General features: G+C 37.9%; 5 protein-coding genes, 3 long non-coding RNA genes and 1 pseudogene across 10 annotated transcripts; 6 read left to right on the top strand and 3 right to left on the bottom strand.

Moving 5' to 3' along the window:
- Nucleotides 1-24943: 24943 nt before the first annotated feature.
- On the top strand, nucleotides 24944-30706 carry LOC147518839 (uncharacterized). Of its 3 annotated transcripts, XR_015211897.1 has the most exons (5): nucleotides 24944-25298; nucleotides 26631-26706; nucleotides 26870-26919; nucleotides 27722-28618; nucleotides 28769-30706. It is a non-coding gene; the product is annotated as an uncharacterized LOC147518839 (long non-coding RNA). The 3 variants fall into 3 exon arrangements; XR_015211896.1 differs by having other exon boundaries at nucleotides 26870-28618; XR_015211895.1 differs by having other exon boundaries at nucleotides 26631-28618.
- Nucleotides 30707-36902: 6196 nt separating this feature from the next.
- Nucleotides 36903-46780, top strand: LOC147518838 (putative LRR receptor-like serine/threonine-protein kinase At1g53430). Its single transcript, XM_086590559.1, has 24 exons — nucleotides 36903-37164; nucleotides 38156-38329; nucleotides 38423-38494; nucleotides 38723-38791; nucleotides 38884-38955; nucleotides 39040-39111; nucleotides 39202-39273; nucleotides 39347-39418; nucleotides 39496-39567; nucleotides 39645-39716; nucleotides 39799-39873; nucleotides 40734-40805; nucleotides 40931-41005; nucleotides 41085-41144; nucleotides 41230-41268; nucleotides 41358-41407; nucleotides 41548-41900; nucleotides 42074-42269; nucleotides 42363-42497; nucleotides 43429-43547; nucleotides 44298-44508; nucleotides 44634-44871; nucleotides 45991-46135; nucleotides 46240-46780. Exons 2-24 carry the CDS (start codon nucleotides 38244-38246, stop codon nucleotides 46663-46665), a joined length of 2853 nt encoding a protein of 950 aa, XP_086446685.1. The 5' UTR covers nucleotides 36903-37164; nucleotides 38156-38243; the 3' UTR covers nucleotides 46666-46780.
- A 13525-nt stretch (nucleotides 46781-60305) lies between these two features.
- LOC147518837 (uncharacterized) lies at nucleotides 60306-61187 on the top strand. The gene has a single exon (XM_086594025.1). The coding sequence runs from the start codon at nucleotides 60306-60308 to the stop codon at nucleotides 61185-61187; it is 882 nt and encodes a 293-aa protein (XP_086450151.1).
- Nucleotides 61188-69535: 8348 nt separating this feature from the next.
- LOC147518836 (seipin-2-like) lies at nucleotides 69536-71315 on the top strand. The gene is made up of 2 exons (XM_086594806.1): nucleotides 69536-70366; nucleotides 70639-71315. Exons 1-2 carry the CDS (start codon nucleotides 69584-69586, stop codon nucleotides 71128-71130), a joined length of 1275 nt encoding a protein of 424 aa, XP_086450932.1. The 5' UTR covers nucleotides 69536-69583; the 3' UTR covers nucleotides 71131-71315.
- Nucleotides 71316-80205: 8890 nt separating this feature from the next.
- LOC147518835 (uncharacterized) lies at nucleotides 80206-83539 on the bottom strand. Its single transcript, XR_015214131.1, has 3 exons — nucleotides 82671-83539; nucleotides 81491-81643; nucleotides 80206-80456 (listed from the first exon to the last, which is right to left on the bottom strand). It is a non-coding gene; the product is annotated as an uncharacterized LOC147518835 (long non-coding RNA).
- Nucleotides 83540-86121: 2582 nt separating this feature from the next.
- Nucleotides 86122-99661, top strand: LOC147518833 (putative LRR receptor-like serine/threonine-protein kinase At1g53440). The gene is given in 25 exon segments (XM_086590556.1): nucleotides 86122-86510; nucleotides 90065-90242; nucleotides 90352-90423; nucleotides 90697-90765; nucleotides 90869-90940; nucleotides 91010-91081; nucleotides 91172-91243; nucleotides 91323-91394; nucleotides 91493-91564; nucleotides 91675-91746; nucleotides 91829-91903; nucleotides 92818-92889; nucleotides 94236-94301; nucleotides 94379-94438; nucleotides 94743-94781; nucleotides 94871-94920; nucleotides 95062-95423; nucleotides 95542-95737; nucleotides 95828-95962; nucleotides 96874-96992; nucleotides 97494-97704; nucleotides 97833-98070; nucleotides 98836-98980; nucleotides 99093-99491; nucleotides 99493-99661. Coding segments are annotated over 25 exon segments (3108 nt in total). The 5' UTR covers nucleotides 86122-86350; the 3' UTR covers nucleotides 99523-99661.
- LOC147518834 (uncharacterized) lies at nucleotides 86697-89968 on the bottom strand. Its single transcript, XR_015211898.1, has 3 exons — nucleotides 89114-89968; nucleotides 88794-88854; nucleotides 86697-88389 (listed from the first exon to the last, which is right to left on the bottom strand). It is a non-coding gene; the product is annotated as an uncharacterized LOC147518834 (long non-coding RNA).
- Nucleotides 99662-100776: 1115 nt separating the features above from the next.
- LOC147518832 (seipin-2 pseudogene) lies at nucleotides 100777-121616 on the top strand (annotated as a pseudogene).
- Nucleotides 121617-131442: 9826 nt separating this feature from the next.
- Nucleotides 131443-132366, bottom strand: LOC147518831 (uncharacterized). Its single transcript, XM_086594024.1, has one exon. It carries the CDS (start codon nucleotides 132364-132366, stop codon nucleotides 131443-131445), a length of 924 nt encoding a protein of 307 aa, XP_086450150.1.
- Nucleotides 132367-144179: the final 11813 nt, after the last annotated feature.

Genomic DNA, 144179 nt, shown 5'->3' with positions numbered 1-144179 from the left:
GAGTAAATGGAGTGTCCCCCACCCTTGTCTAATTTCTTCTCCATTTGAGAGAAATCTCATTTCCTCCCCGTGAATTAATCAAACCACATTGATTCATTTTTATCTACCACATTAAAACAAAGTGACACCTTGCCTTTTTCTCACTATTAACACCTAATCTAATTTATTACATGCAAGGTGTCAACTTTGCACCAATAATTTGTTATCTTTGTCTTGACATGCTCCATGATTGATGACTCATCCAATCTTGTGGCCCCGCATAGTGGGTCCATGTGCAGTCCAGTGGTAGTCCGGTATTTTGGGCAGTTTTACAACTTCCCGCCTATGCGTAGAGTTCATCGCCCTGATTGTCTGAGCAGCTCTCTTGTCGCATTCGGAGTCCTGGTTCGAGAGGTAGGAGCTTTGGAAGTTTGATGCTTCTACGTGGATTTGGGAGAATTCATATATCTGCGTTCCTCGTGCTTTATTTTGAGGTTTAACCAATATTTCCATGTTTCGCAAATACCGCAAAAGTATGAAAACATATTTATTTCATGATTATTAAACACATAATGAACCAAATTTATATGTCTCAATAGGGTTTCATAATACACTTTTGGGTACTTATCAATTGCCATACTGAAATGTGGACTGAGGTGGAGATGATATTTGAATCAATGAATATTGCTTAGTTGGTTTAATTGTTTGAGTTCAATAGTTCATACATATATAATATATTGATGGTGTTTACACTTAAATGATGTCTTTGCAAATTGTTTGTTTCGAGCTTTGGCCGGAGATGATGAGTGATCTTTTGAATCCTCTTGTATAAGGTAATGAAAATCTACTGGTTGTATGGTACGGTTTGCGAAGTAATTGGGGTATACTTGTTGTTGATTCTTCAATGTATTATATTCTACATATCAGTTTTGGTTCGTATACCTTGCTGTCAAGGTGGTTGTCACCACGTGTATGTACTTTGGTCATGGATTAGCAAATTATGTAGGAGGGCCTAGGATCATTATATTCATATGTGGGCAATGTTAGACTTAAAATTTGAAATATCATAACTTTTAAATTTTAGAATTTGTGACTTGTATTCACTTTTTATGTGTTGAACAATTTGAACCATTCATGAAACTAAAAACTAGAACATTTATACTTATGTCCTGTTTTGGAGCTAATTTTCTTATACTTTGAGTTTAAGTTAGATTTTTCTCTAAACATGAAACAGTAAGGTCTGGAAGTCTACTTTCCAACCCAATTGACCTCGCCGCATTCCGAGGTTTGTGGATATTGTTACAGTGTTCGGAAGTTAGCACTTCAGAATTTTTTGATTCCAGAAATCAGGATCTGTGCCTGTTTTGGAATCAAGTTTTCACATAGTTAGGTTCATATTCAAACTCTTTCCAAAACATGAAAAAGTGAGTTTTCGGAGTCTTCTTTCCAACCCAATTGGACTCGCCGCATTCTAAGGTCTGTGAAGGTAGATATGATGTTTGGAAGTTTAGTTGACAGAAAATAGTGCGTCAGAAATCAGTTTTTGCGCACTGTGTTCATGTCCATTTTTAATTTAGTTAGAGTGCGTTTGTTCTGAAGGAAAGACTATGGAAAGGAAAGGAAAATAGGTGTGGTCCACCTTTTCCATAGTTTTTTGGCTGTTTGTTTGTCCCATGGAAAGGAATAGGTCATTCCGTATGGAAACAAAACTAGGGAAACGGAAATGGTTTTGTGTCCGTGCTCTACCCCTAAAAAAATCGCGGAAAGGAAAAGAAACAAAAAAAAAAAAAAAAAAAAAAAAGGGCGAACCACTTCAAAAAAAAAGGAGGCGATAGCTCAAGTCACCACACCCTTCTTCTTCACTTCTCATCTTACACCACTCAAACTTCATACTCTATCTCAGGTACTTTCTTTCTCTCTTGTTTTTCTCTTTGTGGGATAAACATATTTTTTAAATATACAATTTTTTTTTTCTTATGGACACAATTTTTCATTCAATTTAGAAGTGTATGCAGTTGACCACCATCATTTGTACTGGCTGTTTTTATGTTGATTGAGTTCGCGATGAGACCAGTTATGGCCATTGCTAATTGTTGTTTTAATGTTGTTGCGATTTGTAATTACGGAGCTGTTTTTTATATTATGCAACCCACTGAATTGTTGGAGTAGAGCAAGATTATATATTTTTGAACCTAGCTAGTGGCTGCCTTTTCATGTTAGTTAATATTTTGATAACATCTTAAAATTATTCACTGACTGCAGTTACAAAATTTGTAGAGCGTGTAATGGAGTTTGTGTAGGGGTTATATAAGCTTTGAAGTTGAATAGAAAACAGTTTAAAATTGGCTAAAAACTAAAAGAAGCATGATCTGCCAAGTACTATTGCCTCTCTCCAGTCATTCAAGTGTTAGGTCCCTTTTCTCTGTGTATCACCTACGTACTGTTACGTGTTTGGTCACCCATTAATGGTTCAACTCTCCTTCCATCTCTGTTTGTTACCATGATTTATGTTATTGATTAAAAAATTAGTAGTATATGCATCCAGAAACCCATTTGCTGTTTATTTTGCCATTTTAATTTGTGAAACACAATTTTGGGGTCTTTCAAGATTATATATTTTTGAACCCACTGAATTTTTGTGCCTTTTCATGTTAGTTAATATTATATATGTTGTTCTTAATATTTATCTGTTAATTAATTGTATTAATATTAACTCCTTGATAATATTATATGTTTATCTGTTAATTAATTGTAACTCTGTTGATCAATAATGACTGTCTTAGGAATATGGATGACTACGAAATAGTTGCAGTCTTCTGTGTAATTGTTGCATATTTTGTAATGTCACGTATGCTTGAGAACATGCCTATTGAGAGGGTGCCACGTAGAAATCGGGACTACGAGAGACATCTAGCTCTAGAGAGGCTGTATTCAGAAGATGATAATAATTGTCATAAAATGCTCCGGTTGAATAGAGTATGTTTTAATACCTTATGTGAGCGACTTCAAGAAAGAGGTTTATTTGCTAGTAGGTGGGTTTTACGTGAAAGAACAAGTGGCAATGTTTCTTTACATTTTAGGCCACGATACATTATGGGGCCCTCTTGCTTGGACTATGATAAGGTCACAAGAAACTATCCACCGACATTTTCATAGAGTTTTGCAATCTGTATTGAGGCTTGGTAGGGAATACATAAGGCAGAGCCGTCAAACGAACTCCCCAGCAATAGGAAGTAATATGAAGCCTTGGGCCATGAGATATTTTAAGGTAAACCAAGTAAAATACTTACTCTTAAACCTAGCTAGCATTTGCCTTAAAGGTATAAAGTTAGTCGTAATTATATATTTTTTTATTTCCTCGTTTTATAGGATTGTGTTGGTGCAATTGATGGTACTTTCATACGGCAATGGTACCTATAATGAACCAACCACGATATCTTAACCCGGAAGGGGAATTTAGCGCATAACGTTCTAATGGCTTGTACATTTGATATGAAAATATCATATGTATTGGCGGATGGGAGGGTTACGCTCATGATAGTCGGATATTAAGAGCTGCTCTAAACCATCCAAGGGAGAGCTTGTTTGTTCCACGGTAAATATTACTTAGCTGATGCGGTTACCCACTTGCGGGCTTCTTAGTTCCGTGCCGGGCAACAAGGTATCATTTATCTGAAATTGGAGAAATGGCAGCCGCTAAAGCGAGAAAGAGTTATTTAACTTTAGACATTCTTCACTGCGTAATGTAGTCGGCGTACTTTTGGACTTCTAAAAAAGCGGTTAAGCTTATTTGAGGACAACTCTTTTTACAATGTGGATATACAAGTTGATTTAATCATAGCTTGTTGTATACTACATAATTTTATCTGAGAGGTTGATCCTGTCGATGTTGGTGGATGGCGGATGAACGGATGTGGAGGAACCTAGAGATATGGGTAGCCAAGCTCGGGATTATAGTGCGAGGCCAACTAATGAGTGGAAGTTGTTCGGGACCAACCTAAGCGAGAGCATGTGGAATGGCGTCATATGTTTCAAACACAAAGAGAGTGATCGACTACTTTTTTATGTTTTTAGTTATTTATATGTTGTATTTGTTTTGGGTGGTAAGAATATGTACTTGCATCTGACATTTATGCAAAGTGTGAATTGCAAATGTTATGGTTTGATTATATGTTGTCGATTAAAACGATGAAATCTAAATTTTATGGATCTTTTCAATTCCTATGTACTATATTTTTTAATAATTTATATTGTGGAAATAGATGTGTTATGATCATATAATAATTTTAATAGGGATGACAACACAAGCAACACCTCAAACACCACAAGCACCAGTACGCGATCAGAAAGGGAGACTAGTTTGGACTCAATCTATGGATGATGTCATGTTAGAAGTTTTCTTGGAACATCTTGCTTGAAGGGTTTAAGGGGAACCGGTGGATGGAAGAAAGAAATCACATTCTTATTTGTCATCCTTTGAGGCAATGAGAGATCAGTTGGGTTTTGCTATCGATATTGAACACGTTGAAAACCGAATCAAGACAAAGAGGACTGCGGTTAAATCATTCAAAGATTTGAGATCTTTTTCTCATAGTGGTTTTGGTTGGAATCCGGATACAATGATGATAGAAAGTGATGCTTCAGTATGGGCAGATGCAATTAAGGTAAGAATGTTTATGCGAACAAGTTTTGTTAGTTATTGTAGTATAATGAGTACTTTAATTATTTGATTCTTTGATAACATAGTTATTAGTGCCCAAGCTAAGATTTTATGTTCCTTTAATTTTGTGACAAATAATATATTTGTGTAAGCAGTTTTTGTTGGTTTAATTTCTGGTGTTGGTTAAGAAGATTCTTGAAAAATTGTGCTTGAGAATTTGGTCTCAGGGCTTGAATAAGATTTTTAGATCTGTGAGTCTGCTTTCCAATACAATTGGATTCATCTTGTTTCGATATTTGCACAGTAAGTTACGACTGTTTTAGTACATAATGGTCAGCCTGGATTTTTCTGACGAAGTTCTGTGTTTGGTGGCGTTCTGTGCATTTTCTGTTGGGAACCTCATTTCATGGCCTGAAAGTTAGTTGTAGACAATCTAGTGTAGTTTCATACCCAATTTACCTTGTACTAATCCGAGTTATACAAATAAAGTTATGCCAGTTTTAGTGCAGATAGGTCAACCAGGATTTTTTTGACGAAGTTCTGTGTTAGGTGGCGTTCTGTGCATTTTATGTTGGGAACCTCATTTCATGGCCTGAAAGTTAGTTGTAGACAATCTAGTGTAGTTTCATACCCAATTTACCTTGTACTAATCCGAGTTATACAAATAAAGTTATGCCAGTTTTAGTGCAGATAGGTCAACCAGGATTTTTTTGACGAAGTTCTGTGTTTGGTGGCGTTCTGTGCATTTTCTGTTGGGAACCTCCTTTCATGGCCTGAAAGTTAGTTGTAGACAATTTAGTATAGTTTCATACCCAATTTACCTTGTACTAATCCGAGTTATACAAATAAAGTTATGACAGTTTTAGTGCAGACTGGTTCAATATTTTTTTCTTGAAATCCAACAAATATTTTTTTTTATGTCGTGAGGCAAACCCGAAAACGAAGACCTATAAAGGTAAGCAAATACCTAGGTTGTTGGAGTGGGTTGAAGTGCTTGGAGACAATATTGCTTGTGGTAACATACAAAAACTGGTCTTCACGGATTGGATGAGGGGCCTTCTGGTGGCAAGTGAGATGGACATGTCATCCACGGGTTGATATTAAGATACTTTGCTTAGGGAAGGCATGCGTATCCATGTGGATAACTTCCCACCAACTAATAACGAGGGTGGAGGCTCCCACACTGCTACTTCCCAACCATCAAGTCAGTCTGCCCGTCCAAACAAATTGCCTCAGAAGAAGCGCAAGAGCATGGAAGGTGAAGGCAATGATGTTATAGAAGGCATGAGGCTTGTTATGCAGAATGTGGCAGATTCTTTGCGTGTGAGGAGTGAAATTGAGCGTGAGAGGATTGCAGTTGAGGCTAGTAAGAACAATGCTCTAGCCCTCACTTGGGACCAAATTTGTTTAGCCATTGATGAAATTGATGTGTTGGATGAGGAACAAAAGATTGCAGCTATGGAGTTGTTTTCACAAGATGGTGCTGAAAACCTAAAAATGTTTTTTCTCAAGATGAATACCAACAAGCGTGCTAGTTGGTTATTGAAAAGCTTGGTGATAATTGAGTGGATGGGTTCTCAAGTCTTTTTGTGGTTGTTTTAGATACACTTTGGATATGCTTTCATGTGTTCTTTTTCTTTTTATGATGGAGTGTTAAAGTCTTTTGTAGTATTTGGACCCATTAACTATTTTGGATGTTTTCAAGATTATTGTAGTATTTTATTATTGTTTTAGTGAATGCAACAATAGTTTATGTGTTTGAGGGAGTTCTCTATTATTATTGTTAGACAATATTATATATGAGTTTCGGTGTCATACAAGTGTTCATACTCTTAAAAGCAGGGGTAGTTTTTGTCTTTTTTTTTTTGGTTCTATATGCTAAATTCATTTTAATTTACAAGTTTCATGTATATATCTGCAAAATGAAAAAGGTCATGCCATTTGTTTTTATTTTATTTTTCGAGAGCAATGAGTTTTGGAGAAAAATGATAAGTAGTTTGGAGAAAAATGATAAGTAATATTGATGAAGTATTCATGTTTCCGGCTTTCTTTTTCCTTTCCACGGCTTTTGCATAACAAAGCGGGGATTATTCCTTTCACCGGTTTTACTTTCCTTTCCACGGTTTACAAAAAGCGGACACTAATTTAAAACTCTTTCCATTCCATTCCATTCCATTCCTTTCCACAGTGGACCACTTTCTTCCTTTCCTTTCCTTTCCATTAGTAAAATTTTAACAAACACACCCTTAGAGTTTGAACTAGATTTTTTATGAAAACATAATAAAGTAAGATCTGAAAGTCTACTTTCAATTCCAATTAGCCTCATCTCATTCCAAGGCCCATGGAATTAATTATGACATCTAGAAGTTTGACTGGTAGAAAATAGTGCGTCAGAAATCAATAGTGCGTCAGAAATCAGTTTCTGCGCACTGTGTTCGAGCCTAGTTTTTGCATATTTAGAATGAGATTGAGTATTTTTGTAAAACATAAGAAAGTAAGTTCTATGTGTTAGATTTTCAACGCAAAAACTCTCGATGCATTTGGATACCTGTGGAAAGAGTTGTGTCATTCGGAAGATAGTCCGTTAGAAATCTAGTTTGTTGAAAATTAGGATTTTTACCTTTTTCGACTTAAGTTTTCTTCTAGATGGGCTGAGGTTGGGACTTTGAGTTCTACATAAAAAAATAAGTCTACATACCCTAGTTTCTAAATAATTAAGTTACATGTCATTTGGAGGAATGTAGAAAAAACTATAACATTGACAAGTTGGCTAGAAAACCTACCATGTTATCCTTTATGTGCATGAACCTGTTTTGGGAAATATGTCTAGTAATGAACTAAGAGTCTCTTAAACTTTTCTTGGGTGTTTATATAGTATTTGTAGCTTATATTTAGAATGTGGTTTTATTTGGAACCGACATGGTTCATAAGATCGTTTTTGGAGAATCAAAAGTAGAGAAATATCCATTTTTGAGTTTTTAGATTTAAAGGTTCATAGTGTATCTCTGGGTATGAAACTTTATGTATATAATTGTGGTAGTATTTGAAACTTATTGTATGCAATTCTATATAGTATAAATTGTTGTCTTCTTTAAATGTACATATAAGTATATTGATATTTATTGGTTAAGAGCTACGTAAGGCTTGATTCTAATTTTGAAAGATTGGATACGTAGGCAGTCTTATGTAAAGGTTCAGCCACCATATTATATATTATATATTAGTTTTAGTGATAACTATATGTGTACAATGCTAGTATTAAATCGTGTAAAAAGGTATTCATTGAATATGCCATGAATGACATGTTGGTGTTATGATAGGTATTCCTTGAATGTGGCAGGAATGACCCAAGGTATTTATTGAATGTGTCATGAATGACCTGTAGCTGTTATGATGGGTAATATATCCTTGAATGTGGCGGGAATGGCCCAAGGTATTCATTGAATGTGCTATGAATGACCTGTTAGTGTAAGGAAAAGTGGTATTCCCTAATATGTGGGATGAACCATGTGGTATCAATTAGACTTCAATGTCTTAAATGAGGTTTTGATTATGAATGAAAATTTGACTAGTTGAGATAAATCTTTTTATTGTGATGTCTAACTCTGTTTTTTGCAAGAGGGTAGGATCCGCTAATCTAGTATGCAGGGACGTAAATATCCTACCATAAGACAATGTGCTGGCATGTAAAGGTAAAGTGTATCAAACTCATATTTAATAAGTTATCATATGTGTATTTAATAAGTGGAAGGTAAGTAGTATTTATATTGTGAGTTAATTTGGAAAATGGGAATGATGAGTACTGTTATATGAGTTTCTTGGAAATGTATATTGGGATTGAAATCTTACTTGGAAAAAAACTACATGTCGTTTTGAGAAAACGGAACTAACTTGTCTTCCAAGTTGAAATGATTGTAATATTTTTATTTGTGAATGAAGAGTTGTTCCTTTTGTTTATATTTGATTTCATTTTTTTTTTAATATCGTGTTTGATAACAGGGTATTAGGTTTTCGTTTCATCCTGGGTTTCCAGATGATTGAATATCATTGTTTTTTTTTATTGTCAGAAAATTTGGGGTGTGACAAGATTGTTCAACCCTATGACTAACACTGGTAATAAATTGTACGAGGTGTTCTACAATCGGTCATATTTATATAGATGTAAAAATCTTGTTCAAATTTAGGCTTGAGATAGTCCAATTTGAACAATACCTCACAATTATTTTAGTATAAAAGCTAATGAAAATCAGACACCTTCTAACCTCTAATTATAGCAATTGAATTATCACAACCCCAGGCGTACATGTTCATAATAATATTCGTGAAGTTTCGTTTTGCTCCTACCAAAAAAAAAAATGTGTAATGATCGAGACCATTTAATTCATACAATTATGCAAAAATTAATAATACACATTTTGTATTGCTTCCACCCATCACTTTTTGGTCGTATTTGCGTGTGTATGTTAATTAACTTGGCTTAGGTGCAAGATGTATGTTGGTTAAATTGTGATCACAGAAAGATTATTATATGGCCATTGAATCAAATCTTAGATCTTGCCAAGTGTCTAACAATTATTTGGAATTTTTAGCATTTGGTCATATTGTTAATAGTAACATTTGTGTTTGGTCCACAAGTAAGTCACGTGTATGGTATGTGCATGGCATTTTAGCTATTTCTAGAAAATTATAAATAAAACAAGACAGGTCAACTCAAAGTCAACGCAGCCAACCGTCAATTTTGGCCCAAACGCAAATAAACAATCAATTGGTGACCAACTGCAAATTATCAATTAAAAAGTGACCCAAAAGCTAAATAGCCCTACATTCTTTTAACTTAAGGGTATAAATGGAAGCAAAAAATGAAATGACAAAGGAGTCCATTTTAAAGGCAATGAATAATTTGTTTTAATATTTGATAAGGGTATTTAGAGGTAGAAAAAAGGTTGGTCTAATTTAAAAGGCTATGTTAATTATGGTGTACTCTATTAATAGAGATACATAACTCCAAGTGCTTTAAAAACTTCAGTGTTGTTTCCATTATTAACTGATTGTGTGCCAAAATATTCAATTTTGTTTCCAAGTTGAAGTAGAGTCTACAAATAAAAAAATTCAAACCATCATGCTCATTTTTGTGACTTGCAATACTTCATGGTATTTATTAGTTCTAATTCTCAATAGTCCCATTTGAGCTACATCTTCTAATCCAACCATAGTAGTAATCATTAGTTCATGTTGTAAGAATCTCTGTTTATGTGTTCCTAGCTAGTCAGTCATGTTCCTGGTCATGATAGTTATAAGTACGTGGATTGGATGTCAAAGTGATGTTATAAGAAAATCAATCGATATTCCAATGGACAAAAAATTGGGAGGACATAATACAACATATATTATTAAGGCTTCCTTCTTTGGTAAAGTTAGTTTGCAAGAGATGGAATACGTTAATTAATCTCAACACTCGACTTGAGAATGTTCATGTCAGTTAGTCTCATTAATTCTTAACTACCAAATTAGTGTTACATTCTCAAAAATTAGTTTAAGTAGTACTTGATCTAGCTAAAGATATATGCCTTCTCATCTTACCAAATTTTCCTTCTCATCTATTTTTAAGTTTCTCTTTTAGAATGGATTCTATGTAGAGATATATGGAACCTGGATATAAAACACACTGTCTAGACTATTTTTAAATTTTTGGACAAACAATGTCTAGACTATTTTTTAAATTTCTCTAACCGACTCCTACATTATATATGAAAAGTCCATTATGAATGGCTTGGTAGCCACAAATTTATGCTCAAGTTTCCTTAGAATTTTCATTGGGGTGTTGGCTTCTTTTAGAATTTTCGTTGTAGTGTTTGCATTTCTTTAATTTAGTGGTCAAAGTTATTTACCGCTTGCAACTTAAACACATGCCCATTCCAAATTAAATTAAAGATGATATATGTCATTTGTTTTTCAATATATTTTGAGTTAATTAAAAGGTTAAGTTGCACATGAGCTTGTAGCTAAAAGGCTATCCACCCTTCCCCTTGCAGTGGAGGTTTGTTGCAAACTTGAAACTCTTTAGCTTCAAATATAATTTTCTTGGTAAACCATAGCTCTATAGATATATGCCACTGCCTAGAGTTGTAAAGTCAGTCATCTTCGTAGATCATATCCTTTAGCAAATATATGATAGGATGAAAGTGTTCCAATGTATAAAATGATGAGCTTGAAAAGTATTATAGTCACATGCTTTAATTAACCCCGAGTCCTTGTAATCTTATACTCTCTATTAGTAACAAAATAACCAATCATAGAAATTATGATCGAGTTGGCATATCTACAACTCATAATTCCAAGAAAAAATTATTGACATGGTACTGAACTATATATAGTGGATTTTACATTATGAGTATTGTATTATTATTTTTGCAAAATAGGGTAACATATATTTCAAATATTGCTAATACGAGTACTCATTATATACGTTATTAAGTATTTATACGTATTTGATGATTTGGCAAACGGAGTCAACTAATTTCAAATTTTGACCGGTGTGAAATTATGAAGCAAACAAATGGTGACCGTTGCAAAATTAGTTGACTTTGTTTGCCAAATTATCAAATACGTATAAATACTTAACATCGTACATAACAAGTACCCATATTAGCAATATTTGAAATATACGAGTACTCTATTTTGCAAAAATAATAATAATACATTACCCATAATGTAAAATCCACTATAATTTAGTATACATATCAATAATTTTTTCTAATTCCAACTCTTATGAACTTTTCTTTGTTGCAACAACTCCTTCACCTATGCCTCCAACTTGCTCAATTTAATCCTTAAGAATAACAATGATTCTTCTCTACTATCACCTTGCCAATAATTTGCTTAATCTCATCATCTCAATTGAATATTTATTTAGCTCAAGGAATGTATAGTAATTTCTCTCATTCTAAAAATTGAAGAAAACCACTTAAATTAGATCAACTTAAGTAGAACAAATACACAAGAGAAGAGTTGGATAGCGTTCAACTCTGTGTTGATCCTAGTTCAATTCTCTCTTCATCATGAATATGCCTGCGTTAATGTTTGTATCTCTTTTTCAAATATGCAATTAATAAGGTTGAATAGATTTAGGAGTCTTCTATGTTGTGTTAAGTATTTTCTTTGAGTGCTTTTGTTGGTTTGAATTTCATACCTATATATATATAGATCATAGTAGTGTTGCCTATGACCACACCTAATGTATTGAGTTTTAGCATTTCAGTTCAACGGTGAATGTTTCCCTTGCAAAGCTCCAATGATGCATCCAACAGAAAATTATGAGGACGCATCATGAACTAATGAACCATTTGCCTTCTCGTACATTCTCAACCACCAACACGATTGTATGATCCGAAATTACAACCTCTAAGATCCAATGGCTTAGTTTTTTTTCTTTCTCTCACTTTCTCTTTCTTTTTCTCTCCCCCTTCTTTCTCTCCACTACTGTTCTTTTTTATATCACCCCTCCTTCCCTTTCATCCTTTGATCTCCCTCCCATCCTTGGTCCACCTTTGCACACCTGTCCTCTTAGGGTTCCGCGGCACCGCTTCTGTACCCCCTGTTCCTTCCCCTTTAAGTTGTCTCTTCTTTGACTCTGACCACACTTTTCTCACATGCCCCTGTACGACCTGTCCCCTTTTAAGGTTCCGCGGTCACGATTCGGTGCTTTCGCCTCTACTTTCTTACCCTATTTCGGGCCAGCTGACATGCCACCTCGGTGGTCGTAAAATAAGCTGATACAGATACCCCCTCTCGGCCCTCGGATCCTGGAGGGTCCGGGAGCCGAGACTTGTCAGCTAGCTGCGCCCCTGCTTATAACGTTGTCCCATCGGAGGTCCTTTATTCAAACTTAAGGCGTCATTTCCTCTGACAACCCTGTGCCCACGTTCGCCTTGATCCCAGAGTCTTTGGACATGTGTCTCGGGTCACGTGCCTCTCACCGCATGCGTAACCGCTCTTGCCCCTTCGGGTTCTGCATCGACACGCGTCACCTGTCGAGTGGTCTCTCCTTCTGACTGCAATTCCCCTTTTCCCCTGGCCTTTTACCCTCGCCCCTTCGTATCCCACCTAAAAGACTCCTCTCTCACTTCTTCTCTTTTCATATTCCAAGACTTTTGTCTCCATTCTCGTTCATTCTTGATTCCCCCCTTCATCTCCCTTGTGAACCTAGCACCTCTTCCTTCTCTCCGGTGAAGCCCCTCTTGCACTTGGTTTTCATTCCTCCATTGATCCACCACCAGCAGCTACTTGCCACCAATCAGGTTTGTGCCTCTCCCTCACCCCTTCGATTTTAGTGCGTCCTTCCCTTTACTAGTATATTTTCTCTTTACTTTTCCACTTAGATATTGCTTCGTTCACCCACTTCATTCTTTAGGGGTGGTTCAAAACCTAGGTTCCTCTCCTTTGCACACGCTAGTTCTGATCATGTCCGATCCCGATTTAGGTAGCTCATCCGCTACCAGATCGGTCAAATCTGCGTCCTCTTCCCCCAGATTTGTCAACAGTCCGTTGACTCTGGATCTGCCGGCTCATCCGTCGATCGGTTAGTGTCCCCGGTCCCCGATCCACCTCATTCCACAGCAGCTCCCTCAACCTCGGGTCGATCTTTCGTGTTTCCCCCTCCGCCGTCCTACTACCGCAGACCTAGCCTCGAAGCTGTCCAAGCTGCCTACGGTATCATTGGTGATGTAATCTTGGAACATGTGCCCGATATCACCCACTTCCCCTACCTAGTCCCCCCACGACCGGGGTACTTAGTAGCCATAGTGGGGAAAATAGCGGCTGGGCTGCGATTTCCCTTGTTTTTATTGGATGTTGAGGTCTGCAATCACTTCAATATACCGCCATGCCAAGGCATAGACAATTTCTGGCAAATCATGTACGCCGCAAACCATTACAATAAATCTCATACTCCGCAGATTCGTTTGCACGACGTTCGAGCCCACTATTTCATAAAGAATAGCACCAAACTTGGGAACATAGGATATCAATCCTTATGCATGCGGTCGCAGAAGAAATCATTCTTGCTTTGTGTCACTACCTTCGATAAAGTATGGCATCACTATCCCTTGTATATATCGGGGAACTTCCTTTTCGCGGACCTACCCCCCGAACTATCGTTGAGGCATTTCCATTTCCTTGACCGCGGTGAGTGTGGCTGATTAGTCCGTTTTGCCTCCTTGATGATTCTCATATTAACACTTGTCTCCATCTATGTTTCAGGTTGGGCCCCAGACTCGCACTCCGCATAGACGCTGGCGTTACTTCCGAGATTTTCGCCCAGCCGCGAACTTGGAATCAGTAGTGTGATGTGTTAGGCATAGATCCTGACAAGGGCAGTCCACTCCTCCTTGACCCCTCACTCAAAAACATAGGCAAGTACTAAGGCCCCTTGTACCTGTTGCCGCCGCCGATGGAGCGAGTACCCAAGCAATCCCCTCCCAAACGCCCCGCTCACCGGTCCTTTGGATATACCACCAAAATCTCTCATTCACAAGCCCTTGCTAGAAGAGCGGCTGCCTCCACTACTCGCACTTCCCCCACCGGCTCACCCTCTACTGTCCCTGGTCCTATACAGAGATCCTTCTCTTCCATCGCTGATTAGGAAGACGACTTTGCTAATCCCCCAACCGCTACCGCTACCGCTGCCATGGACGTGTCCAAGCTCAAAATCTGGGATAGTGATTCTGATGGCAAAAGTCCCACTGATGCCGCCATCAAGAGCCCCCCAGCGAAAAAAGCCAGGGTCACCCCCTCTACCAACACTGTTAGTGAATCTCGTCCGGCCTCTCCACGGCACCAAGCTTTGTCACGCCGCGGGAAAGAAGTCGTTCCCATCGGTCCTCTACCCGCTGGGCCAGTGGAAATTTGGCATCCTCAGTTCAAAGCCAGGGATCAGGATGTCACGACCCGGGACTCTGCGCTAGACAACCCTGCACTGGCGGCATCCTTGTTCTTCAGCTCTCATCTCCCAAGGGGTCAAACTTATGGGGACTCCGGGTCCTTCACCTCCCATCGGCCGCGATCTACACTGGGTGGGAGAGGGTATGTCTTTCTCCTTTCTTGCTTTCCGGTCTTGCTGTTATTCTTTTTCTTTTTGCTAAACGTCGCTCTAATCCCCCAGCTGAGCCTCGACGTCGGGTACGTCATCCGGGGTCTCACCAACACCTTGGATGTGCTTGAGTTTGTGAAAAAGGAGATCCATGGCCCCGAAGGGTGGCAAGCCAAGTATGCACTGCTGGAGAAGGAGCTAGTGGACGCCCAGCACGCCGCACTCAAAAATTACAAAGACTTCCAGCGCGTCGAGCAGGCTCACAAGGACTACGTGGCCGGCGTCATTTCCAAACTGGAGAGCCAGCGGGAGGCAGACAGGGCCGCGGCCAAGGCTAACCTGGAGCAATCACTGAAAGACGTTGCTAACCATTTCAAGACACTGGCCTCAAAGAAGATAGGCAGAGAGCTGTAGCAACAACTAGATGAGCTTGCCACCGCCGGGCGTCACCTCCGGCTTCGCCTTCAACTTCCAGCCCTCCTGATTCCACGGCTTCCCCTTCAACCCAGTCAAGGAAACCGTTACCCCTCCTGGTGTAACCCCCATTGATGTAGATGACCCCTCCGAAGCATTGTTGGGAGATTCCCTACCATAAGAAGCTGTGGTAGACCCGAAGTGATATTGGCAGGAACTTTGCTATGTCCGTTATCTTGTTTCGTTACATGTTTCGAATCTGAATTTTGTAGATACAAGTTTTTGGTTGCCGTCAAGGTGCGGATTTACGGGTAATCGGCCGGACCGTGGTGGGACTTATTTCCCGTCAAACACTTTGTTTATGAGTAAGTGTTGGCATCAATGTATCCATTCCCTTTTTTGCATTGTGTGGTAATCTGTCCATATTTTTCTATCACTACTCACCACACCGGCACTTACACGTTCACCAGGCATTGCCATGGAAGGTTTGGGGACATTCGGGCGCATTTAGCCTGCCCCCCCCTAAATTGGTCGTGGAGATAGGGAAGGCAGCTGAGTATGCCCGGGCCACTCAGCGTACCCCCCGGTTGACCGTGGAGATGTTGAGGGCAGCTGAGCATGCCCGGGCCACTCAGCTCACCCCCAAGTTGACCGTGGAGATGTTGAGGGCCGTTGAGTATGCCCGGGCCACTCAGCTTGCCCCCAAGTTGATTTAAGAGATGTTGAGGGCCGCTGAGTATGCCCGGGCTACTCAGCTTGCCCCCAAGTTGATTTAGGAGATGTTGAGGGCCGTTGAGTATGCTCGGGTTGCCCCCAAGTTGATTTAGGAGATGTTGAGGGCCGCTGAGTATGCACAGGCCACTCAATTTGCCCCTAAGTTGATTTAGGAGATGTTGAGGGCCGCTGAGTATGCCCGGGCCACTCAGCGTGCCCCCAGCTGCCATTTGAACTTGGGACCCACCGTCCACTACCTTTGGCCTAATTCACACATAAATAAATACACACACATCAGATGGAGGAAGTTTGCTATTGCTTTCATTGACATATCAGCTAACTCAAAATATCATTACAAGGCGTGAATGAAGCAAATACACTTTTCTTTAACTGAAAAAAAAAGACTAATGACAAAGTTACTCATGAAATTCCTTCAACATCTGGATATTCCACGACCTTCTGATGTTCTCCCCTTGGGACGTCTGCAACCTGTAGGTCCCGGACGCGCCTGCCTCCACCACCATATAAGGTTCCTCCCAGTTGGGACCCAACTTTCCGTCTGTCTCCTCCTTGGTGGCCGAGGTCACCCTCCGAAGCACACGATCACCAACCTTGAATTTCTGTGGCTTCATGAGCTTGTTATACTGTCTCTGCAGCCTCCTGTGGTACTCTTCCAGTTTTATGCGCGGTGTGTCTCCTTTCCTCTTTAAGGCCGGTTCGACTCCCCAGCCAATATTTTTTCATTAACTCCCGTTTCCACAACTTTGGTTCTAGTTGTTGATGCCATCATTTCCACAGGGAGCATTGCCTCTACCCCATATGCCATTGCGAATGGTGACTCTCCTGTAGATGTCCGCGGTGTCATGCGATACGACGGCCCAGTACATGATGCAACTCATCTGCCCAACATCCCTTGCGTTCCTCCAGCTTTTTCTTTAGATTATCCATGATCACTTTGTTCGAAGACTCTGCCTGTCCATTCCCCTCTGGATTGTAAGGGGCTGAAAAACCTTGCTTCACTTTGAAGGCTTGGAGGAAGGCTCTCACCTTTCCCCCGGTGAACTAAGTACCGTTGTCCGCGATAATGGTGTGCGGTAGTCCGAATCTGCATATTACATTCTCCCACAAGAACTTTCTCACCTATTCCTCCTTCACCTGCTGTAGAGCCACACCCTCAACCCATTACGTAAAATAATCCGTTGCGGCTAGCATAAACCTCCTTTTGCCACTGGCCATAGGCAGAGGTCCGACGACATCCAACGCCCACATAGCGAATGGCCATGGGCTAAATACCTTGTGCAATGGTTTTGCGGGCGCGTGTATCAGCGGCACAAAGGTCTAGCATTTCCTGCACCTCTTGGCATACTCAGTTGCATCTTTCTTCATGTGGGGCCAGAAGTACCCCTGTGATAGTAGCCGGTGTGCAGTTGTCCTTCCCGCCGAGTGGCTTCCACTGCACAATCTCCCTCGTGAATTTCTCCCAATACCTCTCGCGCCTTCTGTGGTCCCAGGCATTTCAGGAGCGGTCCGCTGACGCTCTAACGATACAACTCCCCATCCAACAGAACGTATTTCAGTGACCTCTGTTCCATCCTCCTCCTTTCACCCTTGTCCTCTAACTCTATCCTCGATAGGTAACTCTTGATGGGTTCCATCCACCCATGCTCTTGCTCAGTAGTTAGGCACACCCCCTCATCCTACGCGGTGCTTAGTTTGTTTAGCACCCTGACTTCAATAGATCTACCCTTTGTCAGGGAGTACCACGACAACATACACCAAGGCGTCGGCATGTCTATTCTCTCCCCTACCTAGGTGAGCAAAACTGATTTTCTCAAATTTTCCTGCCTTTCTCTGCAACACCTCTAGATACTTGGCCATCCTAGGGCACCGTGCCGCGAATCCTCCATTGACTTGACAAATTACCAAATTCGAATCTAAATACACTGTCAGTTCACGCACATCCAAATCCTTGGCCAAATCCATCCCTGCTATCACTGCCTCATATTCAGACTCGTTGTTCGAAGCCGCAAAACCCAATTTCATTGATAACTCTAGGCGAGTATTCTCGGGAGTGACCAGTACGACCCCAATTCCGTTCCCAGTATCGGTAGCCGATCCATCCACTAATACCCTCCAACCATTCCGCATGTCCCACGGATCCAAAGGGTCGTGATTTTGGTCCGCTTCTGTTCCATGACCATCTCTTCCCCCCAGGTGGGGTCTTCAGCCAGGAATTCTACCATCGTTTGGGCGTTCTTTGCGGTCCTTGCTTGGTACTCAATCTCATAAGAGCTGAGCAGCACGACCCACTTCAACATTTTTCCTGATTTCTCGGCCTTCAATGCCTGCTTGAGTGGCAAGTTAGTCACTACCACCACAGAATGAGCATCAAAGTATGGTTTCAACTTCAGTGCCGAGAAGACTAGGGCCAGGGCATACTTTTCAATCCTACTATACCTTGTTTCGGCGTCCAACATTGTTTTGCTTTGGAAGTACACAGGCCTCTCTGCCTTACCCACCATCTTTATCAACACTGAACTAATCGCACATTCTGACACCACCAGGTATAAGTACAACTTCTCCCCCTGCCCCGGCCGGACAGGATCGGGGCCTTGCCCAAATATTCTTTCAACTCCTGGAACACCCTTTCACATGCCTCAGTCTACTGGAAGTCAGTCGTCCTTCTTAACAGTAGGTACAAGGGTCGGCACTTATCCGAGGACTTGGATATAAATCTATTAAGCGCCGCGACCCTACCAGCCAGCGTCTGAACTTCCTTCACATTCTGCGGGGATGACATTTCCAGTAAAGCCCTAATCTGGTCCGGGTTCGCTTCTATGCCGCGGTATGTGACTATATACCCCAAGAACTTTCTGGATGTTACCCCAAATGTACACTTCTCTGGGTTCAACATCAGCTTGTGTCTCTGCAGTATGGAGAATGTCTCTTTTAGCCCCTCCAAATGCTCCTCTTCAGTCATACTCTTTTCTACCATGTCATCTATATAGATCTCCCTCTTCTTTTTATTTTAACCTCGAACATGTTCTCCTCCACTCTCTGAAATGTTGCCCCCGCATTCTTCAGACCAAAAGGCATTCTGGTGTAGTAGTAAGTTCCTCCTTCCACTATAAATGTTGTCTTCTCTTGGTCTGGACCATACATCACCACCTGATTGTAGCCCATGAATGCGTCCATAAAAGAAAATAACTTATACTCCGCGGTCCAGTCCACCAATTCATCTATCCGCGGCATCGGGTAGCAATCCTTTGGACATTCTTTGTTGACATCTGTGAAATCCACGCACATTCTTACTTTCCCATTCTTTTTAGGTACTGCTACCACGTTCGACATCCATTCAGTGAACTTACATTCGCGGATGATTCCAGCATCTTTCAACTTCTTCACTTCCTCTCGAATTCCCTGTGCATAATGAGGCTTCATACTCCTCATTTTTTGCTGGACTGGGCGGGCACCTTCCCGCATATGCAACCTGTGGCATGCGAACTCTAGATCTAACCCCGCCAAGTCCTCGATCGTCCATTCAAATACATCACTGTTCTTAGTTAACAAGGCAATCAATTTCCCTTTCCAATCTTCGACAAACTTGTCCCTACGTTCACAAACTTCTCCTCCTCTGCTACCCCGATGTTCACGACCTCAATCTCGTCCATTGTCTTGCCCCCGACGAGCGGCCTCTTCTCTCCGGCTGCGGTTTGTAATTGCTATGCTAGCTTGTCCCCTGTCCCCGACGCCTCTTTGTCAGGTGCGCGGCTCAGATCCCCTCACTGTCACCTAGTGGATGTTCTGTGCCACGACCTGATCACCCCTTATCTCGTACATTCCTACATTCGTCGGGAAATGGATCACTTGGTAATAGGTAGACAGAACTGCCTTCATCTCATGAATCCATTTTCTTCCCAGGATCGCGTTGTATTGTGAGTTAGTATCCACTACCATGAACCGGGTGAAAGTGGTCATTGGCCCCGCGATCACCGGTAGCACTAGTTCCCCTAATGGCTCAGTCATGCTGCCGTTGAACTTGAACAAGTTAGTCTGAGGGGGTTCATCTGCTCCCTTCCTATGCCCATTTCTTCCATCACACTCTGAAACAGCAAATCCACTGAACTCCCACAGTCTATCAGGACCCTTTTCACCATGTAATTTCCCATCACTATGGTAATCATCAGCGCATCTTCATGAGGCGAGCTCACCGACTCCAGATCTTTTAGAGTGAATTCTATCCTGTCATTTCCTTTGCTACCCCCTGGAATCGGCTGCGGACTGCTCACCACTTCATTTATTTGTTGCAGACTGGCTGTCCTCCTCACCTTCATTTATTTGTGCACAAAACGGCTTTCCCTCTATCTCCTTAGGCAAGCTCTGCGGTTCTTCGTAATGCCGATGTCCCTTGATCAGGGGTAGGATTTCCTCCAACGGCTTGTTCAGCGGAGTCAAGTCTATCTCGCGATAAGGTTTTCTCTCCCTGTACTCCCTTCGGGCTTGGTCCCTGCCCCTCTCCGCTCTCTGTGTCTCCCCTCTGTAGGCTCCTCCGTCTCGTGCCGCGGCCCTGTCTCTGTCTCTCCTATCCTCCGCGGCCACGGCATGCACTGACTTGTCGGGTTTCTTGTGTTCCTTACTATTTCTCTATAATATATGTCCTTGTATCTGATGTATCTCTCTACCTTCAAGTACAAAGCATGCAAGGTGGTAACTTCAATCTTCGATACTGATTCATGCACCCAGGTTCCTTGCTTCAATCCATGTTGGAATGCTATGATCGCGGTGCTCTCATCCAAATTCTCCACCCTCAGCATCTCTTCCTTGAATCTGCACAAGAAGTCTCTGAGTGTCTCAGCGGACTTCTGCTTGACATTAAAGAGATCCGCTTCGTCTACTACCCTTTTCTTCTGATGGATGAAGTGATTCACAAAAGCTTGCTCCAACTCCTCGAACCTTTGTATACTCCGCGATGCTAACCGATAATACCAGTCGAATGCTCCCCCTTTCAAACTGGCAGGAAACATCATGCAACGGAGGTCATCATACTTCGTCTCTTGCCACAGCAGCATCTGCTACCTGAAGTGATGCAAATGGTCCGTCGGATCTCCTTTTCCGTCGTACCTTTCAAATCACGGCTGCATGAACCTCTTGGGTACCTCTGAATTCTAGACCGAGTCAGCAAGTGGATTCTGATTCAGGCTGTCCACCACCTTCTTGGCCGCGCCGTGTTTCTCCTTTTCCACCGCGCGGTTAGCCTCTCTGTCTCTTTCGATCATTGCCTGCACCATTTCTATGGTAATGCCTCCTGCATGGTTCGCCCCAGCTTCCTGATGAAGTTCCTCGCTTTGCATTTCCACTTCACTACCCGCAGGTATTGCGGTTTCCGCTCCCCCCTGAGTGTATTCTCTTTCTCTCCTCAACTCATCATTCTCTTCTCTAAGTCTACCTACCTCCTCCTGAAGCAACCTAGTCGCCCCAGCCACCAAATCTTCGACCTCCTTTTCCCCCACCTTTATGTTTTCCACACTCGCCGTTTCGTTCTGAACGGCCTCCTCCCTCCTCAGCCTTCCTCTACCTCGTCCTCTACCTCTTTCCTCTCTTAGCTAGAGCCATGTTTTGTAACTTTCCCTTCTTCCCAAATCGTGGACCTATCTCGTCCCCACAGACGGCGCCAAATGTATGAACCAAAATTACAACCTCTAAGATCCAATGTCTTAGTTTTTTTCTTTCTCTCACTTTCTCTTTCTTTTTCTCTCCCCCTTCTTTCTCTCCACTACTGTTCCTTTTTATATCACCCCTCCTTCCCTTTCATCCTTTGATCTCCCTCCCATCCTTTGGTCCACCTTTGCACACCTATCCTCTTAGGGTTCTACGACACCGCTTCTGTACCCCCGTTCCTTCCCCTTTAAGTTGCCTCTTCTTTGACTCTGACCGCACTTTTCTCACATGCCCTTGTACGGCCTACCCCCTTATAAGGTGCCGCGGTCACAATCCGGTGCTTCACGCCTCTACTTTCTTACCCTACTTCGGGCCGGTGGTCCTTAAACAGGCTGATACAACGATGATCCCACTCATTCTATTATGCCCCCATGCACAAATTTAAGTTCTTAAGGTGTTCGGTGATCTTGCGCTAACAGAGATCTTAGCTTGGTGTTCACCGTGACAACATGTTGATCTTGCAAATAGCATAAACAATAGATTAATCACTTCGACTTACCAACATACTGCAACTTCTACCATGGTCAATCAATCGGCTAACTATCTATGTAGTATGGAACATCCCTTTTTCAGAAAGTATTGAATTAATAGATAATATCGGAAGTGACACACCTGATGAACTGTTTCATCAAAGTAAGCACTTAGTAGCTTTTAATTTCTAAGTGTGCGCATTAGTGTTACATACCATAGGGGTTTATATATCTAAAAAAATAGAGTCAAAGTTGATCATATTACGTTTTATATGCACTAATTATGGTCTCCATGTCCACTTAGTTGGACTTTGCCTCTCTTGAAGCATTTTGATGATACCTCATGGTGCATATTCAAGAATGGTACTTCCAATATGTTGCTACTATGCTAAGTTGATTGAGTGTGTTATGCTTCCAGTAGTCTTCCTACTCCCTGCAAGATTGCCTTCTTTTTTTATGTTGCCACCTGCCTCCACCTGTCCTTCATGCAAGGTCTAGCCTCTTCTCTTACAAAATAGAGCCTCAAAAGGCTCAAATGTATGTACGTCAACTTTGCCAGACCATACTTATTACTTAACCTAGACCAATCTCATTCACTACCAAAGGTTTCTTTCTACTTGGCAAGGCACTTCATCAAATAGCTAGTTAGTCACCGTACGCGTATAGATCAACTAACAAAGCAAATTTACTAACATGCAGATATGCATATATAAGTTCCAATAACCACATTTTATTAGTCAAACTACTCCAAGTTCAATTACCGGCATGTTAGACTCAGGCATCAACAATAAGAAAAATGTAAAGGAAATTCATCAACTGTCGGCTTTAAGGTATATATAAACCACCACAATGAGGTATTATTATTTCTTCTTATATTTAGCCACTACTTCAATTTTGTGCATAATCTAGTAGCAAATGGTAGCTTTTGGATCTTTTAACTGCCACTTCATCTTGCTCGTAGATTTTCTTTTACTGAAATCATGGGCCTCCTCTTAGTTGGGTCTAATGAAATGAAAGGAGGTTGATTATCTAAAGAAAGAAGATTGCACTAAAATAGAAGTTTTCAAGATGGCATTAGTACTCTAGAGTCTAGACAAACATAATCACGCCCTCTTGAGTATTGAGTATTGAGCATTAGGTCATACTAAGGTTAAATTAGATTTACATGTAATACGTTCCATAGTGAAATAGGAAACCACGTGCCTAATTTGAATTGCACTTCTGTTGGGAGAGCTGTACTAAAATAGAAAACCATATGGGAGAGTTATTCTAATTGGAAGAAGAACCATGTGGTATTACTCTCTACTGGCCAGGAAAGCCAAATTTCCGCCTAAGATATTTATAACACCCAGTGTTTTTCTTTTACTTTTCCTAGTACCATAATAATAATAATATATATAATGGGAAAACTAGCCGCCGTTTATTAGTCCCTGTATTCTCGGTTTTAACCCAATGTTTTGGTCCAAAAGGGTACCCAAAAGTTTCACTCACCAAATTTTCTATACTTCACGTTCGAAGGGTAAATTGGTAATTTAAATCATTTCCCAGGACTATAAAACTCAACGTGAAAACAGATAGAGACACCGTTTTGCGGTTTCCCAACAAAAAAAAAAAAAAAACCGTTCGTTCGTCTTCTCCGTTCCTTCCCAATTAAAACCCGTTTCAAACACTTTGCAACCAGTCGATCAGAAAAATTCCGAAACCAGTCGATAAATGCAAGTGAGTAAATAAAACTCTTCGATACAATTCTCTGTTTCCAATTTGTAGGAAACCACACTAATTTTTTGCACCATTTCAACACCGTTTCCAGATTTTACAAACAATCAGATTATTCTTCGATAGAATTCTCTGTTTCCAAGGTTATAGGTTATCGGTTTGAGAAGAAACATAGTTCAGATCTACTTATGAGGCTTCAGGTACTTTCGCGAACTCGTTTATTTGGAAATGGTATTAAGTAGAATTGAATTGAAGTGGATTTTGTGTTTCTGCAAGAAAAAGATAAAACACCAGTACTAAGCACAGCAGCGGCGCTGTCATCGGCTTCACTGGTCTTTAAGAAAATCAACTCAACATATTCATGTATGCTTCTTAAGCATGCATAACAGATTTTCACTTTCGCTGATACCTATAGAGGCTCTTACAGTGTTAGTATCCCCGAAGTTCAAACTTACTGCAACTCTACGGGATATGGAGATGAAACCGTGGGCGCTTCTTGCCTCTACCATGCGACGAGGGGAAAATTCATGTCTCAAGTATCGATAGGGGAAAATGGAAAAGAATTTGCCAACACTGGGGCAATCCAACATGGTTTAGTTGGGATAGCTAGCATCTTTGGAACTCAGGTATATCGTGTTATTGCCAAATGCAAGATATCTTGTAAACACTTTGCATTTAATTTTCATCTGATCATGTTAGTCAACTGACTTCTCTTACTACATAGTGACATATATGCTACTACTAATAACAACATCTTGAGTTTCAATAAAACGAAAGTAATTTACACCTAATAATTCCGTAGTCATTTCTCAGATATTCAAGTAATGTGTTATAAAGGAACATTAAATCTCTACACCTACTGATAAGACTCTTAGCAATTTAAACATATTTGTAAAAATAATTAACTATAAAAACGGTTAAAAACAAAAAAGAATACCTCACCTTATAAAAGAGAGAGTTGTTGCGAGGTGTTGATAATTATTTCAAGGAATAAGCTGTAACAATCACATAAATCTGCAATTTTGGAGCAGGTTCTCTTGTCGGGGTAAGTTTCTTTGGTGGAAAAGAGATTTCAGATCTTCGATAGCATCGGACTCCAAATGTCAGAAGAACGGTGAGGCTCTCATGTGCACCTTCTACCAGATTCCCCTAGCCTCAGCCCGCATGAGCGGTGGTAATCTTTTACATGTCCAAACATAGACCAATTCATTTATTAAGGAAATTTCGTCAGGTTATAATCCAGCTAACCTGTCCATTCGTAGTTTGTTATTGGCTATTGAGCTTAGAACTATTTTTACATATAAACCAATAATGATTAGGAGGAATCTGTACAACATTGTTCTCAGCACCTCCAGATTCTTACCAACTTGCAGGTGGTATGATATGGGTCAATCAATGGAATGCTCTGCAGCACACTGTTGGCTCAGCATTTCTTGCCGTTCTTTACAGTGATTACATGCTTTCATCCCAAACAGCTGCCCTATATTGTAATGGAAAGACCTACACATATGCAAATCTTTGAAACTTTGCCATTTCAGAGGTACTATCCAACACCAATACAAATAGAAGAAGAGCTCGTATATTATCACTTGACAGGGTCTTTAGGGTGGGGGAGGGGGGAGGGGGTTGAACTATATGATGATTCCCACATCCACTCAACATGCACTATTATTTTGGACCATAGTAAAAATGGCGCTCTCCTTTAGAATCAGAGCATTAGATTGTCTGCACGTTATTAAAAAATTGCCCATAATGTAAAGCATCTATCCTTTATCCCCCAACAGCAGGTTTTAATTTGACCATGCTTATTTTTTGACAAAAAGAATCCGTTTGGACTTTGGCCGGAACCTTACGTAGAAGCAGGTGTCAGTGAGCGCTACTTTAGTATATGCTTGTTGACCTTCTTTTGTAGATAGAATTTTCAATGAGTGAAACATTTCTTATGTTTTGAAAAATATAATAAAAGTATGTTTCTATCATGGAACCAGAGTATACCAAGTCCAGCCTGCAGACTGGTAATTGATTGCAGCTGGTTATGTGGTGTGTCATTTGTACGTACACAAAGTAGGGGTGAGTATTGGATTCCATTCCAATTTTTAGCTGATGTAAATCCTTAAAGCGCAAAACCTCAGCCGTCTACCACCCCTCCTTCACCTATGAATTAACACAGGTCTTTGTTTCCGAAGAGTTGTATATAGACAAGTTCTATTGGCCACATTTCTTTATAACACCATCTAACCATCCTAACGTGCAATGCTTCTTTTAGGCTGATTATGTGTTGGGGAATTGATTCAATGATAAGGTTATTTTAGGAATAGTAGTAGATACAAACACTTTGCCAACCAACTAAAAACATAAATTTAAACCCCTGTTTTCATTTTCCCAAATCACCATTTTCATCGGTTTCTTCTCTCCGTTCTTGATATTCCCAATTAAAAGCCGTTAAGTTTGAGAGTTCAAATCAGACGGGCCGCGTATGTTGGTCATTTTATGTACAACAATTTTTTGCTAATCCAAACAGTGCGTCTCCTCCGTATTCCCAAATACTCAAATCACAATTTCCATCCAGTTTCTTCGATTCTTCCCAATAAACTTGCGAGAAGTTCTTGAAGATTGAAAGATTCGATTGCTCTGGTTATCTAGATCAAGGGTTCCAACCGTAAGTCGCAAATCAACTTTATATTTTTCCTTTCCAAAATTTCTAGATTTCTGGATCAATTAGTAGTCTGAATTCATGCTATTGAAAGTGGTTTAAAAAAAAAAACCGGCTTTTCCCCTCTGTAGTATCAGTTCTTTGATTTGTTGTTTCATTTGATGTTTAATTTATTCTATGTTAATTCTCTGATTTTTTTTTTCTACTTTGCCCTTTCAGGTGTAGAAAGGAGTCTTAAGTGGTTTCGAAGGCGCATTTACAAGAAATGTTGTCTACAAAGACGTTCTCCAGTCATGTAATGTACATTTGTATTCCAGTGTAGATTCTCCATAAGTCCAATGTCATTTCACTATAAGTTCCTCCCTAATTTCCATTCTTGCTTAATTTGGCCATCTTCTCCATATTTAATTTTATGTGTACATATATTTATCATTTTGTTTGTATGTGTTTACCTCTAGAGGTCAAAGTGGCTATAGCTCGAAGAAGGACCTTCAATACGACTCATCAGGTTGAGTTTTAACACTTTGAAGGTTTTTTTTTTTCAATTATGAAATCCACTTTCAAATGGTGATATTTCAATGTTGCATGACTAAGGAAGCTCATGCAAAGATGGAATGCTAGAATGCTTCATCCTTTTCATCGAAATCAGTGGGGACAATATCCATATATTATATATATATACTTCGATTTTACTAAAAGAGCTATAACTGCATCTATGATATATAGGCCGATAAAAAGTGCGTAGAACCTACCTCCTACTTTTGGCTATTTTTTGCTTCAATAAAGTTTTGGCTATATGTCGAACATGACTTCTGTGCTAGATGTTCTACCTAATGTTCTAGCTTGATAAAAAAAAAATTAACTGGGGTTGTTCGTTTTGGTAATCTATATTCTATTGTATCATCTCCTCCGCTATTGGTTTAATCGCCAGTATATAATTTTTAATGAATATGGTGTTGGACTGTTGCTAAATCATTAATTTGATATTATTAGTTTGACTGGTTTTCGAAGATTAAGGGAAATGATATAATTGTTATGTATTCCATAGCTCTCCTGTGCTCCAGCTAATGTAGAGAAACTATATTTTACTTTGAGCAGGAAACCCTGCAAATAACCATATCTGAACTCTATACAGAGAATGTTATGTTTTTTGCTGTTTTTGTTGTTGTGATCTGTATACAGTAGTATAAGCCAAACATAAAATAGGAGTTGAGCCCAGGGAACCAATAAAACTCTCTAGGAAACGGGTTTCTGTACTGCAAGCCTCACTTTGCCCAGCTCTTTAAGGAGTCTGCGAATTTCAATGACAGAGTACTGACACCAGTGCCAGAGAGATGGAAAGTTGACTGTGGAAATGGATCAGCGTTCAGCTCTTCCAAGGACTTTGATTATGACTCGCCAAGAGACTTTGAAGTCTATGGAACAGACACATCCTCAACAGCTGTAGGTAAATCTGTTATCACTGAAGCACATTTCGCATAAAAAATCACGCTTAATCACAAGAAAAACCAAGAAATTTGGCCGTTTGACATCCCTGATCCAGAATATTATCAATGCGATAATGATAGAATGGAAGTAAGTTTAAAAAAGGATCAAATATGGACATCACTGAAGTTAATCTCCAAATACCCTAAGCGTTTTGTTCCAGGTTGGTCAAATAGTGACGCCACTTGGTTCGTTGCAGGACGGCCCGGCTAAGCTCCAGGGGGAGCTTACTCATTATAGATGTCCACTGATTTCAGCAGATGTTTTTGACGTTAGCTCCTATTAATCACTGCAAGAATCTAGAATCCAAGCCTAAAAACAGAAGAGCAGTACATTTGTATTTTGATCATAAGATATTTTTAGGTGCATTCAGTGATTTCGCTAATTCACTAAATTCCTAATTTGTTAGTCTTTGTTTCCAATTTGCAGGCAATCCTTCTTCATAAACAGGCACGCTCCTTTCTATTGTACATTTACCCCATTTTTATTTCCTTTTCATCTTCCATTGAGAAAATACATCTTAAGAATTTACTGCCATAACATATGAGCGGTGGTATACTGTTATAGTCTTATTTGATAATTGATTGTTGTCTCAGACCCAACTAACCTGAAGCCTTTAAGTACAAAATATGTTTCTACTGTTCTTCAGATGGCACTGTTCTCCAAAGTCACAAGGTCTTCTCAAACAAAAAGGAAAAATAAGTTGAGTTTCAACACAGATGGTAGGAACAAAATACACCATACCCTATTGTCATATACAATAATAATTAGTGGTTTTAGTCAAAGTGTTTCACTGATTAACGAGAGACTGGTTCAATGAAGTCATTTATATGTGTGCAGCATGCAATTTTTAAACCTATTTTTTGAAACAGGTAATAGACACTGTGGAAGACAAAGGGCTTGAGGCTGTTGGTTCTAGCTGTCATTTGCTTGAGGAGCTCCGCGTCTTCCCAGCATACCCCTTTGATTAAGATGTTGTCCTTGGGGGTGGTCGTGGAGTGACCGAGGCAGGATTTATTGCTGTATCTCGTGGCTTCCGTAGCCTTCGCTATGTCCTATACTTATGCAGGCAGATGAGTAATCTTGCTGTTGCTACAGTGGTGCAAAACAGCCCTGGCTTTACACACTTCCGACTTTGCATTATGAATCCATGCTAGCCTGACTACCTGACAAATGAACCCATGGATGAGGCATTTGGGTCAGTAGTGAAGACCTGCACCAAACTACAGAGAGCCGCCGGAATAAGAGAAGTTCCTCGGTGGTACAACAAAATCATTGCAAGCGCATAAGACCCTCCAGAATGAAACAGATTATACTAAAGCGCCACCTGTATTTCCTCAAGAGCTGAACACGCTCCTTCATAAAGAAGCTTCTCAGAAAATACAGGAATAACTGGATGATCAGTTTCCATCAAATGATGTTATCACAAGGTGTAATTCTTCGCAGGACGAAATAGATGGGACTGAAGCAGCACCTGTACCAGCAGAACAACCCAAAGCCCTCCAACTCAAAGAAGCAAAGTTTGGTGAAAAAACCATTTTAGACTCTAGCCCAATCAAAGAATCAGGTATTTTGTTTAGGCGTATGAATGCATCAGGTCTGTGTCATTATTGCAGCAGTATTGATTTGTCTTCCCTTGGTTGCTAGGAAGTTGAAGATTTGAATGTGCTCAACAAATATTTTGTTGGCATTTGTTTGCCTTCACTGTGATAAAGTTGGGACTTGGAATCATATTTTTTTTGCATGACTACCATTGCTGGAAGAGCTAGGGTATACTTAGATTATGCTGCTGTCAAGGATACAACTATATTATGAGTTGTACGAGAATATACATGTGAATCCCAGTTGGTACCCTATTGTGCTAGACTGTTAGTTTTTATGAGTTTGCAGGAGATTGGACATTGTCGTCCAGACTTCAGTTGAGTAGATCCACAGATACAAGTAGTTGAGTAAAACAGCACTGGAAACAGTGATGCATGTGTGGTTTGGTTTGCTTTATATCATCTACTCAACTGTATTGGAAGTGGCATGGTACTGTTGTTTGTTTTAGAGTTTCGAAAAACGGAAATACAGTCTATTTTTTTGCATCATTATGTTTGGGTCAACACAATATTGTGGAAGTTATCCAAACAAACTTGCTCTGTCCGATTCAATATGACATCACATATTCATGATTCATTAAGATAACAACTTTCTCTTTTCCATGGAACTTAAAAGTTCATCATTTAATCGGATTTATTTGTCCGTATACTTTTCATTCTTGCTCAGAGATGGATTCAATGTTTATAGATTTTATTCGTGCCGTATACACACAACAAAATAACCTCGCATAGTACGACAAAGTGTATTACGTTATCTTTTGCTTTTGTTGTATAGGTAGTGGTGTTCCTATTGGTTGTCTGTGTGTATATAAGTGTGTTGTGAGCTGTATTGGTGGCGGGGTACCATTGTTTTTTAATAATATGATTGTAAACTGTAAATTCCCTATAGGTAGCAGGTGAAAATTCTATAGTTTGCATGCTTAATTGCTAAGTTTTGATAATGTAAAAAATGTTGTAAATAGATGAAAGGTAATTGTGGTGAAAGTGGCATAATAGATTTTGACCCATTAACCATGGAGATGGTTGCTGGTGGATATTGTCTTAGTTGTTTTGTTTTACCATTTTTAGCTAAAAGTAAGACCAATAAAGTTTTGGAATCAAGAACTTTATTATTATGAAACATATAATGGGATGGAAGTTTAGCCGGACTGATGAGTTGGTCTATAGGTAGAAAATAAAATGGGTGTACATTCTTCGATAATACAAAGACCTCTTCAACATGAGATAGAGTGAACTGCAAAACCTTATTAAAAATCCACCTTAGTACCTTTCCAAAAAGAAAAAAGTACAGAATAGGAGAGTCTCTGTTATTATATGATTTGAACATGTATTAGGAAATGCGTCTCTCGAAAAGTATGGCATGTATTATAGGATTTGATACCTTTATTGTCGTGTATCACAATATAGACATAATTGAGACTAGAGAATTAGAGTTTTTATCATTCAACTGATGAATTTTTATTGAATCGTGACTACATCCGCAAACAGATTGAGGGGAGATAATTCCATTGGATCATTATATTATCAAAGATACTTATATCTTTACCAGATTGGTACTCTTATATGCATTACAGAATACAATTTCACCTGAGTATGTTTATTTTATTCCCTGATGAGGATGATTATTGTTTGTGGTGAGGTACATTCTAATTTTTTCCACTCTAATTTTCTTTCCTAGCACGTGCAACGCACGTGCCCGTTTACTAGTAATAATAATAATAATAGATAAAACAAAAATAGGATAGATATTAGTTAAGGATAGGAAACCCGTAGGTAAAAATATAAACCTTCATCCTTGTTTTCGAGGGGTTTTCAAAACAAAAAGGAGTTCTGTGGTGAGGTACATTCTAATTTTTTCCACTCTAATTTTCTTTCCTAGCACGTGCAACGCACGTGCCCGTTTACTAGTAATAATAATAATAATAGATAAAACAAAAATAGGATAGATATTAGTTAAGGATAGGAAACCCGTAGGTAAAAATATAAACCTTCATCCTTGTTTTCGAGGGGTTTTCAAAACAAAAAGGAGTTCACACGAAGTTTTTAAAAACACAGAGAGTTTTATACAGAAAAAAAAAGTTTTACTGAGAGAGGAAAAGGAAGATTTTTTCTGATAGCTAGCTGATAGTCGGAGCGTACTACGGGTGAGTAGAGAATACATCTTTCACTTCACTGAACATGAAATTTCTTACTCTTATTACTCTTACGACCTGTTTTTGGGTCAACTAACAAAGTTATAAAGATATCAGTTTTCTGCTTTACTGCTCATTTTAAGTTTCTGTTTTTTTTGCTCACTCTGTATGTGGCGGAATTGGAAAATACATATTGTGTTCATATGGTCGATTATATATTTAAAATTTTATGGTTTAACTACTGTTTTTCACTGGTTCGAAATTGTCTCTGGTTAATAGATTGAGAGTTGGGTTTTGTTAGACTGTTGAAGTGTTGGGATGATCATATGGGTTGTGGATTATGTCGTGCGGTTGGGTGTTTTTCGAGGGTTGTTCGTTTGAGAACTGTTGAAGCTCTGAACGAGCATTAATGGCCGCCAAAACGCGATTTTGAGGAGTGGGGAAAATCAAGTAGATGGTACAATAGTGTTGGGTTTTGATTGGGGATTGAAACCGAGTGGTTTCGGTGTGAGTTGAATTGTATTTGAGTGTTGTGAATCTTGACAGGAGCATTAATGGCCGCCAAAACGCAATTTTTGAGAAGGGAGGGAATCGCGATTTTGTGGTATAGGTAGTTTGGGTTTTTGGTAGGGATGAAAACCGATGGGTTAAATAGTGGTGGCGAGTGGTGGTTGTGGGGCTACTGTGGTGGTGGAGGCGCTGGTAAGGTGAGGAAGAAGATGACCAACGAAATTCTTTTGTTGTTGGGCTTGGGCTGAAATTAGTTTATGTGGGCTTGAGTGTTTTATTTTTTCTATTTCATTTGTGGGCTTAAGTTATTTTAGATTGGGCCTGGGAAAGACTAAACCCTTTGGGCCTTAGTCTTTGGGTTTTTGGTTAGATGAGTTTAGGACTGGTTGACCTGGCTGGTTGACTGCTGTTGACCCTTGGTAGGTTGACTTTGACCGTTGACCAGGGTTGACTTTGACTAGTTGACAAAGTTTGACCTTTAACTTGGCAAATTATTAGGTCTATTGGGATAGGTCTAGGGCTATAAGCGTGATTGGCTTTAGGCTAAGACTTTATATATGACGTACACATGTGTAGTTAACACATGTAGTTAATACACGTGTGTACGTGTATTAACTACTATGTGAAATTTCATTCTTATTATAATTCTGTTATGATATATGACGCTATGACACTTAGACATCAATATATTAATAACGCGTAAACAATAATACAAGAAACAAGATACTCCTCCATTATCTGAAATAATATATGCAATAAAGTTCAATAATGCGTACACAAATTTACCACACCATTTTAGAATCTCTCCACGCCTCAAGTTTTGGAAATGAGATTTTATGACTGCAGATGTCATGTGATAGGTGGGCATTTATTAAATGTGTCATAAATGGCCCGTTAGCGTTATAACTGGGTATTCATTAACTGTGTCATGAATGACCCAGGTATTCATTAAATGTGGCGGGAATGACCTAAGGTACATAGGTACTAAAGGGTGGGTGTATAAGAAAAGTAACCGATTAATTAATAAGAGAAATTGATTTGATTGTGCAGGTGTGCTTGGACTTGCATTTGAATACTTAAAGGATATTTACATATGTTATTTAAAATTTCTAACTTCCGTTTACAGGAGGGTAGGACTTAATAATATTTTGTGCAGGGACACTGTCCTACGTACCCTTATACAGAAGTGGATATCGGTAAGATTTAATTCAATTTCTAAGTTATTAAGATGAGTTAATAGAATGGAAGTCTTACTTGGGAAAAAATTATGCTGGTTGAAATGACGGAACTACCTGTCTTCCAAGCTGAGAATGATTAAGTTATGGGTGCATATAAAGTGTGGTTTGGATAATTAAAGTTTGGAAATGTTTTTATGTTGTTAGTCTACTCATACCAGCAAATTCCATTTTGATGACCCATGTTTACTTTGTTTTGGCAACGTCGGTGTGTTCTTGGGAACATAGGTGGAAGGCAGTGGAACCACGACATTTGATTTGGCTTCTTTCCTCGAGCAGTCTGTTTATTCTTTCATTAGGTCCGATTCTTTTTGGAAGTATGTAATAACGTAGTTTCATATTCATATGACATGAGAATACGATGTTGAAGACTTTTATTCTTAGAGTTTGTTTGATATTTTATTGGGATGGAAAATAGTCTTTTAATAAAGTGATGGTTGAGAAATTTTGGAGATTATTGTTGTTAAGTTGATTCTTTTATGATGTGGGTTTTCGGTTTTGGCATTTGTTGTATCCCCCCGTCATAGCCTGGGTTTTTAGACAATTGAGCATAGCGATGTTTGAGATATTTATATTTCAAATATTCACTTTGTAATTGTTTAAAAAATCGGGCTATAACAATATTATTTGCCCTTTAAGCAGTTTGCAATTGATGGACTCTTATGAGAGAAAGCCACCTAGGAGAGAGAAAATGATATCTCTCGTAATAGTGTTCCACTTAAGAGGGAGAAAAATCTCTACTTTAGTATATAAATAGTAGATTTGCAATATTTAATGAAAGTTTGTGTATAGGGGATTTTGGGAATGTATGTGTATATATAGCCACTCTCGAGGGCGCTCTTAAACATAGAGCCTCTCTACTCGGGTGCTTTAATGCTTCTGCTTCTGCTCTTGCTCTCGCTCCCGCTTCACCATCGGGTGATTTATTCTTATGAGTATATTTTCATCTCCAAGTGTAACTTGTTTTTCAATCTTAAATGAAGAATAAAATAAACTAATTTTATTTCTATTAATAGGTCTTCTCTAAATGCAAATAGTAAGTCATTAATACCAAATATTACCAAGATTTCACTTTCCCATGCACTATTAAGTTTTTCTTTTTCCAAGTATTCATTCAAGTCTCAAAATTTTATCTTTCTATATTATAATAATCATGTTTTTTTAGGTATTTTAATTAATATGGGCCCATTATTTTGGCTTATTATTCAAGAATTATTGGGACTTTAAAAAATCTGCGAATAATCCAAAAGTACAGTCTTATTAATTGTTAATTGTTTTCCGAATTAAACGACAAATTCGCATTTGCCAAATTACTAACTGTGGTTGGGCCAAAAAAAAAAAAAAAAAAACTATGATTGTTCATGTGGCAATCATACACTGCCCAATAGGAGTGGGAATTTGGCCCTAACGACCCTAACCCAGCCCTGACCGACCCGACCCTAAGCCCTATAAAGCCCTCACAACTAAAGCCCTCACAGAGTTTAGGGCAGGGCCGACCCGCCCTAATGCGCTTTCTAAGGCAGGTCAGACTAAAGTTCTCAAACATAGTCCGACCCTAACCAAAGCCCTAGTTATAATTTCACTATAAAATACACAACTAAAACTATCCAACTCAGCATTACATATTTTCAATTAAAATAATTTTGCCCTTTGTAATTTATCACTTACCATATGGGTACTTCTAATAACTTGTCTTTATATCATAAAAACTTGTAAAACCTAATTGTTTTATCTTACAACTCACGCACACCTCACAACTCCTCGCCTAACCTAAAGTGCCAACAACAATAATGAGCGGACCAAATTTTTAATGAAAAAATAGGTCGACGTCAAGAAAACTCATTCCATACTCTTATTTGTCTTTGTATTCTTCAATGTTAAATGTAATTTTAGTGAGATTTGAGTACAAGAAATAACGGATTTATGTCGGTGAAAGCTCATTCCAAAATGTGTCTTGTGCATTTTAACTGTAATTTTGAAATATAAATATGAGTCTCTATGTACTTGAGTTTATTAGATTGTGGATATCGATTTTAAATTGTTGGACTTATCAAGAATTATTACTAGATTGGTTGTTATTCAAATTTCAAAGTGGTGGGACTTTGAGTTTGCAAATCTTTGAATTTTTTTTTGTAATATAAATGAGTTTTAAAACTGATGCAGTAAAAAAAAGAAAATATATAGGCCCGGCCCTAAATTGTTAAAGAAGGCTTAGGGTAGGGTCAGAGCTTAAAATTTAGACTTATGACCCGGCCCTATGGGGATTTAAAGCCTTTCAGTTATTAGGGCCGGCCCTAATAACTGAAAGGCTTTAAATGTTTAGAATCGGACTAGCCCGACCCGGCCCATTGCCCACCCCTACTGCCCAAGACTAGCAAGAATTACGTCATCTTCTATACTAATGCGGCGTGCCAGCGTGGGAGCCAGCCGATTAGTCGTGCCAAATATGTTCACATTTCCTTTTCTCTCTCCTAAATACTTACGGGTCCAACTAATCTATCTAATTCAAATAAAAGCGTGACACGCATATACTAGTAACTTATAGACCACATATTATCAGAGAGAATTATTATTCTCTGAAAGAATTGTTTGTTCAATTGACTGGCAATAATTACGTCTATTCAAATACAGCAGTCTTGACGTGGAAAATCTTGTGCAACACAGCAACAGTAGCAGCAGAGGGGGCTTAGTCCGTTCATATTAATTGTTCATATTAATTTTCACATGATTGAATCTAATTTGATATTTTTCTTTTTGTAACTTTACATTTTGTTAAATGCCCATTTCTTCACCAGCCATAAGAAAATTTATTCTCTCAATCTCATTTCCGACATTCACCAAGGTCCATATCTTCTACACCTCACACCCAATAATAGTGCACAACCTCAAATCCAAACACAAAACCTACTTTACCAAAAAAAAAAAAAATAGAAAAAATCACACACCTTATATAATATAAGTCCAAATGGATTCACATCAGTGTCAGTGTCACATTTAAGTTAGAATAAGAGTTGAATTCTCTATCTCTATATATATAGTCGGGTTAACTAGTATTACCTCATATTAGAGGAGCCAATTAGGATTTTTTCTCCACTAGATGGCCAATTAGGGCCTCTCTCTAAATACACGGTCAATTTGGATTGACCGTTAAATTTCAAGTCAAACAATTGAAAATTATATAAATGTCCTCATTATTTTCAAAAACAAATGTTCAATTTTAATTAGGTGGGGACAATTATGTCATTTTCAACCATTTGATTTAAAAGTTAACAGTGAAACCAAATTGACTATGTGTGCGGGGGGATCCTAATTGACTCATCTAGTGGGGGTAATACTACTTAACCCTATATAGTCTTCGTTAACCTTTATTACACACGTGTCGGTGGTTTTGAGCATTATGGGGTTTAGAATTGTGGGCAAAAATATTCATGTACAAATGGATTTTTTTTGTTTTGTTTTAACTTTCCCGCATGACAAATCAACATCGTGTGCTTAAATATTTGATATTTGGATTCTAGATTATATCGTAAGCATATCAATCTCTATCTCTCTCTCTCACCCACACCCAAAGCCTTCTTCATTCTTTCTTTGTGACTTAGTTTCTGTCGTCCATTTCAACTTCTTACATGTATGATTTTTGGTGAAAACTTGGAGTTCTGAAGGTTGATGGAGTTAAACTTTCTTGCAATCTCAGAGAAGAGTGTTTATACGACTCTTATTTTTCTATTCGTTGTTCTGACTTTCATTGGAGAATTCAGATCTGGTGCTCAAGTTATACCAGATGATGAATGTGAGTTTTATGTTTATCTATTAATTTGAAATTCATTACGTTTTCACTCGGCCATTTCGTTCGGTTGTTTTGCGAAATTATACATTCAATTTAACTTTGTTTGCCTTTGCTCTAGCTTGCATCTATTTTGACTTGCTAGCTTCGAAATTCCGTTTACTTGCTCCTTGAAAACTTGTATATGCATTTCCAACAATAAGAAAATGAATATGCCATGTTACCCAAAAGCAACATAGAATTATCTGTGGGCCGATTATATTCAAGTTTTTGTTTCTTATTATTATGAACTTAAAGCCAGTAATTTGGTCACTGAAGAATTATAATACATTTTTGGAGCATGTTCACATACGTGCTGATTTTCCTTTTTTCCGTTTTGTGTCATGAAATGGATTTATAAATTGTTTTTGTGTTTTCATGTTATAAATTGCAATGTCAATTTACTCGGTTATCAACAAAATCAAATATATATTGTTATCTAGCCACTTAGCAGATGCAATGAAATTTGAAAAATTTTGTACACGTTTCGAAGAATCGTTTTACGAAATAAAAGTGTTGTTGTCGTCTGGTCGAAATCGATTTAATAAAGACTGTATTAATATAACAACTAGCAAGGCTTACCGAAAACGATAGCGTGGAGAAAGTCAAGAAACACCTTGAAGTTGTCTTAGAACAATATAATTAAATTGATATTTTAAAGAAAAGAGTTGACGTAACTTGTATGTTTCTTGTCAAATAAACATAAGAAAAGTATAAGCAAGAATAATTCTACAAGGATAACGACTAACGAGGCTCACAAATATCATATTATTATACTATTCTCAGAATCTCAGTCCAGTCTATTTCATTAATTAAAGATCATACATTCTAACATTCATACATGTGTCAAGTGTCAACCACTAACTAAATCATTGCATTATTAATTTTTATTTTTAAATTTTTTATTTTTTATTTCGTAATTAGTAATTTCAGTGTCAACTTACTTCGGTGATAACAGTACAAACGCTTGGACGAATATCCAAAAATTGGGAATCATACAGTGGAATGTGAACTCAAATTCGTGCGTAACAGGTCAAGGTTTAAATATGACCACACCAAATGATGGCCCCTCAAGTGGTGTCGCCTGTGTTTGTACTTTCAACGCCTCCACCATTTGCCATGTCACAAACATGTATGCAATTTTCTTAATTTACACAAATATTTTTCAAATGATTCTACAGCGTTTTACAAGTTTAACAGTTGGTGTTTTTTGTTTCAATTTCAGTCAGCTCAAGAGATTGAGCTTAGAGGGAGAATTACCGGATGACTTCGCCAACCTTCCTTTTTTGACTGAAATGTAAGCCAGTCCATTTTTCCAATTATGGACTAAATTAAAACAGGCCCAGACCCAATAAAAGACACAAGTTTCATGGGCCTTACTGTATATGGCCCAACTGGTAACACCGCACTCTCTACGTAACATTCATTCATGGCATGGAGAATTGTGATCATCTTTGCCAAAAGACGCTAGAAACACTTGAAAGCGAAGTTGGATCTTTATTTAATTTTTCGCTCTCTCGTGCAGAAACCTGACTCGCAGCTTTCTGAATGGAACTATTCCAAAAAATTGGGCTTCACTTCCTCTCGTCACTTTGTAAGTTTTATTTAAACCTTCCTAGCTTAGAGTTGTAATTTTATTTATTTAACTGTACTATATTACTAAAGTATAAGTATTTTCATTATCAGGTCTTTGATAGGAAACCTTATCGGTGGAACCATTCCAATAGAAATCGGCAGTATCTCTACTCTGCAAGAACTGTAAGATATTTCTCTGTATATTATTCCAAAATGAGTAATATCGTAAAATGTCAGTTTTGCTAACCCAACTTAAATTATATGCAGGATCTTGCAAGACAATAATCTTACAGGACCCCTTCCTCGAGAGCTTGGAAATTTGCGTGCACTGAGAAGAATGTAAGACATATTTTTCTTATTTTGGTTGAATGAACCATCACTAGTACTACTTCTGTTGTGAGTCATGACGTTGTTATGTTACTTGTGCAGCCTTCTTTCTGGAAACAACTTCACAGGAAATTTGCCGGAAACTTTTGCCAACCTAAAAAGTTTAACGGACTTGTAAGTTGGTTACTAAATTAAGTTGCAGTCCATTTTAAGTGATGTATGTCTGAAGTTCGGTTACTAATTGCAGTAGGATAGCGGGTTCTGGTATCACTGGGAGAATACCCGGTTTCATTGGAGAATGGACAAGACTCAAAACGCTGTGAGTACTGAACTGACCTTTTTCAATATCTCTTACTTTTGTTTTGAATTTACTAACAATTATTTGGACCAATGCAGAGATATGCAAGGAACAAATATGGAGGGTCCTATTCCTTCTAACATTTCTCTCTTGAGAAACCTAAAAGAACTGTAAGGCCTTTTGCCACTGTATGATAGTTTTCATTATCTTTTTAACCATTTTGTTTGATCAAACCATTTTGTTTCAGGAGGATATCTGACCTGAATGTATCGAGTATGAATTTTCCTGATCTGCAAGAGCTGACAAAACTGGAAGAATTGTAAGTTTAGTTGTGGATATATACTTCTTGTGTAATCTTACTATTAGTCTCGCAAAGGACTAAACTTTACCTTTTTGCGCAGGGTTTTAAGAAGCTGTTCAATTACTGGCTCAATCCCTCCATACATTGGAGAAAAATTGCTAAACATCAAGAAACTGTAAGTTTCTTTGTGTCTTGCTAGTTTGAGTTCTGTTATTCGTTTTTCCCCAATGTTTATTTGTTCTGTTTATATCCTTTCTATTACTGCTAATGGATTTTGACTATATGGATTCATGTCATTCAAATGAGTGATCCATAGATATTAAATGAAGGGAAAGTAAAGCCAAAATAACTGACAACAATCATAAGGATACCAGACTTGGACAATAAACTGATGGAATCAAGGGTACTTTACTTTTTTAGCTTGCCCCCTAGAATTCTAGCCGCTGATTCCATTCTGCTCCAAGCCATGCATAGGATCTAAGGTTCAGTCAAGCAGTGTTTCTTTTGTCTCCCTTGTCACAACTGTATTAGAAAACAACTTTCTGTGGATGGTTACCTAGTCAAAAGGTTACATATCAACTTGCCAAATATTGTTGTTCTAGTGTACAATTTTAGTTTCTTTAACCACTCAATTGAAACCCTGTATCTTTTGCCAAACTTGAGTTCCACATGATCCAGGCCACTTCGCATATTCACAATAACCATGCAGCTCCATACTTCTAAAGATGCTTAATATCCATTTTAGTCCGTAATCAACATTTCTGAATAATTTCCTGTGCAAGTCCTTCTGTAATGATCTTTTTGAAAGCCCTAAGTCTGCAGGTAAGTAGTATTATATTTACTTTGAATCTTCTGAACATTTCAATTCACATGCTTTGTTGGATTCTCAATTGTCACTACAGTTTATCTTTGATAATCATTTGTCAAGCCGTTAGATATACATTTCATTATAGTCACTTAAGGACACTGATGGGGACTTAAATATTAAGCAAGATGCAACTCTGGTTTTCTTAAGAACCTCCTTTTCTTTTGTAGGGACTTGAGTTTCAACAGACTGACTGGTGTTATTCCAGAAACCCTTGCTCGGTTAACCAAGCTACAATTAATGTAATTAAATAGCATCTATATAGACTATAATCAAGTTTTGAGTTTTTCGAAATAAAATTCTATTTATTACCCTTCATTTTATCTTTTCCAATCACTGGCTAGAGTGATAAAGTTTATGAATGTAGGTTTCTGACAAACAACACATTGACTGGACAAATATCCCCATGGATATCGCGTCTATCGGGAACCCGAGACAACTTGTATGTATTTTCGTAAATAGCATGTGGCATATCCATATAAAAATTCCTAAATTAACTTGTTGGCTAATTTGTCTTGCAGTGACATATCCTACAACAATTTTACTGGGACATTTGAATCAAACTGTTTCGCAAATAGATTGTTAGTTCTTTATATTCATTGCTCCATTCATTTTAGAATACGTTGGGTTTCTTGTGTAAATGACCTTCTTTCTGTGCTATAATAGGAACGCAATTTCTAGTTTTCCTGCCCAGCCAGCCAACTCGTAAGCTTCCCTGATCATCCAATCATATTTCCTATTCATAAAAGACTTTAGCGTAGAGAAATAAACAAGCAAAAATTTTCATTTTGCAGAGTTCCTTGGTGCTTGAAGAAGGACCTTCCCTGTCCTGGAAAATCCAAATGTAAGTTCATGAACTTGGTATTCGCCATACAGATACAACTTTGGCTTATGATTTACCTGGGATCCTGGTAAAAAAGGAAATTTGGGATCCTGGTAAAAATTCCTTTTTTTGAATAAAATATTGTATCATTGTCGTCGCAGACTATAACTTGTTCGTGGATTGCGGAGGTTCAGGGCTTTCCTTCGAAGGAGAGCGGTATGAGCCGGACTTAGATGGGATGGGTCCATCATCATTCTTCCATACTGACAAATGGGCTTGTAGTACTACAGGGGATTATGGCTACGGCATAGTTGTCTTCAGAGAACCAACTACAAACAATTCAGCTGGAAACCTGTATTCAACAGCCCGCATTGCTCCATTCTCACTCAAGTACTATGGCCGCTGCTTACGGCAGGGACCTTATAAAGTGAAGCTTCATTTTGCTGAAATAATGTTCACATTTGATAAGAGAAACAACACTGCAGGGAGACGAATATTTGACATATATATCCAAGTGAGTGGTCAATTGTATTACTAATATCAACTTAAATTCAACTTCTACCTACGTTCTTACTTTTTAATTCATCCCAAGTCATGCAAAACAATAAAACATCAGATGGTTCTTGCTGTTATTAATAGTATTTTCCCAGTGACATATTTTTATCAATTTGCTCTGACTTCCTGCAGGGTAAGAGAATTTGGAAGGATTTTAATATAGCTAAAGAAGCTGGGGGTGTTGGTAAGAGCTTTGTGATGGAACACAACGCTAATGTTACTGGGAGTACTCTGGAAATTCACTTGTATTGGGCGGGAAAAGGGACTATAGCTGTTCCACGGGGTGATATATATGGACCTCTTATATCGGCTATATCAGTGACACCAAGTAAGTTAATCCTGGTTGCTACAGACAATTCATTCTCTCCTCCTTCTTGATTGACCTCCTTGTGCTTAAAATATGATATCTCTCTCCTTGTAGACTTTGATCCTAGTACTGGTCTATCTGCTGGGACTATTGCGGGCATCGTAGTCAGTTCATTTGTGGCAGTTTTATTGGTTCTAGCAGTCCTCTGGAAATTGGGTTACCTGGGAGGAAAAGATCTCGAGGACAAAGGTGAGATGAATAAAAATGTAATTTTTGCTTTTCTGTGCATGTTGTGTGGTTCTCTTGGGTTAGTTTAGTGGATAAGTTCCTGTATCCAAAATTCAAAACCTTTATTTTGTTTTCTTTTTTGGTTTTTGTGAAAGAAGAGATAGTAGGAGTACCTTGATCTTCTTTTAGTATTACGTGACATAGACAATATTTTGTAAAATGGCTGCTTGGTTAGGTTTCCCCATATCTTTTTAGTTTTATTTCGTTTAAAAGTCTTCAATATGTGTGAAATCCTTGTGCTGATATGTGTGTAAGAAAAGTAACTTGCCTTCCCTCTCTCCCCAACCCAAGTAATTTGTAGATTATTAGACATTTTTTTCTCTGTCAATGTCTTTAATCTCTGCTACACCCATAATGTTAGTGTGTTTACTGTTATGATTATTGGAACACTTCAGAGCACCCTTTCACTTTTACCATCCAGCTTGAAATCTAAGGGAAATATTTGATCCGTCTCATTATAGGTGAGTTGAACAAAGTGAACACAGACAATTGCTTTGGCATCCACTTGGAAGCCAATTCAATTGAGTCTTCCTCCAGACGAAAATGCTCTTTCTTTGTCTCTTTGACTGCAGGGCAGTAATTTGTGGTTTTGTATGAGACCAGAAATGTTTCTGACCAGAGGAAATAATTGTTGTCAAATGATAATACCTCAAGATGTAATTTAAGTATGCTTATGGGCTATATCCCATTCAGTGCGTACACTTACATGTGAAATATTGCTCATTAACTGATTTCATCACGAAGAATAGTTTGATTACATGCATGGAAACTTTCATACCATCATATATATTACCTGTTCATTTACATGTGTATACGTAAAATTGTGTAGCTTATATATGGAAGGTAGCAAGCAAGTGTATTTTGTTGTAACAAAGGCTTTGTTTTATTTCAGAACTCAGAGGCCTCGAACTACAAACAGGTTACTTTACTTTAAGACAGATTAAAGCTGCAACTGGTAACTTTGATCCTGCAAATAAAATAGGTGAAGGAGGATTTGGACCGGTTTACAAGGTAAATATGGATTGGGATTTTTTAAATGTTATTTCTCAATTGTCACAGGGAAGCTGTATGTAATGTGGTGCCTGGCTTAACCTAGAAGTGAAATGCCTTTGAATGTTGGTCTTGGGTTCAACTCAAAGCTTATATAGAACAAGAAAAGGAATAAATAGGAATATTTTCTTTCCTATAGCATTATGTGAAATCATTCTATAAGGCTTTAAGATGAAAATTGAATAGTGGCTTCATCAGAATTTATTACAAATAAAATATTCGGAAGTTTCAATTAACCGTGCAATATATCGTCTTTTATACACTCTTATAATCTTCAACTGAGCTGATCTTTCATGATGTACTCTCATGGAGAAGAGTTCATCTCACTGTAACTGAATTCGGACTTTCACCGACTAGAAAAATAGAAAGGCATGAAATATATATGAATGATGATCAAGAAGAAGTAAAATATGATTCATAATTCTTTTTTTTATGATGAACTCAATATAAGTTTAAATAGAGAGTAATCTGGACAATCCCACATTCTATTCTTGACTTATATCCTGTTGAGTAGGGATATTCTCAAGTATTTTATTCTCATATCAAGTAATGATCCAGTGTTTCTCACTGTATCATATACTCCAACACACTGGCTAAAAAAAACTCAAACTAAAATAACCATGCAAATAATATTAATATTTGTCTACATAAGATACATATTAGACGAATGGAGATCAGATTTGATTTGATATCAATTGTTTGTGATCTTAGGGTGTCCTCTCAGATGGTTCAGTAATTGCTGTGAAGCAGCTTTCTTCCAAGTCAAAGCAAGGCAACCGCGAATTTGTGAATGAGATAGGCATGCTTTCTGCTTTACAACACCCACATCTTGTGAGGCTTTTTGGATGCTGTATTGAAGGAAACCAACTATTACTAATTTACGAGTACATGGAGAATAATAGCCTTGCTCGTGCACTTTTTGGTAAGCCGCTTACCATTTGTTTTTTTATCATATCTAGATTTTGAAAACAGATTTAGATATTGGTATGTTCAAGAACAACTTGTTTTGCCCTAAACACTACAAAAATATATGTGGCTTGATTTCAGGGCCTGAGGATGGGCGACTTAAACTAGATTGGCCCACAAGACTTAAGGTTTGCCTTGGGATAGCAAGGGGTTTAGCTTATCTTCATGAAGAATCGAGGCTAAAAATTGTTCACAGAGACATGAAGGCGACAAACGTGCTACTTGATAAAGATCTTACTGCTAAGATTTCTGACTTTGGTCTGGCTAAACTTGATGATGAAGAGAACACTCATATCAGTACCCGTATAGCTGGAACAATGTGAGTCCATTTTCCTTTGTCCCATTAAGAGGTGATCTGTTCTTAGTCTCGTCTCTATATTTCTACTTCTATTCTGTAGAAAGCAGTGTTATCAGACCCAGCCCGGACACTGACCCGGCAAAGGGACTGGGTCACCGGTTCAACCAGTGGGTCATTGCTTGGGTTGATGATATGATATTATTAAATTTTTACATAAATATCACAAGTCTATTAGTGGCTGGGTGGTCTTAGAGGCTGTTCATTTCCCAAGAGACCAAGGTTTGATTCCATTCATGTTATGTTTTTCTCAATTAAAATGGTACTTTAATACTAGATCTTGTTTATATTTGGAATACTGTTATCACAAACTATCAAGACAAGCTGTTGGGGTGTGGTGGTAGAGCTTCTAGGCATTTTCTTGGGCACTCAAGGTTCGAGTCTTGGACGAGTCAACCGGCTCCAACTTGGGTCAATTGCTTAAACGATCTACTAAGTGACCCAACCTGGTTTGGTTTCCAGTTCACCGGGTCAAACTGCCGGGCCGGGTCTGATAACACTGGTAGAAAGCTTTGTTGGATAGAAGACATTATTTTGTAATACCATGGGTGAACCCTTAGCTATGCATCAAGCCCAGGCATTAGACGTCTAATCTAAGAATTTTTGTTGATCTTCATTTTGATGTACTGTGAATCAGCTGGTACACAAAGGGATCAAAGAGCTCACATATGTTGCCCCTTTCAGTTAGCTAGACCAAGGACGAAGCTATATCTAACTTCAACAGACAGACAAACAAAGAAACAAAAATAATAAGAAAAACTGGAATCAAGCTCTTGAGTTTTCATTATTAGGAGTATCCTAAAAGAATTAGAAAGACAAGGAAAGAAGACCCTAGCCTACAAAAATCACCAATAACGGCATTGCCTTAGTTGTTTAGGATGGTGGAGCTTTATTCATCATATTAGAAGTGCTTCTATTTTACTAGATTCTATGTTTTACTGAAAGCACTAAACATGTATGTACGTTATAAGATATATGTATATAAGTATGTTTTACTGAAAGCACAAAACATGTATGTATGTATGTAAGTATGTATATAAAGCACAAAACATGTAAGTACGTTCACCATGGTTATGTTTGTAGAGGATATATGGCTCCAGAATATGCAATGCGGGGTTACTTGACTGAAAAGGCAGATGTTTACAGTTTCGGTATTGTTGCATTAGAGATTGTCAGCGGCCAAAGCAATTCAAATTTCAGACCAAAGGAGGAGTATCTTCTTGATTGGGTAATGGGCATTCTGTTTGGGTTTCCTCATCCTTTTGCATATGACAAGTTTCTTTGTAACAGAAAACGCACCCCGAGATGATTACAATCTTTCTTATTTACCAGGCCTATGTCTTGCAAGAACAAGGAAATCTCCTTGAGCTGGTTGACCCAAGTCTTGGAGCAAATTTCTCTAAGAACGAAGCAATGAAGATGCTCAACGTAGGTCTCTTATGCAGCAATCCATCTCCTACTCTTAGGCCCGCGATGTCTGCAGTTGTCAGCATGCTAGAAGGTCATAGTCCAGTTCAAGCGCCACTCGTCGTACGTGGTTCAATGACTGACCATTTGAGACTCAAGGCCTTTGAGAAACTGTCACAGGATAGCCAAACGCAGAGCTCACTATATTCTCATGACAGTCAAACACAAGAAATAACAATGGATGGTCCTTGGGCTGATTCTTCAATCTCCGTTCCAGTCAAAGAAGAGACTAAAAGTGATTCCTGCACAAGCAAGCTTCTGCCTGATCTCTATGATGTTAAAGTGGATTGATTAATGAAAATAGAAAATAGAAGTAAAGTGAACGAAATTCTGAGGTTTTTGCAGGTTTTGCTTGTATTTGAGCACAGATGATAAGGAGTCAAATAAAATATAAATAATTGTCCTAGCCACTGAGCGAAAAGAAAAATGTCACAAGTCTAACCCCGAAAATCTTGTGGACGAGGCATATTTAGACTGTTTTAGGATTTCATCAAAATCTATGGAATACAGGTATACAATAGCGCCTGAAAACCATTTTGTTAGCAACATGGTTTTTTATTTTTTATTTTTCGCTATCCACCGACCATTTATATTAATATGTTAAAAGTACATAAATTCAGAGTTAAGGACTTCTCTGGTGGAGGAGTGAAGGCTGACTCATGCATTGCCCATTGAGCCAGATCATGGGCATCCCCCATTGTATGCTCAACCAATCCATTTACATTGAAATAAAGATAGTGAGGAAAGTTCGTTAATAGAAGACAAAATAGGGGAACAGTCCCATGATACGTTGGAAGCTTCAGTAATATTCTGGACAACTGTTCTGCAATCACTAAGGATCTGTACCTCACTTAATTTCAATTCTTTTGTAAGCTTCAGAGCCACCTCAGCTTGCAAAGCACTAACCACTCTGAATTTTGAGTAAGTTGCTGCAACCACTCCATTTGCATCTAGACAGAGGACACCTGCTGCACCTCTATTTGTTTTGATGTTGAAAGCGGCATCACAATATATTTTAAAACAAGCATCATTTTCACTCGGTAGAGGAACTTATCTGAGTATTGATTTGCGTATGGGGATTCATAGCTTCAAACTCCACTTCATAGGCTTTCAAGTTACTTTGCCAGCCATTCCATGCACTATTCCATACAGTACTCATAGAACTATTAACCCTTTTAAAAATAACCTTGTTTCTGTGCATCCAAATCTCCTACAGCATAATAAGGCCATATAGACCTCTATTATGAACTTCATGATAGTCAGTACCAATCCATTTGATAAATTGCTCAATACCTTTCTTACAACATGTAATGTTCATAGCCTCTATTTTGATGGCAGCAGGGGAGGCAAACCATAGACTTTTGGTCCAATCACAATAAAAAAACAGATGGAAGTCTATTTCAATTTCCTTTAGGCAGAATTTGCATGTCATATTTCCTTTGAACTGTCTTCTGAGCAAATTTTCTCCTGTGAGAAGACCATTCATGAGAAGTTTCCATGTGAACAATTGAGTTCTAGCATCCACCTTTAACTTCCAAATCCTCTTAACAAGAGAGAGGTCCTGAGAAGAGCATTGCCCATGATCCTCTTCCCGAAGTAAAGCCATGTGAGCTGATCTTACTAAGAAGTTACCTTTTTATTCTTAATCTAAACAAGTGAGGCCTTTGTCACATTAGGTCTAATGGGGATGAGACTAATGGCATAAGAAACTGGGCTAGGAAACATTTCTCCCGCCCTATGTAGATCCCAAGAACTGGTTCCTGGAATAATCAGATGTTTGGCCTTGAGCTGAAGAAGGTTGTTGTGTGTGCATATTTTAGCAAATAGATATGTAACACGTGGCAGCATCTTTGTAAGACTCGGATATGATCTTGGTGTGGGTAGAAAGTACCATAACACACTTCAAGTCCTAACTATGAACTCCAAATCCTAACTATGAACTCCAAATCCGGAACTCAACTACTAGGCTCGGAGCTCTAACTACTACTCCAAACCTAAACATGTTTTTCTGTTGTTTAAGTCAATAAAGGAGACCTATTTGACTTGGGAAACATGGGGTTTCTAGAAGAGTCAAGATGAGACTTAACAAGAAATGGTCTCCTAATTAAACACTAATTGGGAAATCTCATCTATTCTTATAAATAGAATAGTTGAACTACACTTTGAGTTTGATTCCTATTCACAGGATATGTAGGCAGCCATTAAAGAACGTGGTTCAACTTATCATCTTCTACATCTCTTCTTCTTCTTGATCCAATACTTTTCATTGTTCTTTGATCATCAACAAAATATTTGTGTTTCTAGATTAGGAAAAATCATCACACAATTGATGCCGTCTGTGGGGACACCATAAAGAATTGATTTGATTTTTGGTCGAATTTTTTTCGGTTCTAGGTTCTCATACCCACCAATTTTTCTTGGGTTTGTTATTCTTTAAAATAATAATAATAATAATTCTTTTCTTAACTTTGATTCAAAATCATGGTTACTACAAGAGCCAATGTGAATCAATGTAACGAGAGGAATAACAAGATCAATAACCCACATGTTACTTCTCAAAGACAATCTGAACGTAGAGAAAATCGTCATTTTGGACAGGGTCGTGAAGAAGATGAGCCTAACAACGATACTCCCCAATCTTCCATAACCAACCAAGTCATCATGGATGTTGTGATGGCCGAACGTGGTTGGCAGGAGGCTCGTTTGCATTTTTTCCAAGACTACTACCGCACGAAGGAGGGTCATTCACCTCCAAAGGTGTTGCCTACTGATGGAAACTCGAGGGGGCAGTTCCGGCCACCAAGTCTTGACCATGGTGAGGGTTACGTCCCTATGCCTTATATCCCTTATTTCATTGGGTATCATAGCAACCAGCCAAATTCGGATTATAATCTGGAATTGGATCCAACCCGACACTCGAGTTCACACGAAACTGACTTCTCTTGGTATTCAAGTTCTCGAGATACGAGGGATGGACGTTTGAATGTGTTTGCCCGGAATCCACAACTATCAAGGTCACCCTCAGTACAAAGAAGACTTTCAGTTCCAAGGGAACCTTCATTGCCTCGGAATCCCTCAGTTCCCCGATCCAGTTTTGCAAACTCTTCCACTCGATCTTGGGAACCGGAACCACGTTATCATCGAGATGAGAACTACGAGAGTCCAGGTCCGAGGTACAACAACGAGAGAACTCCAATTCATGAACCGACTGCTTTTACACAGCTTAAGGCGCAAATACTAGAGGAATTGTGAGGTTCAAAACCAACCAAGATGGATGAGTCAGTTATTCAGTCAGCAATCGAGGGAGACATTGGAACTCCTTTTTCATGACATGTTATGAGTGTATACATCCCCCATGATTATAAACCATCAAAGTTCTCTAAATTTAATGGCAAAGGAGATCCGGTCTCTCATGTGCTTGGTTATCGTCAAGCAATGGTGGGTCTTTCTAAGAAGGATCATTATTTATGTCGGTATTTTGCTTCAAGTTTGACAGACTCGGCACTCATCTGGTACACGAAGCTGCCCAGGGGAAGCATTCATGAGTTTAAGGTGTTATCCATAAATTTTATTGTGAAATTCAGTTGCAACTGACCCTACATTAAAACCGCTGATGCACTGTTTGACATGAAGATCCGAAAGGACGAGCGTATTAGGGATTTCACCAAAAGATTTAACGAAGTTCAATTGCATGTTGACAACGTCGATGAAACCCTTCGCCATTGTGGCCTTTAGAAAGGGGTTAGATCCCACTTCTGGTTTATGCATGTCCTTGAAGAAAAAGAAGCCCACGAACATGACAGAGTTACATGCTCGTATTGATAAGTATGCGGAACTGGAAGAAGACCAATTGGATAGGGAGTTTTATCATAAAAGAGTGATAACCAGTGTCACCTCCGCTCCTGTTGGTAGGAGATCTACTAGTCATTATGATGATAGGAAGTCTGAGGAGGAACCACAAGTTAGTCGGCTATCAAGATAAGTCGATAGGAATTGACATATTCAAAAGATAAGTCCAAGAGAGGATAGGGACTTTACCACTTTAACTCATCCTTATGAGGACATCTTTGAAGTTAACCAGGAACAAGATGTTCATGAAAGATCCTCCAGCGGTGAATCTCGATGCTAACATGTACTGTTTCCAAGTAATGTTACACTACTCATAGCTTCAAAGAGACAAAATTTTCACAAATTTGGATATGCTTCCACTATATTGGGGGCTTGATCTATGCCAATCAATTCTCAATATAAGTTATATTTCTCTTTTGAGAGCATTGTTTCTTTTATAATTTTCTGCTGGGATACTTTTTGGATGTTGGGGTGAGAGATCCCATATGTTGGCCAAAGTTGTATCAGAACCTTTAGAAAGCTTTCTTGGGATGATAAGTGAAAATCTCATGTGTTGTTCCCCGTGTGATGGAGAAAGTTTAACTTAGTTTGGATTTTATCCTCCTAAGAGCAGTTCTAATGCCTTATGCTTATAAATGTCGGTTTATGCATTAGATATCATATCATTTAAGGACTTTACAGGAAATAATAAAGGGGTACACCCTACGTTCCTACAAAGTCTTATTTCTTAACAAAACTAAAGGTATTTACAGGAATTGACAAAAGGGCAAACCCTATTTTCCTACAAAACCTTTGTTTTTCTAAGATTCGAAATACGAATTTTTATAAAATATAATTCACACTTTTGTCATTTTCCCTCAACGGTCGAATGTGCAACCGTCGTTGAAGAGAAAAGTGGGGCATCTGTGTATACATATTTATGCAAATAAGGAGAAAAGAAAACCACATCCTAGCTAGTCTGGAACTTCACGTTCGGAACTTGTCCAAGTTTGAAACTCCACATTCGAAACTCTACTTCCTAGCAAGTTTGGAACTCCACGTTCAGAATTTGTCAAAGTTCGGAATTTCACTTCCTAGCTAATCAGGAACTCCACGTTCGGAACTTGTCCAAGTTCGGAACTCCACTTCCTAGCTAGTCAGGAGCTCCATGTTTGAAACTTGTCAAAGTTTGGAACTCCACTTCCTAGCTAGTCTGGAACTCCACGTTCGGAACTTGTCCAAGTTCAAAATTTCACTTCCTAGCTAGTTAGGAACTCCACGTTCGGAACTTGTCCAAGTTCGGAACACCACTTCCTAGTTTGCCTGGAACTCTACGTTCGGAACTTGCCTAAGTTCGGAACTCCACTTCCTAGTTAATAAGGAACACAGAAAGTTCAAGTTCGGTACTGCTCTGTCGAGTAACAAACCCGACACTATTTTGTGGACTGAAGAATCTGGAACTACATTGCCCAGTACTGAATCCGGAACTGCCTTGCTAAATAAAGAATCCAACATTGATTGGTAATATGTCGACGTCTCACGGTCAAAGTAATAAGTCCGAAACTGGAAGTTATGGTTCGACTAGCAATCCCAAAACTGATCAAAACCGGATTTGACATACAGTTTAGTTTTTGAAGAAAAAGACGTGGCTGTTTACACCAAAAGCCTCAATTTCCTCTTGTACAAACTTAAAGAAGACAACCGAATGCAAAGAGAAAGGCGTTGTGTTCATGGTGACCAAGCAGCTTCAACAACCCATTAATGGTGGTTTCATAGAGAAGAAACAATCGAATCTTTAGACCAAGGTAAACTGTTAGAGCCAAAATTCGAGCTTACTATTTTCCTTTCAGCGAGATCGACAGACGTTGGATGTAAGCACAATGCTACAAACTTAAAGAGATGTATGTGATGCTTCAAAGGGCGGACACAACCAAATTGGTTCTGGTGGTAGCAAGGACTTTGTGGAAGTGGGTGCTTAAGTTTACATGCGGATGAGATAATAAGTTTATTTTCTAGTTTCTAATATTTAAAGAGAACCAACACCATCATTTGCTAAAAGAGGAATTCAAGCGGGTAAAGAAGTTATGCTAATAGAAACAAAAAAGGAATTCAGCAAGTATGTGAGAAAGTCAGGCTTCCGAATTTCCTTTATCTCAATTCATCTATTCGGATGTGGTTTGCAACTTCGCATGTGTTGATTCCTCAAGTCAAGTCTAGGTGAATTAATAAGAGTTAATTGACGTCCTTATTTGAGAAAGTCTAATTCCTTAGCTTGACATGTGCTACTTTAATAAGTCCGGATGGATTAGCAAGACATGTGTTGGGCTTTGGGTGATTTCTCAACTCCGGGTCAAGTTCCAGTTTCGCAAGGCCTAGTTTCGGGTTGCACTTTCGAGTCACAATGACTTAGTAAAATCTACCTAAGTCCAAGTCCGGGTAAACATGGGGCATGATAGGTCCCGCTTTCACGAACTTTAGTTCCAAGATGTAATCCCAAGTTCGGATCTTTGTGAAACATGGGCTGTTGACTTACCCAAGTCTGGCTCAGATTGGAGTTGGTAAGGCTCGGATTGATCTGACAAGTTTCGGGTCATCACAATGCATTGCATGTTTGGATTTCATGAAGTTTAGTTCCAGAATGTAATCCCAAGTCCGAATCATCACAAGGTATGGCAGGACCGGTTTTCACCAAGCTTGGCCTAATATACAAGGTTCGGGGCATGGTCACAGCAGGTTCGAATTTACAGTTCCTTGTACTGAAGTAATGCGAAATTTTTCCAATACATTCCACATAGAAAATCGAGGCATAAAACGTCGCGTACATTTTTACCCAACCTTTTTCCTTAAAGGTTTGATTCACAACCCATGAATAAAAAAGGGGGGCATCTGTGTGTGCATATTTTAGCAAATAGATATGTAACACGTGGCAGCATCTTTGTAAGACTCGGATATGATTTTGGTGTGGGTAGAAAGTACTAGAACACACTTCAAGTCCAAATCCTCTTACTTCCTAGGTTCGGAAGGGAGACAACACTACAACAAATATGACATATGACATCACTAATTTTACATCACTTTCAGTGAAGTGATGTCATATGAAAGCTATGACATCACTTTTCTCAGCATGTGATGTAATAATTATCACAATATTTTTTTAACATCACTTATTTCAAAAGCTGATATAGTAGAGTTGTACAACATCATTTTAATAAGTGATGTCGTGATAGTGATGTAGTAACACTTTTTTATGTCACTCACTACGTCACTTATAAAGTGATGTAATATCCATGTATTCAACATCACTTTAAAGGTGTTGTCACTCACCGTGTCACTTATAAAGTGATATAATATCTATGTATTCAATATCACTTTAAAAGTGACTTTGCCAAGTTTTCAAAATCACTTATAATATGACTTCCAGAAGTGTTATCGTTAATATAGCTCATTTTAATTAAGTTAATTAGTTAGAAAAAAAAAACCGTAGAAAAAATTAGGTTAACGTTAAAATGTTAAATAGAAATGGAAAAGGGCCCCGCATGGTTTGCTAGGTTTGCTAGAGTAGCCACACTTAAGGCCTTAAACAAAAAATAAAAAATAAAAAATCTCTAGACTCTTTTCTTTTCTTGCACCAAAAATAGCCCAACCAAAAACAAACCAAGAAAACTGGTTATCCTCTTCATCTGTCTTCTATTTCAATCCAGCCTCCAACTTCTGAAAACATTTTGGGCTCATTTGAATAACCGATGTGAAAATATCAAAGGTTTGTTTTTTTTAATCAAAGATTGTTTCTTTTACACTAATGCTTCAAATAATCTTTCACAATAGTTGACACCAAAACAGTTGCTAATGATTTCTAACTTGTTATTTTAAAGATCATTAAATGCTTTTATACTGTTAGGGCTTAAAGGTTTATTGAGTTTGTTTTGGCGTCTTATTATGGAGTTTTACAGTTTCCAAGTCTTCACAGATAACAGTGCATTGCGTTGCAGTGAATTATTTACTACATTGTTGCCCCTGATACTTTGAGCTAGTTATAATAGTTTTTATAATTAGTATTTGATTCTACTCACAGGAGATTGGCCTGGGAATTATGGCAATCATCACCTGCCATGATGTCCTAAGAAACAGTATAGTTTCTCTCCCAGGATTGATTGACATAGTTGTGGATCACTTATTTGTAGATGACTCTCTGTGCCTTTGCCAAGTTTTCTGGTAAGACTAGCAAAACTACTCTTGGTTGTTTTTACCGTCTGATCTATGAGTAGTCTGTTTTTTGTAAAATCTTGTTCCAGATCAGAAGTTCACATGGATATATAAGAAATATATAATATTTATGGATTCAAGAAGATCAAGGTAGTGACTGAGTCATAGTGATCCAAAAAAGAAGAGAAAAAAGCATTTGCCGTCTTCTATCATTGAATTTGGGGCTGTTGGAGATGGGGCTACTTTAAATACAAAAGCATTTCAGAATGCCATCTTCTATCTTCAGTTATTTGCCGACAAGGGTGGGGCCCAGCTTTTTGTTCCAGCAGGTCGATGGTTAATGGGAAGCTTTGAACTCATTAGCCATCTAACTTTGTTGTTCGATAAGAAATCTGTAATTCTAGGATCAGAGCTGAGCTTTTACTTTCTTATTTGAATTGCCTAGGTATGCTTTGTGTGGAAATGTATCTGTTCGGTTGATACGCATAACTGTTACTTTTATTTGCACTATGTATGTGCTTGTAGACATGGATACTAATCCTTTTTCCGAGAATCACTAGACTCTTTGCAGTCATGAGGTATTCCACCAATTAAGACTAACATTGACTACTCGCTATGTTTCAGACTCAAGTCATCGGCATTAGATGATCCTCCGCCCTTTTACGGATGTGGGAAGGAGCTTCCGGTGGAAGGCATCGGAGCCTCATTTTGGACGAGATGTTATAATATTGGGTAAGTGACATGGATTTGGAGCTAGCCCCTCGAAAGCTCGGCATTGGCCATAGTACTTTTTTGACATTGTGTGTTTTTTCACGGGAAGGTGATAATGGGACAATTGATGGGCAAGGGAGTGTGTGGTGGAACTGGTTCAGGAATCAAAGCCTGAATTATACTCGCCTTCATTTGGTTGAGATGTGGAACTCAACTAGTGTTATCATCTCGAACTTGACTTTCTTGAACTCGCCATTTTAGACCATCCACCCTGTATATTGCAGGTTTGTGTCTTCCATTTCTCGTACTTGTTTATACTCATTTTGGTTTCTCTTTTTCGTTTATCTACATTTTCAAAACAGTGCATGAAAGGAAACTTTTAAGTATTGTGAGGAATTATGAGATATGTTTTTTGCTAGATAAACAGCCGAGTTCTTGTTCAGAATGTCACAATCCTAGCACCTCTTGATTCACCAAATCTGAGATGGGATAGATCCAAATTGAAAGCATCGCAACAGTCTAACAACTTTTCTTTTCTCTTTAGTTTACAATGTCATAATTCAATTGATTCAATTCAAGATTATTACGATGTTGTCTTTGTTGGCAATAGTCCTTTTTCTTTGCAAAACGAATTTAGGAACTCTAAAAAGTCACTTAAATATCGTAAACCGGTAAACACCGGAAAATCAACTCTAGAAGAATATGGTTAGGATTCGAACTACTTGGGAGACCCTCAAAGTACATGTCTATCTAAAATAAAACATCTTTATCGTCTACTAATTCATTGCTCTATGCAATTGAAATTACATTAATCGGTGCTCAATAGTGATTTGTTTCAGACTTTGCAGTTCTTAAATCATTTTCAATTTGAAGTTTGAACATCATGCAATACATTTATCATAAATACAAAATTTTGCATTAGCATGGATGGTGTTGATTTCAAATGTGTCAGTTGAAGGGGGTGAAGTGTGTTTGTACTTTGTAGTGATAAACAGGAGTGGTTCCCAAGAGATGTGCTATTGCTTCATTTTTCAAATTTCATGCATGTAGGCTGATCTACTCCAAATATGTCTAAAAGCCAATAATAACAATGTTTTCCTCCAATATTCAATTTGCACAACAACTCATTGTACTTTCTTTACAAACATATAAAAACGCATTGTGTATTCAATTCAATTCCTTTGTTGGTTTTGGAAGTACTGTATAGGACCTATTGATGACATGTGGAGTCAGAGGTACAAAAGGGTCGTACGCAGAATTGTGAAGAGAAAACCTGATGCAGCGGATCAAGTCCGTGGTAACCTAACTGCCGAGAACTGTCGAGAACTGCCATATAAGGAGTGGGACAGGTGGAGAGCTAGAAGGCGAGGGATGGAGAGGAGATGAACGAACCTGATGAGAAGAGGAGTTGGGAAAAAAGGGAGAGTATAAAAAGAGGAGAGAGGGGAGAGAAAAAGGGAGCCATTAGAGAGATTGTAATTTTTTGAGTATACATTTTGGCGCCGTCTGTGGGAAGAGCGAGATAAAATGGCCACCATAACAAAAAAGGGAGTAGGAAGACCTAGAAAAGAAATTATTCGAGAGGTAGTAGAGGAAGTGGTGAGCGAAGAAAGAGAGGTGGGTGGAGAGGAAGAGATATCTGATGTGGCGGCAGACGCCACCAGACTTATGCAAGAAGAAATAGTTAGGTTAAGGAACGAGAACGACGAGTTGAGAAAGGAAAGAGACACCGCACAAGATGACATGGAACATGGGGATCGTCGGGGCAGTGAGATGGAAGGGGAAAATGAGGTATACCAGTCCCGGGGAGTAGATCCAGTAGAGGGCATCACGCTGGAAGTAGTACAGGCAATGATTGAGAAAGATAGAGAAATGAACCGTGCGGTTGAAAAAGTGAACCAAAGTGCCGCTCAAAAGGAGGTTGCTAACCTCAATAAGAATCCACTGGCGGATTCGATCTGGAATTCGGAGGTACCTAAGAGATTCAGTCAACCAAGATTTGAAAGGTATGATGGGAAGGGCAACCCAACTGATCATTTGCATCATTTTAGACAACAGATGCCATTGTGGCAGGAAAATAAGTATGATGGACTGCGCTGCATGATGTTCCCTGCAAGCCCTAAGGGGGGAGCCTTGGATTGGTATTACCGCTTATCTTTGTGGAGCATCAGTATATTTGAAGAGCTAGAGCGTGCCTTCGTGGACCATTTCATCCACCAGAAACGGAGGGTAGTGGATATCGCGGCATTATTTAACATCAAACAGAGGTCAGCGGAATCATTAAGGGAATTTCTGTGCAGATTCAAAGAAGAGACCCTGAGGGTGGAGAATCTGGATGAGCATACAGCGGTCATTGCATTTCAGCACGGCTTGACTCAGGGGACTAGGGTCCACAAGTCGGTGTCCAAAATCGAAATCACCACTCTGCACGCTCTGTACCCAAAGGTAGAAAAATATATTCGGTACGAGGACATAATGCAAAGAAATGCGAGGGAACAAAAGAGATCTGGGAAGGCAGTGCAGGCGGTGGATAAAGATGATCGAAGAGATAGGGGAAAGAGAGAAGAGAGAGAAGGGGGATCCTACAGAGGGGAAAGTCGTGGACCCGAAAGAACTGGAGATCGGAACAGGAGAGATATTCGCGAAAGAAAGCCGTACCGTGAGATAGAACAAACACCTCTTAATAGGCCATTAGAGGAAATCTTGCCACTTATCAAGGGGTTGCAGCATTATGAAGGACCGCGGAATACACCTGGAGAGATAGAGGGGAAACCTTTTTGTGCCTATCATCAGATTAGGAACCACGCCACTAACGAATGTTATGCTTTGAAGTGGCTGGTGGAAAGAATGATTGAGAAGGGGATGCTCAGAGAATATGTCGCGGAGGTTCGTCATGCGGAGAGAGGGCAGGCTCCTGCTAGGATCTTGGGAACAATAAATGTCATTTACAGTGGAGAGACACTAGGAAGAAATGCCCACCGAGACAAGGTAAGAAAGACAGCGAGCTTACAGCAGGTAAATGAGGTGGCAAGCATGCCGCGGTTAGTATTAGGAACCGCGATTGGCGAAGGAAACATAATGTTCACACCGAAAGACGTGGAATCAGTGATTTCGCCGCATAAGGATGCTTTGGTGATTACCATAGCAATGGGTAATTATCTAGTGAAGCGAGTGTTGATAGACTGCGGAAGTTCGGTAGATCTGTTGTTTAAAGGGGCCATGGAAGAGATGAACATAGATAGGGATCAGTTGAAGGTTCCTCAAACCAATTTGTATGGCTTCAATGGTAGCATGACAGAGCCTATGGGGGAGTTAACGTTGCCAAGAACAAAGAGGTCCGGCGGCCGGTATTCACCGAGGTTTATGGTGGTAGATACGGGTCCCAATATAATGCCATTCTAGGAGAAGATGGATTCATGAAATGAAGGCCATTCAATGTCGAACCTATTATCGTGATCCGCTTCCCTGAGGGGGGTGTCTGAAATAAAGGGGATCAAGTCAGCCGTATGAGAATATACACCAAGTGACGGTAAAAAATATGGTCCGTGGAATAGGGGGAAAAACACCACGAAAGAAAGGAGAAGCGAAAGCAATTACAGGAGGCGGACTTGACTGAAGGATGCGAGTCTCCTCAGGGACCGAAAAGTCTGGATGAGATTGAGATCATGAACCTGGGGGTGGGAGAGGAAGAGAAGTTTGCTGCGGTCGGATCGGACTTGCCAGAGGAATGGAAAATCAAACTGGTACAATTATTGACAGAGAATGCTGACATATTTGCATGGGCGATTGAAGATATCACAGGGATAGATCCAGAGTTCGCTTGTCATCACTTGCATATGAAGGAAGATGCAAAGCATGTAAGACAGAAGATGGGAAGCGTAAGACCCAAATACGCGGAAGGGATTCGCGAGGAGGTCATATGGCTTAAGGGCGCAGGGATAATCAGGGATGTAGAATGTACGGAATGGCTGTCTAACGTTGTCGCTGTTCCAAAAAAGAACGGCAAGGTCAGAATGTGTGTTGACTTTACAGACGTGAATAAAGAGTGCCCTAAAGATATTATCCTATGCCGCGAAAGTGGGATGAGTTAGTAGATAGAACTGGCTGGTTTCAAGGTGTTCTCTTTCATGGATGCGTCCATGGATATAACCAGTCGCGATGTTCGCCCGATCATCAAGAAGACTACCTTCTTGGTGGAAGGAGGTACTTATTGTTATACAAGAATGCCTTTTGGTTTGAAGAATCGCGGGGCTACATTTCAAGCCGGTTGGGGAAAAAAATGTTCGAAGACAAGATTAGGAAAGGCATGGAAATATATATTGATGATATGGTGGAAAAAAGCATGTCAGAAGAGGAACATTTGAGGGGTCTCCAAGAAACTTTTCACATACTCCGGAGGCATAGGCTGAAACTGAACCCCGAGAAATGCACATTCGGGGTATCTTCAAGAAAGTTCTTGGGTTACATAGTCACGTACCATGGAATAGAGGCCAATCCCGAGCAGATTAGATCCCTAGTTGAGATGTCGTCCCCTCAGAATGTAAAGGAGGTGTAACGGTTGGCAGGAAGGGTCGCAGCATTGAACAGATTTATATCTAAATCATCGGACAAATGCAGACCGTTGTATCAGTTGTTGAGGAAAATGCCAGATTTTCGATGGACCACTGAGTGTGAGGAAGCCTTTCAGGAATTGAAGGTTTATTTAGGGAAAGCACCTTTGCTATCGCGGACAGAGCAAGGAGAGAGGTTATATCTTTATTTGGGGGTTTCAGAGTACGCGATAAGCTTAGTCCTGGTGCGTGTTGTAGAAAAAAATAGAGAAGCTAGTTTACTTTCAGAGTAAAACTATGCTAGCCGCAGAGACGCGATACAGTAGAATTGAGAAGTATGCCTTAGCGTTGATTTTCTCTACATTGAAGTTGAAACCCTATTTCGAGGCTCACTCAGTGGTAGTGATAACAAATCTGCCCCTCAAGCAAGCGTTGAAGGCAGAAAAGTCAGGCAGAATGCTGAAATGGGCAGTGATGCTTAGTTGTTACGAAATCCAATATCAGATTAGAATATCGAAAAAAGCGCAAGCCATGGCAGAGTTCCTAGCAGAATTTCCAGCCGAGGATCCCACTTGGGGAGAGGAAATGGTCATGGATTAGGAGGAAGAATCTAGACGTGATCCCTTGGACCCTTGGGATATGCGCAATGGATGGAGAGTATTCGCGGATGGATCACCTACAGATATCGGAAATGGGATTGGCGTGGTTTTGGTGACTCCTGACAACACAAGGCTGGAGTTGTCAATGAAACTGGGATTCGCGGCTTCTAATAATGAGTCTGAATATGAAGCAGTGATAGCAGGTTTAGATTTGGCACAAGATCTGGGAGTAAGCGAGTTATCGGTGTTCTCTGACTCTAACTTGATTATTTGTCAGATGAATGGGGGGTTTGTGGCACGTTGTCCAAGGATGGCACGATATCTGGAGGTTCTACAACGAAAAGCCAGCAAGTTCAAAAGGATTCAGTTTGCCCATTTGGGCCGCGGTGAAAACAGACATGCTGACGCTTTAGCATATGTGGCCGCTGTGCTTCCAGGAACAGAGGGTCGTTCTATTGAAGTAAGAGTTTTGAGCAAGCCAAGTACATCAGAAATTGAGGGGGTGTGTCTCACCATTGAGAGGGAGGCAGGTTGGATGACGCCTATTAAAACTTTTCTTATGGGAGCAGAGATAGAGAATACAAAGGAGAGACGAAAGATGGAGCAAGTCAGTCAGAGATATGTTCTGTTAGATAGGGATTTGTACAGGAAGAGTTTCAGCGGACCACTATTGAGATGCATAGGGCCACAGCAGGTGCAAGAAGTGTTGGCCGAGGTACATGAAGGTGATTGTGGAAGTCACTTCACCGGTCGAACCACAACCCATAGATTGATATCGCAGGGGTATTTTTGGCCTCATATGAAGAGGGATGCAACAGAGTATGCAACAACTTGTGAAAAATGCCAGAGGTTTGCACAACTCATCTATTCCCCAGCAGAGCCGCTGCATAATGTGTTTAGTCCGTGGCCATTCGCCATGTGAGCACTGGATATGGGGCCCCTTGCCCATGGCAAGCGGCAAAAGAAGATTTATGCTGGCCGCCACTGATTATTTCACCAAGTGGGTGGAGGGAGTGGCACTACAGCAAGTCAAAGAAGAGAATGTGAAGAAGTTCCTTTGGGAGAACATAATATGCAGATTCGGATTGCCCTATACAATCATTGCAGATAATGGAACACAATTTACTGGGGGAAAGGTACGTCAATTCCTTCAAGCCTACAAAGTGAAACAAGGGTTCTCGGCGCCATACAATCCGGAGGGGAATGGTCAAGCCGAGGCATCAAACAAAATCATCATGGACAATTTAAAAAGAAAGTTGGAAGACAGAAAGGGAGCGTGGGCTAATGAATTGAATCATGTTTTATGGGCTTATCGTACCACACCGCGGACTTCGACGAATGAATCACCATTCGCAATGGCATATGGAGTAGAGGCTGTCAAACCGGTGGAAATGATAGAGAAAACGACAAGAACCAGGGTCGTGGAAATGGGTCTAAATGAAAAGGTATTAGCCATTGAGTTGAATATAATTGAAGAAAAAAGAGATACAGCTCGCATACGACTGGAGGAGTATCATAGAAGGCTACAGAGACAGTATGATAAACGAGTAAAGCCGCGGAGATTCATGATTGGGGACTTGGTGCTGCGAAAGGTTACCCCAGCTACTAAGAAGGAGAATGACGGCAAACTAGGACCCAACTGGGAAGGACCGTATGTCGTGACAGCGAAAGGAACTTCTGGCACTTACAAGATTGAAACGCCGGCAGGGGTAACGATTGAGAAACAATGGAATATAAGAATGCTGAAGAAATTCCATGAAAGAAGTAGTGTGTAGCTTTCGGTGGGACAAAAAAAAACAAAAAAAAAAATTTGTATATATATTGTGTGTGGAATTCTAAGTCAATGAAACAAAGAATGCATTCCTGGCGCAATAGCATGAATACTGGTTAATCAAAGACAGCAGGGGGGGGATGATCCCTTCGCGGACACAACGTTCGAATCAAACTAGGGGCAAAATAAGTGCCCCCATCAGGCTTCACAGCCATTCAAAATGAGCGGCGGGGACGAGCCCTTCGCGGATTTCACGTCCGAATCAATCAAGGGCAAAATGAGTTGCCCCGCATGAGGTTTCACAATCGTTCAAAGACAGCGGGGGGGATGATTCTTCATGGATCTAAACGTCCGAATCAAACCGGGGCAAAATGAGTCTGCCCCCATCAGCTTCATGACCATTCAAAGAGAGCGGGGGGGACGAGCCCTTCACGGACGAAACGTTCGAATCAAACTGGGGGCAAAATGAGTTGCCCCTATCAGGCTTCACAGCCGTTCAAAGACAGCAGGGGGGATGAGCCCTTTGCGGACGAAACGTCTGAATCAAACTGGGGGCAAAATGAGCTGCCCCATCAGGCTTCACAGCCATTCAAAGAGAGCGGGGGATGAGCCGCTTCGCTGATTGAACGTCCGAATCAAACTGGGGGCAAAATGAGCTGCCCCCATCAGGCTTCACAACCATTCAAAGAGAGCGGGGGGGACGAGCCCTTCGCGGATGCAACGTCCGAATCAAACTGGAGGCAAACTGAGCTGCTCTTATCAAGCTTCACGGCCGTTCAAAAAAAAAAGCGGGGGGGACGAGCCCTTCGCGGACACAACGTCTGAATCAAACTTGGGACAAAATGAGCTGCCCCATTAGGCTCCACGGCTTATCAAAGACAGCGGAAGAGGAGCCTTCGCGGACTGAATATCCAAATCAATATAATTATGCAGCAAACTTAGGTAAAACAGAAAAGAACTCCAACGCTAAAGAGGTAAAAAGTACATTCAATGGGAATTAGATTTGCTAACAAGGAACTCGGGAATGAAAAACAACTGAAATTAAAAGCCTGCTGGGCTTACCCAGAAATACAGGCGAAGTATATAATACAAAAAGTGCAATGAGTCATAGTAGAGGGATTACAACAAACACAAAACACAAGTTTCGCTTAGACAAAGACATGAAGTCAAATGTGTTACTACTGCCCTTCAGTTGCATCCTTCGGAGTGGACGCCAAATCCCCTTCACCAGAGGGAGGAGGATCGTTATCCAAGTCAATGGGAGAGGCAACCACACTGGATGTGGGTAGAGGCATCACTTGAGTAGCAGCATCAGTGAGAGAAGGGGCCTGAGTGGGAGCGGGCAGGGGAACAGAGGTTGGAATATCCGCTGCTGGAGGGGGAACGGGAAGAAGACGGCCAGACGCAGTGAGAGCTTCAAGCTGTTGTTTAAGTTCACGGCTAATCTTCTTCTCGGCTAGACTACGAAATTGGTCTGCAGCCTCCGCCATAGCCTTGTCTACAGCAGCTTGAGTTGCTATCTTACCCGCCGCTTTTTGGCCCTCGAGTTTGGAGGTAACACCGGACACATAGTCGCGATGCTTATCTTCAGCCAGCTGGAGCGCCTTTTGATTTTTCACGGCTATTATTCGAAGATCGTCACGATCTTTCTCCAACTGGGCGTACTTGGCCTTCCAGCCATCAGGGCCTTCGATCTCTTGCTTCACGGTCTCTAGCGATTCCAGTGTGTTGGTTAGGCCGCGGACCACGTAGCCAATGTCCAAACTCAACTGAAAAGAATGATTGGTTACTAAACTATCCAAATGAAAAGATAAGTTGCAAGGAGAAAAATTTATACCTTTTCCCAGCCGTGGTAGATGGAAGCTCTATGCAAAGCAAACGAGCCAGAATCTCCATATGCTTGGTCTTTCAGAAGATGTGAGCTGAAGAAAAGAGAGGCCGCAACAGCGGTGTTTTCTAGGGCCGAGTCACGAGTTGTTATATCCCGTTCCCTGGCCCTGAATTGAGGGCGCCATATGTCAATGGCCCCAGATGGCAAAGACCCAGATGGGTAGGGTTCTTTACCAGGACGTCGTGGAGGACCAGTTGGTCGCAATGGTACAGATGCGGGTTCAGTGAAGGCAGAAGCAGCGGTTCTAGCCTTTTTGGCTGGGGGACTCTTGGCTGCAGCTTCGGGGGCCTCCTCCCCGTCCGAGTCACTTTCCCAAAGTTTGAGCTTATTAGTGGCCATGGCAGCGTCAGGTTCAGCGGATGAGGGTTGAGTAAAGTCGTCTTCCCAATCCGCCACGACAGAGTAGGAAGAGGGGGCGGTATGAGATTGAGCGGCAGCTCGTTGGGCAACGACTTTGGAGTGATATATCTTGTTGGTGTACTTGAAGGACTTGAAGGCCTTTCTTTTAGGGCGAGGGGAGGATTTGGGAAGTCTTTCTTTGGGCGGTGCTGGGCGGTAGAGCGGACCTTGATAGTTACCAATGATTTTCAATGAAGGATCAAGGAGAAGAGGGTTGCCCTTGTCTGAATCTATACCAAGAACTTCACACTGGGCACTTCCCAAATCACGGAGCCTTTGGAAAATTGCTGATGAGACGCCGGTGTAAATTTTAGATCGCGAATCAGGGCTCCAACCTGTGTCACAGAAGAAAGATGAGTTAAAAGCAAGTTAGGAAAAGGCACTGCGAACCAAAAGATGTTACGTACCACTAGAAAGGAAACTGAGATGCCTTAGAGAAACTTCAGAGGAAAGATCCGCAGATAGAAAACTACCGGACACATATAACAGATAATAATGCCATACTTTGTCAGAGGTAGTAATGTGGAGGACAAAGGACTTTTTTTGTGGACGGGTACAAAAGGATTGGTATCCTACGCTACCAAATTTGGTACTTTTCTTTATATAATAATGAGCTATTATGTCGCAGAGTTGGATTTTGGGGGAATTGGTTTTGTTGTAGTAATTCGCGCGATAAGATGCTTAAAAGTTACCAATGCCTTGGCATGGGGGGATGTTGAAGTGGTTACATACCTCGACATCTAGAGGAGTTAAGGGAAACCGCAAGCCTGCGGCTATCTGATCGACGGTAGCGATGAGACAACCAGGCCGCGGTGTGACTAGATGTGGGAAATGGGTAACTCCAGGCACGTGCTCAAGGATCATGTCGGCTGGGATGCCGTAAGCAGTTTTAACGGCATCTAAGTTGGGTTTACAGCGATATGAAGGTGGGGGAGGAAGAGTGGCTTTCCTTCCTGAAGTGGAAGGTTCCACGGCAGGGCTAGAAGTGTCAGAAGCCGTGGATTCAGATCGTTCCGCGGTATGACCGCTAGATCTGGAGGTGGAGGACGCGGATCCCCCGGAGTGAGTGCCTGAGGTACTCACAGATTCGGATTCCGACATGATAGAATCCAACAAGTTTGAGAGTTCCAACTGAGGTAACAAAGGGGAATAAACCACGAAGGGAAATGAAGGAACAGTTACACGAATAAGCGTAATCGGGTACAAAGGACAGGAGTAAAGAGGATGAAGACAAACCTGAGGTAACAAGTAGCAAAGAGCAACGAAAACGAAGAACGGTGAAGAAAACTCAAACCTTGAATGGCCAAAAATCCACCGGAAACGAATAAACAGTGAGAAGGAGGAGCAGAGTGAGAAAAGTGAAAAGGTTTAGATGCAAAAGAGGGGTTTTGAAGAAAGAGAGATGTTTGAGCAGGATACTAAGCGGTAGGGGTAAAAACGTAATATCAGCAGAAAAAAGGACCAGAGGAAAAAGGACACGTGGGTCCTTGAAAATCGAAAAGGCAGGTTCGATGCGCGTGTGCCGAAAAGACAGCTTTCCTACACGTGCGCTTTGGCCACGTGGATGAGGGCGCACATGCAAAGGGGGTGTATGCCAGAGATGGAATATTTGGAGGGGGAGGTTTGGGATGATTCTCGGAACCGTAGACAGTCCGCGGACCATAAATGATACCGCGGAATGTCAACGGGACCGAGAGGGGCATCTGTATAGGACCTATTGATGACATGTGGAGTCAGAGGTACAAAAGGGTCGTCACGCTGTGAAATTGTGAAGAGAAAACGTCTGTGGATCAAGTCCGCGGTAACCTAACTGCCGAGAACTGCCATATAGGGAGTGGGACAGGTGGAGAGCTAGAAGGCGAGGGATGGAGAGGAGATGAACGAACCTGATGAGAAGAGGAGTTGGGAAAAAAAGGAGAGTATAAAAAGAGGAGAGAGGGGAGAGAAAAAGGGAGCCATTAGAGAGATTGTAATTTTTTGAGTATACAAGTACATTGGTAGTTTTGCACCTAAAGTTCTCAAGAAGACATTGGGATTCTGCACCATGCATGTAAATAACAATGACATCTTCTTCTTTGAATTTAAGCAGGATTTTCATTTTCTGGTTTTTAAGTATATGTTTTTTTACTGGTTTTGAAAGGTTGGGCCAATTAATATAGAATGAAGGAAAGGAAAGTTATGACTCATGGAAACTTGGTTAGTGTGTGAGTGTGGTGTTGTGTGCTGGGTGCTGCTGCTGGGTACCTGCCTGCTGCTTGTTGCTAATGGGTGTTGTTGCTGACGCTGGTGCCTGCTGCTGCCATGGACCTGCTAGTGCTTGTTGTTGTTGGGGTGTTCTTGCCGCCATCGGTGCCTCTTTATTCTTTGTCGGTGTCCTTCTTGGTGCCCGGCTGGCTGCCATAGACCTGCTTGTTGGGTGTTACTCGCATTTGGTGCACTGCTTGCTGCTGCCTTTGACCCGCTTGGTGCTTTGCTGCTGGTGGTGGTGGTGTCATTTCCGGTGCCTTTGGTGTTTAGTTCTTCGTGAAGGGCTAAGTATCAAAAGCCTTTGGTACTTAAGTCATGATGGCCTTATCATTTTACGGCAACCGTTTCCGCAGAATACCGCGATGTTATTTAGAGCAATTGCTAATGCCATTCGCGAGGAGAGGTGGTGGTCGAGGTCATTCCAACTACAAGGAGAGTCATCTATGCTTCCACAGATTACTACCAAGCCAAAATTTGTTGGAGCTGTTTACATGGTCGAGATCTAGGCCCCGAGAGGGCACATGGTGGCATTTATGGTGTTTTGAATTAGAAGCGTGGGCATGTCTTTGAGGAGATGCAGAGGCCAGGTACTCCATTATATAACATCAAAGCGTATTTGCTAGTAGTCATTTGGGTTCTCCGGTCAACTCAGAGCTGCAACATCTGGACAGGCCTTCCTACAATGTGTGTTTGATCACTGGGACATGATGTCCTCAGATCCTTTGTAGGCTGGGTCGCAAGCAGCAACCCTTGTGTCTAAGATTTGTAAGAGGAAGGGCTTGATGGAGCAAATGACACCTCTCCTCCGAATTTGAGGACAAGTTATAAGGTGTTAATTATCAAGTTGGGGTTTTCCCATCGTACTTTTGGCTGTCATGTGATATATTCTTATTATGATTTTGACACTCTGTTGACTGCTTTACACACTTATGTTTCCGACTTTCATGTTTTAAGGTTTACTTGTGGTTATTTGGATTTAGTTATTTTAAGGTTTACCTCATAACTGTTTAAATGTGATTTAAAGATACATTTCATTTTTATTTCATGATAAATGACCAGGAAAATAGTATTATATATGGATGATATTGGCAATTTTTTTTTTTTTTTTTTTTATTCTTTTGATAAATGGGACATCACTTTTAAAGTGATTTATAGAGTTATTTTACAACACTTTACAAGTAATTTGAAATCTGAATGAAAAGTGATATTAAATGTTATAAGACATCACTTTTGAGAGTATTGTGAATGGTGGCGACGTGAAAAGTCAGGATTTTCCACATCACTTTTTAATCGATGTCCAAAAGTGATGTTATAATGTTTAACATCACTTGTGGACATCGATTAAAAAGTGATGCAAAGTTATAACATCACTTGTGGACATCAATTAAAAAATGATGTGAAGTAATATCACTTGTGGACATCATTTAAAAAGTGATGTGGAAAACCCTGACTTTTCACGTCGCCACCATTCACAACACTCTCAAAAGTGATGTCTTATACTTTTGACATCACTTTTTAAGTGATGGGAAATGCCATTTATGTTGTAGTGCAAGAAAAGCAGGTTCGTAGGCTTTGGAACTAGTTGGAGTAGCAGGTTCATATAACCAACTCCTAACTATAAACTCCAAATCCGGAACTCAACTACTAGGCTCGGAGCTCTAACTACTACTCCGAACCTAAACATGTTTTTATGTTGTTTAAGTCAATAAAGGATACCTATTTGATTTGGGAAACATGGGGCTTCTAGAAGAGTCAAGATGAGACTTAACAAGAGATGGTCTCCTAGTTAAACACTAATTGGGAAACCTCATCTATTCTTATAAATAGAATAGTTGAACTACGCTTTGAGTTTGATTCCTATTCACAGGATACGTAGTCTGCCATTAAAGAACGTGGTTCAACTCATCATCTTCTACATCTCTTCTTCTTTTTTATCCAATACTTCTCATTGTTCTTTGATCATCAACAAAATAAATATTTGTGTTTCTAGATTAGGAAAAATCATCACACAGTTGTTGTTATCAAAGTAAAAGAGATCTCTGAGCAGGAAGGGTTTGTCACCATGAGAAAGCCAAGGATATGAGAAAAGAGAAATAGAAGAGCCATCTCCAACTGACCACATGATGTTATTTTGGACAACATGGTTAATTGAGAACAAGACAAAGAACTATGGCTACAGTTGTGCGCTCGACTAAGATTTCCCCGCGACATCAATTCCTGATTGTGCATATGGTCAGTGGTCTTGGCCAATCCTACCAAATCGTTATGTGAAACATTATACCCAGTACAGAGAACTTGAACTTGAAATGTGTGCAACTTATGATATGCTGTTAACTTATCCTGGAAAATGAGCTTTGATTTGAGGAAACAAAACCACACGGACAGACAGATCTGCAATGGTCTGAGGATAGAACATATCTACTGTTTCATTGGTGCATTTTGCCTAAGAATAAGGATTCTTAAAAGGTAAAACTACAAGTTTCCCTTATTGCCCACAGGCCACAGTGAAATTGCGTGCTAAACAAGATAAGAAAAGCTGAATCTCTTAATGACTTAATGAACTAGTACATACAATTGGATAAGAAAAAAAAAGTTTAACTCGATCTCAACAAGTAATCCTTTCATTTTCACTGGTTAATGATGAGTAAATAATCTCATTGGATTTCGGAAAATGTCAGAGCCCGCACATTAATGCAGGTCGTTTAATGTCACTGTCTAATCCCACGTCATCATCTACCTTATAAATCCCTTTTCCCTTTCAACAAAACCATCCTCCTTACTACAGCTATACATCGATAAAAAAAAAATCCTAATTCCTAGTTTTCATGGATAGCTAGCCCTAAAGCCTGGTTGTCAATTTTCCCATGTTTTTTTATGAATGGCAAAGTCTAAAAACTCTAAACCTACTCACTTCTTAGACAATTCTAAGGAATTTCAGTTTCTTAATATAAATTCACAGATTCCAGTTTATGATCATTCTAATGTCACTGCAATAATTAGTAAGGTCTTTATGGATAACAAGCCTAGAGTAAACTATTGCACTTTACGTGATCAACAAACTGTTCATGAAAAGTACATTTCTCCTCATTTCGAAGTGGACTCTAACACCATTTTTAATGAGAAAAAAGAGCATTGGGAGAATACTAGTAAGACTTTGGCAAAAGGGTATTCGAGTTCTAGAGAAGTCGATGATGTATTGTCGAGCTTTGTGGTGTTTCTAGCTGGTCTAATGATTAGAGCAATGAGTTTTCAAATGAATGTATTCATTAGCTTTTTCACATTTCCTGTTTGGTTAATGTACTATTCATTTATGTTTGTTTTCGATCCTTTTAGTATTTTGAAATGGGTTCAAAACCGTACTCTAGGTGTGTTTTTCGCCGGGTGGTATTGTTTCTGTGAGAGTGTTTCTCTGCCTTTGAAAGGACAGAAATCAGTTTTGAAGTTGGTGGTGAGGTTTTGTTGGGGACTTTTCTGGTCAGCTTATGTGTGTTTCTTGTTGTTTGGTTTGCTAGTATTGGGATTTGTTATAGGTGGTGTTACAATGTGCTACCTTGTTGAAGAACCGATTCACATAACAGAGAACCTGAACTTCGATTATACCAAGAGTAATCCAGTTGCTTTAGTCCCTATCATGTCTTGCCCAAGCGTGTCATGTGGCTTGAACTGTAAAGAGAATATTGAACTTGAAAAATATGTAGGATCGCGTGTTATTGCTCCTAATCAGAATTTGAATCTTGCTATTTCATTGAAGTTGCCGGAGTCAGATTACAATCAGAAGCTTGGAGTCTTCCAGGTATATCCATTTGCTTCACCTTAAAAAATGTTAGATGTTTTACGTTCTATGTGTAGTGATTCTGTTGTCTGCCTGTAGATCTAAGTTTTATGTGCTTATGTTAGTTTCGCTTTCTTGCTGCATTCCATCATGTTGGGAACAGCTTTCCTTGGAAAGACTGCAAAGGACCCTTCTCAAAACTTTGGTTCTTTGATCCATAATTGTACACCATGCTTGTTCATTATATATGTGTGTCTGACGTAATGACTTATCGACCAATGTTGTGTGTATAGGTTAAGGTGGACCTCTTATCGACTGATGGTGAAGTTACTGCCAGTCCAAGCTATCCATGTATGCTTCAGTTCAAAAACCAGCTTATCCGCTACACTGAGACCTTCCTTAGGAGTTTTCCACTCCTCGCAGGTTATTCATCGGAATCTCAAATTATCAGCGTAAAAATGAAAGGTTTCACTGAAGGGAACGAGCCAACTTCCTGCTTAAAGGTGATTCTTGAACAACGAGCAGAATACAGAGCTGGCAGTGGCATACCTGAAATTTATGCGGCATCTCTTGTACTTGAATCTGAACTCCCCCTAGTTAAAAAGATTCTTTGGTACTGGAGGAAGACTATATTCATTTGGATCAGCATGGCGTCCTTTATGATGGAGTTGATGTTCATTCTAGTCTGTTGTAGACCAGTCATTATTCCAAGATCAAGGGCCATATATAGCCTTGGTAAGAGAATCAGTTGTCAAAACGATATTGCCCTTATTAAAAACAGCTGAAACTAGAGGTGATCTGCTTACTTGGGAATAATACAGAGGAAGAATAACTTGTTCTTTGCTGAGTTCTACTGTGTCAAGTGCAGGCACCGCAACTTCAATACTACTGTATAATCTCATTTTTTATATTGGTTTCAGAATCTGTATTTGTATTGATACCCGAATAAGTAATGGAGGAAGTCTTCGAAGAGTGAAAAAGAGTAGTAATTTTGCATTTAACATCGATTCTTGATTTATTTACTTTTTGTTTTATGAACTTAGGTGGTAGGGTATAAGATTTATTATTATTTTTCCCCCGCCTTGATGAAGAACACAATGCAAAGAGGAAAACTTGTATTAATGCTGTAGGACAATTACAAAAAGCATGCGAACAAGAAGAAGCTTCCAAATGATGAATACCGCTTAAAATTCAGAAAACTATTTCTTAAGAAGAAAATATAGGAATAGATATCAAAGTAGAGCTTTAAGGCTCAAAAAACTAAAAGACAACTTTTCAAAAGAGTGGACAAGGAAAGGATCTACTTCAGCAACAAGCTAGAGGCTATTACTAAAAGATATAGCTCTCGAGTGTAAGCCAAAATCCTGAAGATGCTATTGGAAAATATATTCTTATAATGAACCACCAACTTCATGAAAGCAATGGAGATGGCGGTCACTCTCCTGGCCATGTCATGATCTCAAAATAAATAAATTGAAAAAGGATTGGATGATTGAAGACACGAACTCAAATTCAGAACATCTCAAATCATTAGAAGCTGCCCAAACAGCATAGGGCTCGACGTATACTTTTAACATCTGGAGGGGATTCAGATCACCTTATTATCATATGACGTGTGCACCATACCTCGTGAGAAAAGTACAATAGTACCATGGGTGATTTGTGCTTGTAGCCGAACATTTTAAATGCTATAAGCTTAAGAGAGTAATATATTATAGTTGAATGTGCAGGGGAAAATTTGATGCACCGTGATAATCCTCCATAGACACCTCGAACAATGGTGACAGTGGTTTATATCATGGCAAGGAAGTGAAGTTTCCATCAGTTGCTGCTGTGCTAAGTTGAGTGTGAGTTATGCTTTTAGTAGTCTTCCTAGTCCCTGCGAGATTGCCTTCTTTTTTTGTGTTGGCCCTGCCTCCACCTGTCCTTCATGGCCTCTGAGGATTACAGCAAGGCCGAGCCTCTTCTCTTATAAAATAGAGCCTCAAAAGGCTCAAATGTAGGTAGGTCAACTTTGCCAGACCATACTTATTACTTAACCTACACCAATCTCATTCACTACCAAAGGTTTCTTTCTACTTGGCAAGGCACTTCATCAAATAGCTAGTTAGTCATCGTATAGATCAACTAACAAAGCAAATTTACTAACTCATGCAGATATGCATATATAGCTTCCAATAACCACATTTTATTAGTCAGACTACTCCAAGTTCAATTACCGGCATGTTAGACTCAGGCATCAACAATAAGAAAAATGTATAGGAAATTCATCAATTGTCGGCTTTAAGGTATATATGAACCACAACAATGAGGTATTATTTCTTTTTATATTCAGCCACTACACCAATTTGGTGCATAATCTGGTAGCAAATGACAGCTTTTGGATCTTTTAACTGCCGCTTCATCTGGCTCGTAATTTTTTTTTTACTGAAATCACGGGCCTCCTCCTAGTTGGGTCTAATGAAATGAAAGGAGGTCGATTATCTAAAGAAAAGAAGATTGCACTAAAATAGAATTTTCAAGATGGCATTAGTACTCTAGAGTCTAGACAAACATAATCACGCCCTCTTGAGTATTGAGTATTATATAATTAGGTCATACTAAAGTTAAATTAGATTTACATGTAATACGTTCCATAGCGAAATAGGAAACCACGTGCCTATTTTGAATTGCACTTCCGTTGGGAGAGTTGTATTAAAATAGAAAACCATGTGGGAGAGTTATTATAATTGGAAGAAGATCCATATGGCATTATATTAATCTCTACTGGGAAAGCTAATTAAATATTTTCCGCCTCTTAGTTTGCAATTGATGGATTCTTATGAGAGAAAGCCACCTAAGAGAGAGAAAATACTATCTCTCATAATAGAGTGCCACCTAAAAGGGAGAAAAATTTCTCCTAGAGGTCTCTACTTTAATATATAGATAGTAGATTTGCAATATTTAATGAAAGTTTGTGTACTATAGGGGATTTTGGGAATGTATGTGTAAATATATAGCCGCTCTCGAAGACGCTCTTAAACATAGAGCTTGTCTACTCGCGCTTGTCTAGTATTTAATGAAAGTTTGTGTACAAGATGGGAAATTAGGGTCTCCCAAAAATACACACAAAAAAAAACACGGTCAATCCAAGTTAATTTTTGTGAAATATAATTGACTAAGATCAGTTTAAACTTACACCCCAAATTTCCACAAATTTTAAAATAGGGAATTATCCAAGATATAATTATCTCAATCGTCATCCTATTCAATCATCTGAAACCCCAGGATGAAACGAAACCCTAATAACATATTATCAACCATGATATTAAAATATGAGATCAAATTTAAAACCAAAATAAACAATCATTCAATCACATTATTAAATTACAAAGAAACTAACCAACTCTATTACACCTGTCTCAAAACAAAAACCAATATCACAGGATTAGGAAAACTTAAAGATTAAGACTCTAAAGAGCAAATCTAAATCAAGGACCGTGTCCTCATCCACTCTGGCCTTTTCCACCATCTATGTTTCCAAGAACACACATCCATCCTTGCAAAACAAAACAAACATAGAAGCTACCAAATTAGAAAAAATTGAATTTGATGATATGAGTAAGACTAAATTTAAAAACAATATATTCAATATTTCAAATAAAGGAATATACTATTACAATCATTTCAACTTGGAAGACAAGTTAGTTCCATTTTCTCAAAACGGCATGTAGTTTCTTCCCAAGTAAGATTTCACCCCCAATATACAATTTCAAGAATCTCATATAACAGTACTCATCTTTCCCACTTTCCAAAATAACTCACAATATAAATACCCACTTATTAAATGCACATATGATAACCTAATTAAATATGAGTTTGATACACCTTACCTTTAAGCCAACACATCGTAGTTTGAAGAAAGGGGGTAGGATATTTACGTCCCCTCAATTTTAAGGCATAAAAGATTAATAGATCTTACCCTACAGCGCAAAACAAAGTTAGACATCACAATAAAATGATTTATCTCATAAGAAATAATCAAATTTCCATTCATAATCAAACCTCATTTAAGACATTTAAGTCTAATTGATATAACAATGGTTGGTAGTCCCAAGATATTCGGGAATACCACTTATCATAATACATATATCAAGGTTAGTCATTCACATGACAACATTATGTTAGAAATCATGGCAAAATCAAATAAAAATTTAAATAAATCACAATGAACAAATAGATGAAAAACGTGAACCCAGTTTATGCAATAAAGTTTCTGCATGCATAACCATAGATCTCAGACTATCACAAGTCATTAATATTTTTGTAATAACATATCAAGTTATAGTCATGCATTTCACAATCACATAAAATATCACAAACATTTACTAATATTATTCACAGTCACACTTCACATCCATAACATCACACAAATTCGCATACTTTTAGTTCATTCAATTCCACAATGTATCTTGTTTATTAATCACTTATTTACTGACCTCATCTTTAGTTCCTACTCCACGATTTACACTTCACACATTTGCCAAATCACACATACATCGCGATTGTGCCTCTCTCACACCGAAAGTACCACTACAAAACATATGTCCCTAAAAGCTTGGGATATCGCCTCTTGAGGGCTGGGAACATATTTACATCTTGCAAACTCGTAATTTGTGAGTCACAACCATCCCCTGGGCTTTCCATGCGCATAATCACAGCCTCTTATTGGCATTCAATATCTTAGGTCATTCATGGCACATTCAATGAATACCTTGGGTCATTCCTCGCCCATTCAAGGAATACCCATCATACACTAACATGTCATTCATGACACATTCAATGAATATCTTGGGTCATTCCGCCACATTCAAGGAATACCCATCATCCACTAACAAGTCATTCATGGCACATTCAATGAATACCTGGGGTCATTCCCGCCACATTGAAGGAATACCCAACATAACACTAACAGGTCATTCATGGCACATTCAATGAATACCTTATTATCACATGACATCTCAAGTCATAATATATCATTACCAAATCCCGAGGCGTGGAGAGTTCTCAAGGTGTGGTCGACTCGTTGAAATATTATTCTCAGCTCACTTATCATTGTACTAGCATTAATCATACACAACAATTGATCACACGTGCATAGTTATTTTCACACATCAATGCAAATCAATCACACATTTAAATATTATTGAAGTTGGAGATGCAACTCGGAATAATGGTCATCAATCAAATACAATTCAAACAACCACTACTACACCATAACGGGGTTTCTTTTTATTTTGCAGCGTTTGTCAAAAAACCGTTGTGAATAATCATTTTTATAAACGCTTTTAAGTGTTGCAAATATAGCGATGGGTAAGTGTTGGAAATTTTGCAATGGTAAATAAGGCGTTACAAAAAAAATTTGCAAAATTGCAAACTAAGGCTATCACGTGGCAAAAGCAAATTTGTCACCATTTGCCATGCAATTTTTGTAATCGCAATGAACACCAATATCACAAATAATTAGATGGCAAATTCAAAAAAATTACCAACTAATTTGTTTTGTTGATAGGGCATGGTAAATATCATTTGCATCCATTTGCAAACTGTTTGATTGTCCAAATTTGTCTAGAGGCTAGGACCAAATATTTCATTTTTTTTGTTTTTAAAATATTTAAGATTTAAAAATGATAGCTACTCTTATTTGTAAATTTATTTTATTTGTATATGGTTTTATTTTCATTATTTTTCCCAAAAGTTTAAAAATAATAATTTCAAAGTTTTTTTGTTTTCAAACTCAATGAAATATAAGAAAAAGCAAAAAAATAAAAAAAAAAAATATATATATATATATATATATATATATATATATATAAACAAGATAGTCCTTCTCGTTCGATCTAACTTCTCAACAATCTACCAACGATAACAGTTACACAATACTAAATAATTTTTGGGCTTTTTATGTACTATTGTAGAAATAAAAATTTAAATAAGAAATAGTCCTTTTAAAGACATTGAATAATTTTTTCTTTTTATATTTAAAATAGGTACTAAAAACATATTCAACCATATAGTTTTATCCATTAACACCATTGTTACATAATAAAATACCAATGAATGAAGGATCTTGGTGGATTTGAACCACCACCACCTTGGGATACATGAAAATGCAAAAGTGCTCTACCATTTGAGCTAAAGATCCGTTATGTGGTAATTTACTAGTTTGCTTATCTACTAGTTGCAACTATTGCAACACCAAAGGGTTTCCATTATGACACTCCACTAATAGAGATTGGAAGAGATCCAACACACATTAAAGAAAGCCAAGGACAAATAAATAATAAAGAATTAGTGCCACCTAAAGCACCCAAAACACTCCACCCAACAACAACAATATATAGAGACCAGATTTGCAAGCACACATGAAACACACTCCACCAAAAATCACATCAGACACACACACACACACACATACTACCTAGTAAAACTTGAAAGTTTACACCAGATGGAAAAACTCTTCACCACTCCTCCACAAAACAAAAAGTGCGGTCAATCCAAGGTATTATACTAAGTACTCTTATCCGTCTTATTTACCATTAACTAGGCGTCTGGGGGAATCAAATTGCACACCGCCAAATTTCCAAAAGATTTAAAGCAAGGAGATAAAGAGTAATAAAATGACTCGGTACCCCTCGACACACATTTCTTTCCATTATATTAAAAGGCTTTATCCCCTTTAAAACCAGAAGAAGCCATATTCAAGTGTCCATGGAGAGAAAGGACACCAAATATCCACAAAACAAAATTAATAGGTAATACATTAAAGAGTTTGCTAAAACGCATGGAAGAGGAAGAGGCAAACGAAATCCACAAACTTCCGTGTCTATAATCGACAATAAGTAAATTTAAAAGCCAACAAAGACACCAAGTAGTTCCAACTACACACCCACATTATCAATGGAAGCTAGAGAAAGGATATAGGAAAGAACTTTTAGGGGTTAGATCACATTATGAATTTTTCGATGTTCCGTAAGATTCTAATTAAAACATAAAAGCCTGTGATACAACTCCAAGAATAAATTTCAATAAAACAAAAAAAAGCTAATAAGTCTAAAATTAAAACATAAAAGAATACATAATTCTAAGAAAATCAAATCCTAAAATGTCCCAAAAGAATTAGAATCAAAAAGCATCAAAAGCATCTCATATTATAGTTTTTTTCTAAAATTTTCATGCATAACGGCCATTTAGGAACAATTGTTAACTTAATTAAATATAGAAAGCTAGTTATTCATGCAACAAAAATTAATTTGAAGTATTTTGAGGCAAGAGAAAAAGGTTATTCATCTATGGAAAAGGTTTTTAAGATTAAACTTCAAATCAATCAAACCTCATTTAACATCCATATTTCTAACTTTGCTAAGGTTCACAAAACCTAGTCCAATGATAATACCTATATCAACCATGGTTAAAGAGAACATTTTTAACAAACATTTACATAACCATAGATCCATGCACCTAACTAGCAATATTTTGGTAATGAATCAAGATTCTCAATGAGACTTTCACATATAATCAAAATATCACAAATATCATTGTTGAAATGAATGGCGAATTGGTTTCATTGCCCAAACCAATCGATCACGGGATGGGAAGACTAACAAACCAATTATCTTGTTTTATTAACTTTGAATGCATCTTTGGAATGAAAACTGCATTTCACACTTAACGGGTTGCTCTTCACCACTCCTCCACACCAAAGTTCACAAGTTAAAGTTAAGAAAGCGTGAGAAACCTTGTAAAATCAAACAGCAAGGAGAAACAAAGACATCCTTACACAAAATTGCTCAATAATCTTTAATCTTTTTGAAAATCAAAAAATACCATGGGTAATTAGAAGTTCATACATACCATCAACTTTTACTTTTTCATTTGACAAGTAAATAAATAGTGACCAACCTCATCAAAGGAACTTTTTAATCGGGAACAAATAGATCCAATTAAATTGTTAAACTAATGATCCAAAGAATAAACATAAAAGAAAAAGAATAAACAAAGAATGAGAGATGGAAGAGAGAGAGATGAATCTCAAGTCATAATATATTGACCAAATCCGGTGCAAATCGATGAAATAGCTTCGCCCGTCCAAATCGATTAAAAGATCATTTACTGAGAGAATCAAGGAGAACAATTGATCGAACTGCATAGGGGAGAGAAAAAAATGTTATCCGGCTTTTTTTTTCATTTTATTGGTGGCAAATTGCAAATTTGTCAAACAAAAAATTCAAAAGCGAGTAAATTTTGGCACCAAAATCATGACAAATAACAATTTGTCGCTTTTAAATAAAAAAAATTGCCATGACTCAAAAAACACATCAAACAGTGGCAAACAAGTGAATAGTGCCATTTATTTATTTAAATGGGGCTATCAAACATAGCCTAAACTTTCCAACGCTTATTAACCGTTGCAAATAGAAATTTCCAATGCTTATTAACCATTGCAAGAAAAACTTTCCAACGGTTTTAAGCATTACAAATATCAAAATTTTAGCAACGCGTTTTAAAATTTGTAACGGTTATGAACCGTTGCTGATGGGTTGCAAATAAAAAAAAATCTCCTATTTTATTTTGTAGCAACCAGCTAAACCTGCCCCATATTGAAACAAACATCTCAATTCCATAATAAAGTCCCCATTGCCTTTTCATACCATTTGACAAGTAAATAATAGGAAATACAAACAAAAGACTGAAAAAAAATATGATATTCGTTAAACCATGTATGCAATATAACTTCAAAATATTTTTTAAGAGTTACAAATTTATATTTACAAAAAAGGGTAATATATTCAATACGATTTTCCAAACAATCTCGAATCATTGCAATACCAAGTATTGGTGATGTCTTCACTCACTATAAATCCTAATCCACAAAGTCCATCTAATTCCTAAAAATTCACAAAACAAATAATGAACTTAGAAATACAATAGTACTAATTAAACTCGTGCAATTAATTAAATATTTGAAAATCCACCTAAATGAACTAAGAAGTTGAACAAATGAGAAAATAGAGGGTGGAATTTTAAGCTTTTACCTTGACAAGGAGCTTGAGGTGAGCATGATCATTTGATTGGGGAGCAATTATTTTGGCCTACTTCTTGCTTTTCCCTCCATCAAATTGATACCTTACACAACACATTGAACAACAACAAAATGATCTATCTAACTATTCTAAAAGACTTTGAAACACTTTATATATAAACAAAAGCACCACTTCTATAAACCTAGGACTGTCCAAAAATATTGTCCTGCATCAACATGTACTAGCAAGCCATGGACCCAACATAACTATAAAAAGGAGCGGTCGGAACATAACAATGTATAAAGCAGGTCGACCTACTTTGTACCAAGTGAAATTCAAATTTTCAAACAAACACTTGTGTCCAATGATAATATATAGAGCAAATAATGTGGATTCTCTAACCATGACACCCAACTAGAAGCATCTAGTCATCAAGACATTAGTTTCAAACACAGAGATAAATGGAGTAGAGAAATTGTAGATAAAAAAAAAAAAGGTAAGAAAGAGTTGTATGAAAGATTTGTCTAACCTATTTTATATTTCTTAATCACAATGCAAACTCAGATACCGAGTAGTCCACCAATAGGGAAAACCAAACCTAAAAAGTCAACAAATAATGATAAATTGTGAAGACATTGACACGTGGTTAAGCCATGCGTCCTTGTAAAGTTAGTATAGCGGGTCATAAAGAACAATGAGGGTCATGTGCTCCATTCCATGATATATATATATATATATATATATATATATATATATAAAGTATTCATTCCATGACTAGCTATGTATGTACTAGTGCAACTGTGCAAGTTATGAATGAAACAAAACTTATGTGCTGTGTACTTAGTCAAATATGCACAATATATTACTTCCCAATAAGTGGAAGCTCAAAAGGATTAATTGTGTGGAAGAAACATACAAAATCTTAATAGTATTTAGCCTCATTTGCAGCTTTAACATGTGACTCTAAGTTGTGCTCATCAAGAGACGAATTAAGGCTTCGAACATGCGCCCATGCTTGATATTCCAAATCTCTAGTTTCTAGTACCTCCCTGTAGAACCAACAAAAACATATAATTAAACTAATCACATTCTTTATATAGCTATTTTCAATTGCAAACACTAAACTCAGCACAGAGAAATCCACTACGTTTTCTACTTTTCTTTTCCACTACATGATACTAATGTAATCGCGCTCACACAAGTAGGCACACACGCACACGCACACGCAAAAAATAAAAAAATAATAACACAAAAGGAAAAAGTCGAGTAGTGGTACCCACGAACCAATCCTCACCCCCTCCTATTCATGGGAAAAGTCGCTACAAGTCTACAATGAAAGAGCAGATGGCTTGATGGTACCTAAGTTGTCTAGAATAAGGAAAAAGAAAAAGGTAGATTAACTTGTGAATCATGAGCTGTTATATCGAGGTGTTTACTAGTATTGTAGGCAATGATCATTGATCAACACAAATTTACATACATAGGGCACGACGGCAATTCGCAAGAGAAACAAACAAAATATGAGTAAACCTAAAACATCTATAGGAAATAATGAACAAAATCTCTCTCCCACACACAGACACAAAATCAATGACTTTGGTGGTTTAAGAAAAGATTATTAAGAGCGTATAATGAATGTGACTCAACTGTCGTAATGTGCATATAAAAAACCAACCATTATGCAAAGACTGCAGCAGTAGTCTTGCTTCATAGATCAAACACTAATGGCTAGTGCTTTTCCACTAACCGGATAATCAATCAAGTTTTGCAGGTTTGCATATAACACTAAGGGTGAATGTTGAGAATCAATAAGCGATAAAAAGCAATGTGTTCGAGAACAAGTTGGCGACATGGTATTAAAATGGCAACTACAACCGACTTGGGTATACAACCAAATATAAAGTTAGACATCCAAATCATGGCCTAGGCCACATGAAAACTGAAAAGGCAAGATGCAATAACAAACTTGAGAACAATTAAAAAGAGGAAATTAATCAACTAGGCAAAACAAAATAATATCCAAATTCAAAGGAAGTGACAAAACCATAAGGAGCGGTATTGTTTTAAAACGACTTTGTGATACCTTCCTCAAATCCCAGAACCGAAAAGATTCCAATCTTGGACCTTGAAGCTTGAGATTGCTAGTTTGAAAACATCAACCATCTGCATGCATCCAGATTGCATGGCAGGAACAGCTAAACCAGCTCCTACAGTCCTTGCGCTTTCACTAAAAGGGCTGAATCCATAAGCATGATACAAGGATTATTAGGATATATACAAAAACAAATGATCGTCACGATAACAAACAAAGTGCAAAAACTTTATTCCAGCAAGTGTATGGCAAGGAGAAAAAGGAAGAAATGGGTCATGTAAGGCATAAGTTGGACTCCAACAGTCTTATTAAACAAGGGGGAGCTCATTTTCAACTTTTATATTATTTGTTCCTCAGTGCAATCAAAGTGACTTGCATAACTAAAACTTGGAATGGTATGAAATTTAAAATGATATTTAAGATAATTTTCAACCGTGCTCGAGCATGTCCTTTTGCTTAAGAATAAATCAATGTACAAATATCAGAACAACAACTCAATTCTCCATCTGACAAAGCAACCTAGCAGTTCAGAACTATTGAAACTGCAACGACACATTTGAGATTAATCAAAACATCAATAGACTTTACATCTTGATCAATTATTTGAGATTATTCTTTTTCAATTGTGATGGTGATACTTGCTATTTTAAGAGTAAGGGTTTGCTCACAAATTGCGTGAGTCAAAACCCAAAAAAAAATACTTTGTAGTAATAATGGAAGCCTAAAAAAAAAAACCCCATCAAGTATCATATTTATTCTTTTTCCACAAAATCTTTGGGGAGCAATATACCGTATCCAAGTGTGGCTGGAAGCTCTTAGCTCTGGAACGTTGAAATGCTAAAGAAGCTATGGTCCTATGGTCCAACTGCTAATTAAAACACTAGATTATATTTTTCTGCAGTGAGAATAACAATCGAAACTATTGAAAACTGGTTGTCAGAAGAATACCAAAAAAGAAAACCCGCCTGTAACTCGACCACTGATACCTATTAGAAGAACATGTAGCTCCCAAGAATTCCTCTGAACATCGCAAAAGAGAGGGTTTATTAGCTTCTAATTATCCTCTTCCAATATCTTTCTCATAAGCACATATTCAGACTCCCTTTGTGAAGTGAGTGATTAAGAAAATTAGATACAACAGATCATAAGCCTAATAGTGAAAAAGACGTACCTCGTGGATATACACATGGTGCTCTTTCAGAATAGCCAGGAGCCTGCTGTAGCTGTCTTCAGAATCCCTTGTCATAGTACTTTCTCCTGCTGCAAGAGTCTTCATAAGACTTTGATTATCTCCCAATATCACTATATGCAGAGCCTGGAGTTTCTTTGTCAGTATAATTGCGAGTTCAACACCTTTGCAGTCTGCTTGCATGGCATTTTGGCATTTAAACTTGCTGTAAACTGCTCCAAGAATCCTTCCATCGTGTCTCTTACAAAAAGCTGTTGCAGCTCCTCTTCCTGTATCTTTCTCATAAGCATGTAATCGACTAAATAATAGAGACCATGTTCAAAGTAATTTATGAATTCAAAGGTAGCTATGATAAGAGTTGGGTCAGCAATTAACGTAGTATGAAGACTCTGAACTTCAGAACTGGTCTCGACAACAAAATCAACCCCCAATAAACTGAATAGTAATAAAAGTAAGTAGGGATCAGCAATTAACATAGTCCCATCTCCAATATATGTTACTAGCATGTTTAGAACCGAGAACAAATACATTTTTGGTTCAAGATTTAAGTGCTTTCATTATATTTCAATACGGCCATGCTAGACACTTGGTACCTGTATCTGATCTGACACTAACTTATGTATACTCGTGTCAATGTCAATTAGCTAAACTGTAACTACTAACAGCTTGGAATTTCTTATTGCTAACAATGTATTAAGAGGGGTGAGACAACTACATGAATATCTTCAGGATTTCTAGAGGAAAAATCAGGCTGCAATTCAAATCCTAAAGACAACTACATGAACATGTCATAAATCTATGCATAAAGAAAAAAATATGGCTGAATTCAAACCCTAAAGACAACTGGATGAATATGTCATGGATCTATGGATCTAGGCAAATAAATATATATAATAAACAGAAAGGGAAAATATGGCTTACGTTCAAATCCTTAAAGCAGTATTCAGTAATTACTAGAATATCCAGTAAGGGGGAAATCTTAATTGACTCATCTGTGTGTGTGTGGGGGGTGGGGGGTTTACTAGTTAACTCTAATAAAAAAACTAATGTTATTTCTATTAATAGGTCTTCTCTAGATGCAAATAGTAAGTCATTAATATCAAATATTACCAAGATTCCACTTTCCCATGCTATATATTAAGTTTTTCTTTTTCCAAGTATTCATTCAAGGCTCAAATTTTTCTCTTTCTATAATATAATAATCATATTATTTTAGGTATTTTAACGGAGATTACGGGCCCATTATTTGGGCTTATTATTCGAGAATTATTTGGACCTTAAAAAATTCGCAAATTAATCTATACGATTGAAAAGTGCAGTCTTATTAAACGTACGACAAATTTGCATTCGCCAAATTACTAACTATGGTTGGGCCTAGGGGGTGGGCAACCTATCCCGCCCTAAACATTTAAAGCCCTTAAGATATTGGGCCGTATGTGGCCCAAATAAAAAAACCAAGGGCCGGGTCACAAGTCTAAGAAGACTCGTCATCTAGCCCCCTCTTAAAAAGGCTTTAGGGTCGGGCTTTAGTGGCCGCCTATATATTTTCTTTTTTACTACATCAGGTTTTAAACTCATTTATATTACAAAATGTATAATAATCTACAAACTCAAAGTCCAACCAATCTAGTAATAATGTATAAGTTCAAAAATTTAAAATGCACATCCACAATTACAAATGAATCAAGTACATCGAGAGTTCGAATTTGTTCTTCCTTGTTTCAAACCTCACTAAAATTATATTTAACATTGAAATACATCTAACAAATAATTATATTATCATTTTAAAGGAATAAGTAATATATATAAAGAAGAAACATAATAGTTTTGGTTAAAGGGTCTTGGAAGTTGTTAAACTATTTGTAATATCATAAATTATTTCTATAATAGATTCAAACAAATATAATATTACCTTTCTTCTAATTTAAAAGTGAAAGCTTTTGTATATGAAAATGAAAATATTGGCTTTTGAACAGTGATGGAGAAAGGTTTGAGATTACAAATGTCATTTTTCCCGACAAAGGTTGTTTTGGTTTTCATGTTACAAATGTGCCCTCAGTATTTTCTTTTAATGGTGTGGAAGGAAATTTTTAGTTTTTAGACTTCCTTGGATGTGAATAAAAATATAATTTATAAGAAATAAGTGAGAAAAAAAATTGAGAATAATAAGTTATGGACTTTGACTTGATGATCAAAAAGGAATAAAGTCTTATTTTTATTAGGCTAGTGCTCATTGTTCTTCCAGCTAAGTTGACAAGTTTTTGTTATAAAACAAGGATTCATGTGTAAGTGATAAATTATAAAAGGACAATGTTATTTTAATTGAAAATATTTAACAAAGAGTTGGACAATTATGGTATGTGGAATAAGAGTTGGATTTGAGGTTTTCACATTCGGCCTATGTTTTAGAATCTTAGCCCTGTTCTTTACTAGAAGGCACATTCAAAAACTAATGAGGGCTTTTAGTTGTGGGGCTTTATTTGCTTTGGGCCAAGGGCGGGTTAGAATCGTTAGGGCCAAAGACCCCTAGTTGGGCCAAACCTATCCCAAAAAAACTATGGTTGGGCCATGTGGCAATAATAAACAAACCAAGATTGGCAAGAATTATGTCATCTATACAGCTATACTACTCATGCGGCGTGCCAGCGTGGGGAGCTAGCCAATTAGTCGTGCCAAATATGTTCACATTTCTTTTTTCTTAAAATCTCCCCAACTTACAAAAACGTGCATCGGGCACGCACCTATTTCTTTCCTTTTCTCTCTCCTAAATACTAAAGGTCCCACTAATCTATCTAATTCAAATAAAAGCGTGACACACATATACTAGTAACTTATAACTTTATAAGCCACACATTCTCTAGAGAATTATTCTCTGGAAGAATTGTTTGTTCAATTGACTAACAATAATTACCTCAATTCAAATAACGTGGAAAATCTTGTGCAGCAATAATTACCTTAATTTTCACATGATGATTTAATCTAATTTGGTATTTTTCTTTTTGTAACTTTACATTTTGTTAAATGCCCATTTCTTCACCAGCCATAAGAAAATTTATACTCTCAATCTCATTTCCCACATTCACTAATGTCCATATCTTCTACGCCTCACACCCAATGATAGTGTACAACCTCAAATCCAAACTGAACAGTCACAAAACCTACTTTACCAAAAAAAAAAATACAAAAAATACGAAAAAAAAAAATACAAAAATCACACACCTCATATAATAAGTCCAAATGGATTCACATTAGTATCAGTATCAATGTCAGTGTCACATTTAAGGTGGAATAAGAGTTGGATTCTCTCTCTTTATATATATATATATATATAGTCTTTGTTAGCCTAGATACGTGTGGTGCTTTTGAGCATTGTGTGGTTTAGAACTGTGGGCAAAAATATTCATGTACAATTTTTTTTTTTTTTTTTTTTCCTGCGTGACAAATCAACATCGTTTCGCCCCAAACTCACATTCCCTCTCCCTCCTTCACTAGCTCTCCGCCTTCCCTCTCTGCTCACTCCCCACTACTAACAGTTATACTATTAAGCATATTACTCTCTCTCTCTCTCCCACACCCACACCCACACCCACACCCGGCCCAAAGCCTTTTTCATTCTTTCTTTGTGACTTAGTTTCTGTCGTCCATTTCAACTTCTTGCACGTATGATTTTTGGTGAAAACTTGGAGTTCTTAAGGTTGATGGAGTTAAACTTTCTTGCAATCTCAAATAAGAGTGTTTATACGATTCTTATTCTTCTGTTCATTGTTCTGACTTTCACCGGAGAATTCATATATGATGCTCAAGTTATACCAGATGATGAATGTGAGTTTTATGTTTATCTACGAATTTGAAGTAATTCATTACGTTTCCACCCGGCCATTTCTTTCAGTTGTTTGGCGAAATTATATATTCCATTTAAGTCTGTTTTGCCTTTGCTCTAGCTTGCACCCATTTTGACTTGCTAGCTTCGAAATTCCATTTACTTGCTCCTTAAATACTTATATATATATATATATATATATATATATGCATTTCCAACAATAAGAACATGAATCTGTCATGTTACCCAAAAAGCAACATAGAATTATCTAGCGGCCAATTTTATGAGTTATACGCTCAAGTTTTTGGTTCTTATTATGAACTTAAAGCCGGTAATTTTGTCACTGAAGAATTATAATACATTTTTAGAACATGTTCACATACGTGCTGATTTTCCTTTTTTCCGTTTTGTGTCATGAAATGGATTTATAAATTGCTTTTGTGTTTTCATGTTATAAATTGCACTGTCAATTTACTTAGTTATCAACAAAATCAACTATATATATTGTTATCTTAAGCAATATATTAGGCACTTAGCAGATGTACAATGAAATTTGAAAAAATTGTACATGTTTTGAAGAATATTTTTACAAAATAAAAGTGTTGTTGTCATCTAGTTGAAATCGATTTAATAAAGACTGTATTAATGTAACAACTAACAAGGGTTTACCGAAAACGATAACGTGGAGAAAGTCAAGAAACACCTTGAATTTGTCGTAGAACAATATAATTAAACTGATATTTTAAAGAAAAGAGTTGATGTAACTTGTATAATCAAACAACTGTAATGTAGTTTCTAGTCAAATAAACATAAGAAAAGTATAAGCAAGAATAATTCTACAAGGGTAATGACTAACGAGGCTCACAAATATCACATTATTATACTATTCTCAGTCCGGCCAGTCTATTTCATTAATTAAGATCATACATTTTTTAAGCATGTTCACGTACGTGCTGCTTTTCCTTTTTTCCGTTTCGTGTCATGAAATGGATTTATAAATTGCTTTTGTGTTTTTATGTTATGAATTGCACCATTAATTTACTCGGTTATCAACAAAACCAAATATATATTGTTATCTTAAGCAATATATATACCAAGCACATAGCAAATGTACAATGAAATTTGAAATTTTTTGTACACGTTTTGAAGAATTTTTTACAAAATAAAAGTGTTGTTGTAAGAAGTCTAACAAGGTTCACCATAGATTGTTTAGAACTTGGATGAAAGGGAGGAAGGATGGAAGGTAGACTTCTTTTGCTTAGGACTTGTTTACTAACTCTAGTTGTAAGAACATTTAGAAAAGATTAGTTAATTGAAAGATTGATTGAAAGCACAAACATTGAAAGAAATAACAAAATTGAAATGAAGAACAACTTGAAGTAAATAACTTGATTGAATGAAGAACAACAACTTGAAGAAATAACAAGATTGAAAATGAAGAATAAAAAGTAAATGACTTGAATGTAAAAAAACTATAAAATAAAATCCTACATGACACTAGAATAAGTCTAGCTAGGTGCATTCTCTCATCCTACTTTTGAGTTCTTATACCCCTATTTTTACAAAAGACTGATTTGCTCTCTCCCATTACATTTGAGACACCTCACTAAGTTGTTTTATGCTTTTGCTTTTTGATTTCTTCTTGATCAAGATAGGTTTTAGAAAAAAAAACCTTCTTTTATGTCAATGACATCTATCTCTGGTCTTTTGAGTTAAAGACTTGACTTTCAGCTATCTGGTTTGGAGTCCTTGACCTTTGACTTTGACTTCTTCAAAGCACTTTTTTATAGCGGCTTTGAGTATTCATAATAAGTGTAAATAATGCTCCTTTTGATGCTAAGACACAACTTTTATGATAAGTGGTCTAAATTGCTCTGTAACCTGAAAAATGCAATAAAAGCTATGAGTTTTCTTTTCATTAAACGTAAGAAAGGTTGTAATGCAGTAATGTAAGAGTAATAAAACGCAAATTTGGAAACTGATCAATAAACGTAAGAAAAGTATAAGCAAGAATAATTCTACCTGGATAACGACTAACGAGCGAGGCTCACAAATATCACATTATTATACTGTTCTCAGTCCAGTCTATTTCATTAATTAAGATCATACATCCATACATATGTCAAGTGTCAACCACTAACTAAATCACTGCATTATTAATGGGGTTTATTGGGTCCTATTATTGACTGACCCTATTTGGGATCTGTACTTATGTTAGGCACAACATAGAGTCTATACACACCCACCAAAAATAGCCTGACCAGAAAAGAAACCGAGAAACCTACCGGTTACATACAATTTTCCACCCTTCGTCTCCATCCACCAGCCACCATCCAGATACTTATACTGGATAGACCACACAAAGCTTCAAATCACAGAGAACAATCATGGATAGAATGGAAGTGCCAAGGACTAAACATTTCAAAACATAAACACAAGAATATCATCTCCAGTGCTAGCATGCATGCTTAACTCAATAATTCACAAATTAAATCCTGCATTCCTACCACCGAAATTCTAATACACTAAAATTACAAGCCATTATAAAATAATCAAGTACAAGAAAAAAGAAATTCGGGAAATAAAGAAATGAGTATTTGCTTACTGAAGCCATGGGAGAAGTAGGTATTTGCCATTGTACTGTTTTATCTATGTAATTAATGAAGAGACAAAATTGTTTTGAGAAGTGTTCACCATTTTTGTTGAATTCAGACTTAAGCATAGCTATTTTGTTGAATGGACAAATGATTCCCAGAAATATCGAGAGGAAGGCTCACAAATGACTAAGGGAAGCCAGCATCAGTATTCCTAGACGACTTATGGAGGCCACACCAAGAAACCATTTCGAGCGGCTTGATTAGGCCGATTTAGTTATATGCCAGACGACCCAGCGAGGTCACATAACCCAGTTCCAAATGATCTTATGGTGTTGATATTGGGGCGACCATTGCTGCATCGATTTAGAGCAATTTCTACGGCATGGTGGGGTTGTTTGGTAGTGATTTGTGCGACCCATCTTGGTTGTCTGGCCCAAAATTTTCCTGAAATCATGTGATTTTTTTTGTCTTCAAATCCAAATTCAATTAAACCGATATATAAACTTCAAATCCAAATTCGTCCACACATACAATTTGATAAAAATTACATTAATTGAAAATCACATACAACTAAAAAAACACAATTACGTCAATGGGATAATGTGTACTTTGTTTATCAATTTCATTACTTCAACTAACTATTTTTATTTTTTTAAAAAGAAATACAATAAAATTACTTCAAAATATTCTTCATCATTAAGTAGTGGACGGATTTTTATTTTTTAGGGTTGGGAGAAAGAGTGAGTAAACAGGTTGAGCTTTGAGCTTTGAGAGATGGAGGGAAAGAGAAACAAAATATGTTTTTTAGGTCAATGGCAAACTTTTAATAAATATATTTTTTAGGGTTTGTCCAACACAAAATGGAAGGTAGGAGAGTCTTATTAATGTCTTATTCTTAAATATTTTAAACTTTTCGCCTAATTTGTAATTTCAGTGTCAACTTACTTTTGTGAGAACAGTACAAACGCTTCGACGAATATCCACAAAATTGGGAATCATACAGTGGAATGTGAACCCGAATTCGTGCGCAGCACACCAAGGTTTTAGTATAACCACACCAGCATCGGAGGATGCCTTGAGCAATGTCACCTGTAATTGTACTTTCAACGCCTCCACCATTTGCCACGTCACAAACATGTATGCAATTTTCTTAATTTACACAAAGATGAAATCATTCTACAGCGTTTTCAATTGCTACATAATATGTTCTACATTTTTAATAGTCGTGTTTTTGTTTCAATTTCAGTCAGCTCAAGAGTTTGAGATTAGAGAGAGAATTACCAGTTGACTTGGCCAACCTCACGTTTTTGACTGAAATGTAAGTCAGGAACATTTTTCCCATTTGACTTTTGTAGGCTACCGGTAAAGAGTCCAATTATGGGCTAAACTAAAGCAGGCCCAGACCCAATAAAAGACTCAAATTTCATGGGCCTCACTGTATTTGGCCCAACAGGTAGTACACACTGCATACTCTACCTAACATTCATCTCCATGGCATGCACGGAGAATTGTGATCATCTTTGCCAAAAGACGCTAGAAACACTTGAAAGCGAAGTTGGGTCTTTATTTAACTGTTCCCACTCTCGTGCAGAACCCTGACTCGCAGCTTTCTGTATGGGACTATTCCAAAAAGTTGGGCTTCACTTCCTCTCGTCACTTTGTAAGTTTTCTTTCATCTTTAACCTTCCTAGCTTACAGTTGTAATTTTATTTATTTAACTGTACTATATTACTGAAGTATGATAATCATCTACATATTATCAGGTCTTTGAAGGGAAACCTTATCGGTGGAACCATTCCAATAGAAATCGGGAGTATCTCTACTCTGGAAGAATTGTAAGATATTTCAAAATGAGTAATATCGTAAAATGTCAGTTTTGCTAACCCAACTTAAATTATATGCAGGTTCTTGCAAGACAATAATCTTACAGGACCCCTTCCTCGAGAGCTTGGAAATTTGCGTGCACTGAGAAGAGTGTAAGACATATTTTTCTTATTTTGGTTGAATGAACCATCACTAGTACTACTTCTGTTGTGAGTCATGACGTTGTTATTTTACTTGTGCAGCCATCTTTCTGGAAACAACTTCACAGGAAAATTGCCGGAAACTTTTGCCAACCTGAAAAATTTAACGGACTTGTAAGTTGGTTAATGTTACTAAATTAAATTGCAGTCCATTTTAAGTGATGAATGTCTGAAATTCGGTTACTAATTGCAGTAGGATAGCGGCTTCTGGTATCACTGGGAGAATACCCGATTTCATTGGAAACTGGACAAGCCTTGACAGGCTGTGAGTACTGAACTGACTTTTTCAATATCTACTGTATCTCTTACTTTTGTTTTGAGAAATGTTGCATAATTTACTAACAATTATGTGGACAAATGCAGAGATATGCAAGGAACAAATATGGAGGGTCCTATCCCTTCTAACATTTCTCTCTTGAGAAACCTAGAACAACTGTAAAGGCCTTTTGCCACTATATGATTGCTTTCGTGATCTTTTTAATTGATATCAGGATTGTAATTCAGAAAGGTGGTCTGAGTTATTTGATCAAACCATTTTGTTTCAGGAGGATATCTGACCTGAATGTATCGAATATGACTTTTCCTGATCTGCAAGAGCTGACAAAACTGGAAGAATTGTAAGTTGAGTTGTGGATATATACTTCTTGTGTAATCTTACTATTAGTCTTGTAAAGGACTAAGCTTTACCTTTTTGTGCAGGGTTTTAAGAAGCTGCTCAATTACTGGCCCAATCCCTCCATACATTGGAGAAAGATTGCTAAACATCAAGAAACTGTAAGTTTCTTTGTGTCTTGCTAGTTTAGGTTCTGTTATTCTTTTTTCCCCCAATGTTTCTTTGTTCTGTGTATATCCTTTCTATTACTGCTAATGGATTTTGACTATATGGATTCATGTCATTCAAATGAGTGATCCATAGATATTAAAAGAAGGGAAAGTAAAGCCAAAATAACTGACAACAATCATAGGGATACCAGAATTGGACAATAAACTAATGGAATCAAGGGTACTTTACTTTTTTAGCTTGCCCCTTAGAATTCTAGCCGCTGATTCCATTCTGCTCCAAGCCATGCATAGGATCTAAGGTTCAGTCAAGCAGCGTTTCTTGTGTCTCCCTTGTCACAACTGTCTTATGCCTAATAAGTTGGGACTAGGAGCACCTCAGCGGAGAAGATGGATTAGAAAACAACTTTCTGTGGATGGTTGCCTAGTCAAAAGGTTATGTACATATCAACTTGCCAAATATTGTTGTTCTAGTGTACAATTTTAGTTTCTTTAACCACTCAATTGAAACCCTGTATCTTTTTGCCAAACTTGAGTTCCACATGATCCAGGCCACTTCGCATATTCACAATAACCATGCAGCTCCATACTTCTGAAGATGCTTAATATCCACTTTAGAACTTAATCAACATTTCTGAATAATTTCCTGTGCAAGTCCTTCTGTAATGATCTTTTTGAAAGCGCTAAGTCTGCAGGTAAGTTGTATTAGATTTACTTCGAGTCTTCTGAACGTTTCAATTTACATGCTTTGTTGGATTCTCAATTATCATCACAGTTTATCTTTGATAATCATTTGTCAAGCCGTTAGATATACATTTCATTGTAGTCACTTAAGGACACTAATGGGGACTTAAATATTAAGCAGGATGCAACTCTGGTTTTCTTAAGAACCTCCTTTTCTTTTGTAGGGACTTGAGTTTCAACAGACTGACTGGTGTTATTCCAGAAACCTTTGCCCAGTTAACCACGCTACAATTCATGTAATTAAATAGCATCTATATAGACTATAATTAAGTTTTGAATTTTTCGAAATAAAATTCCATTTAGAGAAAAAGACCAAAAAATACATCGGACTTTGCAGTTGGTTTCAAAACAGACAACTGTACTTTTTTTTTATTCAAATAAACATTGTACTTTCAAGAAAAATCAATTTAATCAATTTAGTCATACTGTCCAATTAATTGGATGGCGTGCTGACGTGGGTCGTTAAAAATTTCCCCAAATCTAATTTGCCCATCAAGCATTAGTTTCAACCTTTAGGTGGCATCCACATAACATGACAGGATGATACACACAAAGTATCATCCTGACATACTTCCACATAACAAGACAGGATGATACACACAAAATATCATCCTGTTGGGCTTAAGCTTTTCCTTGACTTGGCCGAGAATTCCCTCACTGGTTCATTTCCACCACAAGTAGGTAACTTGACCAATCTTGTAGCGTTATCAGTTTCTGGAAATAGATTGTTAGGCCACATTCGAACTTCGCTTGGTTATTGTTTGAACCTTAAAGTCCTTGGCCTAGACAGTAACATCTTTGAAGGAGAAATACCCAAGTCATTGATTTCTTTAAGAGGTCTAGAATTTCTTGACCTTTCTTGTAAAGGTGATATTCCATAATACTTAAAGCAGTTTCCTCTTTCATACTTGGATTTGTCCGGCAACCAGTTTGAGGGACGAGTTCCAAACAATGGAGTCTTTGGTAACGCAAGTTTGTTTTCACCTGTGTTGCATGGGTACGGGACGGAGTGTCTGGTTTGGACACGGGTACAACGATTTGGACACGGCGAGATCTGAGAGTTAGGGTACTGTTTTGCTTGTGTCCGGGTGTCTGTGTTTGTGTCCGTGTCCGTATCCGTGTCCGCACGACACGGGTACGCGATACAGAGGAAATTAGCGCGTACCCATACAACAGAGGTTTTCACTTGTTGGAAACAAAAACTTGTGCGGAGGAATGGACAAGCTTAAGGCATAGTGGAAGTATGTTGTGTATCATCCTGTCATGTTATGTACGTGGATGCCACCTCAAGGTTGAAACTAATGCCAGATGGGCAAATTAGATTTGGGGAAATTTTTAACGACCCACGTCAACACGCCATCCAATTAATTGGACGGTATCACTAAATTGAATTTTTTTGAAAGTACAATGCTTATTTGAAAAAAAAAATACGTTGTCTATTTTGAAACCAACTGCAAAGTTTGATGTACTTTTTGATCTTTTTTCTCTTCCATTTATTACAGACTTACAGTAAGGGTCTTTGTTTACCCTTCATTTTATCTTTTCCAATCGTTGGCTAAAGTAATTAAGTTTATGAATGTAGGTTTCTGACAAACAACACATTGACTGGACAAATTTCCCCATGGATATCGGGAACCCGGCACAACTTGTATGTATTTTTGTAAATAGCATGTGGCGTATCATATAAAAATTCCTAAATTAACTTGTTGCTAATGTGTCTTGCAGTGACATATCTTATAACAATTTTACTGGGACATCTCAATCAAACTGTCGGGAAAATAACTTGTAAGCTCTTTATATCACTAGATAACTACTAAGCAGTGGGGTGTGAGCGGAGGGTGGAGAAGAGAGAAGGAGAGATGGGTTTGTGGGTGGGGAGAGAGAGAGAGTTAGGGTTTGGTGGAGAGGGAGAGGGAGAGGGATAGGTGAGGACAGACAGATAGAAACCAACCAACTTAGTTTTTGTCCGCATAACCCCCCTTCTATGCCCCCCTTCTGCCCAGATCATTCGCTCCGCTCACTTGATTACTCCATGTTTAGAATACGTTGAGTTTCTTGTGTAAATGACCTTCTTTCTGTGCTATAATAGGAACGCAATTTCTAGTTTTCCTGCCCAGCCAGCCAACTCGTAAGCTTCCCTGATCATCCAATCATATTTCCTATTCATAAAAGACTTTAGCATAGAGAAATAAACAAGCAAAAATTTTCATTTTGCAGAGTTCCTTGGTGCTTGAAGAAGGACCTTCCCTGTCCTGGAAAATCCAAATGTAAGTTCACGAACTTGGTATTCGTCATACAGATACAACTTTGGCTTATGATCTACCTGGGATCCTGGTAAAAAAAGGAAATTTGGGATCCTGGTAAAAATTTCTTTTTTTGAATAAAATATTGTATCATTGTCGTCGCAGACTATAACTTGTTCGTGAATTGCGGAGGTTCAAGGTTTTTCTTCGAAGGAGAGCAGTATGAGCAGGACTTAGATGAGATGGGTTCATCATCATTCTTCTCTACTGACAAATGGGCTTGTAGTACTACAGGGTATTCTGTGATCGACACCAACCCAGCTAGGTTCATAGCACAACCAAGTACAAACGATTCAATCAAAACGCTGTATTCAACTGCCCGCATTGCTCAAATCTCACTAAAGTACTATGGCCGCTGCTTACGGCAGGGAAGTTATAATGTGAAGCTTCATTTTGCTGAAATAATGTTCACATTTGATAAGAGAAACAACACTCCAGGGAGACGAATATTTGACATATATATCCAAGTGAGTGGTCAATTGTATTACTAATATCAACTTAAATTCAACTTCTACCTACGTTCTTACTTTTTAATTCATCCTATGTCATGCAAAAGAATAAAACATCAGATGGTTCTCGCTGTAGGGTGAGAGAATTTGGAAGGATTTTAATATAGCTGAAGAAGCTGGGGGCGTTGGTAAGAACATCGTTAAGGAATACAACGCTACTGTGACTGGGAGTACTCTGGAAATTCACTTGTACTGGGCGGGAAAAGGGACTATAGCTGTTCCATGGGGTAATATATATGGACCTCTTATATCGGCAATATCAGTGACACCAAGAAAGTTACTCCTGGTTGCTACAGACAATTCATTCTCTCCTCCTTGATTGACCTCCTTGTGCTTAAAGTATGATATCTCTCTCCTTGTAGACTTTGATCCTAGTACTGGGCTATCTGCTGGGACTATTGCGGGCATTGTAGTCTGTTCATTTGTGGCAGTTTTATTGGTTCTAGCAGTCCTCTGGAAATTGGGTTACCTGGAAGGAAAAGATCTCAAGGACAAAGGTGAGATGAACCAAAATGTAATTTTTGCTTTTCTGTGCATGTTGTGTGGTTCTCTTGGGTTAGTTTAGTGGATAAGTTCTTGTATCCAAAATTCCAGGCCTTTATTTTGTTTTCTTTTTTGGTTTTTGTGAAGGAAGAGATAGTAGGAGTCCCTTGATCTTCTTTCAGTATTACGTGACATAGACAATATTTTGTAAAATGGCTGCTTGGTTAGGTTTCCCCATATCTTTTTATTTTTATTTCGTTTAAAAGTCTTCAATATGTGTGAAATCCTTGTGCTGATATTTGTGTAAGAAAAGTAACCTCTCTCCCCAACCCAAGTGATTTGTAGATTATTAGACATTTTTGTTCTCCGTTAATGTCTTTAATCTCTGCTACACCCATAATGTTAGTGTGTTTACTGTTATGATTATTAGAACACTTCAAAGCACCCTTCCACTTTTACCATCCAGCTTGAAATCTAAGGGAAATATTTGATCCGTCTCATTATAGGTGAGTTGAACAAAGTAAACACAGATGATTGCTTTGGCGTTCACATGGAAGCCAATTCAATTGATTCTTCCTCCAGACGAAAGTGCCCTTTCTTTGTCTCTTAGACTGCAAGGCAATAATTTGTGGTTTTGTATGAGACCAGAAATGTTTCTGACCAGAGGAAATAATTGTTCTCAAATGATAATACCTCAAGCTGTAATTTAAGTATGCTTATGGGCTATATCCCATTCAGTGCGTACACTTACATGGGAAATATGGATCATTAACTGATTTCATCACAAAGAATAGTTTGATTACATGCATGGAAACATTCATAGAATCATTTCTATTACATGTGTATACGTAAAATTGTGTAGCTTATATATGGAAGGTAGTAAGCAAGTGTATTTTGTGGTAACAAAGACTTTGTTTTATTACAGAACTCAGAAGCCTTGAACTACAAACAGGTTACTTTACTTTAAGACAGATTAAAGCTGCAACTGGTAACTTTGATCCTGCAAATAAAATAGGTGAAGGAGGATTTGGTCCAGTTTACAAGGTAAATATGGATTGGGATTTTTTAAATGTTTTTTCTCAATTGTCACAGGGAAAAATTTGGTGCCTAGCTTAACCTAGAAGTGAAATGCCTTTGAATCTTGGTCTTGGGTTCAATCCAAAGCTTATATAGAACAAGAAAAGGAATAAATATGAAGATTTTCTTTCCGATAGCATTAAGTGAAATCATTCTATAAGGCTTTAAGATGAAAATTGAATAGTGGCTTCATCAGAATTTATTACAAATAAAATATTCTGAAGTTTCAATTAACCGTGCAATATATCGTCTTTTATACACACTCTTATAGTCTTCAACTTGAGCTGATCTTTCTTGACGTATTCTCATGGAGAAGAGTTCATATCACTGTAACTGAATTCGGATTTTCACTGGCTAAAAAAAAACTCAAACTAAAAGAACCATGCAAGTAATATTAATATTCTTCTACATAAGCTACATATTAGACAAATGGAGATTTGATTTGATATGAATTGTTTGTGATCGTAGGGTGTCCTCTCAGATGGTTCAGTAATTGCTGTGAAGCAGCTATCTTCGAAGTCAAAGCAAGGCAACCGCGAATTTGTGAATGAGATAGGCATGCTTTCTGCTTTACAACACCCACATCTCGTGAGGCTTTTTGGATGCTGTATTGAAGGAAACCAACTATTACTAATTTATGAGTACATGGAGAATAATAGCCTTGCTCGTGCACTTTTTGGTAAGCCGCTTACTATATATGTTTTATATCATATATCTAGATTTTGAAAACATCTTTAGATATTGGTATGTTCAAGAACAACTTGTTTTTCCCTAAACACTACAAAAATATATGTGGCTTGATTTCAGGGCCTGAGGATGGGCGCCTTAAAATAGATTGGCCCACAAGACTTAAGGTTTGCCTTGGGATAGCAAGGGGTTTAGCTTATCTTCATGAAGAATCGAGGCTAAAAATTGTTCACAGAGACTTGAAGGCAACAAACGTGCTACTTGATAAAGATCTTACTGCTAAGATTTCTGACTTTGGTCTGGCTAAACTTGATGAGGAGGAGAACACTCATATCAGTACCCGTATAGCTGGAACAATGTGAGTCCATTTTCCTTTTATGAGTTCCTTTGCCCCATTAAGATTTAAGAGGTGATCTGTTCTTAGTCTCATCTCTATATTTCTACTTCTATTATGTAGAAAGCTATGGTGATCCCAAAAGTCCGGAAAGTCGTACTAGACATCAAAGACCTAAGAAACATTTGTTTTGAACAATTTGTAGCTAGATGGGAAGATATTGTGTATAGAGAGTCTTGAGTAGGGTGGTTGGTCTAGGGTTGTTTTTATATGTCCTTTGTAATGGTAGGTTATCTTGACCTACGTTTCCTTTGATATAATACAATTTAATTTTTACCGAGCAAAAAAAAAATTATGTAGAATGTAGAAAGCTTTAATTTGCTGGATAGAAGACATTATTTTGTAATACCCTGTGTGACCCTTAGCTATGTATCAAGCCCAGGCATTAGACGTCTAATCTAAGAATGTTTGTTGATCTTCATTTTGATGTACCGTGAATCAGCTGGTACACAAAGGGATCACAGAGCTCACATGTGTTGCTCCTTTCAGTTAGCTAGACCAAAGACGAAGCTATATCTAACTTCAACAAACAAACAAAAATAATAAGAAAAACTGGAATCAAGCTCCAGAGTTTTCATTATTAGGAGTATCACCAAGTAACGGCATTGCCTTAGTTTTTTAGGATGGTGGAGCTCTATTCATCATATTAGAAGTGCTTCTATTTTTTACTGAAAGCACAAAACATGTAACTATTTACGTTATAAGACTTTACCATGGTTATGTTTGTAGAGGATATATGGCTCCAGAATATGCAATGCGGGGTCACTTGACTGAAAAGGCAGATGTTTACAGTTTCGGTATTGTTGCATTAGAGATTGTCAGCGGCCAAAGCAATACAAATTTCAGACCAAAGGAGGGGTATCTTCTTGATTGGGTAATGGGCTTTCTGTTTGGATTTCCTCATCTTTTTGCATATGACAAGCTTTTTTATAACAGAAAACGCACCCCGAGATGATTACAATCTTTCTTATTGTGGTAAATTCCAGGCCTATGTCTTGCAAGAACAAGGAAATCTCCTTGAGCTGGTTGACCCAAGTCTTGGAGCAAATTTCTCTAAGAACGAAGCAATGAAGATGCTCAACGTAGGTCTCTTATGCAGCAATCCATCTCCTACTCTTAGGCCCGCGATGTCTGCAGTTGTCAGCATGCTAGAAGGTCATAGTCCAGTTCAAGCGCCACTCGTTGTACGTGGTTCAATGACTGACCATTTGAGACTCAAGGCCTTTGAGAAACTGCCACAGGATAGCCAAACGCAGAGCTCACTATACTCTCGTGACAGTCAAACACAAGAAATGACAATGGATGGTCCTTGGGCTGATTCTTCAATCTCCGTTCCAGTCAAAGAAGAGACTAAAAGTGATTCCTGCACAAGCAAGCTTCTGCCGGCCTGATCTCTATGATGTTAATATGGATTGATTAATGAAAATAGAAAATAGAAGTAAAGTGAACAAAATTCTCAGAAGTTTTTGCAGGTTTTGCTTGTATTTGAGCACAGATGATAAGGAGTCAAGGATACAATTACATCCCCACAAATAAAATATAAATAATTGTCCTAGCCACTGAGCGAAAAGAAAAATGTCACAAAAGTCTAACCCCGAAAATCTTGTGGGCGAGGCATATTATCCTTGATAGACTGTTTTAGGATTTCATCAAAATCTATGAAATACAGGTATGCAATAACGCCTGAAAACCATTTTTGTTAGCAACATGGTTAATTGAGAACAAGACAAAGAACTATGGCTAAAGTTGTGGACTCGACTAAGATTTTCCCGCGACATCAATTCCTGATTGTGCATATGGTCAGTGGTCTTGGCCAATCCTACCAAATCGTTATGTGAAACATTATACCCAGTACAGAGAACTTGAAATGTGTGCAACTTATGATATGCTGTTAACTTATCCTGGAAAATGAGCTTTGATTTGAGGAAACAAAACCACACGGACAGACAGATCTGCAATGGTCTGAGGATAGAACATATATATTGTTTCATTGGTGCATTTTGCCTAAGAATAAGAACTCTTAAGAGGTAAAACTACGGTTTCCCTTATTGCCCACAGTGAAATTGCGTGCTAAACAAGATAAGAAAAGCTGAACCTCCTAATGACTTAATGTACTAGTAATACAGTTGGATAATCCTTTCAGATTCACTGGTTCAATGATGAGTAAATAATCTCATTGGATTTCGGAAAATGTCAGAGCCCGCACATTAACGAAGTTCCCTTTTCCCTTTCATTAAAACCATTCCTCTTTTTTTTTGAAATGGTTACGGGGTTAAGGCAGACCACATGTGTTTAATGAACGTTGAACCTTACAAAGCCTCCCTTAGAGTTGCAAAATCAACAAGTAACAAGGTTAACATAGATGAGATTACTCACTAGTTACACAGATTATTTTCTTATTTTTTGGCCATTAATTACTTCACTATCTTTGGATGATCCTTCCTAAGATGAGTCTGCGCTTTCTCACAGTCTCAAAAGAAATCCTCGCAAGCACAACACACATAAGTGAGTCCTAGAGTGTCGTCCCAAAACTTTTTGGTATAGTTCTCAAGATTCCTAATACAGCTATACATTGATAAAAAAAAAAAAAAAAAAAAAAAAAAAAATCCTAATTCCTAGTTTTCATGGATAGCCCTAAAGTCTGGTTGTCAATTTTCCCATTTTTTATGAATGGCAAAGTCTAAAAACTCTAAACCTACTCACTTCTTGGACAATTCTAAGGAATTTCAGTTTCTTAATATAAATTCACAGATTCCAGTTTATGATCATTCTAATGTCACTGCAATAATTAGTAAGATCTTTATGGATAACAAGCCTAGAGTAAACTATTGCACTTTACGTGATCAACAAACTGTTCATGAAAAGTACGTTTCTCCTGATTTCGAAGTGGACTCTAACACCATTTTTAATGAGAAAAAAGAGCACTGGGAGAATACTAATAAGACTTTGGCAAAAGGGTATTCGAGTTCTAGAGAAGTCGATGATGTATTGTCGAGCTTTGTGGTGTTTCTAGCTGGTCTAATGATTAGAGCAATGAGTTTTCAAATGAATGCATTTATTAGCTTTTTCACATTTCCTGTTTGGCTAATGTACTATTCATTTATGTTTGTTTTCGATCCTCTTCGTATTTTGAAATGGGTTCAAAACCGTACTCTAGGCGTGTTTTTCGCTGGGTGGTATTGTTTCTGTGAGAGTGTTTCTCTGCATTTGAAAGGACAGAAATCAATTTTGAAGTTGGTGGTGAGGTTTTGTTGGGGATTTTTCTGGTCAGCTTATGTGTGTTTCTTGTTGTTTGGTTTGCTAGTATTGGGATTCGTTATAGGTGGTGTTACAATGTGCTACCTTGTCGAAGAACCGATTCACATAACAGAGAACCTGAACTTCGATTATACCAAGAGTAATCCGGTTGCTTTAGTCCCTATCATGTCTTGCCCAAGCATATCATGTGGCTTGAACTGTAAAGAGAATATTGAACTTGAAAAATATGTAGGATCGCGTGTTATTGCTCCTAATCAGAATTTGAATCTTGATATTTCATTGAAGTTGCCGGAGTCAGATTACAATCAGAAGCTTGGAGTCTTCCAGGTATATACATTTGCTTCACCTTAAAAAATGTTAGATGTTTTATGTTTTATGTGTAGTGATTATGTTGTCTGCCTGTACGTAGATCTAAGTTTTACGTGCTTTTCTTGCTTATGCTAGTTTCGCTTTCTTGCTTCATTCCATCATGTTGGGAACAACGTGCTTTCCTTGGAAAGACTGCTGTTAGTGGTGATACTAGGAGAGTTTAAACATGTTTGTATTGGGGAAACCAAGAAGGAGAAAATTGGAGAAGAGTGGAGGTTGAGAGAATTATAGGGTTAGAGAGCTCAATATTCTACCCATAGGTTCATCTATTTATACTAGACTTACTTGGGTGTCAAACTACTCAAGACAGAAGCTCCTAAATGCGTATCCACACTTTTAGAAACGTGGGATACTTTACATACTTCAACACTCCCCCTCAAGTTGTAATTACGCAAACTATGCAAATTACAGATTGGATTGCAAAAATAAACGATCAGAATACTATAAGAATAATGCTCCCCCTTTCGCATAAAATTGTCTTTAGTTGAAGAACTCGAACAACTGTTGAGACGTTCTAGAAAGTGAAATTGTCGATGTAGGCAATGGCTTAACCTGAATACTGAAGGTGTACCACAGTCACAAACTGAAACCATAACACCGGTTTAGTGGCGCGCTGCTTGGTTACTACTCACTCCATTCGCTGTTATGGCTGTCATAATATAAATTGAAAACAATAACACTGATTTGATGTGCGCTTCTTGGCTGCTACTATCAATATCATTGTTGAAGTCAACAAAATACTATTATGGGTACTCCTGAATACTGAATACTGAATACTGGTGCAGTTTAGGCTTGACTGCTACCTGAAACATACGTGCAGTTTAGGCATAACTACTACCTGAATATTGATGAGTATAGTTTAAGCTTGACTGCTACCTGAAATATACGTGCAGTACGTTTATTAGGCATGACTGCTACCTGAAACATACGTGCAGTTTAGGCGTAACTGCTTGACACACTGTCTTTTGTGTCTATGAGATGGTATATGGAATGTATAGATGGATGATGATCATTGAACAAAACAGAAGCGTATCAAAACCTAATTATCCCTCAATGAGTAAAGGATGAGTAGGATATCGTTCCACTTTTAAGTGTATGTTATATGAATGATAGGACTTGAAAGGGGGTTGAGGGATTAAAAACTATGATTATAGATATTGTAAATTGCTTAACTAAACTAAACTAAACTATTGAGAATTTATAAGAGAGGGAATTCAAGGTATTAGAATCCACCGCTACCTGTGATCTGTGACCTTTTGTTTCATGCATGGTTGTTCTCACGAGTAGACTACAATTAGGCAATCGAGCGAGTGTCGATGCCATTTTGGACGAAACATCGTTAACAATTAACTCTACTTAAGATTATTCCTATGTTTATGCTATTAATATCTTCTTTCCTTTTATGTAAGCTCGGGCAGCCATTTAATGTATTACCGAGAGTAACATCAAGGAGTACTTCCCAATAGGCCTGCCATTCAATGAATCACCACTTAAGGCAAACACAAAGAATACTTCCCCTAGGCAGCCACTCCCTGAGCTACTCCTTCTAGGATAATACAAAGAATACTTCCCTAACTATAAAGAACTACACTACTAGAAGAAAAGTATAGAACACTAACATGATATTAATATTGCAAAACATAAACCCTATTCTATACTTCCATCCCCTGGTGTGGGCAATGGAAACTAATAACTAAAAATATAAAGAACTAACCTGATTGGAGAACACCATGAACCAGAAGAATCACCGAATCCTAAGCACCGGCTTCATCTTCTCCCTTGAAGGAGAAGATTAGCCTTCCATGAAGAAGGAAGAACACGAATAACGAGAAGAAGAAGAGTCAAAGAACATAAGACTAGAAAGAATACTTATCAAGACTCGATAAGTTAAAACCGAATCTTTTATTATTAATCTCTCTCTGCCTCAAGTTCTGCCATTCCGGAGACAAGAATGTAAGTGAATTGGCGAGTTTCATGAGGCACTTAGGTCCTCTATTTATAGGGGTTACAATGAGTTCTAGAAACATCCAAAACCGTGGTTTGTTTCCTAATACAAATCAATTTCTTTCAGAGTCCAACTTCGTTTCCAAAACTGTGAAAGAAGTGGCTATAGCATTAGTTCATGCGACTGGACGCACGATCCTTACGTCTTAGATGCGAGAGTCGCGTCTGGATGCACATGCCTTGCATCCCAGACGCAAGAGTCTGTTTTTCCTCTTTTGCTCCATCATTCTTTCCTCTTTTTGGGGCTTTGGTCCAAGCAACGAATCCTTTTGCCTTGGGCTTCCAAATAGGCTTTAAAACAAGTCCAAGTCGCATATTTTATAGCTTCAATTTATTGGCCTTCTCCATGATTGTCCACGGGCTTCCCATGTAATCCTTAACGCTCCGAATTGCTTCGTTTTACCCCTTTTTCTCTAATATTCTACAAAACTCTCTTTTTCACCTATAGAATCATAAAACATGACTTACAAGCACTGTTAGTCTACTAAGATGGCTAAACAAGAGGTATAATTGAGGGTTAAAATGCACTTTTTGAGCACTTATCACAACCCCTAACTAGCCTTTTGCTAGTTTCTTAGCAAATAAGATAAAAATAGATAAGTGATCAAAATCACATCCTAATAACAAAAATAAAATCCTAACTCACTTTCGCAGGCATCGCGATTGCATTTATCATATGCAACAAGACTTTAAACCTTTAAGTTCCCCAAAAAGGACGAGTCGTAATCTCGTGAGGGTTTTCAGGTGATATACACACAAAATCAATTAATATCATGTTCAAGAATGATAGTATTTTTCAGAGAGAAAAATTCCTTACCCACTTAGTGCTTGCTCCAACAGACGGTCTCCATTGCTAACTACATTGCTGCAAAGACTCATAGATTATGATGGGAGATAGTAAAAATTGACAAAATTCTCAATCAAGGCTTATGTGTGTACTCAGTCAATCTCCTATACTCTCCTATCCAAGAAACAGAATCCCTAGTTTACCATAGGCATATAATCTTGACTTTCAATCCTTACCAGTCATACTCTCAAAAAAGAATCTCTCAGAAGATGGTTTACTATTTTACCTTATGTATGTAGGGAAAAGAATAATGAATACGAACATCCCACATACTACCTTGAAAAATGGACTTCTGAATGAAAGTAATATCATGGAAAGAATGTCAATCACATATGAAGTGTCGGGTCTTTCGCTTTAGCATCCTCTCACCTATTCTAGACTTCGTACCACATTGTAGTGATAAGTCATGGGTTGTAACTTGGCTTGGGTATTGGTTTATGAAGGAAAGGTAAAAATGATTCAAAGGTTGTTTATGAAAACACTAAGGGTTTTGCTTCTCTCTTTGGAAGATTTCTTCAAATTTTGTATTGTAGAGAAATTTTTTCCTTTGTCTTAGCTTTTCCATCCATTATGTTCAATTTTTTTTTTTTTTCTTTAAAGCTCAGTGGTATATCCTTGATTAGTACTGGATATGCTTGTTTTCCACTAGCTTCTTTCACTTAGAACATAATGATGGTCTTCATTGTATCTCTCTGATATTTCCTTGTAATCTTCCTTTTGTGCTCTTTCTTCCTCCTTGTGCCCCTCGTATTCTCAAAAACATATGGGTATGGCTGATAAAGATTTTGGTTATACTCCTTGTCTAGAGTTGGGTAAAGGGTAAAGGGGTTTTATGAAAGAAAATGACTTATTGTAAGGCTCAAAAGGGTTTAACATGATGGTCCTACTAGGTGGGATAAAGGCTGAATGGGTTCAATACTTGACTTATCGGTATGATACTCTGTTTCGAATAGACTACAAGACCTAATGGCTATCTCCTCAGTTGATGTCATTTCGTGATTAACCAAATCAACAAATAATGAGACTTTATTACAACAACATAAAGAACTGAAAGATATTGAGTCACTAAGACTCGGATTTTTCGTAAGAACTCTCCAAAGAATGAGTATAAAGCTTAAGTCTCATGGGCTAAGTCTAAAAAATCTACTTCCAGTTGACTAAGGGTTAAATCTCTCTTCTAGCAAAAGTATACAAAACTGACCAAGTATTATGGTGGTGCCTTGATAAAGAATTCTATCAACAAGAACTATGTCCGAGCATAATAAATAGTCTAAGCGATAATGAAATCAATAATATCAACTATTTATCAAACTCAACACAAAGCAGTATATAATCGATATCCCAGACTCATCATTAAAATTCATTTTTCTCATGCTACTGATATAGAAACAAAAATATTTTTGTTTTTGAAAACTAATTTTCGAAATTCATTTCTCAAGTACACCCTCCCCCTACTTATGCATGCATTGACCTCAATGTATAAAGAAGTAAATGAAATAGATGAGAAAAAGGTAGGATATTACCATTTATGCCAAATATCAATATTTTGATCTTTCTATATCATATAAAGGTTAAGCTCACAAAATATAGAAAATCAAATACAATTAGTTCAAATCAAAATCAATCCTTATAATCAGCATTAGTCCTCATAATCATGTATCAATATTTTTTTAGGTCTTTTTACGTCAAATCCCCAAGACGTAATGTAAGTCTTTTAAAGTTAGATTCTCAAGGCTTTTGAGTCCTTTATAGTCAGATCCTCAAAATTAGTATTCCCACCCACAAGGTTTCACTTTGTAGGGATTCTTCCGATCTCTCTCAGCAGGTGATTGACAAAAGTATACCTACTTGTACCAACAATTTTCTTTTAATGGCTGTAACCCAGGACAAGTTTCAGAATGGCAATTCTTACACCAACCTAGCTTATGCACTCTCCTCTTATGTGCAAATGAACTTTTACTGAACCCTACTCGAGTGATAGAAATAATATTCCTTTGAAGGTCAACGGGGAGTAAATCCCACAAATTAACAAGTGGTGAACACTTAGGTTTCCATCTCAAAACTGATCTCTCAACAACATGCTTACTTCCTATAGACATTTTATACTCGGTGCTTGCAACTCCTCTCAATAAATGATAAAGTTATGAAAATCTGAGGGCCCGGCTATCGGTGGCACTTATACTAATGAGATCCTAAGGAGTCAAGCTTACGACGCTTGGCTTCCTCATGCAACTTAAACTAGACAGAGTAACAGGTTCAACAAGACATAGAATGTAATCTTTAAGGTGTGTAGGTAACTTACCCCAATTTTCTGCTTCAACAGTGGTCTGATAAAACGGATCCTTGAAAAAAACGGCCTCCACGTCTCCAGTGGGTAACTCCAGAAAAGGCTTCAGTCGATGAGCATTGATTTTGAAACGAGTCCTTCTCTTTATGTCTTTTACTTCAATAGCTCCAAAAGGTGTGACATGTCTTACTACAAACGGTCCCGTCCATCTAGATCTCAACTTTCCAGGGAAAATTTCTAGACGAGAGTTGTAGACAGAACCTTCTGTCCAGGTTCAAATTCTCCTTTTAGAATTCTTCTATCATGTAATGCTTTAGTCTTATCCTTGTAAATCATTGACTTATCATAAGAATCACTTCTCAATTCCTCTAATTCACTGATATGAAGCTTCCTCCTTTCTCCTGCTTGATTTAGGCTGAAATTCATCTCTTTCACTGCCCAATAGGCTTTATGTTCTAACTCAACAGGTAGATAACACGCTTTTCCATATACCAAGCGATAGGGTGACATCCCTATGGGTGTTTTGAATGCTATTCTGTATGCCCATAGTGCATTTTGGAGTCTAAGAGACCAGTCTTTCCTAGAAGGATTAATTGTCTTCTCCAGAATACTCTTGATTTCCCTATTCAAAACTTCTGCTTGACCATTAGTCTGAGGATGATATGGTAAAGCTAGCTTGTGAATTACTCCATACATTGCCATAAGATTCCCAAATATACGGTTACAGAAGTGAGAACCGTTATCATTGATGATGGCTCTCGGTGCTCCAAATCTTGGTAGAATGTTCTTCTTCAGAAAGTCCACGATGACTTTATGATCAGTGGTCTTTGTAGGAACTGCTTCAGTCCACTTTGAAACATAGTCCACAGCCAGTAGAATGTAGATGTAACCAAAAGAAGGCGGAAATGGTCCCATGAAATCTATACCCCATACATCAAAGACATCTGAGATAAGGATCGGTTGTTGAGGCCACTCGAACCTTTTCGAGGTCTTACCCAAAAATTGGCATCTCGGACATGCTTTGCAATAAACATTTGCATCTTTAAAAAGAGTAAGCCAATAGAATCCAGCTTGTAATACCTTGTCTGTAGTACGCTGCGGGCCAGTGTCCTCCGCAAGGTGATCGTGAATAGAATTGATTCCTGTTCCGATTCTGGGATGCATCTTCGAATAATCTAATCGAACACTTCTTAAATAAGTATGGATCATCCCAAAAATAATATATGGCCTTTGAGTAGAATAAATCTTTTTCTTGCTTGCTCCAATACGATGGTACCTTGTTGGTCACCAGATAATTTACGATGTGGTCGTACCATGGTACTTCTGATATACTGAACAACTGTTCATCAGGAAAAGTCTCACAAATTTGTAAGTTATCCTCCGTATTCTCCACTAGCAATCTAGAATGGTGATCAGCAACGACATTCTCTGTTCCTTTCTTATCACGTATCTCCAAATCAAATTATTGTAAAAGTAGTATCCATCAGATCAATCTTGGCTTGGCATCTTGCTTAGCGAGTAAATGACGCAAGGCAGCATGGTCAGTATAGACAATCACCTTTGAACCTATTAGATATTGACGGAATTTGTCAAGAGAATAGACGATGGCTAAGAGTTCCTTTTCAGTAGTAACCATCAATGGAAAATGGTCTTTCCTTGATGCGCTATTCAGCTTCCTGTAATTGATGCAAACTCTCCATCCAGTCTAAATCCTGGTTGGAATCAACTCATTGTTCTCATTCTCGATCACTGTGGTTCCGAACTTCTTTGGCATAACTTGAACTGGACTAACCCATTGACTATCAGAAATAGGGTAGATAATGCCGGCGTCAAGGAGTTTGATGACCTCTTCTCGAACTACTTCCTTCATCTTCGGATTAAGCCTCCTCTATGGTTGCTTAGAATTCTTGGAATCCTCTTCCAAATGAATCTTATGTTGAACTACCATAGGGTTGATCCCCTTGATATCATCACTTGTCCAACCTATAGCTGTCTTATATTCCTTTAAAATTGCTACTAACCTGGATTTTTGCTCCTCAGTCAAATCTAATGCAATGACTACTAGGTAGGTTCCCAAATCTCCCAAGAAAAAACACTTGAGTGTAGACAACAAAGGCTTCAATTTTAGCTTAGGCGGCTCCTTATTAAGCTCTTTAGATGGTCCATCAAGCGTAGGCGATTCAAACTTTGCTTTTAACTTACTGTCATCCATGACAGGTGATGAATCCAAAATCGCATTGATTGCTTGGACACTAAGTTCCTCATAGTTTGAGTCTATCAGAGCTTTCAATAACTCGTCAGCAGGATATGAATGAGTCAGATAATCTCGTGTTAACGCTTCAATCATGCATACCTCGTTCACAGCACACACCTCCTATGGTTGCTGTAATATGTGGAAAACATTGGTCTCGACTCTCATATTACCAAAGGACAAAGTCATATTACCATTTCGATAGTTGATGAGTGCATTTGCAGTGGCCAAGAATGATCTGCCTAGAATGATTGGTATCTGCCTACCAGATATAGGTTATGTGTCGAGTATTATGAAATCAACTGGATAATAGAAATCTTCGATCTTGACTATGACGTCTTCAATGATTCTTCTAGGTATCTTTACTAATCTATCTGCCAACTGTAAAGTAACATCAATCGGATTTAGATCCTTCAAGCCCAACTTCTCATAGACAAAATAAGGTAAAAGATTCACACTTGCACCCAAATCTAATAAAGCTTGCTCCTCCAAAGAATCTCTAATTCTGCATGTAACAGTGGGACTTCCAAGATCCTTCAGTTTCACAATTGCTAGATTCTGTAGGTACAATGAACATCTTTAAGTGATAAAAGCTTCTTTTAGAATGTTGGTCTTCTTCTTCACTAGATCTTTTATGAACTTGGCATACGAGGGAACTTGCTTTATGGCTGTCAGAAATGGGATATTAATCTACAAATTCTGAAATACATCGCAAATCTCCTTGTATTGGTCATCCTTTCTGGTATTTACTAGTTTTGAAGGAAACGGTGCTGGCGGATTCTTCAATATTGGTTCTCTTCTTTCGGCTTCAGTTGGCTTGGTAACAGATAGTGGAGTGACAGGTGGAGTCACTCGTGATGCCTTCTTCTTACTTACTTCCATAGTAGTTCCTTCGGCTTCTCTTTCAATAGTTACTTCAGCGGGTGGCACAACACTAGATATATCTGGAATGTTAGAACTGGGTAGGATGGTGGGAACATAAGTTACCTCAGGCTCCGCAAAATCTTTTCCTGGTTCATAGACAATCTTGTTATCAACCTTCTTGTCTGACCTCAGAGTGGTGACAGCATTAACTTGGTCATTCGACTAAGTAATCTCTAGGTTATCCACCTGCAAGACACCTCTTCCTTTCAGATTTGGCTTTGGCTGGCTTGGTAATGGTCCTTTCGACCTCTCTGTCAAGGCGGCAGCGATATGCCCTATCTGGCCTTGAATGACACTAAAGTTATTCTCCAACTTCTGGGTTCTTTGATTTGTCTGTTTTAGCTCATTGATAATGGTGGTGATAGCTTCTTCCAGATGTGGGATAACTGCTTTACTCGATTGAGGCGTAGGAGCAGTGTATCCTCTCATTAGATATGGTACTAACTCTTTATTTGTGTTGGCTTGGTATTGCTGGTTCTGGTATGACTGTTGATTTCTTTATGGTTGCTAGCAATCTTGGAACTGATACTGGTTATTCTGGAATTGATTAGACTGATTCTGGAATCCTGGAGGAAAATCCCTCTGATTTGTATTTTGTGGCTTCCAATAGTTATGTCTCTGATTGAACTAGTTATTTCTTCCTAAAGAGTTGATATTACATGCCTCTGCATTAGTATCCAGATAGTACGAACACTCTTCAGTGGTGTGGCCTTCATCAGAACATAGCTCACAAATAGAACATAGCTCACAAATGACATAACAAGGCTTGGATGGTTGAGGTTTAGCTTGGAAATTGTTTGCTTTCGGAGGATTCATAGAGAACTGATCAAACTTCTTGTTCAGAGTTTCAAGTCCTGTTGATAGGCTTGCCATAATTGATAGCATCTCTTGATTTGGGTCTTCACTAATTTGGTTACCAAATTGCTTCGGCACCCCCTCCACTTTAGCTACGTCCTCGTTGCTAGTACTCCATTGTTGAGTATCTTCAGCAAAATTCTCGAGAAAGTTGTAGGCTTCCTCTCCATCCAATGATGTAAACTTACCTTGATGCATCGACTAAATCATCTGCTTGTTCATAGTAGAAAGTCCTCGAAAGAAAAAATGAGCCAGTGTGCTCTTATCATAACAATGATGTGGACATGAGACTAGCAGATTATTGAATTTCTCTCAGTTTTGATGATATTCTTCAGTCACCTTCTCTTTGAAATTGTTAATGGCTTGCTGCATGGCATCTGTCTTCTAGGGTGGGTAGAACTTGTTCATAAACTTTGTTCTCAACTTCTCCTAATTGTTGATTGAATTGATCGGTTGTGCAGTTAACCATTCAGATGCTTTTCCTTCGAGTGGGAGTGGAAAAATAATTAACTTGATACTCTCATCCTTTATATTCTGGTTCTTGAAAGCTCTGAGGACTGATAGAAATTTGTTCATGTGAACAGAAGGCTGAACATTGTCTGAACCATTGAACTTTGGAAGCATAGAAATGATTTATGCTCTAAGCTCAAACTGGTTAGCTTCTGTCTTTGGAAAAATAATACTGCTGGGTGGGTCTCCAATGATTGGTGAATAGAAATCACTCAGCTTCTTCCTTTGTTGTGCTTGCATGGGTGAGATAGCTTCAAGATTATTTGGGTCCATAACACCTCCATCATTGCGTGTGGCCATTGTATCAATCTCGTCTAGTATTCTTGTGAGTCAGTTGTTAAACCTTGTCCACTGTTGTGTTCTTATCGGACGATGATATAGACGACGGGGCATACACTAGAAAATACTATGCGAAAATGACGAAAAACTATCCTACTATGCTTGAATGCAATTAAAACAATATGCAACTATTTTAAATTATACTAAAATACAATTATACTAATTTTTTGATTTTTTTTAAATAATAAAATAAAATAAAACTATTTTCCTTCAACTGGGTTGGGCTTTGCAGCTAGTATCTTGCCCATTGTCTAAAGCTGTCTCTTCTAAGGGTATGGTGAATCACTTGAATTGTTTAAGTACCACAGCCCACAGACGATAGTCTGTTTGTCAAGATTCAGACAAGAAACACTAGAGTTTGATGTTTCACTGCATTGGCTTGCAACTTCAATTGTTGAAAAGGTCCTAAATGCAATTATACTAGAAAACAATAATACTAAACTACGATGCAACTAAACTAAGAAAGAAATAAAAAGAATGAAGATTCGACTAACCTGGATGGTAGATCTTGTCTTCGAGATGTCCTTCAAGCTTCTCTCTTTCTCAAATGGATGGATGATGCAGCTAAAATTACCTCAAGATCCAAAGTTCTAATCTTGAAAGAAAACGTTAAACATAAACAACTTAAAATGTTAGCGGGGCGCCATTTGACACGTTGTCCTAAGGCAACAATTAATTATATCCCTGACAGCGGCGCCATTTGACACGCTTTCCTTTTTGTGTATGAGATGGTATATGGAATGTGTAAATGGATGATGGATGATGGTCGTTGAACAAAACAGAAGCGTATTAAAACCTAATTATCCCTCAATGAGTAAAGGATGAGTAGGATATCGTTCCATTTTTAAGTGTATGTTATATGAAGGACAAGACTAGAAAGGGGGTTGAGGGATTAAAAACTATGATTATAGATATTGTAAATTGCTTAACTAAACTAAACTAAACTATTGAGAATTTATAAGAGAGGGAATTCGATCAAGATATTAGAATCCACCGCTACCTGTGATCTGTGACCTTCTATTTCATGGTTGTTCTCACGAGTATACTACAATTAGGCAATCGAGCGAGTGCCGATGCCTTTTTGGACGAAACATCATTAACAATTAACTATAATTAAGATTATTCCTATGTTTATGCTATTAATATTTTCTTTCCTTTTATGTAAGCTCGGGCAACCATTCAATGTATTACCGAGAGCAACATCAATGAGTACTTCCCAATAGGGTGGCCATTCAATGAATCATCACTTAAGGCAAATACAAAAGAATACTTCCCCTAGGCAGCCATTCCCTGAGCTACCCCTTCTAGGGCAACACAAAGAATACTTTCCTAACTCTAAAGAACTACACTACTAGAAGAAAAAGTATAGAACACTAGCATGGTATTAATATTGTAAAACATAAACCCTATTCTATACTTTCATCCCCTGGTGTTGGCAATGGAACTAATAACTAAAAACATAAAGAACTAACCTGATTGGAGAACACTATGAACCAGAAGAATCACTGAATCCTAAGCACCGACTTCATCTTCTCCCTTGAAGGAGAAGATTAGCCTTCCATGAAGAAGGAAGAACATGAAGAATGAGAAGAAGAAGAGTCGAAGAACATAAGACTAGAAAGACTACTTATCAAGACTCGACTAGTTAAAACCGAATCTTTTATTATTAATCTCTCTCTACCTCAAGTTATGGATACAAGAATGTAAGTGAATTGGCGAGTTTCATGAGGCACTTAGGTCCTCTATTTATAGGGGTTACAATGAGTTCTAGAAATATCCCAAACTGTGGTTTGTTTTTTAATACAAATCAACTTCTTTCAGAGTCCAACTTCGTTTCCGAAACTGTGAAAGAAATGACTACAGTGTCAGTTCATACGTCTGGACACACGATCCTTGCATCTTAGATGCGATCGTCGCGTCTGGGCGCACAGGCCTTGTGTCATAGACGCGAGAGTCTATTTTTCCTATTTTGCTCCATCCTTCTTTCCTCTTTTGTGGGCTTTGGTCCAAGCAACGAATCCTTTTGCCCTAGACTTCCAAATAGGCTTTAAAACAAGTCCAAGTCGCATCTTTTATAGTTTCAATTCCTTGGCCTTCTCCATGATTATCCACAGGCTTCCCATGTGATCCTTAACACTCCGAATTGCTCCGTTTTACCCTTTTTCTCTAATATTCTACAAAACTCTCTTTTTCATCTGTAGAATCATAAAACATGACTTACAATAATTGTTAGTCCACTAAGATGGATAAACAAGAGGTATAATCGAGGGTTAAAATGCACTTTTTGAGCACTTGTCACTGCTACATGAATACTGATGAGTGCAATTTAGGCTTGACTGCTACCTGAATACTGAATACTGCAGTTTAGGCTTGACTGCTACCTAGAACACACATGCAAAAGTGGTGGGGATGGCATATTGTTGAGATGTAGAGGAGGCGCACGCCCTTGGATATGTCTTGTATGAGGGGCGCATGCCCTCATGAAGTGAGTTCGCCAAGGCATGATGGAATATGGAGACATGAGTACTCTTCCTCATACATCTCCATATTCTCCTTGCCTCATATACTACTGAATGTCTTCATATCTCCCTATTCCCCCCTCAAGTTGGAATATACAAGTCTGAGTTGGAACATACAAAAGCTTGTCTATTCCGACTTGAACTTGAAACAGAGACGACCAAATCCCAATCCAATAAATAAACTGACCATCCCACCAATACTAAACTTAAAACTTGAGATTATACAACCAACCAATACCCACTTCAAAGAACAAATCAAAGACGAAGTTATATGACCAAAAGATCAACCAATGTGATTTTCGGACATGGCTGGCGCACTCGGCAAAGGCCAATTCGAAGGCATCTACCAAAAACTTCGGGGAAAGTCCAAGAACATAAGCGAAAGCACTCTTGGCAAGACCAATTCGAGCGTGCGCGCGCCCAAACTTTTTCACGCAAACATCACCGGATTCTCTCTTTCTTCCTCATGTGAGGGATAACTCCAACAATGTCCACTTCAAAGAACAATACTTCATACTCCAATACACAAAAAAAATCTAACTTCGAATTCATCAGTTCGTGGAACAACTTCAAAATTTGTAAAAAAAATGAGAATACTCAATGTAGAGGTTGGAGGGTGGGTTGCACCCCTTGTTATGACTGCGAACTCCTAGAACAGTACCAGAAATAGAGGAAGATAAAAAGAATAATTCCTCACGAGATAGAGGTCATGTGCCTCATATATTACTCAAACAAACAACTGCATGGAAGCTAGAAACTCAAACATCCATAACAAGACTAAGATCAAACTTTATATTCCTCAAAACTTGACTGCGAGAGATAGAACCCAGAGCGCGTGCGCGCCTAGCAAAAAGCTAAACCAAGCGGGTGCGCGCCTCATCCAATACTAACTTCAGAGACTACGAGATACAGAGAGGTTGTGCACCTCTTATCAGTACTAAGATAGAGAGATTGCTGAAGAAGTAGAATGCAGAAGCAAAACAATTCCAAGAGACAATATTGAAAACTGATAATACGAAACTATAACCTTGAACAGTGCCGTGAACAGTACTGGTGAACAATGCCGTGAACAGTGCGATGAATAGTACTTGTGAACAGTGTGATGAATAGTATCAGTGAACAGTAAACCCGCAAATAGAAATAATCCATCCAGAGAAAGATTAAAACTTGAATTGAATATTATACTGAAAACTGAAAAAGAATTGATTTTTTTTTCTTGTATACTAATTTTAGGGGATACCTCTCCTAGCATACCACTGAACTTAGATTTGAACCTGATGCTCCGATACCATGTTAGTGATGATGCTAGGAGAGTTTAAACATGTTTGTATTGGAGAAACCAAGAAGGAGAAGATTGGAGAAGGGTGGAGGCTGAGAGAATAATAGGGTTAGAGAGCTCAATACTCTACCCATAGTTTCATTTATTTATACTAGACTTACTTGGGTGTCAAACTACTTAAAATAAAAACTCCTAAATACGTATCCACACTTATAGAAACATGGGATACTTTACATACTTCAACAACTGCAAATGACCCTTCTCAAAACTTTGGTTCTTTGATCCTTAATTGTAGACCATGTTTGTTCATTATATATGTGTGTCTGACTTAATGACTTATCTGTTAGAATATTTGTTACTATATTTAGTATTATGAAGTATCTTGTGTATTTAGTAAGAGTATTATCTTCTCCTAGATATGTGGATCTAGGAAATCTCTGTATTCATGTATATATACTACTAGAAACATCAATAAAGATTATCAGAAATATCCATTAACACATCTTTGACATGGTATCAAGAGCCAACTCCGATTTTCTTTCCACTACCCCATTACTATAGGAATCAGAGCTTTTTTTTGGTGTTTGGTTTTTTTTTTCTGGTCATATCATACTTTTTTACCCTCTCCTACTTATCGTTCTTGTCTTTTTTTTATCTAGTTCATTATTTGTGTTCTATATCATAATGACAAACTTAACTACCAATAATGATTCCGTTGTTGTGCATTCCAATAACGATTCCGCGATCATGTCTAATCTTTATATGAAAGAGATGTCCTCACTAATTACTCCAGAATGACTTGATGGTACTAATTACATCGAGTGGTCATTGAATGCGCAGAACAAGATCAGGGGCAAAAAACGTTGGGGCTTTATCTCTGGTACTAAGGCTGCTCCAACAAACATAAATTAAGAGGAATATGAAGCTTGGGAGGACTAGAACTGTTTGGTCAAGTCTTGGCTTCTTGATGCAATGACTAAGGACATCAAGTCAATTTTCCTTCACTTATCTACGGCCAAGGAAATATGGGATACTGCAAAACAAACTTACTCTGTTAGCCAAGATGCATCAAAGGGTTATCAGCTATATTGTGAGGGAATTTCTGTCCACCAAAATAGAGGTTCTGTTATTCCTTATTTTGGAAAACTGAAAAAAATATGGCAGGAATTTGACGCTATTAAAGACTGCACTATGGAGTGTGCCAATGGCATTAAGAAATATACCACAAAGGTTAATTCTCAGTGTGTGTATGTTTTCTTGGCCGGTCTTGATTCTCATTTGGATGGGCTTCGTGGTTGTGTTCTTGCTATTAAGCCACTTCCAGACATACAGTATGTTTATGCCATGGTTTGTGCTGAAGCGAATCGTCAGGATGCCATGCTTGGTGGGACATCTAATGAAGGGACTGTTATGGTGGCTCGAAAATCATTTGCTCATCTTGATTCAAAGAAAGGAGTTCGTAAGTGTACCCATTGTAATGGTGATAACCATGTAGTTGACACCTGCTTTAAGCTACATGGTTATCCAGATTGGCATCCAAAGGGTAAGGTGTCTCCCATGTCTTCTAACTCTAAGGCAGAGAGTTCAAGTTCAAAGAGTCACTTAGTCACTGCTGCCGGATTTGTTGCCCAGTTAGGTATATCTAACTCTGCTCTTATTACTTTTACTGGAAATAGTGATTGGATAATTGACACGGGTGCTACTGATCATATGACTTGCGATTGATAGAAATTTAACCATTTCTCCTCTAGTTGTCCCAAATTAGTCATTACTAATGCTAATGGTGTGTCATCTCCAGTTGTTGGTATTGGCACTGTACTTTTGTCCCCTTCTTTATCTATCCATGATGTTTTATTTGTTTCGTCACTAAATTTTAACCTTCTCTCTGTTAGCCAATTAACAAAATCTAATAATTGTGTTGTCTTGTTCTTTCCCACTCATTGTATTTTTCAGAACACCCATACCAAGGAGAGGATTGGCAGTGGTAAACAAAGTGGAGGATTGTATTATCTGGAGGATGGTTTTCAATGGTCCAATCAAGGAGTACAAGCTCATGTTATGAGTGACGATAAGGTTAATAAAAATAAAAACGAGATTTGGCTTTGGCATAGACGACTAGGACATCCCTCATTTGGTTATCTTAGGAGATTATTCCCCTCTTTATTTAATGGTTGTAGTCTTTCTGATTTTGCTTGTGAAACCTGTGTAATGGCGAAAAGCCATCGTACTGTTTTCCCTTAGAGTGATAATAAATCTGTTGCTCCTTTTTCTTTAGTCCATTCAGATGTTTGGGGTCCTGCCCCACGTCCTACACATAACGGGATGAAATGGTTTATTACTTTTGTCGATGACTGCACTCGGATGACCTGGGTATATTTTTTAAAACATAAAAGTGATGTCTGTACAGTTTTTCCCCTTTTCCATTAGATGGTGCTCACACAGTTTGGCATCTCTATAAAGGTTGTTCACTCTGATAATGGGGGTGAGTACTTCAAAATGGAATTGACTGGTTTTCTGCATTCGGCTGGTATTCTACATCAAACCTCTTGCTCTTATTCCCCTCAACAAAATAGGGTTGTAGAACGAAAAAATAAACATCTTTTAGAGATTACTCGGTCTTTATTAATTGGTGGTCATGTCCCATCTCACTTATAGGGCGAGGCTTTGAACTCTACTGCTTACTTAATGAATCGTACACCTTGTAGTGTTGTCCAATTTCAGAGACCCTTAGATGTGCTTTCTGATCACTGTACGCTTCCGCCCATTGTTCATTTAGCACCTTATATTTTCGGGTGTGTGGTGTATGTTCACTTACATACACAACAACGCACCAAACTTGATCCACGTGCGTTGAAGTGTGTCTTTGTTGGGTATGGCTCAACTCATAAGGGTTATAAGTGTTATCATCCATCGTCTAATTTTTTTTTGTCTCAATGGATGTCATTTTCCATGAACACGACCTTTTTTATACAGAGATCACTGATTCTTCATTTCGGGGGGAGAATAGAAATGAAATGCAGAATCATGATGATATAATGGTCTTTTATTTATCGGGACCACAATCACCTAGTGATAAAAACTCAATAGAAGAAGTTGATGCAACCTCCACTGAGTGCTCAAATGAAGAATGTGAAGATCAAATCCATGATGGTGCATTACCTCCTACAACGGATCTACTAATCCAATCTTCTCCAGAAGACCCATTAGAGGTATCGCCTTACTCTATTATTGTTGATTCTAATATTTATGATGTTAACCTACATAGTCTTAATATTCATGATGTTAACCTACCTAGTCTTATTGTTGATTCTAATATTCATGATGTTAACCTACCTAGTCTTATTGTTGATTCTAATATTCATGATGTTAACTTACCTAGTCTTAATTCTGAACGAGTTCAATATCATCTTCCACCTCGATTTAACCGTGGTCAACCACCAATTAAATATGAACCTGATCTTAAAGCTAAAGTGAAATATCCCATAAGCAATCATGTGTCATCCCACAAGTTGTCCAAGTCATATGCATCTTATGTACTCCAATTATCATCTGTCTCTATTCCTAGTAAAATGTAGGAAGCTTTAGCAGATTCTAGATAGACCAAAGCTATGGCAGAAGAAATGGTAGCACTGAAAAAGAATGCCACTTGGGAACTTGTAATCTTACCAAAGGGAAAGAAGACAATGGGGTGCAGATGGGTATTTACAGCCAAGCTCAAAGCAGATCGGGCTATTGAGAGATACAAAGCTCGGCTGGTTGCAAAAGGGTATACACAATCTTATGGTGTAGATTATCAAGAAACTTTTGCACCGGTTGCTAAACTCAATACTGTGAAAGTACTTTTGTCATTAGCAGCTAACAAAGATTGGCCTCTTCTTCAGTTTGATGTAAAAAATGCTTTCCTGCATGGAGATCTTACTGAAGAAGTATACATGGATCATCCCCTAGGTATACCAGAATACTCAGATACAACAATGATCTGTAAACTAAAGAAGGCATTGTATGGATTAAAATAGTCTCCAAGAGCTTGGTTCAACAGGTCCACCAAGTTTATGAAGAAGTTCGGCTACAAACAAAGCAACTCGGATCATACTTTGTTTTTAAAACACAGAAGAGGTAAAATTACTGCTTTGATTATCTTTTTTGATGATATGGTGGTGACTGGTGATGATCATGAGGAGATTTCTAGTTTACAACAGTATCTGGCTTCTGAGTTTGAAATGAAACAGCTCGGAGACCTTAAATATTTCGTTGAGATTGAGGTAGCCCGATAAAAAAATGGTATTTTCTTATCCCAGCGAAAATATATTCTTGATTTATTATCTGAGACTGGAATGCTCGGATGTAAGCCAGTTGATACTCCCATTGAGCAGAACCACAAGTTGTTTATGTGTTTGAATGCACCTCCTACCGATAAGGGTATATATTATAAGCTTGTAGGGAAACTGATCTATTTATCTCATACCAGGCCAGATATTAGAGCGCATATTGAGATATTTGAAATCTGCTCCGGGTAAAAGCTTATTGTTCTCAAAACATGATCACCTAAAAGTATAAGGCTACACTGATGCAGATTGGGCAGGTTCAGCCGACAACAGAAGGTCTACCTCAGGATACTTCACTTTTGTAGGTAGAAACCCTGTGACTTGGAGGAGTAAAAAATAGCCAGTAGTATCGAGGTCAAGTGCTGAAGCTGAATATAGAGGTATGGCATATGGGGTATGTGAATTGCTGTGGTTGAGAAACTTGTTGACAGACTTGGGTGTTAAACTAAAAGTGGAAATGAACCTGTATTGTGACAATACGTCAGCTATAGAGATAGCTCATAATCCTGTTCAACATGATTGGATGAAGCATGTGGAGATTGATAAACATTTTATCAAAGAGAAACTTGAAGCTGGAATTATTACTTTTCCATTTGTCAAGTCTGAAGACCAACTAGCAGATGTCCTTACTAAAGCAGTGGCTAGCAAGGTGTTTAATGATTCTCTTGTCAAGTTGGGTATGTGCGATATCTACGCACCAACTTGACAAGATGCTGAAATAAGGTAGGGCGTGGGGCGCGCCCTTGGCCAGGCACAGTCGAGCGTGGGACTTACTCTCCTGGAGGTTCGTCAAGACAAGAGCGTGGGGCGCGCCCTTGTCCAAGCATGTCCAAGCGCGGGGCGCGCTTACTCTTTTCAAGTTGGGCATGTGCATATCCACGCACCAACTTGAGGGGGGGGGGGGTGTTAGAATATTTGTTACTATATTTAGTATTAGGAAGTATCTTGTGTATTTAGTAAGAGTATTATCTTCTCCTAGATATGTGGATCTAGGAGATCTCTGTATTCATGTATATATACAACTAGAAATATCAATAAAGATTATCAAAATATCCATTAACACATCTTTGACATTATTGACCAATGTTGTGTGTATAGGTTAAGGTGGACCTCTTATCGACTGATGGTGAAGTTACTGCCAGTCCAAGCTATCCATGTATGCTTCAGTTCAAAAGCCAGCTTATTCGCTACATTGAGACCTTCCTTAGGAGTTTTCCACTCCTCACAGGTTATTCATCAGAATCTCAAATTATCAGCATAAAAATGAAAGGTTTCACTGAAGGGAACGAGCCAACTTCTTGCTTAAAGGTGATTCTTGAACAACGAGCAAAATACAGAGCTGGCAGTGGCATAACTAAAATTTATGAGGCATCTCTTATACTTGAATCTGAGCCCCCCCTGGTTAAAAAGATTCTTTGGTACTGGAGGAAGACTATATTCGTTTGGATCAGCATGGCGTCCTTTATGATGGAGTTGATGTTCATTCTAGTCTGTTGTAGACCAGTTATTATTCCAAGATCAAGGGCCATATATAGCCCTGGTAAGAGAATCAGTTGTCAAAACAATATTGCCCTTATTAAGAACAACATAAACTAGAGGTGATCTGCTTACTTGGGAATAATACAGAGGAAGAATAACTTGTTCTTTGCTGAGTTCTACTGTGTCAAGTGCAGGCACCGCAACTTCAATGCTACTGTATAATCTCATTTTTTATATTGGTTCAGAATCTGCATTTGTATTGATACCCGAATAAGTAATGGAGGAAGTCTTCGAAGAGTGAAAAAAGATTAGTAATTTTGCATTTAACATTGATTCTTGATTTATTTACTTTTTGTTTTATGAACTTAGGTGGTAGGGTATAAAATTTATTATATTTTTTTCCCCGCCTTGATGAAGACATACACAATGCAAAGAGGAAAACTTGTATTAATGCTGCTGGACAATTAGAAAAAGCATGCGAACAAGAAGAAACTTCCAAATGATGAATACCGCTTAAAATTCAGAAAACTATTTTCTTTAAGAAGAAAATATAGTGTAGTTGGAGAAGATGTTTATCTAAGATCAATAACAGTGAACTAATGAAGATGTAGAACAAAGATTGAAAGAAATGGAATTAAACTTTTTCTATTAACATCAATGGCAGTTACACATTTCTCTTTCTCTCTCTCTCTTTGCTATGGTTTACAGATTTTTCTAGAATGAAATCAGAATGAATCTTTTCTTCTCCTTCTAGTCTTTATATAGTGTTTTGAGAATAGCCTTAACCAATCACTAACTGCCGCGTGTCCATTCTCTTCTTCTCCCTCTTTTTCCCACCATAAACCTACAATATGGCTCTGTTTGGCAGTAACAACTTATGCTGTACTAGGTGGTACTTAGCCAAATTTAGAGTATCCAATTCTCGTGGTTCATGTCCCAGAGATGATCAATAACACAAGTTGTTTGGTTCTTGCCTACTCTTCTTAAAAGTTATTGCACCCCAAGTCAGAAACACACAAAATAATCATGAAAAACTTCAAATAGAAAACCAATATACATTGCAATCTTAAAACAGATTGTTAATCAAACTCCCAAATTAATATACCAAAACAACCACATATATATTTCTATTTTCTTGAAAGAAATTTACAAAGAAATATTACATAAACTTCTTTAGTAGCAACAATTTGGAAATCGCAAAAATCAAGTGGGTTTCATTTTGTATCTTCAAAATTGGAGAAATCAAGAGATGATGTGAGTAGAGAGATGTTCAAATTTGATAAAATGGAGATTTTTTGTGATGAAAACGGTGGGTTTTGCTTTGAGATATTGCACTTTTCATTTTTGTTTAAGTAAGAGAAGCAAGGTGTGGAGAGAAGATGGTGGTGGTGGTGGTGGGGGAATAAATTGTTGAAGTGGTGAAGAAGAATAGAGTAGGGCTGTTTTCTTTTTTTTTTTTTTTTTTGTCGGTCCTTTTCTTATTTATTATGATGTAGATTGAAATCCAACCTTTTCCAATGGATACCGTTATTCATACTTTTGTGGTTGGGCCAACCAACTAGTAGCTTAAAGGTCAGGCTTGGGCTCAAAAAAATAGGAACCAAACATAAAAATCGGGATAGTGCACCCTAACCCATGAATGGGTTGGGCAATACAGGCTACCAAACAGGGATACAAACTGTAATACCAATTATCGATATATCGCAATATTTGGGCTGGAATATCGGGGTGACGATATTTGCCCACGATATCGCCCCCTCTCGAAACTTTCAAATTTCAACCACGAAAAATTTGAATGTTTCGAGAACCAGAACAACTTCACCCATTTCAAAATTCAAAAATCAAGCGGTTACAGCTGTAAACAACCCAGTTACATCAAAATTACAAAAGCCTTATTCCGCTTTCTCTCTCTTCACTTATTTGCGAACAAGCTTGATAGAAAACCCAAACCCCACCACCATTAACATCTTCTGGAAAGCTTAATCTTGGCCGTATTCGCTGTCATCCTCAGCAAATCTTTCTGCAAACTTATCAGGTTAGTAAAAAGAACAACTCAACATGCTACTCCTTATCCCAACTTTATCGTTTATCTTAAAATATTTTGAATAATCTCACCTGCTTCTCTTTCCAGATTATTATACTTAGGGTTTAGGCTTTGAGTATTCATATATTATCTGTGTATCTCTATACTAATTAGACCTTGAATTATAACTTTTGATAGTATGGCTAGAAGAAAAATTTGTGTTAACTTTATACGCACTCTCGAAACAATCCTGGCTTTGATGTCAAGAACGTATGTGTTCGAGACACAGTTTTTCACCTTGAACCCCGACATTATCATCCAGAGACCTCGATACGTGCTTAATAAATAATATATTATATAACTATACTACCTATAGTGATAGTAACTCAGATGAAGGATATAATTCTAATAAAAAATTTATTGTTTCTAGTGATACTGACATGTCGAACGAAAGTATTGAATCTGCAACTCGAAACAACTCGTCTTCTTCAGCTTCGTTATCACAAAGGACTGGGAGTGATGAACCAGAATGGCATGCTACGTATCTGGCTGATGGCTTATCATGCCATCCTTTTGAGACTATGGATTCGGAGTCTAAGTGCGAAGTTATGGACGACCATAGCATATGGAGTAGTAGCTTGAACCCTTGTTTTCCAAAAAGACCCAACTTAGCCATAGTTAAAGCTGCCTACCAAATACCAGACTCCATCCATCTTCAACATTATGCTAGAAGTAGTAAAGGAACTCGATGCCAAAGTGGCGATCCTCAAACAACCATTATTACCGTTGGTCAACTAGCTGCTGGTTTGCGCCTTCCCTTATCTAACCTCGATCGAGAGGTACTAAACTATCTGACCATTTCTCTTAGCCAAGGCACCGACAATTTCTGGAGATTGCTGCACATTTGTAATTCTATAATTCTCACCTTGCATTCGATGTCCGGATATCCCAAAGAATTTGTTTTATCGACATTCAAAAGTACTATACCTTTGTCGAACGTAACGAGAAGAATAAACATGGTATAAAAGAGACTAGTGGTTATTTTTATCCCAAAAAACGAATTAACCGCGCATGCATTATAAGGATAAACCGAGATAGTGATTTCAGATGGCCATTATACCCTATCGTTATATCTGGGCAATGGGAGTCATCTGTTTCGATCGCTATTCCATCCTTGGCATATTGTGTTTTTAACATTAGAGGTACGTTATTTTATGACACCCCATCCTTTGAACCCTTCTTTGTATCCTCTATCTCGGACCTGCTATCTGATTGGTCTATTGTTGTGACCTTGTTTCAGTACCAAAAACAACCTTGTTGAAAAGTCTTGGCGAATCTACTAGAGTAATGGATCTTCTAAAAGGCACTGATAAAGAAATCACTGCTCGAACTGGCGCTAATAAATACGGCAATCCAAAATTGAATATCGATCTTCCAGATATCAACAATTATGTCACTCCCTTATACTTCTTAAAAAGCACCGTCCTTTGAGGTCAAGATTCTTTACCTCTCCAATCCGTTATGCCATACAAACTATTCCATGTCCCTTACAGCCTTGTTCCTCTGATAAAGTATTAAGAAAAATATTTGATTCTACTGATCAATTGCCTGCTAACACTCCTCGATGTTATTTTGATTATATGCTTAATGGTTTTAAAATGACTGAAGATCTTTTTCCCAAAATCAAACAAGAAATTCCCAATTTCTATAATTATCCCCTTTTGCAAGATGTATTTGATCATTACTTCTTATTGTACACAGATATGGGCTCTTGCATTCCTCATGTTCAAGACAAATCCGCCAAACATCTGAAAAAGTTTCTGAACAAAGCACCAATTAGCAGCTCCTCTCGAGCTCCTACTCTTCCTCAAGAACCACCTACCGATACCAGTCTTCATCACAAGAAAAGAAAAGAAATTGTTTCCACTGATGTACCTCAAACCTCGAAGGTACCAAAAACTTCCAAAACTATCAATACAGAACCATCTGTTCTTGTGCTTGCCAAATCATCCACCTTACCAGCCATTCACAAACCCACTGATCCTCTCACCACTTCAGGCTCCTCTTCTCATTCTGAAGCATTTGTCGTTGACTTTGTCCTTCGGAATAAACAAAAAATTTCTAAGTCTGCTTCTTTATTCTCTGACCCTCCAATGCCTAGCCTCGAGGAAGCTCTTATTCTGAATACTATTCTCCCTCGAGATAGATCATCCATGGCTGAAATTGGCACAACCGAATGTTTTCACATATTGTGCTCCTCCCTTGAAAAGGTAAATAAACAATTTTGATCGTACTCTTATCCTCCTTTGCTTATGATGTATATAATATATTCATGAACCCTATCTTCTTTTCAGGTTAAAGTTGCTGCTGTTGGCCAATTTGAGGATGATATGAGGACTTTAAGTCTTTTTCGAGATGATAACGAGAAGCTGAAACAAGAGAAGGAGAGAGTACAATAGTCTTTGGAAGAGGAAAAGAAAAAACATGCTTGCACTTGCTCCCAACTCAATTCTGCCAAAGCCGAGATGAAGAAATTTGTCGATGAGAATACTGAGTTGGTCAAGAAATTTAAGAAAGCTTATGAGGACCATGCAGCGAGTCTCGATCAAGAAAAAATCAAAACAACTGATCTTGAAACCAAGACCGCTATTCTTGAGGCAGAGGTTTAGAAGGCTAAACTCGATCTGTCCAATGTTGATACTCACATGAAATATTATGTTACAACAATGAGGAGTTTTAGAGCCTACCTCCCTGCTAACGCCATCACCGAATACAACCTGGATTATGATGACGAAAGCGAAATGCCTTCTGATAGCGCTACCCCTGATCCTGAACAAGATGTTGTTAATTCCGCCACCCAAACCGTTGAAGTAGTGGATACAACAACGAGTACCCCCACTGTTCAATCCAGATTCATTTATCAGCACACCCAGCTGTTTGGATGGACTTGAAGTGCAGGATGCCCTCAACACTCTTCTGGAAAGCAAGCACCTCGATGCGAAGCCCACCCAAAACTAGTCTTATCTGTTTTATAGCTTTTGATTGTAATATTAATACAATGATCTAACTGTCTTTCTAGATTTCTTTACACTCCTTTTGACTTATGGAAATAGATCTTTTTGCTTGTTATACACTCATTTTGTATGCAATACATCTGATATTTATCATCCATAAAAAAGAAAAAATATACTCTCCAACACCACTTCTAACCAACATCATCTTGACACTTATTGTATATTTTGAAACCTTAAAAATCGACTTTCGATGCCATTTCATCTAAAATAGTATCGATACTTAATATATATTTTGAATATAAACATTGAGTTTTAATACCACTCCAACTAAAAGCAGTATCGATACTTATTATATATTTTGAATTGAAAACTTGAGTTTCGATACCACTCCAACTAAAAGTAGTATTGATACTTAATATATATTTTGAATTGGAAAAACGAGTTTCGATACTACTCCAACTAAAAGCAGTATCGATACTTAATATATATTTTGAATTTAAAAAATGAGTTTCGATACCACTCCAACTAAAAAGCAGTATCGATATTTAATATATATTTTGAATTGGAAAAACAAGTTTCGATACCACGGCCCTAAAACTAAAAAGCGCCTATATATTTTCTTATTTTTTTACTACATGTTTTAAAACTATTTATATTTTGTACAATAATCTACAAACTCAAAATTTAAAAACGTATAAGTTTTAAAATGATACCGAATTTGTTCTTCCTTGTACCAAAACTAAAATTACATTTAACATTGAAATACATAGACAAATAATTATATTATCATTTTAAAGGAAGAAGTAATAGATATATTTTGAATTGTTAAACTATTTGTAATATCATAAATTATTTCTAAAAAGATTCAAACAAATATAATATTACCTTTCTTCTAATTTAAAAGTGATTCAAGCTTTGTATATTTGATAGAAAGGTTTGAGATTACAAATGTCATTTTTTTGACAAAGGTTGTTCTTTGGTTTCTATGTTACAAATGTCAGTATTTTTGCTTTAATGGAAGGAAACCTTTAGTTTTAGACTTGGCTTGGATGTGAATTATATATATTTTGAATTTAAAAACTTGATGATCAAAGGAATAAAGTCTTATTTTTTAGGCTAGTGCTCACCACTGCTAAGTTGACAATATAAAACAAGTTATTTTCGATAAATTAATATATATTTTGAATTGGAAAACCGAGTTTTGTACCACTCAACTAAATGGTGTGAGGTATTTAAGGGCTCGGGTTAATCGTTAGGGCCAAATTCTTACCCTAGTATCGATAAGGCTTAAATATATTTTGAATTTAAAAAATTCAACTAAAAAATCGATACTTAATATATATTTTGAATTTAAAAAGCGAGTTTTGATACCACTCCAACTAAAAGCGAGATCGATGCTTAATATATATTTTGAATTTAAAAACGAAGTTTTGATATCACTCAAACTAAAAGCAAGATCGATACTTAATATATATATATTTTGAATCCAACTAAAAAAATGAGTTTCGATACTTAATATATATTTCCAACTAAAAAGCGAGTTTTGATTGACTAACTTAATATATATTTTGAATTGATATCACTCCAAAAAGCGAGTTACTTAATATATATTCCAACTAAAAAAGCAATAAAACATATCGATACTTAATATATATTTTGAATTTAAAAAAGCGAGTTTCGATACCACTCCAACTAAAAAGCAATGATCGATACTTAATATATATTTTGAATTTAAAAACGAGTTTTGATACCAACTCCAACTAAAAATTTTGAATTTAAAAACGAGTTTTGATACTTAATATATATTTTGAATTTAAAAAATGAGTTTGATACCACTCCAACTAAAAGCAGTATCGATACTTAATATATATTTTGAATTTAAAAAATGAGTTTCGATACCACTCCAACTAAAAGCAGTATCGATACTTAATATATATTTTGACATTAATATACCTCCATCTATCCGTTTGTTTTTGAATCATACTCTTCTGACCTGGTATCGAGATGAAGATCTACAGATCACCAGCCTTTTTTGCTTACTTTTGCACTCTTCGCCATGTATTAATATAACAAATAAATATTTACTTTTGACCCACAAAACACTATCTAACTGGCTCAAAAACTAACATTCATTAAATTAAACCATATCATTAAGGCTTATTTAATTATCATTCAAACTTCTAATTGTCCCGCGCACAAACAGCGAAGAATTACTTTTTCATACAAAATCCCCGTTTTCATGCTCACCTACCATTAATACACATCTTTTTCTTGCTAATCACCATTAAATTCTCTCGTTTATATAAACTTTTTCTCCTATAAAAACCCTTTAAAAAACTTGATTTTGAAACATCTCTTACAACTTCCCTACTGATTAATCCTTATTAGTTTAACTTACACAAAACCATGTCTCTTATCTCCCTCTTCCTTATTATTTTAGTCATTTTAATGGTTTTGCCTAATTGTTCTCCTCACTAGTCTGACTGTCCCACTACAGACTATTCTGATGATGAGGAACAAACAGAAAAAGAAACCGAAGAAGAACAAGAAAATGAAGAATAAGAAGAAAATAAAGACGAATATGATGATGAATGGTTGAGAGATCCATATTGCCATGACTATGCTAAAAATGGAGATGAAACTTTCAGCATTTATGATGATGAGGATGATGGTGAAGATGGTGATGATGAAAATGAAGATGAAGAAGAGGATGATGATAACGATGAAGATGATGATTAGTCTTGCTCCCTATATTTTAAGTTTTTACTTCAACTTGTAATAGGTTGTTTAGCCTACTCTTTTTCCCTTTTTAATGAAATATTATTGCACTATCTCGGACACTGGCCACCTTAATTATTAATACATGCTTCGGCCTTCGACATAAAAAATCGACGTCGATATTCGACATCAACATTGTATTAAAAATATTACTTATAAAAACATACCTTACTTCCTTCTTATTCTGTATTCTGGTATCGACCACTCAATACCACATATTCCATATTTTCTGTTACCACGATCTTGATCGGAGTTCGCACTGTATTCTGGTATCGAGACGAGGATCTACAGATCACCATGATTTTTTTTTTACCCGAACTTGACATTTCTGTCAAGAACTGAATTTTATTGACTTGAACTCGCATTTCTGCCAAGAACAGGATTTTATTGACCTGGTATCCATATGAGGATCTACAAATCACCAGGATTTTTTTACCCGAACTTGACATTTCTACCAAGAACTGGATTTTATTGACCTGAACTCGCATTTCTGCCAAGAACAGGATTTTATTAACCTGGTGTCGAGATAAGGATCTACAGATCACCATTATTTTTACCCGAACTTGACATTTCTGCCAAGAACTAAATTTTATTGACCTGAACTCTCATTTCTACCAAGAACAGGATTTTATTGACCTGGTATCGAGATGAGGATCTACATATCACCAGGATTTTTTACTCGAACTTGACATTTTGCCAAGAACTGGATTTTATTTACCTGAACTCGCATTTCTGCCAAGAACGGGATTTTATTGACCTGGTATCGAGATGAGGATCTACAGATCACCAGGATTTTGTTTGACCTGGTATCGAGATGATGATCTATAGATCACCAGGATTTTTTTTGACCTATTATCAATCATATAATTCTAGAGATATAGAGATCTATTATACATGTATAAATATTGATTTCGAGAATGACAATATCTTTATTGAATGTATAACCTTGATAACAAAAATTTCACCATGATACTTGAAACAATCTTTATTGATAAAATGCTTTCAAATTGCTTATATTTTGAGGCTTTGGTAATATTACACCTCCATCCGTTTTTAAGTAGTAAGTTTCATTGATTCCGACCTTGTGAACAATGTAAGGCCCATCCCAATTTGCTGCTAGTTTGCCAGCCCCTTTTTCTTTAGTAGCTTGAGTGACCACTTTCAAGACCAAATCACCTTCCTGAAAATGTCTTTCTCTTACTTTCTTGTTAAAAGCTTTTCTGAGCTGCCTATGATAGGTGTCAAGCTTTACCCTTGCTTGTTCCCTTGTCTCCTCGAGATTTAGAACTTCTGAAGCCATTCCTTTATTATTTTGACCATTTTCTATCATCTTTGTTCTAGATGTCGATACCACCATTTCAGATGGAGTTACTGCTTCCATACCATAGGCCAAAGTAAAAGGTGATTCAGCTGTGGCTGTTCGAGGTGTCGTTCTATAAGCCCATAAAATGTTGTCTAGCTCATCCGCCCAAAGACCTTTCTTGTTTTCTAATTTTTTCTTGATATTATCCATAATGGTTTTATTTGTTGCCTCTGCTTGCCCGTTACCTTGAGCATAGTATGGCGTAGATATGAAATGATTTACCTTGTAAGATTCCAAGAAAACTTTCACCTTTCCTCCCTCGAACTGCGGGCCGTTATCTAATATAATGGCATAAGGCAATCCATATTGACATATGACTCGTTCAAAAAGGAAGTTTATGACATCCTGTTCTTTGATATGCTGCAGAGCGATGGCTTCTACCCACTTTGTAAAATAGTCTGTGACTGCTAATATAAACCTTCTTTTGCCTCTCCCTGGTGTAAGAGGACCGACAATATCCATACCCCATAGAAGGCCATGGGTTTGAGACACAATGTAACTCTTCAGTTGGAACATGTATGGTTTTCCCATGAACTTGGAACTGTACACATTTTTTGCATATCGAAGACAGTCCCTTCGCATTTGAGGCCAAAAATATCCCTGTCTCGTGATTTTATTGGTCAACGATATACCAGCTGAGTGGTTTCCACACTCGCCTTCGTGAAGTTCGGCAATGATTAGCTGCGCTTCTTCAAACGATATGCATTTCAAATGTGGGACTCCAGGATTCTTTCGATATAAGTTATTATCAATCAATACATATCTTTGAGCACCAGATTTGATCCTTCTGGCCTCAATTTTGTCCTCCACTACTTTGCCCTCAGACAAATATGAGATATATGCTTTCATCCATGATGCCCCCAGTGTGTCAATTTCCATCACTTCTGAATTGTCGATGTCGATGCTTGGCCTCTATTGAACTCCGATATGCAGAGTGTGACCCTTTGTGTTTTCCAGTATCGCTACAACATAAGCCAAAGCATCAGCATGCCTGTTCTCATTTCTGTTGAAATGCTGGAGCTTTATCTTACTGAAATTCCTCAACTTAGATTTTATGAAGTTCAAATAAACCACTATGTTTTCACACTTTGCCATATATCCTCTGTTGATCTGGCTGACCACGAGCATCGAATCACTGAAAATTGACAACTCTTTTATATTAAGAGACCTAGCCATCTCGAGACCCGCTATTAAAGCTTCATACTCAGCCTCATTATTAGATGCATGGAAACCCAATGTTATTGCCATTTCGAGCCTTTGATTTTCAGGAGTAACCAACACCACCCCAATGCCACACCCCTTACCTCCATATGATCCATCGACAAATAATCTCCAACCATTAGTACCCGCCCATGGATTGTCTGCATCGATAACAACTTCAGGCTCTTGGAGCATTGAGAACTCCTCTTCCTCCATACCCCAGCTAGCATCCTCAGATGGAAAATCTGCCAGAAAGTCGGCCAAAACCTGACTTTTCTCTAATACTCGATTTCGATACTCCACTCCGAACTCGTTTATTAGTATCGACCATTTAGACATCCTTCCTGACTTAGCAGTTTTCGCTAGAGTTTGCTTTAATGGTAAATTCGTCATCATTATCACAGAATGTGCTTGAAAATATGGCTTCAACCTCTGAAATGAAAATAAAAGTGCCAAAGCATATATCTCCAGAATGGAATATCGAGTCTCCGCTTCGAGCATCGTTTTGCTCTGAAAATATACCGACCTTTCCAAACCATTTTCTACTTTCACAAAGATAGAGCTTATAGCAAAATCTGATACAGCCAAATAAAGGAGCAAACTTTCTCCCTCATCCAGTTTTGTAAATGTTGGCATTTCTTGCATATATTTCTTTAATTCAGAAAATGCTTCTTCACATTCCTCATTCCAACAGAATTTAACATTCTTTTTAAGCAATTTAAAAAGTGGTAGCTTACATCGATCCGAAGTTCTGGAGATGAATCTATTGGGCACCGCTATTCTTCCGTTAACCTTTGTATCTACTTTCTATTTGTAGGAGATGGCATTTGCTAAAGTGCTCGTATTTTATCAGGATTAGCATCCATACCCCGCTTTGTAACGATGTAGCCCAAAAACTTGCTCGAACTGACTCCGAAAGTACACTTTTCCAGATTAAGCTTCATATTAAACTCTCGCAAAATTTTGAATACGGTGTCGAGGCCCTTTACATGATCTACAGCTTTCATGGACTTAATGACCATATCATCTATATAGACCTCGACAACCCTCTTGATGAGTTTTTTAAACATCTTCTCTACTAGTCTTTGATAAGTGGCTCCTGCATTCTTCAATCCAAAGAGCATTCTAATAAAATAGAATATCCCTCCATTTACTACGAACGCCGTTTTTAACTGATCAACAATAGCCATCAGAATCTGAAAATAACCCGAATACCCATCGCAAAAACTGATCAATTTGAAGCCAGCAGTTTGATCCACCAACTCATCAATTCTAGGCATGGGATAATGATCCTTTGGACACTTTTTATTTACATCTGTAAAATCGACACAAATTCGGACTCTGCCATCTTTCTTTGGTACTACCACGATGTTTGCCACCCATTGAGAATGTTCTACCTCTCTGATTATTCCATTTTTTTAACATCTTCTGTATCTCGACTTGTACCGCTTCTTCATACATCGGTCTCACCTTCTGATGTTTTTGGTGCACATGCACTGCATTTTCTTTCATATTCAGCTTGTGTGAACAAACATCTGGATTTATACCTGTGAGGTCCGACATTGACCATGCGAAAACATCCTGATTCTCTTTCAAAAATATCATCAATTCATTTCTTATGTTTCCCTCCATCTCTGTACCAATGAACGTATGACGCTCACTCTCTCCTGTACTAATATTAACTTTCTCTACCATTTCGATGGTCTTTCTTTCCCATACGGGTTCTTCATTTTGTTTCAGCTCTTGAGTGAACTTTGCCTGCTCATGTACTTGCACCTCAATGTCGACAGACAAAGCTTGTTGTAACTGCTAGTTAGAACCTTCCAAGACGCCCCCAGTGTCTTGGCTTTTCCCCTTCATCATTCCCTTTACTATGACAAAATTACGTACACTTCTCCGATTTGGACTGATTGCCCCTGATTTCATGCAATCCATACAATGTTGGGAATCAGATGACTTGATAGAATGTGCTAGGCACAGCCCTCATCTTATGTATCCACTTCCTTCCCAATATGGCATTATGATCAGATGGTGCTTTATGACCACGAATGTCGTCATCACTGTTTGAGGCCCAGCTCGAACTGGCAATTTTATCTCTCCAACGGGCTTGGTACACGTTCCATTAAACCCATATAAACTGAACTTTGGTGGCTTTAAATGAGACTCATCGAGACCAATCCCTTTGAATGCTCTCCAAAACAAAATATTAACTGAACTACCACAGTCCACTAATATCTTCTGTACATCATAACCCACAATACGCAAAGTGATTAACAAAGCATTGTCATGTGGTAGCATTACCTTGGACAAATCCTCTGGTACAAACATGATTGCCCCAGGAATGCTAGCCGACACTAACTGGTGATTCACCGGACTTGGCTCGACATTGACCTCGAGCACCTCTTTCACAGTCGATATCTTCCTTATCTTATCTCGAAAGATCTTTTTCTGGGGAATTTCTCCTTTGTAAATTATGTTTATTACCCCCAGTGGCTTCTTTCATATAGTTGTCGTTTCCTCAGGTCTAACATCGACCCGAAACTCTCTTAATTTTCCATCCTTCATGAGCCTGTCAATTTCTTTTACCAGCTGTAGACACCTGTTACTTTCATGGTTTTCTACCTTATGAAATTGATAGTAAGTGTCACACCCCAAATTTCCATAAAAATTAAAACTGATATTCAATCATCTGGAAACCCGGGGTGAAACAAAACTCACTAACATATTATCAACCACGATATTAAAATATGAGATCAAATTAAAACTGAAAGAACAACACTTCATTTACAAATAAATTTTTTACTAACCAACTCTATTACATTGTTTCAATTCAAAACTGTACACTTTCGAAAAACTTAAACCAGAAGACTCCAAGAGCAAATCCAAGTCACGTGTCTTCATCCACTGCACTCCACCATCTATGTTCCCAAGAACACACCTACGTTGCAAAACAAAGCAAACATGGGTTGACAAATTGAATTTCTTTGGTATGAGTAGACTAACAACAAAATATATATAATAATCTTTCAAATGAATAAATATAACATTACCAACAATTTCAACTTGGAAGACAATATAGTTCTGTTTTCCAAAACGGCGTGTAGTTTCTTCCCAAGTAAGATTTCACCCCTAACATACAAATTCCAAGAATCTCATATAACAATATTCGTTATTCCCACTTTCCAAAATAACTCACAATACAATACCACTTATATTCCATTTATTAAATACACATATGATAACCTAATTAAATATGAGTTTGGTATACCTTACCTTTAAGCCAACACGTCGTCTTAGGGTAGGATATTTACGTCCTTGCAGAAAAGATTAATAGATCCTACCCTCCTGCAAAACAGAGTTAGACATCACAATAAAATGATTTATCTCAGCCAGTCAAATTTCCATTCATAACCAAACCTCATTTAAGACATTTAAGTCTAATTTATATAACTTGGTTCGTCCTGTATATTCAGAGAACACCACTTATCATAATACCTATATCAAGGGTAGTCATTCATATGACATCATTACGTCATAAAGTTTCTGCGTGCATACCCATAGATCTCAGACTATCACAAGTCATTAATAGTTTCGTAATAACATATCAAGTTATAGTCAATTCACAGTCACATAGAACTCACAATCATTTACTAATATTATTCACCGTCACACTTTATATCCATAACATCACACAACTCATATACTTTTACTTTAGTATCACTCGTCTACTTATGAGAACGAGGAAAAGTCACAACCAAGGAGTACATTCATCCCTTGTGAGTATCAACTCATACAAACCACGTATATATTTCTCATAAGAAATCATATACATCATATGCAATAACTCCATCACACGAAAAATCAATATTTTTACTTTGCTTATTAATTATCTTGTTGACTCATTTATTCAAAGACACAGCCCAACCTTTAGTTCCTACTCCACGATTTGCATTACACACATTTGCCAAATCACACATATATGTGTGCCTCACTCACACCGAGTACCACTACAAGACATATGTCCCAAGCGGGATATCGCCTCCAGGAAATATACTTCCATCTTGTAAACTCGTAACTTGTGAGTCACAGCCATCTCTGGTCTTTCCATACACATAATCACAAAGCCTCCTTTGGGCATAACAAAATATCAAGTCATTCATGGCACATTCAATGAATACCTTGGGTCATTCCCACCACATTCAAGGAATACCCATCATAACACTAACGGGCCGTTCATGGCACATTCAATGAATGCCCTGAGTCATTCCCGCCACATTCAAGGAATATCCAAACCTACATTCCCGTACATTCAAGGAATAAGACCAACCCGCAAGGCGAATACCTTAGTTCCTCTCTAGGGCAGTCCAAACTATTGGGTCATTCATGACACATTCAATGAATACCCTGGTCATTCATGGCACATTCAATGAATACCCATCTATCACATGACATCACAAGTCATAATATTTCATTACCAAATCCTGAGGCGTGGAGAGTTCTAAAGATGTGGGCGACACATTAAAACATTATTATCACTTATAATTATACTAGCATTACTCATGTCAAAACAGACCACACATGCAGAGAGTCATTTTCGCGCGACAAGGCAAATCAAGCACTTAAATATCATTGAATGTAAACAAACTTATAATCAAACAAATACAATTTACATAACCACACTCATATACATAATATCATAAACAAATAGTTCATTAACCCAAATTTAAGTCCACACACACTAATGTCCAAAACAGATCCACATATACTAAAGTCTATATTCATATACAACTTCTATCTCACACATATATATTTATGTAGTCTCAAAACAACAGTAATTTCTAACGCAATCACATAGTTATCACGCAAACTAATATATATATTATAGATATAGTGGCTGCACTTTTGTTCAAAGCTGCCTACGTGTCCAAATCTTTCAGGATTGGAATCAAGCCTTCGTAGTTTTTAACCAATAAATATCAAAATCCTTGTATGTACCTTTAAGTAAAACAACAATTTATACTATATAGAATCACATACAATAAGTTTCAAATACTCCTACAATCATATACGTAAAGTTTCATACCTAGAGATACACTATGAATCTTTAAATCCAAAAACTCACAAATGGATATTTTTCTACTTTTGATTCAAAAAAAACAATCTTATGAACCATGTCGGTTCCAAATAAAACAACAGTCTAAAAGTAGACTACAAACACTATATAATACACCCAAGAAGAGTTTAAGAGACTCTTAGTTCATTACTAAACATATTTCCCAAAACAGGTTCATGCACATAAAAGATAACACGGTAGGTTTTCTAGCCAACTTGTCAATGCTATAGTTTTTCCTACATTCATCCAAATGACATGTAACTTAATTATTTAGAAATTAAGGTATGTAGATATACTTTTTCATGTAAAACTCGAAGTCCCAACCTCAACCCATCTAGAAGAAAACGGTAAAAATCCTAATTTTCAGCAACCTAGATCTCTGACGGACTATTTTCCAAATGACACAACTCTTTCCATAGGTATCCAAATGCATCGAGGCTTTTTGTGTTGAAAAGCTAACACACAAAACTTACTTTCTTATGTTTTACAAAAATATTCAATCTCATTCTAAGTGTATGAAAACTAGGTTAGAACACAGTACACAGAAACTGATTTCTAACGCACTATTTTCTGCCAGTCAAACTTCTAGACGTCATAATTAATTCCACCGGCCTCGAAATGCGATGAGGCCAATTGGAATAGAAAGAAGACTTCCAAATATTACTCTTTTATGTTTTATAAAAATCTAACTCACCCTAACTATTTTAAAACTGGATTTGAACACAGTGCACAGAAACTGATTTCTAACGCACTGTTTTCTGTAAACTAAATTTCCAAACATTATATCTACCACCACAGAGGCACAGACCTCGAAATGCGACGAGGCCAATTGGGTTGGAAAGCAGACACATAAAACTTACTTTTTCATGTTTTAACGAAAGTTTGAATCTGACTCTAACTATGTGAAAACTTGATTCCAACCCAAACACAGACCGGATTTCTACAGTCAAAAAATTCTGACATGCTAATTTACGAACACCGTAACCATATCCACAAACCTTGGAATGCAACGAGGTCAATTGGGTTGAAAAGCAGACTTCCAGACCTTACTTTTTCGTGTTTTCTAAAAGAACTAGTTCAAACTCTAACTAAACCAAAATTGAGCTTGAAATCAGACCAGCGCTAACCTTTCTTAAAATTTCAGCAAATCTATTCTTACCTTCAATAATGTTTTCACATCAGCTATAGCTATAACGAACTTTTACATACTCATAAGAATCAAAGATTCAAATATATATTAAGGGCTTCCAAATAATCAATGCCCTATAGACCACCAACGACAATACAAGCAAACCCATATATACCAGAGTGTAGAGAGAATCCATGTCAGACCAGAAGTAAAACTATACTCACATGTAATCAATTCCTTGGATCTATACGGACACACTTTTTCTTAGATTTTATAACTGTTTTGTACTTTTGTAGAATATATATTATGACAGTCCATTTATGTTAGAGAGCATTTAAACTATAACCAAAAATAGTGATTCCACGAAGAAGAAATTGAATTGCTTGATAAAAATGTCAAGTCTGTAAACACATAACTAGAATAAACAATTACTGTCAATCAACTGTCGTATATAAAGTCAGTCTACTCACCCGTGATACGCTCCTGTTACCAGCAAATCCCCCAGCAAGAAACCTCCATTTCTTTTTTTTTTCTCTTGTACGTCTTTATCTGTTTTTCTTTTTCTTTTCTTTTTTCAAAAACCAGAAAAAACCAACAAAAAGGGAGAGTTCGGTTGTAACCAAACCCCTCTAACTCTCCCACATTTTTATCTTATCTTATTTTATCTTTATCCTTTTCTTTTCTTTTTAATATTATTATATTTTTTTTAAACCCTAATAAATAGGGAAAACAAAGAAAATAAACGGGGTGTTATAGTAAGGTTTTCCTTTTATCTCTCTGAGAGTATATTTCGGCCAGATCACAAATTCTTCCTTCGCTATCCTCCTTAATATATCTTCTGGCGTGGAGTTGAGAGCTATGAAATTACTAGGATCTAATTCCTCCTTCTGTGTTTTCTCGAACTTCCTTCTTTGTTGAGGCTGATTATCTCTATTTTTGCATCTGTCTTTTTCCCGAGAGGTCTTTTTATGATCTGACCTCGAAGAATCTCGACCTTCATGTCGATCATTACTATCTTTATCTTTTCTTCCTGCATTAGTGACCTGCAACACTGCTTGAGCATTGGCCGTTTTTAAGCCTTCCTCCACCCTGATATCTATATCAGCTTTATTATATAACTCCTGCAGAGTTTTAACCTCTTTCCTCAACAAATACTTATGCATAAACGATCCTGGAATTACACCTGACTAGAACGCTATAACAGTTGTCATTTCTGATTCATCCAACTTTTCTACCGACTGGGTTTCAGCCTTAAACCTTGCCAAGAATTCTTTCAGTGATTCCTTCTTTGCTTGCTTTAATTGAAATAAGGTCGACACCTGCTTTGGCTTCACCCTCTGGTGACCGTAATTAGTGATGAACCTTTCTTCAATTTCTTGAAAGCATGAAATGGATCCCTCTGGAATTGTGCAAAACCACTTTAATGCTTTCCTTTTCAAGCTTGATGAAAATGATCGACATGGTACAGTATCCCAATATTCGGTACCCTGATATATCGAGAACTGATGTCGATAACTAAAAAGGTGGTCCATGGGATCAGTAGCTCCTTCATACTGGCTCAATTTTGGATTCTTGAACTTCGGAGGTAACGAGGCCCTCTCTATCTCCTTTTTTAATGGATTTCTACCGACATCATCTGCCAGCTTTCTTATCGAAGCCGAGACCTTTTCCAATAATTGATCTCCTAATTGCTTCTGCATCATTTCCTGCACCATCTCCTTTGTGACTAGTGCTTTACTTTCTTCTTCTTGCACCACTTTTAACTTTTGTTTGGTGTCGTTCTCTCGGCTACATTTTGATTGTACTTCTTCGGGATGACTCCTTTCTCACTTCCTCGAGGTGACTCTTTTCATCGCTTTTTGCATCACTATTGGGTTTGTGACTCGACTCCTCACCATCTTTCTCATACATGGCGTCTTCAGCTCGCTTCTCTTTCTCTTCCCTTATTGCTTTATTCTCAGCCATTAACATCTGATTTTGCTTTTCTAACTCAGCCATCCTTCTCAACAAGTCTTTCAGAGATACTTCTTCCTCTCGTATCTCATCCACCTCTTCCACCAGTCTACTTGCTGACCTTCTAGTTCTTCGATCTGCATTCTTTGATGCTACTTAAGACGTACTTGCTTCCTCAACCATTAATGCTTTACTTGCAGTCGCTCGTTTAGGAGGCATCTTGATAAAACTCTTTAACCAAATTCCTATTCTCCACTTATCCTATCAAAACTCCTTCCAACTCCTTCACAATAGATTCGAAACTTCAAAGAAACCAAGAAATAAAAGAATGTTCTTTCTTGATCCTTGAACCACAGACAGCGCCAATGTAGTTGGAGAAGATGTTTATCTAAGATTAATAGCAGGGAACTAATGAAGATGTAGAACAAAGATTGAAAGAAATGTAAGTAAGCTTTTTCTATTAACATAAATGGTCGGTTACACATTTCTCTTTCTCTCTTTGCTATGGTTTACAAATTTTTCTAGAATGAAATCATAATGAATCTTTTTTTCTCTTTCTAGTCTTTATATAGTGTTTTGAGAATAGCCTTAACTAATCACTAATTGCCGCGTGTCCATTCTCTTCTTCTCCTTTCTTTTCCCGCCTTAAACCTACAATATACAAACTGTAATACCAAGTATCAATATATCGCAATATTTAGGCTGGAATATCGGGGTGACGATAGTTGCCCACGACATATAGGAATAGACAAGAAAGTAGACCCGTGCATACGCACCAGTTCTTTTAAAAACTTGCTCAACAATCATAACTATGCATATAGAATTAATTAGATATGCTATATTTTCCCTTTTTAATAAAGAAGGAATTCCCGTTTTATTAGGAAAAAAAATTTCTGTTTTAATTAGAAGTGCTAGAATTTTTTTTTTTTTTTTTTTTTTTTTTTTAAATAATGGAGGAATTCTCGTTTTAATAGGAGAATGATTTCCGTTTTAATTAGAAGTGCTGGTTTTTTTTTTTTTTTTTTTTCTAATTGGAGAATGATTCCTGTTTTGCCTAAAATTTAGTGTTTCAATAGGAGAGAAATTCTCATTTTAATAAGAGATGATGATGTTGAATTTTAATATAGCTCAAAAAATACCCTTTGTGGGAGCTTTAATAGCTACTGTATAATCTCAATTTTTCTATTGGTTTCAGAATCTGTATTTGTTTTGATACACGAATAAGTAATGGAGGAAGCCTTCGAAGAGTGAAAAAAGAGTAGTAATTTTGCATTTAACATCGATTTATTTACGTTTTGTTTTATGAACTTAGGCGGTAGGGTATAAGATTTATTATTATTATTTGGGTTAGTTAGACCCCCATTACTAGTTGCAATTAGTGTTACGATACCCCATTTGAGTGATCCAACGGTCATATTTCTTCATATGAAAAAAAAAATCATCTCGTAACCGTTGGATCTTGCAATTAGGGGGGTATCACTAATATTTTTGAAAACGGGGGATAACACTAACTGCAACTAGTAATGGGGGTAAGTCTAACTAACCCTTATTTTTTTCCCCACCTTGATGAAGACATACACAATGCAAAGAGGAAAACTTGTATTAATGTTGTTAGACAATTACAAAAAGCATGCGAACAAGAAGAAGCTTCCAAATGATGAATACCACTTAAAATTCAGAAAACTATTTCCTTTAAGAAGAAAATATAGGAATAGACTAGAAAGTAGACCCGTGCATACGTACCTGCTCTTTTAAAAACTTGTTCAACAATCATAACTATACATGTGTGGACCCTCATAAATGGTCTACATGAAATTATCTGATCCTCCTATTTTAGGGCTTCGTTGGATCAATTGTGGGTAGTGAGACTTCCAACTCAATGGCATGCTTAGTAGCACATCGTCTCTATGGACCAGCTGGGCTTGTTCTCTGGACATGGCACCAGACTGGACCCTTCATATTTGCAGGCTTTAGCCCGGGTTAGTAACCCGGAACGTAATGCTCAAGAACCTAACGTCTCTATGGACCAGCTGGGCATGTTCTCTGGACATGGCACCCAGACTGGACCCTTCAAATCTGCAGGCTTAGCCCAGGTTCGTAGCCAGGGCATAGCATGGCATGTGGACCAAGCCTCACTATAAGCCCGTAATCAGCTGAAAACAAGGCCCAGTCAGATCTCACAGAATCCAGAGGTTTTGACTCTATTCAATGTACCTGAAAACTAGGGATAAGGATCCATATCCAGATATTCTCTAGTTTTTCAGGTGGTTACATATTGAAGAGTTTTTCAGCAACAGAACTACATTGAAAGATCTATACTTTGTAGACTTTCAAAGACTTGATCCCTCTGGGGTATGTAGGCAGCCACCGAACTAAAAAGTGGTTCAGTCTCAAACATCCAAACAAACCATCCCACTACTATCATTATCATTCAATTGTGTGTGTCATTCTATGGGTTGTGATATTCAGAAGGTAGATTTTTAATAGTGTCTAGGTAGATCTGTTTTGCTTAAGTTTTTGCCCCGACATCTTTTGGCGCCGTCTGTGGGGAAAATACCTTCACCACGTTCTTCTGTTTTTATTGAATATCACGATCAATGGTTGTTGGTAGAACCAAAAGAAATAAAAAATCGGCTAACACCAATCAGGCTCCGGAAATTGCACAGAACCTTCCTCCTAATGCTGAAATAGCACAACACACAGTTGCTCATGAGGTTCATGCTTTCATCGGCATCTTGCGTCGATTCCCCACGAGAATCCGAGTGCTCAAAGATGAAGAAGAAGATTTGGTGGAGAACCTGCGAATTACTGTTCCAGCAGGGGAACAAGATGCAACTATGGATACTCGAGTCGTCACACACGGAGACGGATTTGTATCTACTAGGGCAAGACATTTGATGCTGCATCAACGTCTGCAACAACGCCTTGGGCTTAGCTCGGGTGCTATTTCCACCAAATCTGGACCATCCATACTGCCTAGACATTTGCAAGAGCGCCTTGGGCCGGCCTAAATCGAGCCCTCAGGATCTGAGCCAAAGTGCTCACCCATCTGATGAAGAAACTCTGATGTCTATGCTGCTCAGGCTGACCAGAGAAAATGATCTGCTTAGGAGAAATGAAGGCAAAAGGCCTAGGGAAGAAAACTCTCAATAGGAATCTTCCGTACCAAGGGAAAGCAGGTCTCCTAGAAGGAGGCATCATCCAAGGAGCCACGCTTCTAGCCGCACCCAAAACCACAAAACTCCAATTGTGGAACGTTTAGGTGGAGCTGACGTTATACTAGGACGAGTTCGTAGCCCACAGCGTCACTGAAGCAGATCAGTATCAAGACATTCCCAGTACTCCAAGGAACGATCAGTGTCAGTTTCCAAATATTCCTCTTCGAATCAAATCGATCTAGAGCGTGACATGCAATGCTCTCGCAGTCCGGTACCACAGAGAGGACAATACAAACCAGCTCAAGGTAACAGAAGATTTGATCGTAGTCCTGGAGGTTCAGATTCCTCAAAATCCAGATACAATAGTTCGAGGAACACTCGCCGGAGGACTAATGGAGGTTATCAGAGAGCTGGAGATAGAAGAGGTAGACAACAGTGCATGGGCCAGAAGCCACAAAACCGGAGCCCTCCATAATTCTGTGGGTGGTTACGCTCGAACCAGAGAGCTAAACCCACGTAGGGCTGAAGCAAATTTCAGGCGATATAGGCACGACTCTATTGAGCCAGGCTGGAGCCCTGAAAGGAGAAACCGTACCCACATAGTCAGCACGAACAATGTCTCTCTGTAGGAAAATAGTGACAACTTGAATGAGCAGCGAGTCCAAGAACTCATTAGAAATGCCATGGATTCCAAAGCTACTCGGGAAGATGAGCGACATAAACTGGCAATCAAAGGACCTAAAGAATCTCCTTTTATAGATGAAATTAGAGATTACATTTTACCTGGTTCTTTTAAACAACCTTCAGTTTCAACCTACGATGATGTAGATGGTTTTCCAGATGAGTAGTTGATAAAGTACAGATCGTCTATGGTTCTTTTTAACAACAATGATGTGTTGATGTGCATAGTGTTCCAAGCTACCCTTTGCGGATAAGCTTTGACATGGTTTAACGAGCTCCGTCCTCGTTCAATCCATACATTTCTGCAGCTCGCTGATAAATTTTCAAAACATTATCGCTACAACAGGAAGACCATCAATGGTTTTAGAACTCTTTTCAACCTCCACATGGAGAAAGGAGAAAGCATTCGAGACCT

Source organism: Coptis chinensis, chromosome 2, assembly GCF_015680905.1.
Source record: "Coptis chinensis isolate HL-2020 chromosome 2, ASM1568090v1, whole genome shotgun sequence".
Lineage (NCBI taxonomy): Eukaryota > Viridiplantae > Streptophyta > Magnoliopsida > Ranunculales > Ranunculaceae > Coptis > Coptis chinensis.
Note: the sequence above shows the minus strand (reverse complement) of the source record. Positions and strands in the feature narration are given on the sequence as shown.

What these genes read in the sequence shown, in the direction of transcription:
- LOC147518838 (XM_086590559.1), top strand. Translation starts at nt 38,244, where the DNA reads ATGACCACACCAAATGATGGCCCCTCAAGTGGTGTCGCCTGTGTTTGT. An exon ending in CTGACAAAACTGGAAGAATT is followed by an intron (nt 39,717 to 39,798) that starts GTAAGTTTAGTT and finishes CTTTTTGCGCAG; the next exon opens with GGTTTTAAGAAGCTGTTCAA. An exon ending in CTGTCCTGGAAAATCCAAAT is followed by an intron (nt 41,408 to 41,547) that starts GTAAGTTCATGA and finishes TTGTCGTCGCAG; the next exon opens with ACTATAACTTGTTCGTGGAT.
- LOC147518836 (XM_086594806.1), top strand. Translation starts at nt 69,584, where the DNA reads ATGGATAACAAGCCTAGAGTAAACTATTGCACTTTACGTGATCAACAA. An exon ending in AGAAGCTTGGAGTCTTCCAG is followed by an intron (nt 70,367 to 70,638) that starts GTATATCCATTT and finishes TTGTGTGTATAG; the next exon opens with GTTAAGGTGGACCTCTTATC.
- LOC147518831 (XM_086594024.1), bottom strand. Translation starts at nt 132,366, where the DNA reads ATGCCAACATTTACAAAACTGGATGAGGGAGAAAGTTTGCTCCTTTAT.
- LOC147518837 (XM_086594025.1), top strand. Translation starts at nt 60,306, where the DNA reads ATGCGCAATGGATGGAGAGTATTCGCGGATGGATCACCTACAGATATC.